Below are 144,179 nucleotides of genomic sequence, written 5' to 3' on the forward strand. Positions count from 1 at the left end.
CTTCAGTCTGTACTTTCTAATTGATGAAGTTCTTCTTTACAGCTTATATTTCAAGCCAGGCAAATGACCCAGCGGGCAAAACATCCCCCAATGGGCCTCCAAACTACCCCGAGACAGTGATGAACCTGAGCTTCAACTGCTAGGTTTATGTAAGAAATGTTTGCAATGCTGGAGATTGTCTTAGGGACACCAGTACACTATCGTCCTGGTGTTGGCCTCCCTGAAATAAATTCCTTTCTTTTTCACCACTCTCCCTCTCTGTGGATTTTGTCCTTAATGAGTGGCTTGTCTGTGTGGGACTCCTGGAGCCCAGTTACATTAGGATCCTTCTGTGTTCTTAAAGTTTACTGAGGACCCCAGAGAGTTCCTGCCTCTGTGCACCCCCTCCCCGCCCCCGTGTGCTGCGCTGGGGCCATCTCTTGCCAAAGGGACTCATTGCTGGGCTGCCTGGCTGTTGAACATTTCCCAGCACATTGCAGTTTGGCCTGTCTATGTTCTGTCTCACAGTTTAAAATTGAGAACTTTGTAAAACAGAAATATACAATATACATTTCATCAGTTATGAGTGTGAGGATGTGTTGTATGTCAGTGACCTCTGGAAAACTGGATATATTCATGAGAGGATGAGAGTAAAAAAGGCAGTTAATGTCTTGGCTTTATTTTGAAAATAATTTGGGGCGCCTGGGTGGCTCAGTTGGTTAGGCACCTGCCTTTGGCTCAGGTCGTGGTCTCAGGGTCCTGGGATAGAGCCCTGTGTCCACTTCTCCCTCTGTCCATCTCCCCCCCGCACCCCTGCTCATACTCGAGCTTGTTCTCTCTCTCATCTCTCTCAAATAAATAAAATCTTAAAAGAAAAGACAACGAAACACCTTTAAAAAAAAAAGTAATTTTGACCTCTGAATTCCCCTGGGAAGGCCCTGTGTCCAGGAGATCCCAGGTCACATCACAAATTTACAATACCATGGACAGCTGTCTCTCTTGTGGGGTGAATGTTTGTGTTCCACCACCTGGAGTGGCCAGGGTCCGGGTCCCTGTGAGGTGGCATACCCACAGCTGCCTGTGACCCCAGACCTCTCTGTGGAAGAGCCTCGCCCGGTGGGAGGCTTATGAAGCAGTGGGGGCCATCGAAGGCAGGGGGGATGCCCTGGGATGGCCTCCCTGAGAAACACCCACCCTCCTGGCAGGGACCCTGTGTGGGTGCTTCCTTGGAGGAAGAGGCAGCCCCTGCCCAGGGAGGGCCCTCCACTCAGCCTTGTCGGGCATCCTGGTAAGGGGAGCGCAGAGTGGATGGAGTTGTATCCAGACCAGGTGCCTGGGTGCTTCTCTTTAGGCTGGAGATTTCAGCGTGTGCACATATCCGCGGAGAGTCGTCACACAGGACCGAGGGAAGTGACAGAACGAAAATAAAAGCCATTTTTATTTGTACCACTGACATCAGACTCAGAGGCAACCTTAGACACCAGGTTTCCCTGTCGCCTCCCTGGGCAATGGTGGAGGGTGCAGGGGGGGTCTCAGGGCTGATGGAGGGGCCAGAGATTGGCTGCTGTCCTGTCGGCTGTCCTGTCTGCTGTCCCCTATGTTCTGTGTCCTGCCTGCTGTCCCCTGTCTCCTGTCCATCCTGTCCTGCTTGCCATCCCCTGAATACTTTGGGGGGTACACACCTGCCTGCCACAGGTAGTTCAGCCTTGTCTCAGGTACATAATTTATCTTATAGATGGGTTCCTCCTTACCCCCAATGCCAGACCAGTTTCTGGCACGTTTATCAGAGAGACATGTTTTTAGTGGGTGAGGGTTTTTTCCCACCAGCCTCTGACTTCTATCTCAGGGCCGATGTCAGGGAGGGCCTCTGGATGAGCTGAATTCAGAGCAGCCCTTAAGGAAAAAGCAGGAATTTGCTAGGTGTCAGATGTTGGGGCCTGACTAGGATTCCCTCCCCATCCCCTTGCACCTGCTTCTTGGGTCAGGAGGCTGACCTGGGTGGGGGTCTTTCCTGAAGACCATGCCCTGAGGTGGGGTCCCTGATACCTGCATGATCAGGAGTGACAGGGGTCACCCTTCCTCCTTGGAACAGGCAGGTGTGGAGTGTGCAGAGGAAAACTCTCAGCTAGACTGGGGCTGGGGTAGGAGTTCTATCCCATCTCTGGGAGGGGTGGGGGCTGGGCCAGCTTGCCCAGCCCTACTCTGAGCCCTGGAGGCCTGGGGAAGCAGGCAGAGGCTGAGACAGGGGTGCATTTTTTGAATTCCAGGCATGTCTGCTTCCTTTCCAGGCTGGGCTTTGCCTAGAAGCCAGGAGCTGTGCAGACTTTGGCTCTGGGCTCCTGGTTAGTCCCAACCCCAAGGATGGTGTGGGTGGGTCTTTCCCAAATGCTGCCAGATGAAACCCTTTCCACCCTGTCAGGCCTCCCAATCCCCTACATTCTTCTGCTGGGGGGTGGGGTGGGGGTGGGGCAGCGGCCCCCTCCTCAAGCCTCTTCCAGACCCTGGTGCTGGACTTAGCCCCAAGGCACATGGTTACCAGAAAAAAGCCACAGAGAATGACATCACTTACTTTAGGGATCAAAATATCATAGGGAGTTCTTTTAAAAGAGGTTTATGGGGGCCTTGTGTAACCATTGAAATGTTAAATGTAAACATTTTTTTTTAAAGCTCATTTTACCTTATTCTTCACTTCTGGTTATGATAACTCCTGTGCAAAGATGATATGTATGCATGTGTGATGTGACTGACCAAGCTGGACATCTGGCTCTTGTGACATAATCACAGGAAGGGTCTCTTTTGAAAAGACAAATATGCCAGCTTGTCCATTTGCCTGTGCATCCTGCAAGTCTTGGCACCTGGTTGGTGGCCTGGTGCTCCTCCTTCCTGCTGTTGGGGGCGCAGGGACCTCCTCTCTGCTGGTCACCTGCCCATGCTGGTGACCCCTCTTTCAAGGGTTTGGGCTGTTAAGGGCAGCCGCTTTCCACTTTCTTGCATTTTTCTTGCAAGGTTTGCAATTTCCCTCTGCAAAATGTCTGTCAGGTATGTGCATTGCCTGGAGAGGCGGCAGGAGAGGCTGGTGTTAAGACACCACGGACATCCAGTCATCCGCAAGCAGTCCTAAGAAGTCATTTATGAGAGGGCTTTCCTGTACTGTGACCTTGGCTTTTCCATCCCCACCTACGTGGAAATAGGTGCTGGAGACTTGGATGAAGAGGGTCTGGGACCTGCGGCTCCTCCAGATTCCATGATCTCCACCCTCCTTGCCTGGCCAGACTGGTGCCCAGGCTGGAATGCTGCTCCCGAGCACTCCCCCCCGCCTTCAGGCCAGCAAGAGAGGCCCAGTCCCCACTTGAATGTGACTGCTCTCCACTGCAGCTGTCCCCAGGCAGCCCCCTCCCTGTGGGAACCTGATGTCCCCACCTGTCCGCAGGCCTGATGATGGCTGTCTGCAGCTGAAATTGAGCTTGCATTTCAAGTCAGGTCCTGCCCACTCTAGCCAGGGTGCAGGTCTTCAGGGAGGCTGCTATGAGTTCCCTGCAGAGTGGTGGGCCTATCTGCTGTGGCCTTCCACTGGGCTTCAGACTGCTGCCTGTGTGACCCTGCCCTGGCACAACCCTGCACATCCAGGGTTCCTAGACACTGGGTGACATCCCATTCCCTCCTCCAGCAGCCCTTTTGGCCTTGGCTGGACCTACAGCTTGGTAACTGTGGGATACTGCTTGGCCACCCCTCCCTGGCCAGCTCCATGAGTTCTTCCTGCCAGCCTTGCCTGGGGGTCCCTCAGGTTCATCCCTCCACTGGAAGGGGGCATTTGGTAGCTCTACCAGCTATCTATTACTATGTAATAAGCCACCCAAAGATTAAGTAGTTTAGAAATAACAATAATTTGTCTTTCTTGTGAATCTTCAACTTGGGCTGCTCATAGCATCAGGAAGGTTTCCAAGATGGGCACTCCCATGGCCTCCTGGTCCTGGCTATCAGCTGGGAGCTTGGCTTTAAGCCTCCAAATGAACATGGGTCATACTGACAACAGCTAAAAATGGTTTGAATGAAGAGTGTAGGAAGGAAGAAAAAAAGTATTTTGGTGAAAAGTTTTTGATTATCAGGAAGGAGGTATTTTTTACCAAGCTCCCTGCTCTCCACCAACTGCCTGGTTCATTCACATGATCCCCCCGACATCTGCTGGGCACCATCCCTGGCCATACAGTGTTGGGGATACACTCACATTCCTTCAGTGCTGGTAGTGAGGCAGATGGATGAATATCCCTCACAGGACAGGAGGGAGGGTGCTGTAGGTCCTACCTAGGGTAAGGTCACAGAGGAGAGGTTCCGGGTGGGTCTGCAAGAAGGCACAGGTACATGTAGTACTTGCAGTGGTCAGGCTGTTCGGAACTTGAGGGGAGGGTGGTTCAGGCTTGGAGAAGGTAAAGCTGCTCGGCTAGGGCAGGTGGCTGAGGCTTTCCCTCGGGGTTGCCTGTCCTTAGCAGGGGAGAAGCTGGAGAGAACTGAAGGTGCTCTTGCTGGCCTACAGTGTAGGTGATGATTTAGGAGAATTGTAAGGCAGCCGGGTCTGGGCTATGAGTCAGAGGCTGTCATGGGTCAGTAATGATGCAGTAGGATGCCACAGCTCCTCTCCAGGGCATGGAAGATGCTCTCCACAAGGGGAAGCTATGAGGGGAGACCAGCTTGAGAATCTTTCTCCTGTGAGGGGAAGCCCACAGTCTGGGCTCAGGCTCGGCTCAGAGGCCTTGCTGCTGCTCCGGGGCCAGCCCCACCTTGGCTTCCACCCACCAGCTTCGTCACCCTGACACCCATGCAGTGCTTGGACTGGCCAAGCTGTTCCAGATGCTCTTTGCAGATAATGCTCCCACTCCATGGAATGCTCTTTCCCAATTTGTCCCTATGACCTGTTCAGGTGTCTCCTTCCTTCTGAGATGGAGGGGATCCTACGCTATCCTCCTGGCCTGGCAGTGCCTCCACCTACTGCCCCCTCTGCCACACATCCTGGTGTCCCAGCTCCATTGCTCAGACCCCTGGTCTTAGGAGCCACCACTGACTCATTTGGAAGCGCTTCTTTGCATGAACACAGAGTGTTCTGGAAACCAGAGCCAGCCAGAACTGAGATGGGCCTCCAGGTTTCCTGACTCCCACCCCACCCTGCCTGCAGTGTGCACTCCCCTCTGCCCTTGACACCTTTACTTTGCTTTTTTCCCATTTGTAGTTTGGACCTTGACCATGGGGACCAGGCCTCAAGGTTCTGTATCTGAGTCACACCTATTGAGTCATACCTATTCTGCTGACAGAGACTCCAAATTTTGCCGATTGCTGGAGTCCACATGCCTGGGACCTCCTGAAGGGACATTAATTAACATTTGGAAGGATTGCAAGGGCCCTTTATGGAAAGGTGCTATGTGTAGGAGATATTCTTTTAAAAACTGATTATAGATCCCCTCCTGAGACCTCGTAATTAGGCAACTGTTGCTGTACTTGAGTAGCTGCAACTTTAAGATCCAACTAGATTGTAATTAAGTCGAGCCTCCTGGAATCAGATGGGCCTTACTTTGCAATTGGGGAGAGAATTCCACTCGTAGCAACTCATTACAGGAATGTGCTTGGATTCCAGGAACTCTGCCAATTATTTTTTTCTATAATTCAAATGTGGTTTTAATCTTCCTCCTTGCAATTTCCTCTCAGGTGAATGGAAATGTCTTCTCGTCTCTTTACACTTCTCTGGTATTTAATTGATCAAACATCTTGTAGCCAAAGCCACATGTGGGTGTTTCTGTTTGAAGTCTTGATTCAGCCCCTGTCCCAGAAGCAGACTCAGAGGGGACATGTGTGGGGAAACCCAGTGGCAGGGTGGGTGGTGGGGTGAGGGGAGCCAGACCAGGCAACTAACCCAGGGCTGGCAGGAACTGGCCCAATTCCTCTTTCTGGGCCCAGTTGGACTTCATTTCTGAGCCTCTTTTGTAGGAAAGATGGGTCATGTGACTGTGTTGGGCCAATGAAACAAGGGGTGAGCCAACCTTCAGATTCGGTAGAATCATATCCTATAGGCTTCTCCACACTGTCACTGACCAGCACAATGTAGGGGTTCAGGTGAAGACCCTAAAGACCCTTGAAGACAGCGCCCCTACTAAATGGCAGGAACTGGCAGCAGAGCCACAGGCCAGAGCATCTGCACTGGTTTTTGCATCAATAAAAATAAGCTTTTTTGTGTCAAGCCAGATTTTTCAGTTGTGAGAGCATCCAGCATTAACAACCCTTACTTAGCCCGTGGAGACTCGATTTTCTCACCTACAAAATGGAAAGAATGCCACTTTCCCCAGACCACATCACAGAGCTGCTGAAAACGCAGACAATGGATGAACAAATACTTTGCAATAGGGAAGTGTCCTCAAAGATGGGACTGTGTGAAGCCCTTAGAGTTCACGGGTCACATTTTCATGCTGTGCTTTGTTTCAAAATGACGCTGTCTGTGGGGGTGGTAGACTGGCTACACAGAGACGGGGCCTGAGGTTGGGGTGGGCAGAAGGCATAAGCCCGGGCAGCTGAAGCCCCAGGGTATGTGGAGATGGACATAACTGGTGTCCCACGGTGGCAGGGGTCTGGCCCCTGTTCTCCCAGGTGCCGCCCTGCCTTTCCAAGTGCCAGCCATCCCAAGAACTGTGGCCTTACTGTTTGGGAAGCTTGGTGATGGGAATTTCTGCAGTGGGCCCTGCCCTTAGAACCCCCTGGTGAGGGGACAGTGCAGCCCTGAAGCTTCCAGCCTCGGCCCACCTTACCAGCTGTAGGACACCTTGTTGAGGACAGTTTGAGAAGAGTCTGGCCCCCGGGCTCATCTGGCTTCTCTCCCTGTGCACTCGCCTGGTCTCCAGCCCAGTAGCCCCCTCCTTAGCCAGGCGCCCAGCTTCCCTGTAAGGTACTCCGCCTTGCCTGTTGAGGTGGCTACAGTTCCCCAGTTCTCACTGCACCCCTTCTTGGTGCCTCTTGGGCCTCTGGCTGGTTTCCTTCCCTGGGCCCTGAGTTTCATGGAGCATGATCGAGGTGCAGGGAAGGCAGAGCCCACAGCTGATGTCCCTTCCTGCTCCCTGCAGCATCCCAGGGCACTGCCCACCAGGCTCTGGGAGTGCTGGTTTGTTCTCCATTCTCAGATTGCCCACATGGCCTTGCGTCTCAGAGTCCCATTTTCCTCATTTCCTGTGTTACTGATAGAGCTTTGCAGCGGTCACACAAGCATCTAATGAGACTGTGTATGAAAGCGCCTGGCACAGGAGTGCCCGCCAGTACTGGCCCTGCTGTGTGCACACTCTGCTCCTCCCACCTCCTTGGGAGCTGGACCTACCGCCTGCAGCCTCATTCTGCAGTCAAGGAGGAAGCCTCTAAGAGGTGCAGGGTGAGAGCCACGGGCACACGGGGTCAGTTACCCCACCAGCATTCAGCTCTCAGTGCCTGCTTTTGGGTGAAGGAGTGAGTGTGGGTCACGGTCAACACTCTACGTCCAGTGGCCGATGCACTGTTGACACATCGACAGGACTGAGGCCCCCGCTTGGTGCCACTGATCTGTCCACCCATCTGGGAGGCTGGGGGCTCCAAAGAGATGGGTGCCTTTGGGATTCTGGGCTGTTCCCAAAGGCTGCATGTAGCCAGTGGGAGATGGCCTGGGTTCAGAAGCCCACTAGGAGGCTGTGAGAGCACAGAGGCAGGATGGGGGCCATTCAGAAGCTTCTCCCATCCCCCTGGATTCTCAGTGGCTGTTGAAGGTGAGTGTCCTGTCCAGGAAAGTTGTGAGCAGGAAGAAGAACAGGGCAGGGAGGGACTTCCTCAGCCTCCTGAAGAGGTTGCAACTCCCTTGTTGGGGGAGGTCAGGATCTTCAGTAGGGGCAATGAGCCGTGGACACAGGGAGGCCCTTCCAGATTTCTGACTGTCCAGAACCAGTGTAAGAACAATGTGTTTGTCTCCTTGGGCTGCCAGAACTCAATATCAGAGACTGGGTGTCTTAAACAGCAGACTTTTTTTTTTTCTCACAGTTTTCAAGGCTGGAAGTTTGAGGTGAGGGTGCTGGCAGGGAGGGCTTCAGGTGAGGAGCCTTCCTGGCTTACCGATAGCTGCCCTCTTACTGTGTCTTCTCATAGTAGGGGTGAGAATGAGAAAGGGAGAGAGGGAGGGTGAGGGGGAGAGGAAGGTGGAGGGAGAGGGAGAGAGGGGGCAGAGAGGAGGGAGGGATGAGGGAGGGAAGGAGATAGGATTCTCTGGTGTCTCTTCTCATAAGGGCACTAATCCTATCAGACCACGTTCCTACCTTTATGACTTCATTTAACCTTAATTTCGTGGCCCTGTGCTTAAGTACAGTCACTCTAGGGGTTAGGAATTTGGGGGGCACACATTTCAGTCAGGAGCCAATGGTGACAATTTCATGAACTTAGGAAAATGAAAGCTTTACGAGTCACTTCTGGGCTTCGATGGTTCCCTGCCTGTGATGGCCACATTGGGGTCCAGAGATCTGGTTCCAGATTCTGGCTCCACCCCAAACAACCATCTGTACGTGGCCCCAGTTTAGCCCCGTCGGTGCCTGTGGCAGGCATTGCTCATCCCCCGCAGAGCACTTCATTCTGAACTGACTGGCAGGCTGGGCCTCCTTTTCAACATACCATTCCAGGCAGCTCTGGTCCACGGGTGCAGGCGGCTGGGGACTTAGAAACGACAGTTTTGTCTTGTGTTAAATCAAGCATGAGTTTGCTCAGGGCAGTGCAGGGGCTTCTTATCTCTGTGCCCTGCGGGCCCAGCCCTTTGCCTGGAAAGGGGTAGGCCTGGCAGAAGCTCTGGTGAGTGACCAGGTGGGGGCTGCTCAAGCTTCTTGTCTTGCACACGGTGGGGGTAATGCCCATCTTGCTGCCCCGAGTTGTAGGGAGGGTCCCAGGCAGAGATGAAGGAACAGGTGTTCACTGTAGCAGCTGCTTCAAGCGCAGAGACTCAGATGGGGCCCCGTGTCTGTTTGCTTAAAGGCAGACTGTTCCCATGTACAGTGGTGACCATGGCTTCGTGGGGTGCTCACCATGAGCCAGATCCTGCTTGGGCCCTTTCCTCATTTCTCCTGCTGTACAAGGTACATGTTACTGTTACTCCTATGTACAGATTGGGAGCCTGGGGTGCAGGCAGGTCAGACTACGTGCCAGGTTCATGAAAGGAGGTAAGAGCGAAGGCAAAGAGGTGAGGGGCACCCAGACTCTCTGAGCGAACTGGCGGGGATGCTGGTATGTCCACCTAGTCCAGAGCCTGGGGCCAGGCTGTCTGGAGCTCGGGGGTGCTAGGGGAAAGGGGAAGAGGGCGCACAACTGCTGCTGGAGGTGGGGGTTGGCAACCGGAGGGGGATTGGATGTTGGCAACCAGCCAGGGCTGAGTTTCTGGGCTGTGACTCGAATACTGCTGTGGTTTTTCTAGGGGAGGTTTGTGCCTGCTCTTAGCACAACATCATTGTTCCTGCAACAAGAAGGGCTTTTTATGTGGGTTCCCTGGGAAATTAGACATGTCCAGGCTCTCCGCGGCGTGTCGACATTCCCCACAGGCTGGTGGGAGATGCCTGAGCGGTTCTTAGCACTTGAGAGCACATTGCCTGAAAACAAAACAAAACAAAACAAAACAAAACAAAACGAAGCGAAATGAAGCGAAATGAAACAAAGCAAAGCAAAGCAAAAAACGAAACTTGTTGTTTTCTTTTATTTCTTCAATTAAAAAGTTGAGACTTTGCAGAGACTTTGGACACATACAGATGAGAGTAAGGAGCCAGCGAAGTGGCCCAGCAACCCGAGGGGCGCGCAGGGGAGCGTCCTCTGCTCCACTCTCCACGAGCCGAGCCGGCCTTTCGGCCTTTCGGGAGCACCTGGCAGGGACGCCTCGAGCTGGGCTGACTGTGGGACAGGGCTGTGGGCAGGACCCAGGCAGCGGCATTGTCTCGTGTCCCTCCCACCCTGTAAATCCTCAGTCTGAGCCTGGAGTGTCCTGTGAGAAGATTGATGGGGCCTCTGCCCCTGTCAGCCAGTCCTGCCCTGGATACCTGTGATTTGAGTCCCTCAACAGCCTGGGGGAGCCTCCGAAACTTTCCCTTGCAAAATAGATGCCATTCCTGACCTGGAGAAGGAGGAATGTGGAGGATTTGGGGTCACCCAAATGTGAGGTCAGAGATGGCAAAGGCCAGAACCTGCCCTGGATCTGCTTGGAGGGAGGCATTTCTGCATAGTGAAACATTTATCTTCTTATAGCCACCTGGTCACCCAGTAGAGAGGGTCAAGGGGCACGAGGGGACTCCCTGTAAACATTTGGGGGGATGAGCACCACCTTCTCAGAGAAGTCACACCTCTCCTTGGCCCCCTGGTCCCCTGGCCTCCTGTCTGTGCTGTGCGGTTTTGGAAGAATTTCCTGGACTTTCAAAGAATGAAAATGTGAACGTTGGGAATAGCTCTGCTTATCTCCACGAGGAGAGGTGAATCAATAGGCTTATGCTAAACAGGTGGCTGGGGTACAAAAAAGGAGTCGTGTCACTGGAGTCTGAAGACTGCTTTCTGAAGAAAGCAGAAATGGGAGACTGTCGCTTCCTGTAGCCTCCCTGAGCCTCTGTCCTATCTGTAAGATGGGAATGACAACCGCGCTACCTTTGTATGGGAGCCCATCTGAGGCTTTCAGTGACCAGGAGCTGATACTATCTGTGCCTCGTGGGCAGATGTAGGATCTCTAATTATCTTAGGAGCCCTTCTGAAGGGAAGGAATTCTCAGTCCTGCCAGAAGGATGAGGAAAACTGGAGAGGTTGAGCAGCCTTGAGGTCCCATAGTCAGGCTTGGACACAAGTCCAGCTCCCTAAAGCCCTTCTGGCCTCCTCACAATCTATTATTACTTCTCTGCATCACATCCAGGATCGTGCTGTCCTGTGCGTGGGGCAGCAGCTGCCCCTGGTGAGCTGGCCTCCCAGATGGCCCTCCAGTGACCCTGCCTCCAGGCTGACCCTGCATGAGGACAAGCACCTCTGTCCCCACTCAGCTCCTTCAAGCAGCCAGGTCTCACCTGCTCACGCCTCTTCCACGATGGGGCCACAGGGTCCTGTCACCAAGTGGCTGTCCTCCATCAAGCTCACTGTCCTCTTCTCTCCTTCCTCTTCACCCCTTCCCTGACCTGACTGTCCTGAGAGCAGCTGTCCTCACTGGTGGGTGGGTGAGCTGCTCTTCAGGGCATGTTTTTCTTCCCTCCCCTAGACACCTTTCGTCCTGCAGTGAGATGGTCCAGGGCTTGTGTTTCAGGAAGTAGTAGCCTGTTGCAGATCACAGCTCCTTGGGGCTGGGGACCTTGTCTGGTGGTGGCAGAGGCCCAGACACAGTGGCAGCCACTTCCCCTGGCCTTCTCCACAATGGTTGTGGCCACCCTGGGGACAGCTGCAGGATGCTCCCCTCCCCCTCAGAACCTGGCATGCTGCGGGCCACAGACAAGCTCTCAGTCTGGTGGGGCAGGAGATCCAGAAAGTTCCCTACTCTGCCTTGTTGAGATTCCTCCTCGGCCTGTGGCTGCATGTGGCTGCCCATCCACGTGTGGGGAGAGGAGTGCTTTGCTTTCTGTTGGCTCTGGGAACTTTAAAAAAATTATCTCTTAAAGTAAAATATTTGGTGCATGCAAGGGAATATCTGAGGCATGACCATGACACTAACAGGAAAATCTATACCCAGCCATGCTCTGTTGCCTGATTGTCACCAGCATAGGAGAAGCAGCTGGTGGAAAACGTGGGTGTTGGCCCATCAGACATGGCTTTGAACCATCTTTACCATCTTTACCATTTATCACCTGCTAAACCTTGGGAAGTTCATGGATGCCCAGACCTCAGTGTGTCCAGCTGAAAAATGGGCAGACAAAAGGTTCAGGGTGTCTTGGAGGACTGTGTCCTGAGACTCGCAAAGCTTTTTCTTTATTTCTTCTCCTCCTGCACTAGGACTGATTGTTGGTTCTCTGTCAGGGCCTGTCGTGCACAGAAAATAGGCCCTTGACTTGCAGACACTCTGAGTGAGCATCGAGGTGCATCAGGTGTGGGGGTTGGGAATGACATTAGATCTGTCCTCCAAGTGTCCATGCTGCCCTGCACCAGGGTCATCACCCTGGCTTGAGTCATGTCCCTGTCTCGGGGCACCTCAGATACCTACTGCTGCAGGGAGGGCTACGTAGAATCTGCAGGGGCTCCTGGTGTGCTGGGTGGCCAGAACCTACTCAGCTGGTGCCTGGTGACAGGTGGCCCGGTGTTCTCTCTGTGTGATGGTCCAGGACATCCTGGGGCAGGGCCTGTGGGATGCGCCACCTTTGCCCACCTTTGCAGACACTGCTCACAGGCCGTGTCCTTCTGGGCGTCCCCTGGCTGAGTAATGCCACCCTTTAGAGCCCCTTGGCTGTGCCTTCTCCCTGGATTCTGTCCCCTTGCAGCCATCTCCTTGCTCCTCAGGGGCTTGACGCCACTTGCCTAGCTATAAATCACACACATCTAGTGATTTTGTGAAAATTTATGAACTCCTCCTTTGGCTGTGAACACACAACTTCTTTTTCCCTCCTTTTGAGCTGTGAGACTGGCAGCTTTGTTAATTCCTGGGATGATGTCGGCAGAACCTGTTGAGATAATTGAAAACCCAAACATGTGGATAAGAAATGGGAGAAGTGTCACCAAGGCATGTCTGTGGCAGTTCTTTGGGATGCAGCGTGTGGGGGGATGGGAGTAGAGCGGGTCTGGGGAAGTGTGTGCTGCTCAGCTTCCCTGTGCCTGGTTGGGGTCTTCCCAGCTGTCCCTGTGCCTGGTTGGGGTCTTCCCAGCTCTCTCTGAGCCTGGCCAGGGTCTTCCCAGCTGTCCCTGTGCCTGGTTGGGGTCTTCCCAGCTATCCCTGTGCCTGGCTGGGGTCTTCCCAGCAGTCCCTGTGCCTGGTTGGGGTCTTCCCAGATGTTCCTGGGCCTGGCCGGGGTCTTCCCAGCTGTCCCTGTGCCTGGTTGGGGTCTTCCCAGCTATCCCTGTGCCTGGCTGGGGTCTTCCCAGCAGTCCCTGTGCCTGGTTGGGGTCTTCCCAGATGTTCCTGGGCCTGGCCGGGGTCTTCCCAGATGTCCCTGGGCCTGGTTGGGGTCTTCCCAGATGTTCCTGGGCCTGGCCAGGGTCTTCCCAGCTGTCCCTGTGCCTGGTTGGGGTCTTCCCAGCTCTCTCTGAGCCTGGCCAGGGTCTTCCCAGCTGTCCCTGGGCCTGGTTGGGGTCTTCCCAGCTGTCCCTGGGCCTGGTTGGGGTCTTCCCAGATGTTCCTGGGCCTGGCCAGGGTCTTACCAGCTGTCCCTGGGCCTGGTTGGGGTCTTCCCAGCTGTCCTTGTGCCTGGTTGGGGTCTTCCCAGCTGTCCCTATGCCTGGTTGGGATCTTCCCAGCTGTCACTGGGCCTGGTGGGGGTCTTCCCAGCTGTCTCTGAGCTTGGTGGGTGTCTTCCCAGCTGCCCCTGGGCCTGAGAGCCAGGGTGAGGGGAAGGTCCTGGCTTGACCACCCACCATTCTGCTGTAGACCATGTGTTCTTACTCCGAGCACTTCACCTCTTTGCACGTCCTTCCCTTGCCTGTGTGGTATCCATCTATACCTAACTGTGCCATGAGCTTATGTGAGAGAAATGATGGCCACAGGCAGGACAACCCATATGGTCTGGGTTGCTGTTTGAATATATTTTTCTTTGTCCTCTGGGGGCAAGGTTGGGAAGGCCTGGGAAGGAAGAACCCCTTGTGCATGGGGCCTCCTGCCAGATCCGGTAATGACGCCAGGACCGGGGACCACGAGCACTCTGCCCTTCTCACTCCTCCTGGATCGCTCACCCCCACCATGTCCTTTTGGTTTCATGGGCTTCTTTGGCTGCACCCCCTGATTGTCACTTGAGCTGTATCATTTTTCCATTTGCATCTTGTGTCCCCGTGCCAGGAGAGGCCTGGGGTGGATGGGGCAGGACAGGGTTTTTCTGCTCACCCTGTCTCCTTGCATGTTCAGCAGCCTCCCTGCATGCGGCTATTGCTCAGTAAACATTTATTGCCTTGGTATCAGAGGATGAGCCCATTCCCTTCAACATCATCCACTGAGGGCTCCCCGGGTGTGCAGGGGCCCCTCCCGAGGCCGAGGGTCACTCCCTCCCCACATGGTCTCTGCCAGTCTGCTGATGCTGCCTACCTGCCTCCATGAGACCCTGTCCGTGGGACCACACAGACCCAGGGACAGGGCAGGCCACTGTGTGGGGAAAACCGTTCAGGCTCTTCTTCAGACTTGTGTTTCCCACCGTCTCCAGCATTTCCTCCTAGGCTGGCTTCTTCCAGTTCTCCATGGCAGCCCCATGGGTGTCTCAGTTTCAAACTGGGGCACGTCCTTCCCCCAGGCTAACATCGTGGCTCCCATGGCTCTTGAGCTGAAGTCTGTGCTTTCTTCGAAGCCTTGACAGGCATGCATTCACCCCATTCTAGTGCCTTCTGCTCCAGTCCAGTGAGTTGAGCCAGGTGCCCCTCCTTCCTCTGATCCTTCCCTCACACCCGCCTCTTCCTGAACGCTCTCTAACCTGCAGACCCCTCTCCAACGCCACTGTCTCTGGGTAGCCTCTCCTGTTCCCTGAGCAGGCCGCCCGCCCCCTCTCTGGGGCTGGCTATGTGGGCACAGACTCCACCATAGCACAGTACACGCAGGCACAGCTCCTCATTGTCTGGTCTCTCTCCACGGGCCTCTGGGTGACTTGAGGCATCCAGCATCCCTGGAGCACGGTGTGGATTGATGGGCCTGCTTGCTGGACCAACGAATGGCCTGGCCTTTTGTTCCCTTCCAGGCTGCAGCAGGAGCTCAGGGCTCCTATCCAACTGTTAGATCTTCTACTGAAGATGCAACCGTGTAGCTATGCCGAGTGTGGGTGGGAGCAGCAAGTGCACAACCAGAGGCAATTAGGGAGGGGAAGACCAAGTGGTCTGGGGTTGCATGGCTCTGACATGTGCAGAGGATACTTGAGGCTGCCTTGGCTTGGTGTGATGGTAGGAGAGGTATGTGTGCTAAGTAAACAGCAGGTCCACTCAAACCTACTAGCAGGTGGGTGGGTGCCACCCTGTCTGTCTCCCTGCCATCCCCGGGGGAAGACTAACCTGTATCTCTGGCTCAGGCCACAGCCTTCCTTCCCAGAGATGCTGGGCATCTGTGAGAGAGGGAGTGCTGCCATGGCCCTCTGGACCCTGCTTTGGACAGGCAGACAGACCCTGAGTCCCATGGGGAAGCCTATTCTAGGAAAGGGGACAGGATTTGGACCTGGTTTTGCCCTTTGTCACTTCTGAAGACTTTCCTTTAGACCATGCTGCACCTGGCTCATGGGGAGCTGCCTCTGAGCCGGGGTGCCAGTGTCACTCCCATGCTGAAGCAGACCCTCGAGGGAGGGCAGGGAGGCACAGCTGCCAGCATCCAGCCCCTGCCTCTGTGAGAGCCCTGTGTGGGTTGTGCAGCCTGGTGGCCCTGTTGCATCCAGGCTAGTGGGACAGGAAGAGAGCCCTCTCATCCCAGGGGCAGGGCCAGGAGGAGTGGGGAAAGAGATGGGGCAGGGGGTCAGCACGCTAGCCAAGGACGTTAGAGAGCCTCTGGTATGGGGTGGGAGGCCGGGCATGGCCAGCTTTTACAGTTCACCCAAGCTGACTCTGTTTCTCCACGCCATGCAGATTTTCTCATTTTCACCCTAGACTCTTTCTTCTTTTCCCTCTCACCGTGTTGATCAGGTCTAGATTGTGGCATCTGGTAGCCCTGGTCCAGGGCCGAGGGAGGGCTGGGCACAGGCACCACAGGCCCAGGAAGGCCCATAAATAAATCATGGCGACACACTTTCCATCTTGAGGAATTTGGAAGAAAAACAGATGGTTGTCACCGGGCGACATTTACTTTGCTGTCTGTCAATATTTGAGAGGTCTTATTATTTTGCAGTGCTAGGTTTTAGAATAAATTAAATGGCTAATGGAAATATTAAAATAGAATTAATTTAACTAAACAAATAAAACTTGGAGGGTTGGTATGATTTGTTTAGAAGTTACTAAATTTATTTTCAAAATGAAGCCTCAGGGAAGTGAGTAATCCCTTATTCACTGGGTAGGAGCCTCACCAGCCAGACTTTACCCGGCACATTCTGGGTGCCAGGACCTGGGCTGGCAGTGGTGCCAAAGCCAGGCAGGCCCGGGCAAGTCAGCCCCTGGAGGGCTTGCAGCATGGCATGCTGACGCGTGGGAGACAGATGTGTGAGTCCTTTACTTGAGCGGAGCAGGGAGGGAGTTTGGCGGAGGAGGACTCCATCGGCCACCCCTGTCCCTTCATCCAATCCCTGGGCACTTGCGCAGTGTCTGGCTGGAGGGTAAGGATTCAGAGGAGAATGTGTCACACACTTCTCAGCAAGCTCACAATATAGGGAGGAGTGTGGGAAGGACAATGGGCAACAAGTAAGGAACTTTTAAATAACATGATGCTAGAGATATCCCCAGGGTGTCTGGGGAAAGGAAGGCGAAGTCTTTAATTTTAATTTTTTTAAAGATTATTTATTTATCCATTCATGAGAGACACACAGAGAGAGACAGAGACACAGGCAGAAGGAGAAGCAGGCTCCCTGTGGGGAGCCCGATGTGGGACTCCATCTCAGGACCTGGGGGTCATGCCCTGAGCCAAAGGCAGACACTCAACCACCGAGCCACCCAGGCATCCTTGTTTTATTTTAGTTTTTAACAAACACTGACTGGGTGCCTATTGAAAGAACTATGGAAACAATTCTTGCCAAATTGCACTTGACTGTCTCATGGCACTGCCCCCCCCCCTTTTTTTTTTGCCAGAAATCACACCATTAGAAAGTCTTTCCTTGGACTAGAGCCTTTTTATGTCTTTGACAATACAGGGGGTGAGACTCACGGTGCCCACACCCTAATGGCTTCACTCAGAAACAGAACATCAAAGGTTGTGGTTCCTGACAGCTCTCCTTTATCAAGGAAAAACCACAGAATTTCTTTTTTTTTTCTCCCAAAAGGTTTATTTGTCACATTTGAAGTACAAAATCAAATACACAAATATTGAACCATGTGTACATATCTATACATATTACTTAGACCTACACACCCCATCTGTACCTTCTAATCTAGTCACCAATACTATCTTCTGAGTAAAAAGCATCACCTCTAAAAAAAAAAAAACTTTATTATTAGTAACACTGCTAAGTGTAAATTATTTGCACTTTATCATTTGGAAGGACAGAACAGATACTGCACAGGAAGTGGGGAATTTCTAAGTATAAATCCAGTATGTCTACATGGGCTTCTTAAAACCTATTCTATAGGAATAATCAAGAGATGAATTTTGCCAAAGTCTTTGGGCATATTAAGTATAAAAGAGACGTAAGTTATGAGAAAAAAAACTTTGTTAATTAGTTACATTCCAGGGTTTTTATTTTGGTTTTTAATGCAAAGAAAGGACTTTATTTTGTCTAACAGTATAGCATTTCTAAGTCCTATTTTCTATAGAGTTGTAATGAATTTGGGGGGAGATACCTATATTTGCTCACTAAAGGAGGTATATGATTTTTAACACTGTGGATTATTTCAACCCAAATCCAAGAGCACAGTTCTTTAGGAAAAGGCAGAAATTTTAGGCTTGCCAGATAACAGAATATATGCTGTCACTGAACACACAGATGTCCTGCTGATCATGGGAACTAAGTTATAAAAGCTTCTTTGTTCTAGGATGTCATCTACCTCACAAACAGGCCACAGGATACTAAGCCTCAGATGCCTAAAAACATCTCCATTCTAGGCACAGGATTTTATCAGTGCTTACTCCCATACCTGGGAACACACACACACACACACACACACACACACACACACACACACATACAGAGATATGGGTCATTATCAAAGTCAGATTTACATTAATGGCTTCACAGTAGCAACGCAAAACGTACTCAGTGTCACATTTCCATAGGAAAGTTTATATTTACACTATACACTTCAGTTTTGAAGTGTGGACCCAAGAAACATTGAATTCTCTAGCCAATGAATTTGCTGAAGGTCCCATGCCCTCAAATCACCTTAATTCAGCAGAGCAAAAGCCCTTCCTTGGCTGCCAGGCGCTGGCGGTGGACTTTGTCTTGCTGCAGTTCTTCATCGTTCTGATGCCAGAGTTTCATGATGATCCTTTCAATGTTGAGAGCGTATGTACAGTGTGTGTGGGAATGACTTCCCTGTGTACCTGCAAAGCTTCAAAAAGGTCGTACATGTTGGCCGGAGGCAAAGACGCAGGGCGGGTGTCCCCAGAGCGCGCCAGGAGGAGTGCAGCCTGCTGCTGGGCGTCACCAGGGGGCGGCGGGGAAGCTGGGTTCTGACCCACAAGGAGCAGAGAAGGCGGAGGGCTTTCTAGTCACTTGTTGCAAGCCACTACACTATTCTTCAGGGATGGCTGTGGGGTTACACTAGTACCAAAGGCATACTTAAAGTGACCGTCACGCAACCGATAAGCTTTCCTTCTTGACACAACTGATGTCAATATATCTTTAAGGTGATTCTCCACCGCATGGACAACAGCTGAGACTGCCTCCTCGGTGACGTTGTCCAACCCCTGCTCACAAGCAGTCACTAGCATTCTCCCTTCCAGCTGACCCCGAGTGGGAAGCATCATTGTGTGGGAACAAAGTTTCAAGTCATCATCATCTTGGGGATCCTTTGCCACAGACTGCTGGGCTCCCGAGAGGGGATTTTGAGGCTGGAATCTATGATCAGATTTCCGACGAACAGAAGAAAGTGTTTCCTTTCCCTTTGGTTTTCCAGGTTTAGCTGCAGAACCCCCGGTCCAGTGCAAAGATCCAGCACCCTCCGGTGTAGACACCAAAATCTGACAAGGCGTAAGGATAGCCAGGAGGAAGTCGTGAGAACGGACCTTATCCTGCGTGAGAAGTCTATGGGCTTCAAGGTCAAACTCTTCTTTGCTGATCTTCTGCTTGAACCACAGCTTTAAATTAGCCCAGTGTTGTTTCACGTTGTCCCCCAGGGCCTCACTCAAGTTCTTCTTGGCCGCTTCCAGCTCGCTCACAAAGGTCGCCGTTGCTCCCCACGTCTCAACCACAGAGTTTCTACTGAGTGCTCACAACTCCCTGGGCTGGGGAGCCGGGCAGGGCCTGGGTCGGAAGGACGTTGACAAGCTACAGCTTGCCTTTGGATCTCATTCCACAAGGCTGGGGACCCCGGGAAGGATGGGGTCTGACCTGTGTTTTATCTTATTTCTTTGACCTGTGCTTTCAGATGACTGGTTGGGCTGCAATGGGTGGGTGTGCAGAGGGGCATGCATGGCAGCAGGGAACCTCTGTGGCAGACCTGGTCAGGGAGCTGGGACCTCGGACCAGCGAGGAGCTGGTAAGCAGAGTGGGAGGCAGCTTGGTGGTGCACAGCCCCACAGCCCGGGTGGGAGAAGGATGAGTGTGGATGTGCTGCCTTTGAGATGCTTGTGAGAGATGGTGAGATGCTGGGGGAGGCGAGGAAGGAGTGTGGAGGGAAGTCTGGGAACCCACTCATGCAGGATGGCCTGGACAGGACTAGGGAGGGTTTGGAGAGGAAAGGCAGGGCTGTGGAGTATGCCCTGGTGCTCAGAGGAGGCCCCCAGCAGGCCCGTCGAGATCAGGCCACGGCTTGCTCTGACAAGGGGGTGTGATGGCCCAGTCCCAAACGCAGCCCCAGCAGTGCTCCAGGGCCTGGGTACTGCCACTTCCAGCATACACTTACCTGAATACGTGGCTATAGGAGCCCCTTGGGAAGGCCAAGGAAGTTTACTGAAGATCCTGCCGCGGTGTCTCAGGCCTTGCCCTTGGAGACTCACCTTCTCCTCTAGTACCTTCTGGATTGAAGTGAGACTGTGATGGGAAACCCCCTTTCCTCAGAGGGTGTGTGTTTGTCCCAAATAGTCATGAGGGTCCATGCACCCACCTGTGGGCCCAGGGCCAGTGCAGATCCTTGGGTGCTGACATGTGATGCTGACAAGTAGCCCTAGATGGGGTTCCTGCTGAGTCCAGGGAGGTGAGCCTGGGGTGGGAGGAAGGGCAGGGACACAGACTGCCAGTCTTGGGGGACAGGGAACATTAGCACCAGCCTGGGCAGCCCACTGAATCCAGGGATGGTCTCCTCCAGGTGTCCATACAGAGCACACGTGTAGGTGACCTGTTTCCTGTCCCCAGTGTCTGGGGGCCAGGCTGGAGAAGGGATGGGCAGTGCTACCACGGGGAGCCAGGATCCCAGCTCCATCAAAGCCAGTGAGCATAGGGGGTTGTGGAAGGGGAGGTGGACAAAGGGGTGGGGTGACTGGGTGACGGGCACTGAAGGAGGCCCTTGACGGGGTGAGCACTGGGTGTTATAGTATACGTTGGCAAATCAAAATCCAATAAAAAGTCTACAAAAAAATATAAAGTTGGCAAAAAAAAAAGCCAATGAGCAGTGTGAGACGTGAGCCAGGAGAAGGGGAGGAGCCCCCACCAGCACAGAGCTTCTTACTCTGCTTTGTTACCCTAACAGCTCAGGTCCTTATCTATAAAATCTGAAAGAGGCTTGCAGGGTTGTCAGGAGAATCACTTGGCAGGGGACAGGTATGGGAGTGCCTGTGTCCCTCTCCTCCCCCTGGTGACTTCTTTGGGTCAGCCTTGGCAGGCTCCCATTTCTCTTCTGTCTGCCTGGTACCTGGGTGGTACCCACGGTGGCTGAGCCATTTAATGGCTATGCCTGCGGGTCCCCCATGGCTCTGAGCACAAGGGTCTCTGGGTGGGGGCAAAGGCCTCTTAGATGCAGACCGCAGCTCCTGTGTGCAAACAGTAAGCACTGTGCTAAACAGCCCTGCATCCTTTATATACCCACTTTGTGCCAGCACCACACTGACTCATGTCCTGCATGACATTGTTAGATTTAGTTCTCACAACAATTTGACCAGGTACCTATTATCCTTCCCATTTTACAGTTTAGGGAACTAAAGCCCAGAGAGGTTGAGGAACTTGCCCAAGGCTGAACAGCTACTCACAAGTGGAGATGAGATTTAAGCAGTTTGTTGCTGTCGGTGAGGATGCTCCATGGTGAGCTCTGGTGAATATGTCCACCTCCTCTCTCATTTACCTATGCTTCTTTGAAGTTCATCTGTTACGACAGCGCTGACCAGTGGCTGGTCACCTTCAGAGTGTGGATTCCAGCCGTGAAGACGTAGATAAAACGTCTGCCACCCACCCACTGACCACTTGGCCTTTCACTCCTGTCTCAGGTGTCACCATTACTGGTTTCTCCTACTTCCTTCCGAAGTCTTCTATTCCTCTGCAAGTCTTGGTTTTTCACTCCTCAGTGCATCTTGGGGTGGTTGCCGGTCGGCAGGGATTGACCGTGTGATTTAATTCACCTGCCCCTTGGATGGCATCTGGCTTGGTGACTCACCGTGGTAAGGGTGCATCCCCATTCACAGTGATCTAATCCAGGGACAGGCATTTCTCAGGCACAGAGGGTCCCAAATGGCATCTGGGTCAGCGGTTGTTTCATCTTTAGGAGGGTGCTGAGGGCCTTCCGCTGGCGGCTCTGCCGTCATTTCCATGCAGCTCTGTGGGTGGCCACAGGAGGACTGAGTAAGGGGAATTGGTGTAGGAGCCTTGTAGGGCCACCCACGTGGCACCACCAGTGCTCTGGGGTCTCGCTGCCTGCTGGGAGGCACACCCGGGTTTGGCTGGGTGCCCGGTGGGGAACTGGGAATGTGTTGGTGACGGATTGTTTCTCCCATCACTTGCTTCCATCGTTTGCTTTAAAGCCAAGGCTGCAAAGTGAGATGGGAGCACTCCAACTTCAAACATGCAGAAGGATTCCTTTTTTAAATTTAAATTTTTACTATTTTTTTCTTCAAATTTTTATTTAAATTCTAGTTAGTGAATATACAGTGTAATATGGGTTTCAGGAGTAGAATTTAGTGATTCATCACTTACATTTAACACCCAGTGCTCATCATAACCAGTGCCTTCCTTAATCCTCATCACTCAGTTAGCCCATCCCCCACCCACCCCCTTCTAGCAACCCTCAGTTTGTTCTTTACAGTTAAGAGTCTCTTATGGTTTGCCTTCCCCTCTGTTTTATTTTTTCCCTTCTTCTATGTTCATCTATTTTATTTCTTTTACTTTTTTTTGAAGATTTTTATTTATTCATGAGAGATGCAGAGAGAGAGGCAGAGACACAGGCAGAGGGAGAACCAGGCTCCCTGCAGGGAGCTTGATGGGGGACTGTATCCCAGGACCCCAGGATCATGACCTGGGCCAAAGGCAGATGCTCAACCACTGAGCCACCCAGGCATCCCTCTGTTTCGTTTCTTAAATTCCACATATGAGTGAAATCATATGGTATTTGTCTTTCTCTGACTGACTTATTTCATTTAGCATAATACTTCTTGCTCCATTTACATTGTTGCAAATGGCAAGATTTCATTCCTTTTTATGGCTAATATTACATATATTTCATTCCTTTTTATGGCTAATATATTCATTCTTCAGTTGGTGGACATGTGGACTTTCTCCAAGGTTTGGCTATTGTGGATAGTGGGAACAGTGGTATTCCTAATTTCAATAGTGAGGCTGCCCCAAGATGCCAGCCATAAGGTGTGGGCCTGAGCGGGTACACCTGCCCCCCTCTGCTAGGTCTGCAGAGCAAAGCACTGCCGACTCTATGTGTGAATGTCCTTTGCTGCTCGGGCATGCTGATTTCATGGAAGAAGCAGGTTCTGCTTAGGTCCAGGGGTAAGTGCACTTACTACACTTCCTACAGCCCGGGAAGCCCCATGTTAACCAGTGCCTGAGACCCACAAGGAGCCAAGGGGTGTTTGCCACAGAGAGATGGGAAAGCACAGGTCTGTCTCTCTCGAATCTGCTGTGCTCTAATCCGACCTAATCTAAACCTATATTTTTATGTATATGTTTATGTATAATGCAAAGCCTAGGCATTCAGGCACTGAGAGTGAGTAAAATATGTAACTTCTCTTTACAAGTTCATACTTCATGGCCACTCTGGGTATGTTAGGGTTACCTGCATGCCCCACCCCCTTTACCATCCACCCCTCAGCCCTTCGACTCATGCACTTGGTTTGGGGTGGGCCAGGATTTTGGCATTTTCCATGAGCCCCAGGCAATTCTGATGTGTAGCCCAGACTAAGAACCATTGCCCTAGGGAAAGAGGCAGATACAGGCTGCTCCACTTCAAAGCAGGTAACAGGGATTATTATGAAGACAAGGTTTCTGAAAAGCCCAAAGGGATCTGCAAGATGGATATAGGATCATTGGTATCTGCAGGACATCCTCTTTATGCCAGGAAGTTTATACATTATCTCCTTAATGGATATCCCTCAGGGGGCTACCACAGTATACAGACGGCAAACTGAGGCTGCAAGAAACCCAAGGACACAACCCATGGCTCCTGTCCAAGGTGCTAATCCTTGGTTCTGCGGGTTTGGCCCCTTGCAAATGGCCTTAGTATGGTGGCATTTTGGCACAGCTTTGGGAAGTGGAGTGAGAGACTGCATGTCAGAATCACTGGGTAGGAGGGGAGGTTTGATATCCTTGGAAAATACAGATTTCTGGGTCCTCTTGGAGCTCTGAGGGTTGGGCAGGAAAATCTATTCTAAAGCAGCTGGTGTGCTGACCTACACAGAGATCCCTGAGATCTTTCTGTGTCTGGAAAACCGGGGTGCATTATTAACAAGCTGAATCTTGTCCTAGGACAAAATCTTCCTTCAGTCAAGACTGAAGGAGCACAGGGGTGGTAGCACACTGGAACCCCGAGGGGTGAGTGGGCAGAGAGTGAGTTGGGGGTGGGGAGGAGGCCATGCCTGGCTGCTGAGCACCTGCCAGGATCCCGGTGCCAAGACTGGCACCTCTCACACTTTACTGGATGGGACCATCACAGCAACTCCACAAGGAGGATCGTATTTCTCCCTGATTTCCTGATGAGGAATATTTTCTAGTTATATATTTGCTGCTTAACAACCATTTCAGTGGGGCACCTGGGTGGCTTAGTGGTTGAGTGTGCCTGCCTTCAGCCCAGGTTGTGATCCTGGAGTCCAGGGGTCAAGTCCCGCATCGGGCTCCCCACAGGGAGCTTGCTTCTCTCTCTGCCTGTGTCTCTGCCCCTCTCTCTCTCTCTCTCTCTCTGTGTGTCTCTCTAAAAAATATTTATTTTATTTATTAAATTTTATTTATTTATTCATGAGAATAAATAGATTTTATTTGGCTGCAATAGATTTATCACAGCTCCCACTCAGGAGTCTGCCATTTGGGCAGGGCTCAGCTGGGCCGGCTCACCTCTGCTCATTGTGACTTTCACTGGAGTGGCTCCATTCTGGGCTGCTTTCAGAGGGCTTTCCCATATGGCTGGCAAGGTAGGTGCTGACTCTTGGCTGGGGGCTCACCTGGCTTGAGGGGTGGCCTTGCTTCTTCTTCATGAGGCCTCTCCATGGGGTGTGCGTGCTTCCTCCTGGACCTGTGGCTGGGTCCCCAGCGTGAAGGAGCTGAGAACCGGCACTTACAATGCCTGGTGTTTTCATGGTACAGCCTTGGAAATCACGTCGAGTCAGGTCTGCTGTGCTCTGTTGCTGGAGGTGGTTCAAAGACCTTCCTGGGTTTATGGGAGGAGGTACAGATCTACCACCATCTGATGGGAGCAGTGTCAAGGTCACAAGGCAAGATGAGCATGTGGGACTGGAAATAGTGCTGCAAAACATTTTTGGAAAGTACAACCTGCCACAGATGTGAACATCTGGAGAAGTTACTGGCTGCCTAAAGCTACTGGTTAGGGAATGAAAGTACCAACAAGATGGGAAGCTTTTCCAGCAGAGCTCCTTGGCAAGGAAGGCCCTGGATTCAATCAGTCAGAGATCATGTTTTATTTCTAACCTACAACGTGCATGTCTACATTTCCAAAGTTAATATTTTCATTGGGAAGATGGGTTGATAATGCCTGGTCTCAAGTGTTCAACTTCCCTAGAAAAACAAAGGCCTGGGGGACAGGGCAGCATGATCTGTGGCTGGCTCTTCCCTAATTTGCAGCCTTTGGCCATGTTTGAATTCGGCTACCACTGATTTCAAGCTACTAACTGTTTGACAACAGGCTTGCACAACTCCGGAATATTTAACATTTGCTGCCAATAAACCACTGGCTCTTATCATTGTAGAGGAGGATAAGATGGTGACTTCACACTCCAATCCTGCCCCCCCAACAGTGGGAGATGTCCCTGAACATGCAATCCCTCTTTGGTCTTTGCCCTTTCTGTTCTCTCTGCCTGGAATGCCTCCTCTCCTGTCCTCCCATCCATATGGCCCAGCTCACATGCAGCCTCTGTGGGAGGCTGACTTGGGATATCCTCCCTACATCCATGTGCTCTTTGGTTGGAGAACTAAGCACACCCGTCCCCCCACCCCCAACCTTGGTGCATGCAGTACTTTGGGTGGAAAGTGTTCTTGTGCTTCCGTCCCCCCACCCCCAACCTTGGTGCATGCGGTACTTTGGGTGGAAAGTGTTCTTGTGCTTCCAGTACTACTTATTAAGGGCTTACTGCATGCTAGGGGGTGTGCTGGCTTCTGGGAGACAACTTACCCCTGGGGTATTTATTGTACTCCTGTTGTATCCAGCCATCATCTAGCCCCTGGGTCAGCAGTGGTAGGGCTGTGTGAAATGCCCGGTCCTACAATGTGGCAGAGGCACCTCACTGAGATGGGGGGAGGCACCTGAAATCCCTAGGGCAGCTGGCAGATCAGGGAGATTCCTTATAGGGGGCAAAACTGAAGCCCCGTGTCTAGAGCACCCAGAGCCCAAGGAGGGCATGGCTGGCGGCCAAGAAAAGCCACACAGAGGCTTAGAGTTAGCTTGGGTTGCAGCAGGCAGGCTCTGTAGCTTTGAGCTGGGGAGTCTTGGGGTCTGCTGCCTGGGGTGAGAGATCTCCTTGCTTCTGTCTGGGACCAGGGTGGATGGGGCAGGGCAGCAGACAGAGGGTATCTGGGGAGGCAGATGCAGCTGTCAGGGGATGGGCAGGTCAGGTCGAAGGGCCTGTGGCAGGAGCGGCTTGCCAGCGTCCTTGAGGCCCTGGCCTCTCCTCATGATTACTCACTCATCCTTTTCCTGAACTATTTAAAAAAAAAACAAATACACTACATTTGTTCAGATGTTGTGGCTGAGGGAACTGTGCTACTACTGATTAGAGTCCTTTTGTACCTGGGGGGCCACCCATCAGGAAGTTCTGCATCTCTGGGGCTGCTTACCCGGGCTGCCTCATTCCTGGCTCCTGTTAGTATCCTCTACCTTTGAGCTCTACTTTATCTGTTCCCATGTTGTCTTATTTGATCCCATGTTGCATTATTCTCTGCATTTTTGTGAATGGATTTCGATGCTTTCGGCTGGTGAAATCAAATCAGTTAAAAATGTCAGCTGCTTGGTTCACCCAAGTGTCCTGGGAAGGACTAGTGTGTGTGTGCGTGTGTGCACAGACATGATTTGGAGGTGTGCTCTTGGCTCTGGGGTGTTAAAAGGCAGAGGAGACAGGTTCTGTCCTCAGCTGCCCCTGTATTAGGTAGTAGTTTCTTTCTTTTTTTTTTTTTTTTTTAAGATTTTTATTTATTTATTCATGACAGAGAGAGAGAGGCAGAGACACAGGCAGAGGGAGAAGCAGGCTCCATGCAGGGAGCCCGACGTGGGACTCAATCCCTGGTCTCCAGGATCAGGCCCTGGGCTGAAGGCGGCGCTAAACCGCTGAGCCACCAGGGCTGCCCTGGGTAGTAGTTTCTAGTGAAGTTCATTTTTGTTACTAAGAATCTTGTAGACACCTGCCTCCTGTATGTGTCCATGGAGCAAGAGCAAGCTCTTTGGGGTCTCTTTTTTATAAGAACACTAAACCCATCATGAAGACCCTACCCTCATGACCTCATCCTGCCCTAATTACCTCATTAAGGCCCCATCTCCAAATATCATCAATCTGGTGTTAGGGCTTCAACATACGAATTTGTGGGGGAAGAATGCAAACATGCACAAAGGAGGGATACTTTCAGCTCAGTAACCACTGCAGTGTGAGGACACCCCACTGCATCAGCAAAATCACCACCCTTTGGTTGCCCTGTGGTGCTGGCACTGTTTGGGTGACTGGTTGACAGTGTATTTACACTCGCACATGCATAAGGCAGAGTTCTCTGATGTACCACACATGCACATTCTTCCTGCAGTGCGAGCTTGGCATGATGCTGTCTGCCACCTCTTAATCCCAGCTCTTGGGGAGCCCAGGTGTCCCCGCCTGCAGCACTGCCTAGCTGTGCATCCTCTGAGGTGCGCGGTGTTGCTCAAAGCTGCATCTCCCACAGGGGTCCTGTGGCTCTCCAGGGTGGGAGGTGTCCCAGCTGAAAATCTCCTATCTAGATTCCCCTGGATGGCTCTCTTTGGGGTCTGTTGGTTAGGGGAGAGGCCAAGCTTGCAGAAGCCTATCCAGTCCTCACCTCTCCCCCACCCTCAACCGGATTTTGCTTGGTGAGTATGTGTGAAGATCTTGCTGCTTACGATCTTGAGGACTTGAACCTGGGGGAGAACTTCCTTTCTCAGTTTGTATAAGCCCTGCAGGAGTTTCTGAGCCTGGGACTTAAAGCTGAACCCACTTAAAGCGAGGAGTTTATTCTTGGCAAAAATGCATTTTCCTCTTCCTTGAGCAAAGAGTGCTTAAAGGACTTACAAGAGGTTAAAAAAGAACTTTGTGGATGTTAAAAATTCTTGCAAAACATGTTTTTTATGATTTGTAAGTTAATAAGAAACAAATGCAAAGTATTTTCTTTCCTAGACTATGAAAATGAAAAAGAAAGTATAAGAAAGGTCTGTGGGGAAATCACATGGGGGGGTTGGGCCTTTTCTATGTGGCTGAGGACGCCTGAGGGTTGCCCTTTGGAGTCCCACCCACCCACTCTGAATCCTAGTCAGTGCAGATGTGGCTTGGCTCCCAGGCTGGCCCCAGGTGGTTTCCAGCCCCCAAGCAGAGACTGGGTAAAAGGGGGCTAAGGCCCTCCCTCCGCAGCCTTTGTTTGTGTCTGTCTGGGCCAGAGATGATCCTGGACACGAGGAGATGGGCTGGCCACGTTGGTGTCTTCAAGGAACTCACTGGGGGTCACTTTTCCAAACAGATACGCTGTCTTTAAAGGTCCCAAACTGTACGACTGCACGTAAATCATGAGTGAAGTTCTTACCAGGCACTTTGACTTCCGTGAATTGGGAGTTGGAGACATTCTATTGTCCCTCCTATACCTATCCATGCATGATGGTCACCCCACCTTCCCTCGGAGTGATGGCTCCTTCCTTCCCCCCATGTTGGGCCCCTGCTAGTTCTTTGGCCTGGTCTTCCCTGTGCCCACCCACCTGGAAGTCCCCGACACATGCTGAATGCAGTCTACCCTGGAAAAGGAGACCCACAGAGTCTCCCCACTCAGACCTCACACCACATCAGTAGTTTGCAAGAGGGATTTACCTTTGCCAAGCAGGGACATCTTCCATGGCTGGGCTTGCAGGGAGAGAACTTCTATCATGACCGCCATGCTGTCACTGTTGGCAGTGTGACCTTTGGCAGCTTATCTACCTGGTCTGAGTCATGATACAGCACCTGCAGGTGCAGGGTAAAATGAAATGAGGCAACGTATGACAGACCCACTGTAAGGGGTGGCTCTTGCAGTGTGCTTTACTGCTATGAGATAGAATATCTCTGTAGTTGGAATATTCTGGAACTGGCTTATTGATCTCAACAGCTGGCTGTTCATCATAAGCCTTTTCCAGGCAGACCTATTACATCTTCAGTACCTTACACTTAAGCCAGAACTCCCAGCAGGGAGGGGGATTCAGGAGGCTGTGTAGCCCTGTGGCTGAGCGTGCAGGGCCCCGATCACCCCTCCTGGTATTATGAGGCTGATTTGTACAATTGGGGTATGATTTAGACAGTTAATACTTGAACGTTATGTGAACTTCTTGACCAGTTTCTTCTTGTGCCATTACCTTCTTCCGGCTTTGGTTTTCTTTGTCAAGTTCTTTCTTTAGTGTTCTTTCAGTGAGTCTATGAGTAGTAGTACTCTCTCCCAAGGGATAAGTTGATTGACATTTTCTCTTGGGCTTTGAGAGCATTAATAGTCCTCTGGCCCTTGTCGTTACTACTGTGCAGTCGGCTGTCTGATTCTTGCTCCTTCCTGGGTAATCTGCTTGTTTTCCCTGGCTGCTTGTAAGAATGTGCCTTTGTCTTTTGGTTCAGCAATTCTTCCTTATGTGTGTGTGTGGCAAGTCTTTTTTAAATTTATTTTGCTTGGGGCTCTGATTCACTATTATGTGGCTTAATATCATTTTGGAATATTTTTGGTCTTTATTTCTCAAATACTGTGTTTCTGTCATTCTATGAGTTTTTAACTTCAGGATCTTTGCTTCTTGTTTGTAGAGATTCTATTTGCTTATCTTTTTCTAATCGATCTGTTCTTTTAAAAAATAGCCTCTTGGTTTTGGGGCACCTGAATGGCTCAGTTGGTTAAGCATCTGACTCTTGATTTTGGCTCAGGTCATGATGTTAGGGGTGGTGAGACTGAGCCTTACGTCAGGCTCTGCACTCAGCACAGGGTCTGTTTGTCCCACTCCCATTCACCCCTGCTATACTTTCTCTCTGAAAGGAAGAAAGAAAGAAAGAAAGAAAGAAAGAAAGAAAGAAAGAGAAGAGAGAAGAAAGAAAGAAGGAAAGAAAGAAGAAAAGAAAGAAAGAAGAAAAGAAAGAAAGAAAATCTTTAAAATAATAGTCTTTGGGCTTTGAATTCTTCTTTTGCTTCTTTAATAATTTTAAATGTATTTTGTAGTCCCTATAGGATTATTCTAAAGTCTGAGCCTTTTGGGTTAGTACTCTAGTTCGTAGTGTTTGCTCACTCTCACTCATGGTAGGTGATCTTTATTGTGTGTGTTAGTGTTTTTCGCTGCAAGCTTATCTCTGTGGTGGCTACATCTTTGAGGCTTTCACGGACTCCCAGATGAGGTCATGTCCCTCCAGATCCCATCTTCGTGTTTGCCAGGTGCTCCAGGGACATCCCTGGCCTGTAACTTCATTTTTATGTCAATTTCTTAGATTGGTGGTTTGTGGATCCTGAGGTTAAGGTAATTTAGGCTCATGTGTTTCAGATTTCCAGGGAAGGATTTTAAATTCATGCTCAGAGATCAGGAAGGATGGACAGACTTCCTGTCATTGCCTGTGCCCGTGGGCAGGCTCTCCCAGAGTCTACCCTTCTCTGGGTCTGCAGCCCATCTGGGCTTGACCTGGATCCTATTCACCCAGTGTGGGCCTTCTAGTCTCACTACACATTCACTCATAGCGGTACTTCCAGGTTTCCCCAAGGTGGAGCTTTGTTTCCATATTTATGACCAAATTCAGTTCCATTCTTTCAGTGTGTGTTAAGTACCTACTGTGTCCTGGGACCTGGAGTGACAGACCTGGTCCTGCTGGCTCCTGCAAACATGTGGGTGAGCCCCCAGCTTTGGGAGCATCATGTTCCCACATTTCTCCTCCCTTTGCCTCTGAGGTAATCCCTGAGTTCATTCACAGTCTTACATCCTAATGGGAGCAGTAAAGAGCAAAGATTTTGGTCAGACCATGCATCTCTCTATACTTCAGTGATGTGATATTTTCCCTTTTATCCTTGATCTCTTTTTTCCTTAGGTTTGGAAGGGACCTCAGAAAATTTGACCTAGCTCCTTTCCGGGTTTGTGAGGTAATAGGAGTCCACTGTGCTTATTATGACATAATTTTGCTGTCGGTATAAAGATGGCCCTAGAGCCACAGAAACCTGCTAGTTTACCAGAAGCCCACTTCTGTAGGAGGGTAGGCCATCAGTGTGCTCATGAAGCTAACTAGAAGGGAGGATTGAACCAAGTAAATGAGCCTTTTCCTTCACACTGGGTTGTGAGCCAGAGGAATTTGGAAGCCTGAAATGCAAAGTCTAGTTTAGTATAGCTTTGACTTTTGTTCTCTCTGTGGCAGTCAGGGTTCCATTACCTGTTATAATGGCGCTGAAGTGTTGGCCAGCCAGTTGTCAGTTCTGAAAGAAGTCAGCAGGTACGGATAATAGGATGTTAAGGAACTGTGTGGAGGCAGATCTTGTGACAGTGGGACCTGCACCAGGTAGAGGCAGGAGACATGGTCTTAAGGCCATCACTTTGCTGTGTGATCTTGGATCCTTTAACTTCTCCAAGCCTTGGTGTGCTGTCTGGGTGGTTTACTCCTGCCTTGCAGGGTTGTTGTGCAGTCAAATAAGAAAGAATTTTTTTGGGTGACCAGCTTATAGTATTAAAAAATGTGAAAGGGTCTAAAGGAACCTGATTTAACTTGAAAAGGTTTTTGCATGAAAGCACTTTTAACATAGGACTAAGATGACAAATAGTCTCTGGTCTCTGTCATGCTTTTCTCTGGAGCCTGGTGCTCCTTACCTTGAGAGTTTCTGTCCTTTTCTGTGGAGAGGACTTCTAAGCTGCTTCATTTTAATTGTAGATGTATCCAAGGTGCACTGGACATGTCTCAATCAAGTTGAGAGAGTAAACAATCATCTCTTCCCTTTGCTGGGAGCTGAGCATGGCTGACACTGCTCAGCCTTTGGCTGCCTATGAGGTGAGGGTTTCTCTGGGGGTAACAAGCACTGGTGCTGCTTGTTAGTCTGATCCCCACTGGATGTCCCCATGCTAGGGCCTCCGCTGAAGGGCAGATGGGCAGAAATCCTTGTGGGGACCACAGCCTTGGTTCATGCAAGCTTTGGAGAGATAGGCACAGAACTAAGATTGTAGGTGTTGGCTCAAAATTTAAGTGCATCAGAGGATGATCTTTTATGCTGCCAATGATTATTTCATTAAACTGCCAATGATTATTTCATTAAGAGTTTTAGTTAGAAAGTATCTATCTTCCTCTTTGGAATATTCTAAAATTGGGCCCCTCCAACGTTGGAGGTGTTAAGAGTTCCCATAGAGCTGAGGGTGCTGGGGGTATCTTTGGGAATGTGAGGAGGGTGGGTCCTGAGCAGCCATACTTTCTTTCTTTTTTTCCCATGGCCATGGCCATAGCCACGGGACAGGCCTTGAGTGGCTGAAGGCCTTTCCCCAGTCTGTGTTCTCCGGCCTCAGTAGTCTCATCTCTAAAGCCATGGGATTAAAATACCAGACAGGGTGCGTACCTCAGTGCCTGAATGCCCCTGAATGAAAGGACGCAGAGGTACAGTTCCAGGAAGTTATTACTGCCTGTAAATGATTGCCACCAGCTTGTTTCTGGGGTGAGGCGGAACACCATGCATTGTGCAACCAGTGTTCTCATCATTGCTGTTTTACAGGAAGGAGGGATTGCCAGGCCACGTAGCAATGGGGTGTCTCTGTCAGGATCGGGTCAGATGTTCCCTGCACAGATGATCCTGCTTCTCCCACAAGGCTCCGCCTGGGGGCATCTCTGGGCCTCATTGTCTGAGCCCCTTCCCAAGAGCTCAGCCTTTCCTCTGTTTCCTATGGGACAGCTGCTAACTCTCCAGTGGCTTGCACATCTGGTCAAGTTCTGGCCCATTTCTCTCTCAACAAATGATAGGAAGTGCAGTATCTTTTGTCAAGCATTCTTATGACTGCATGTTAGGTGCTCGAAACTTACTGGTGTTTTTCTGGGGCCAGATTATTAATTTGCTCAACAGTCATTGAAAAAGGATAGGGAGTGCTGTGGGGGCTTGCTAGTACTCTCATCTATGGCCTGCCTAGTGAAACCATGGAAGGGCATAGATAGTCCAGAGGCTGGGCTTTGAATGGCTCCCTATTCCTTCCCGGCTCTTCCTTCTGTGATGGTGGTCACAGCAGGCTCTTCCTTCTCTTCATTTCTAACTTCCAGTTGGTGAACAGAACCTCATGGCTGGAGCTACTGAGCAGGTAGTGACTAGTAGTCCTGGTCTATATTGTGCTTCTCCAATGGTTGGTGGCATTAAACATCTTTTCATGTACTTGTTGACATCTGAATATCCTTTTCTGTGAAATGTCTATTTGTGTTTTTTCCCCCATTTTCTAATCGGATTGTCTGTTATTTTTAATAAATTATATGTGGTGTTCTTTTACCCTGATTTATTCCTTCATATCCGTCACCACTCTTTGAGATTTCTATTTATTTACTTGATTTTTGTCCAAATCCCTCCCAGTCCCTCACCTTACCCCACTACTGAAGTAAAGAAAAACAGTGTTCATCATACATTTTCGAAGCAAGTTGTTTGTCACATATGCAGTTTGCAAATATTTTCTCCCATGCCCTCTCTTTCTCAAATAAATAAAGAACTCATTAAAAAAAATAAATCCATCTTGAGTTAGGTTCTATATAAGGTACGAGGTTTAGGTTGAGATTTTTTTTTTTTTTTGCCTATGGATTTAGAATTGCTCCAGCACCATTTGTTGAAAAGACTTGACTCTTTCATCCATTATTTTTGCAACTCTGTCGAAAATCAGTTAGCCATATTTGTGTACATCTATTTCTGACTTCTCTATTCTGTTCCACTGATTTATGTCTGTCCCTCTGCCATACCACATGGTCCTAAGACTGGTAGCTAGAAAAGTCTTAATGTTGAGCAGAGTGATTTCCCCCACATTATTCTTCTTAAATTTCTTTTAGCTACTAGTTATTAAGACCTACTTCTTTAGATTCTCCATATAAATTTTAGAATAATCTTGTCTATGTCTCCAAATATTCTTGCTGGGATTTTGATAGAAGTTGCATTAAGTTTATAGATCAATTTGGGGAAAATTGACATCTTTGCTAAATTGAATCTTTTGATCTGTGAACACTATATGTCTCTTCATTTTAGATTTTGCTTTCTTTCATTGCCATTTTGTAGGTTTCAGCTCCAATTAAAGTTTTATTAGATTTACATATATTTCTTTTTTTTTTGCACTGTTGTAAACAGTATTGTACTTTTAGTTTTGGTTTCCATGTGTGCATTTACCAATATGTAGAAATACAATTGATTTATGTATGTTGAGCTTATATTCTGCAACCTTGCTGAAATCACTTAATTTTTCTAGGAGTGGTTTTGTACATTCCTTGGGTTTTTCTACAAAGGCCACTATGTCACCTGCAAATAACTTTATTTCTTCTTTTCTGATCTGCATCCTCCCCTCCCCTCCCCTCCCCTCCCTCCCCCTCCCCCTCCCCTCCCCCCTTCCCTTCCCTTCCCCTTCCCTTCCCTTCCCTTCCCTTCCCTTCCCTTCCCTTCCCTTCCCTTCCCCTTCCCTTCCCTTCCCTTCCCTTCCCTTCCCTTCCCTTCCCTTTGTTGCCTTGTGGCACTGGATAGAATTTCCAGTGTCTTGTTAAATAACAATGGTGAATGACCATCTTTACTTTGTTCCAGTCTCAGGGGGAAATCATTTACTCTTTTACAATGAAGTCTAATGTTAACTATAGGGTTTTTGTAGATGATCTTTATCAAGTTGAAAAGGTTCCTTTCTATTCCTGGTTGTTTGAGAGTTTTTATCATTAATGGGCATTATATTAGATTTTGACAAATAATTTCTTCTGTATCAACTGATATATGATCATATGATTTTTCTTCATTAGTCTGTTAATATGCAGTTACATTGATTTTCAAATATTGAACCAGCCTTGCATACCTGGAATAAATTTGTTTATTTTGTTTATTGATTCTTTGAGTTAATACAGTATTAAGGATTTTTGCATCTATGTTCATGAGGGATATTGAACTATAGTTTTCTTTTTTTGTGTTCTTTTTGTCTTATTTTGTTTTCAAGGTAATACTAACATCATAAAATTATTTTGGAAGCATTTTATTTTCCAGAAAAGATTGTGTACAATTGGTGTTAATTATTTTTTAGGTGTGTGGTAGAATTTCCAATGAAACCATCTAGGCTGGAGATTTCATTTTGGGGAGTTTTTAGCTTACAAATTTAATTTCTTTAAGAGTTACATGGTTATTCAGTGATCTATTTTGTATTAAGTGAATTGTGGTAGTTTGTGCTTTTTGAGGACATGGTCTATCTCATCTAAGTCATATATTTATGTGTGGAAAGCTGTTCACAGTATTCTCTTAGCCTTATGCTGGCTGCAGGTCCTAGCCCTGGGTTGATACAATAGCACCTGCCACATTTCTGATACTGGTAATTTCTTTCTTTTGTCAGCCAGTAGAGGTTTGTCAATTTTATTGATCTTTTCAAAGAACTAGCTTTTTGCTTCATTGATTTGCTCTATTGTTTTCTGTTTTTAGTTTCATTGATTTCTGCTCTCACCTGTAATATTTCCTTCCTTCTGGTTACTTTGGGTTAATTTTGCTCTCTTGAATTTTATCTAGTTTCTGAAGGTGGGAGTTAGTTTACTGATTTGAGTCTTTCTCCCTCTTCTAATGTAAGCATTTAGTGTTGTAAATTTCTGTCTTTGGTATCAACATCCTATTAGTTTAAATGAAATATGGAACAGTTTCCTCCTGTTATGTTCCTCTACCCTTGTCCATTTATAATAGAACTTTTACATATTTTTTCTATATACATACATTGAGAACCACATCAGTCCATGATGTAAGTCTTGCTTTAGCCATCAAACATAATTTAGGAAACTCCAGAGAAGGAAAGTTTATTGCATTTATCTACATTTTTACTTTTTCTGTTGCTTTTTCTTTCCTGATTGTCCAATATTCTTTCATCATTTATTTTTCTAGTTCCATAATTTTCTTTAAGCTCTTCCTTAGGCTGAGTCTGCTGGCTCAAATTCTCTTGCCATTCCTTCACTTAAGAATGTCTTGCTTTCCTCAAAGTCTTTTGCTGGGTATAGAAATCTGCTTGACAATTCTTTTCTTTCATCTCTTGAAATTGGTCATGTTACCTCTTTCTGGCTTCCTTGCATTTGAGGAGAAATCTGCTCTTATTCATAACAGTTATTCCTTAGAGTAAGCTGTCATTTCAATCTTGATGCTTTCAAGATTTTGTATTACTCATTAGTTTTCAGAAGTTTGACTATGATATGCTTGATATGGTTCCTTTGGGTTTTTCCTGTATGTTTAGCTTCTTGAATCTGGAGGTTCATGTATTTTGCCAAATTTGTGGAAATTTGAGCCATTATTTCTTTTAATCCTGTTTTAGTCCCATCTTCTTTCTCTTTTGGGGCTCAGATGACACAAATGTTAGATACTGTGTTGTAGTCCCATAGGTTCCTGAGTGACCATTTTTTTAAAAAAATTTTTTTTAATTTCTATTTATTTATGATAGTCACAGAGAGAGAGAGAGAGAGAGAGAGAGAGAGAGAGAGGCAGAGACACAGGCAGAGGGAGAAGCAGGCTCCATGCACCGGGAGCCTGACGTGGGATTTGATCCCGGGTCTCCAGGATCGCGCCCTGGGCCAAAGGCAGGTGCCAAACCGCTGCGCCACCCAGGGATCCCTGAGTGACCATTTTTTTTTCACTCTGCTCTCTCTCTATTGTTAAGTTTGGATAGTTTTTATTATATCTTCAAGTTCACCAATACTTCCTCTACCTTCTCTATTCTACGTTTGGACCCATCCATTGAGATTTTTTTTTTTCAGTGATTGTATTTTTCAGTTCTAAAATTTCCATTTGGTTCTTTTTTTGGATATTCTATTTCTTTGCTTAGATTTTCTGTTTTTGATTTATTTCAAACATGTTCAAAACTGCATTTCTGTATTGTAGCATTTTTATCATGGCTACTTTAAAATCCTTGTTGGGTAATTCTAAGACCTGTGTCATAACAGGGTCAGTATTTTTTGATTATCTTGTCTCATTCAAGTTGAGATTTTCTTTGTTCTTGATATAATGAGTGATTTTCACGTGGACCTTGGGTATCTCAGGTATTATAAGACTCTTAATCTTGTTTAAAACTTCCATCTCAGCAGGACTTGTTTGGCTCTGTGCTGGAGGGGAAGGAGGGTGTTGCCATTGGGTGAGACTTGAACCCGGGTTCTTCATATGGCCTCCATGGACACTTTGGGTGGGAAAGGGTGCCTCATCATTGCTGACAGTGGAGGGACACCTTCTTATGTGGTCTATCCGGGCATTGCAGAGCAGGGATTGGGGATGAGATACTCACTGCTGGCTTCTGACACACTCTAGGCCCCCTCTGACACACTCCAACATAGAGGGGAGAGATACATCAATCTACTGACTGGGGGTAGAAACCTAAGATCACCACGTGGACTCCAGGGACACTATCAGGAGTAGGGGTAGGTGGACTCATTACTGAAGGTGGGCATGGAAGTCCTGAGTCTCTACTGGGCCTTTGCTGTTAGGAGTGGGGCCACAGTTTTTTCTCTCTGGTTGGAATAAGGCAATGTTCTGTTTTGCTAGGTTGCCTTTTCCTGGTCCTTTGGCTAGAGAGAGCAGGCTTTCACTAGAGCCTTGTTTGTGCCCATTGGTACTGCCAGGTGGCCCCTTCTTCAAGCATGCAGTCTGGGATATATGTGGCAAAAAAGAAAATTGTGGGAACTCTTGAGGAACACTGCCATGTTATTCTTCAAGTTCCCTAGCTGAGCAGACTTCTCTCTCCTTTCCAGAGTGTTCTTATGTTTGGCTTATAAGTAATATCCAGGGTGTTTAAACTATGCTTTGTGGGCAAAATAGGGAGAAATGTGTTTACTCCATCTTGTCTGGAACTGGAATGCAAATGGGTTTTAAAACCATCACATGAGGGAACCTCCCTGTTGTTTTTATTGCCTTTTAGGGTTGGGTGTGAGAACTCACTTAGGGTGTTACTCTTCTGGCTGAAATTAGGACACCCCCCTTCATTGCCTGGCAGAGGACATCCTGAAGCAGGCATGGCTTGTATACTCCCCCAGAATACTCACTGCAGTGGGAAGAGGGCTGCTCTATTGTGGGTCTCTCTTTCACACCTTGGTCAGAACCCTTGACTCCACAGGGTTTTCTGTTTTTGACAGCCCAAGGATAAGATACTCTCTCCCCTATGCTGCCTGCCCCTTATACAAGTATCATGTGTCTCCCTAACTGCTTACCCAACCAGGTGCCCATGACTGGGGAGATTTATTTCTTCTTATGATCCAAGCCTAGCCCAGGTCTGTTACTCAGGAGCCATGAACTGAGCTGGCTAGAGCCGGACAGGCTGGGAGTGGAGGCACTGACTAGTTGTGTGTGTGTATAGGGGAAGGGTTGCTGGGAACAGAGACTTGGAGGCTCACAGTTGGGAGGGGCATGTGTGAGGTCATTTGGCTTCCTACGAGTGACCTGTGGAATTCCCTCAAACCTCAAATGACGGAGATTTGGATAGACTTTTATCATGGCTAAGACAGTTAAAGCTTCTATGTGGTATATGTATACAATGGAATATTACTCAGCCATTAGAAACGACAAATACCCACTATTTGCTTCAACGTGGAGGGACCTGGAGGGTATTGTGCTGAGTGAAACAAGTCAATCGGAAAAGGACAAACATTATATGGTCTCATTCATTTGGGGAATATAAAAATTAGTGAAAGGGAATAAAGGGAAAGTAGAGAAAATGAGTGAAAATATCAGTGAGAGCGACAAAACATGAGAGACACCTAACTCTGGGAAATGAACAAGGGGTGGTGGAAAGGGAAGTGGGCGGGGGGTTGGGGTGACTGGGTGATGGGCACTGAGGGGGGCACTTGGAGGGATGAGCACTGGGTGTTATGCTATATGTTGGCAAATTGAACTCCAATTAAAAAAGAAAAGACAGTTAAAGCTTCTATCTTTCACTAAGTCTCAAATTCAGGGAATGTTAAATAAAAAAGAACAGTATTTAGGATTAAAGTAAATAAATGAAAGATTAGCTTCTGTTTGAACTACCTAGGTGAATATTCATATTCAGCTTTTCTCAGTGGAATGTCAGAGGATTTTCAGGAAATACAATGAAGATTATCCAAAGTTGCTGAAGACCTTAAAATAAGTTTGTTAAACAATTATATTCATCTGTCAAGGGTTAGAGTGGCATAAGTGAGGGGAGGAGATACTTCTTTGGGATGCTTCTTTTCACCAGACAGTGGTTTCACCAGACAGAGCTAGGGGACAGGAGGTCTGGGTCTAAAGTCTTCCTTTTCCTCTGAGTCCTTCTGTTGTGTGATGTTGGGTGATTTCTCGCTCTCTCTGAGCTTTGGCCTCATCATTGGCCAGCTGAGGCAGTTGGACATGTAGTCCTTATACTTAGTGTTTTGAGATCCTTAAAGTTGACTCTCTTAAAATTCTTCAGTGGAAGAATTCCCCATGAACATTTGAATCAAGTCCAGACTGTAAGGGGCCTCCTGGTAGCTCAGAAATACACCCATGCACATATAGTCAACTAGTCTTTGACAAGGGTATGAAGAACACACAGTGGAGAGAGGACAGTCTCTTTAATAAATGGTGCTGGGAAAACTAGATATTCAAATGCAAAAGAATAAAACTGGACCATAGCTTAACACTACTCCCCAAAGTGAACTTGAAATGGATTAAAGATTTAAGTGTAACACTTGAAACCATAAAGCTCCTACAAGAAAACATACAGAAAAATCTCATTGACATTGGTTTTAGCAATGATTTTTTTTTTTAAAACGAGACATCAGAAGCAAAAATAAACAAAAGGGACTGCATCAAACTAAAAGGTTTCTTCATAATGAAAGAATCCCCCACAAATGAAAAGGCAGCCTATGGAATGGGAGAAAATATTTGCAAACCATATATCAGATAATATGTAAAGTACATAAGGAACTCAAACAACTCAATAGCAAAACAAAAACAAAGACAAAAATAAAGTCTGATTAAAAAATAAGCGAAGGACTGAAATAGACGTTTTTCCAAAGAAGACATACAAATGACATAGCAGCACTATTCGCAGTAGCTAAAGGGTAGAAACAACCCAAGGTCTTTCAAAAACAAATGAGTGAATAAACCAAATGTGATATATTATACAATGGAATATTATTCAGCTATGACAAGAAATAAAGTATTTATACATGCTATACCATGCATGTACCTTGAAAAAACTATGCTGAGTGAAAAAAGCCAGACACAAAGTCCTTTTACGTGAAATACCCAGGACAGATAAATCCATGAACACAGGAAGTAGATTAGTGGTAGCCAAAGGGTAGGGCGTGGGGAATGGAGAGACTGGTAATGGGCACGTTTCCTTTAGGGTACGCTAATTGTTCTGGACCTACAGACGGTGGTGATACAACATTGTACAAGTAACCGAATACTGCTGAATTATAAATGGTTTATATGATGACTTTTGAGTTATGTTAACTTTACCGTGATAAAAAAAAAATCCTCACTTCTGGGCCCCACTGGAAACTTCTGAATTCTAAATCTCTGGAAGCAGGGTCTAAGCACCATGATTCAAAGCTCTCCAGGTGATTTCCATGTGCAACCAGAGTTGAGATTTCTGGGTGTCTAGATCTAGTTATTGGAGGTAGATTCATCAGGGTTGTTAAGATTTTGTACAGTTCAGGGCCCCGTAATACTTAGAGCAACTGAAAGATCAGTATTTATAACATATAGAACCCATGTAAATACAAACAATCCAAAATGTGTCCAAATATGAAAATCATATCTGAATTGGGAAATCACAGGAGAGAAGATCTTTAAAAAGCAAAATAAACAAATGCAAAGAGGTTCAACCGCATTAGTAGCCAGGGAAATAAAAATGAAAGTAACATGGCTAGCTATATTTCATTCATCAGATTGATAATAATGAAAACAAAACAAAGCAAAACACACAGTACTTGCAAAGATGCTTTGGAATGGGCACTTCTGCAGCTTGTTAGCGAGAATGTGACTTCTTATTGTATTTTTGGAAAGTTAATAAGATGGTTGAAATCCCATATCTGGGACTTTATCATAATAGAACAATGGTTACTGAAGAATTGATTGTAGATAACAAAATATAAACCAGAAATAACTTGCAGACCTTCAAAAATGGAATTGTTGAATAATCAGAATATACTCACATCATAGGATATTATGCAACTATTAAAAATAGGGAGTTAGACATCTATCTATTCACTTGAAATTCCAACATTGTAAACACTGCCAAGTTAAAAAAAAAAAGCCAGTTTTATAGAAAACAGGGCCTCCTGTGTATGGCCTCTTTTTCTGTCTTTGTTTCCTCCATCTCCCCCATTCTGCTGTGGCCTTCACTTCCTGCAATGGGCCAGGCTCAGCCACACCTCTGGGCCTTGCCCATGCTGTTCTAGTTGCCTAGAATGCACTTCTCAGCCGCAACCTTGTAAAACCTACTTACGGCTCACGTTAAGGAGGTATCTCCTCTTCCAGGAAGTCCTCTCTGACCTCTCCTCCCTCCAATGTGTGTTCCAGTCCCCCAGGCTTCTCTCTGACCTGTCCTTACTATGGTTTCTGCTACTCATCCTTTGTCTCTGGCCTGGGGCCTCCTTGTGGGGGAGGGACTGTGTCTTGGTCACTCTTGAACTCTGCATGCCCAGCACCAGGTCTGGGGAGGGCGGAAGTGGAGGAGCAGTGGTGTTGAAATGGAATTGAAGGGGATGTGTGGCCACTGCCTGTAGGGATGGGCTGACCATTGCGAATCAGACTATGAGAGCAGAAGTGGTCAGAAACTTTCTTGGCTGCTTCTTCAGACCTGATCTTGGGAAACATTGACCCATTTAAAAGGAATGGACTTAACAGTATGTTCTCTGTTATTGAAATAGTTGAATGAACCATTATGCATTTTCTAGCTCTTTAAAGGTGATTGGACATAGGGTGATCAGCTGGTCCTGGTTTGCCTGGGGTTTTCCTGGCCTTGGTGCTAGAAGTCTCATGTCCTAGGTAAAACCTGACAGTTGGTTGTCCGACCGTGTGGGTTACCTGCTGAGGTCTCTTACTGTCCTTTCCCAGGGTCCAGCTTGCTGTGTGAAGAGTGGGGTCAGCAGGAGTTGCTTTCTAGGGGAGAATGGTACTTGGTACATTGTGGCCAGGTCTGGCCAGTATCCTGCCACTTGCAGCATATGCAGTTGACCCTTGAACCACATGGGTGCACACTGCATGGTCCACTTATTTCAGATTTTTTCAAAAGATACAGTATAGTTATGTAAGTGTATTTTTCTTATGATTTTCTTAATAATATTTTCTTTTCTCTAACTTACTTTATTATAAGAATACAGGATATAATACATGTAACATACAGAATATATGGTAATTGTTTATGTTACCAGTAAGGCTTCTAGTCAAAAGTAGGCCGCTTAGTAGTTAAGTTTTTGGCAAGTCAAAGTTATATGTGGGTTTGTGACTGTGAATTCCTGGTGTTGTTCAAGGGTCAGCTGTAATCTCCATTTAACTCCAGGAACCTAGGTTTTCTAATACTCAAAATGAACATAAAAATCCTAAATCCAGTTGGTGGGAATTTTCAGCATGATATAAATAAAGTCACTGGAGTGAGGTGATCATAGCATAGCCACTATACACTATCTACCTCTAGTGTATAGTGGGCGCTATGCACTGTGGTTTTAACTCTCAACATCTTAGAGATGGGGGCTCATCTAACTCCCATCTGACAGACTAGGAGATTGGGGCTCAGGAAGGCTGAGCAATCTGCACAAGGTTACACACATGCAGGTGGCAGGGCTAAGCAATTGTTCAAATGCCCTGGGGCTCATGTCTGTTTCTGACTGCAGGCTTCAGGTGCTGGCCAGGTAGACATGAATGGTAGCTTTCTCTTGGACCAGGCCTCCCCACCAATGTTGGGCAATCCTGCTGGGGAGCCTCTGGCCTAAGGCTGTGGGAACAGCTAATGAAACAAGCAGTCCCCCTGGGTGCCCACGGTACATCACCCAGGGCTTCATCAGAGATGGGGAAAGGGATCCAGTAAGGCAATCAGGGCAGTGATTCTTTCATTCTGGCAATCATTCCTGCATGCGTTAATTCACACAGGTATGCACTCACTGCCTCTGCCACCTGAAGGGAGGGAGACTCCCCCCACCCCAACAGCAAATACACTGGTGCTTCTAAAGAGAGGTGCACCCAGGATTGTCTGCCTGGGGTAGTCAGTGAAGGCTTCCTGTAGGAGGATGCATTTGAATTATGCCTGGAAAGAGTGACTGCCACTGGATGCGCAAGCTGCTAACAGCATTCCAATAGAAAGGCCAAAGCCATTGTGCAAGTGCGGGAGGTTGGGGCAGTTTGACATTACTGGGATTGAGGAAGTGTGGTGGGGGTGTGGTGGGGAGGAGGTCATATCAGCTCTGAGGGCCAGGGAAGGGATTGCAGTCATCTGAGGCCAGGAGCAGTCACTGGAGAGTTCTGAGGACTGGCAGCCAGCTTTGTGGGCCAGGAAAGCACAGCTGGGATTACTGGGGGACTGAAGCATCCCGAAGAGGGAGGTGAAGGCCAGAGCAGAGCAAGGCAGGGGCCCAGTCTCTCCTACCCCTGCTCCCTGCACCAGGTTCTTGCTGACCCCAGAGGGAGGGGAGGGAGGTGTCTGGCCTGAGACCCAGGGCCCAGAGTTGGGGATGGGTGGAGGGGGGGATGAGAAGAGAGGTGGAAGCAGCTTTCCTGGTAAGGGGAGTGATGAACACTTGGTTTGAATTTGGAAAGACATTTCCCCCCCACCTTCTGCAGAAGAAGCAAGTGCCTTTCAGACGCCCTGACGGCTCCTCATCCCACTGATTTTCACAATATACAATTTCTTTGCATAACAGACAGAATAATCTCATTTTCTCACTGGCTACACAGCTTAGCTTTCAATCAATTATTCCAAATACATTAAAAAAAAGTCTCCATGTCACTTCTCTGCCTGCTCAGTGCTCAGTTTTCCCTGTCACGGAATTTGCAAATCAATTGCTTTAACAATACTTTCCACAAATTACCTTCGAAGGCCTGTGATGTCACCCACAGTTAATGTGCTCCTGATAAATAATGCATCAGGAAGTGGTGAGGCTTTTTCTTTCTCCGGCCTCCCTGAGATACAATAAAGGGACTGTCGTGTTTTGTGTTGAGCAGCCTGGCTTCAGCCTTGGGGCCCCAGCGTGTCGTTGGGTGCTGGGTGGCAGTAGTGGGTGGAGAGGGGACCAGCTCTGGGGGCATAGGGTGGCCCTGTACCCACTTTTGTGGCCTGGCCAGTGCAAGACCCTGCACCTCTTTGCACCTCAGCTCTGTGCTTGGACTTGGGAACAGGCGGTCCCACATCCTTACAGCCTTGTCTGGAGTCCAGATCACTCCATCCAACCGCTTGCCTGTGGGAGGTGTGGGAATGGCAGCTGTTCTCACTGTGGGGCTTGGGTCTGGTGCAGAGGCTGTGATTTTGGCTCCTGGTTCCTGAGAACTGTGGAGAGTGGCTGGAAAGCAGAGGGCATTCTCTTGAGCTGGCTAAGATCCCAGCCCAAGGAACCCCGGTGGTCTGCATTCTTAAATTCACCATCCCATGTACGGGGCTGCTCCGGAGAGGCCTCTGTGCTCTGAGTGGGGCTGCAGACCCTGAATGCAGGCCTTAGGAGTGCTTAGAGGAGCTATGGCCTTGGGGGAGAGCTGTGTGTTCTGGGGGCTTAGGCAGCACCGGAGCTGGTCTTGGCTGGGGATTGGGATGACGGGAGGGTCTGGGCCTTTGGCTGGGGTCTGTGCAGTTCCTTCATTATATGCTGTGTGCAGTGTATGCTTGTGTGCACATGTGTGTGCAGTCACTCTATGAGTGACATGAGGTGGGTGCTCTGTACTGAGGCTTTTGCAAGGGGCAACAGGACATCCCCTGGGGGCTGCAGAATTTGCTTATAGGAACAAAGTTCATTTTTTTCCTCTGTATGAGTCTTACTACTGCTGGTGTCTTCATGACTCTTAAATGTGTTTTGATATTGCAAACTAAAAATCATAGTTTCAGCACAGTTAAATAACGAACCACAAGCCAAAAATTTGGAAGTGGGCTGAGCTCCCATGTACATAGAACAAGGACCTGGTTCCAGTACTACTTGTCAGCCCCATGTGTGAAACTTGGGCTCCTGTTGCCTCTGCATTTAACCAGAGCCCTGTGTGGAACGCACACTGTGTCTCTTAATTAACCGATTGCACTGTGTCTAATTCACATCACAGGGTACACACTACAGGAAGAAAGACTGTCTGTTTGCTGGGCTGCCACGATGAGAGGGAAGAAGGGCCTGACCCTGCCTAGGGAAGTTAGAGAGGATTCCAGATGGAGAGGACTCAGGGTGGAGTGTGAAGGGCACGTGGGGTGCGGGGAGTTCCTGAGGTATCTGGCATTTGGAGAAGTGTTATCTGGAGCGTCCTGGATGTAGCCATGGGAGATGGAGAAGGTTCTCTGGTAACAGGTTGAGGAGTCTGTGTTCGCTCCTGCAGAGTGGCTTTCCGACTGTGTGTCTTGAGATGTTAACTCCAAATGGCGTGCTTGGGTGGGCAGTCAACAGGGCCTTGGTGGTTTGGTGGCCTGTGAAGTGCTGCCCACTGCACTGCACACCCTGGAGGTGGTGGTGTTAATGCAAAACGAACAAACCTTTGCAAATTTTAAGAAGAAAAGAAGAGAGTTTTATTTGAGCCCAAGTTAGGACAGCTTCATAGGATACACAATCCTCACAAAGAAGAGATGCTCAGAAGAAGCAACATTTGGAGCAGGGTTGTGTACATTTTTTACATAAAGAGTTACAAATCATCAAGACAAGGGACATTCCAGAAAGCTACAGAGGTTATCTTCTGTTTTAGTATGTGCAAGGCTATATAGGACTTTAATCTTATGGGAACCCGGTCTCCCATCCAAGTACTAACACTTGCCATGAGGGAATTTCAAATCAAAACCACAATGAGATCCCACCTCACCCCAGTGAGAATGGGGAACATTAACAAGGCAGGAAACCACAAATGTTGGAGAGGATGCGGAGAAAGGGGAACCCTCTTGCACTGTTGGTGGGAATGTGAACTGGTGCAGCCACTCTGGAAAACTCTGTGGAGGTTCCTCGAAGAGTTAAAAATAGACCTGCCCTACGACCCAGCAATTGCACTGTTGGGGATTTACCCCAAAGATTCAGATGCAATGAAACATCGGGACACCTGCACCCTGATGTTTCTAGCAGCAATGTCCACAATAGCCAAACTGTGGAAAGAGCCTCGGTGTCCATCGAAAGAGGAATGGATAAAGAAGATGTGGTCTATGTATACAATGGAATATTACTCAGCCATTAGAAACGACAAATACCCACCATTTGCTTCAACGTGGATGGAACTGGAGGGTATTATGCTGAGTGAAGTAAGTCAATCGGAGGAGGACAAACAGTGTACGGTCTCATTCATTTGGGGAATATAAATAATAGTGAAAGGGAATAAAGGGAAAGGAGAGAAAATGAGGGAAAATATCAGTGAGGGTGACAGAACATGAGAGACACTTAAATCTGGGAAATGAACAAGGGGTGGTGGCAAGGGACATGGGCAGGGGGATGGGGTGACTGGGTGATGGGCACTGAGGGGGTCACTTGGCGGGATGAGCACTGGGTGTTATGCTATATGTTGGCAAATTGAACTCCAATAAAAAAAATATACCAAAAAAAAAAAAAAAAAAGAGAGAGAGAGAGAGAGAATCTTATGGGAACCTGGGAAGTGTCTTTCTTTACCTTATCTTGTGTTCAGAATGCTTCTATGTGATTGGTTGGTTGGTTATTTGTTTAATGAAACAGACATACAATGTGTGCTCGGAGCAGAAAATAGAGGACATGCTCTGAGTTGGGCCCAGTCATTTTGACCTTGGTAAATGTTAAAGTATAGCTTCCCTGGAGCCCAGGGACAGGGCCCCAAAACATTAAAAGTTGAAAATTTCCTTTACCAGTGGCACATGGGGACAGTCAAGAGGCTCTGGGAGGTCCTGAAAAATGTCCCTCAGACACAGGGCTGCCAAGCCACTTTTATTTTGTAATTTGTATTAATGTATTAATGAAATGGGTTTTGGGGAACATACTCTGAGAAATATCATGCAGGCAGAGAGGAGCCATTGAACTGTTCCTTGTTTCTTGGTTGCTCCTCTGGCTGGTTTCTGGCCCCATGAAGGATCAGATGCCTGATGTCGGTGAGCTGGGCTGACTCAGCCCATGGCCCTGGGCTCCTACAGTGAGATCCTCTGAGGACCAGCAGTGCTTGGGGCCAGGTGCACGTGAGGTCATTGTGGCCACAATGTCTTGCTTGAGGCCTTCTCATGGAGGCTCCTGATCTATAATTTCTGAACCAGAAAACAAAGTGGGAAATAGGGGAAAAATAAAATTTGAAATGTATCAAGTCAAGATTTTTTTAGGCCCCATGAAACCTGAACCTACCCTGGAGGATTTGGGGCCACTTGGGGCCCCTGGGGAGGAGTTAAGTCCAGTGGGCTGTCTGTCCTGTGTGCCCTCCTCTTTCAAAGCTCCCTAAGTTCTCTTTGAGGGTGACCAGTCAAGGGTGGCCAGACTTTCTGGGGCAATATGAGCTCAAAGCAAAACCCAAGGAAGCAATGATGAATCTCAGATGGCTAACAAGCAGGAGAAAAGCTGCTCACCTGGCCAGGACTAAGATAGACAGGAAGGTCCTGCTTCCTGCCCGATCATACTGGAGGATAGGTCAGATAATGGTAAGTGTTTGCTAAGATGTGGGGAAGTGGGTCTCCTGTGTTCTGCTGGTGCAAGAGCAATCTTAGACTGTGTATGGCGTGGGGCCAATGGTCCCACACCCAGATCATTTCTGAGAGACCTGCTTACAGTGGGGGGAGTAGGTGAGTGAACTGCAGCAGTGCCGTGGGCACCATCCAGCAGTGGGTGCCATGGCTGGGCATAGGTAAGCCCCTCAAGTGGTCTGAGAATGGGAGCTAAGCACAAAACTCAAGGGCAGGAATGAAATTTGCAGTATAATTGCATTTGTGTAAATTACAATGCAAACACTCAAAAGATGGATTCAAGGAAGCCTCCATGTTCCAGAAAGTCTATTCACATAAGGCAGTAGATGCCTTTAGCAGGAAGGAGGATGGAGGGTGGTGTTGAGGACAAAGGAAAATACAGGTAAACACCAAAGTGTTATCTTAGCCTGGGTTCCCTAGGAAGCAGAGCCTTGCAGCAAGGATTAAATACTAATGCTTTATCAGGGAGAATGAATGGGAAAGCCAAAGGTGAGCCTGGGCAGAGGTCCCCCCATGTGGGGTGACATTGCTGGCCTTTGGCAGGACCTCATCTGTGGGTCTGGATGTGACGGGAGGAGCCAGGAACTCGGAGCATGACCTATTGGCTGCAAGCATTGGAACTGCAGTGTGGTTGGGTGCGCTGGTGGCTAAGGGGACAGGCGGTTGAAGGATAGGAGAACAAGAGGATAAGAGACTGAGAAGATGCTCAGGAGGAGGCAGTCACCTGATGACAGAGCAGTGCCATAGGCTTGTGGGCTGAGTAGGAGCAGCCTGAGTCTCCTTGTCAGAATATGTACATGTGCTTGTCTTAGATTTAAGTAGGCCTGGGTCTGAACGCTTGGGCAAATTATGGGCCTGGCTAACCTGGGTTTCCATGTTGACAGAGTGGATATAGTGAAACCGTTACTTCATGAGAGTTTTGTGAATATAAAGTGCCCAGCATACTTGGCATTCAGCAAACATACTCTGTGTTACTACCTGGGATAAGCAGGTCTGCTGTGTGGCACTCAGCTGCTCAGTCACCTGTCTGAAGCAGGACTGTCACATTTCCCATCTGACAGGATCTCTTTCACATTGTAACAGTCTGGGATCTGCAGCAAGGGTGCCCTTCCTCCAGGGAGAAAACCCACCAGAGCAGTCTCCCCGTCATAATCAAGCACATGATTTATTTCTCTCCTAGGTTTCTGTGTTTTGACACCTGGTTACATCCAGCTTTGACACCTGGTTATATCCAGCTTCACACTCAGAGTTCTCTGTGTACTGAGCACTAATTATTTCATGCATCCTGAAATAGAGACAACTAAATGCCACTTACTGCATTAATTGGGATTCGTTTTACTCCTGGGACTCTTGTTCTGTACAAAGATTTTAGGCTGTGTTTATTCATTAATTCAGCCATCTAGTCATCTAGTCATTAGAGTCATTAGGCATTTTTTGAGAGTTTATTACACACCAGGCATGTTGTGGGCACTTTGTTCTAGAAGTAAGACCCTGGCTCCTGGTCTTTGGCAGTACCTCATCTGTGGGTGCCACCAGGGCCTGCTGGCATGGAGGGCAGATAGGGGGCACCCACTGGGATGACCCCTTGGGAGGGCCTGAGGGAGCAGATGAAGTGCTAAGGGCCCTGGGAGGCTACTGCTCCTGGAGAGCCAGCTGGCCTGAGTTATAAAGCATGGGTGGGATTTCTCAAGGTGGCAAGGTGGGGGCTTGCTTGGTGGTGTGGGCTGATGAGGTGCCTGGATTTGAAGTGAAGCGTCTCTAGGGTGAAAGAGATAGCAGGAGGTGAAATTGGGGCCAGATGAGGTAGGCTCTGAATGCCAGGCCCTGGTATCGTTCTGTTGGATATCAAGCAGCAGTGGGCAGGCTGGGAGGTGGAATGGGGTATAGGGTGGCAAACCTGGGGGTGGGGAGACTGATGGGAGGCAGTGATCACAGATTGTACCAGGTCTAAGGAGCGCCTGGTGATGTACATGTATTAGATGTCCCTGAATGATCACTGCAGGGATACCCCGGCACTTGGCACCTTGAAGGGCCATTCTCACTGAGGGTTCATTGTGGGAATCTGGCTTTGCTGCTGTTGTAGTGTTCAGAAGGATGACATTTGCTTATGTAAATCTAGCTTTTTGGCTTGCAAAATCTGATCTCCTTTTATTTTAAAGAATATGCTTATTTCATAAAACAGGACAGATTTTATGTGTTAATGCAGTATATTCAAAATATAGCATAAGTTTTTTTTTTAAGATTTTATTTATTTATTTATGAGAAACACAGAAAGAGAGAGAGAGAGAGGCAGAGACACAGGCAGAGGGAGAAGCAGGCTCCATGCAGGGAGCCTGACGTGGGACTTGATTCCGGGTCTCCAGGATTAGGCCCTGGGTTAAAGGTGGCGCTAAACCGCTGAGCCCAGACTGCCCTAGCATAAAGTTTCTAAACAGAAACTACATGAATTGCTACTGTGGGCTGGGGGTTTTGATGGAAGTGTTGTGATCCTCTGCAAAGATGTGTCCATTTTGGCTTGTCCTCCAAACAAGTGATCCCTCCTGCCCAAGAGATGAAGCCAGGCAGGAGCTTTGGTGCAGAAGCTGAGAGAGACAGAGTGAGAGACCCTATATGGAGAACGAAGACTACATGTCCAGTGTGGATGAACAAGTGTTGTGCTGGAACTGGCTTGCAGGTGGCCTATGCAGGGGTCTCCCTGGACAGCCCTGCACATCTGCTCTGGTTTTCCAATCTAGAGAGAAGGTTTGCTGCCAATAGCCCACCCTTCGTTTTTATAGAACATTTGTAACTGCATATTGGATATGTAAGATTCATGCAATTCTGGTACTTTTTTGTTACTTATGGATGTTAGATACTGGGGGGCCTTGGAAGGATCTAAGCAATAGTAGTGCCGAGGTGACTGAGGCAGCAGATTCACTGGGGATTTCCTAGTGCTCCCAACTACATATTGTGTATCATAAAGTAAGGCAGTGGGTGAGATGAGCACATGGGTCCTCAGGACAAGAAATTTTGGGTCATCCCTCTCAACAAGGGCCCTACTGCTGTAGTGGTTGTGTTGGTGACAGGAGGGGATGGGCAGTGAGCACAGGGTCTGAACTCCTCAGTGCTGAGCACAGGCACCATGTCTCCTCCCACAATGCTGATAGGCAGCAGGAAATCAAGAGTATGTTCTGAGATTCTGCATGTCAGACTCTTGTCTAGCCCTGGCCCAGTATTGGCTCCTGGACTTCAGAGAAGCCATGGCTCCTGATGGGGTAGGGGTGGTCAGAGGCTGCAGCATGCCAGGGATTTCCAGAGCATGGTAAAGGAAGCAAACCCTTAGATAAACCAAATGATAAGAATTGGTGTCTTGAAGTAAACATTGGGCATTGAGCATTGAGTGAGCTTGAGAATTATTTGCAAATTGTTACAAGGGCTTGCTGAGATCACACACCTCAGCACAGGCCAAGAACTGCAAGGGACTGGAGAGAATCCAGAGAATTCAGTATGAAAGGAATGCAGACTGGCCACATGGTTCTAGATGCTGGTTTTAGAATCTTTGCCTACCCTTTGTTGCTGCCATTGATGTAGGTCAACTGTTCACAGATGTCCTCAGGTAGTACATCTCCAAGCAATGCTGATTAATGATTAATGTAGTTCCCTTGGTAAACTGCATTAGTCCTAAATTAAAAAGCCCTCTAGATGGATAGCTGTTTACCCATAGTCAAGATTATGGCTTGGGGCGCTACTTGCATGGAGCATTACTCTGTCATGCATGGAAACCACATACTCTCTCAAAGCATGGAGAGCTGGTTGTGAGAAAGTCTTGTAGTTAGAAAGGGCACTGTGTGGCCAGCCAAGCATTTCTTTTGTGCTCATTCAGGAGCTAAGGCCTCTTGGGGAGGTCAGTGCCCCTCTCTGTGTGGCTATTCACTCACCCATGAAATGGAAGCTTAAAAGTGGACCCCAGTGGACTCAATGAGCTGTATGGTCCTTGCAATGTGCCTACTGTGTGGTGGGGATCATGTCCTGGTTTGGGTCTAGCTCAGGTGTTTGGGACGCATTTTTTTTTAAAGATTTTATTTACTTATTTTAGATAGAGAAAGAGAGAGAGAGAGAGAGAGAGAGAGAGAGAGAGAGAGAGAGAATGCATGGGGGGAGGGCAAAGGGAGAAGGAGAGAGAATCTCAAGCACCAATATAGGGCTTGATCTCACAATCCCAAGACCATGACCCGGCCCAAAATCAAAGAGTTAGATGCTTACTGACTGAGTTACCCAGGTGCCCCAGGGGCTTAGGAAACTCTTAGCATATCCAAATCACCTGCTGGCTCTCTCTGGTTGGGGCTTGTGTGGGAGAGAGCATCTACGTCTATTTTCTTGGAGGGGCTCAGGTCTTTGGCTGACAATAGAGGACTGTGGGCAGTTCTGTGTACTCTGGGATGTATGTCTTGTGGCCTTGTCGTCTATTAGATGTAGAGCAACTGGCTTGGTTCAGGCATTTAGACTCCAAACCTAGTGCTCTTTTTGTAGAATTCCAGGGCCTACCCCCAGGGAGAAGTGAGGTCCCTGTGTAAATCAGTGAAGAAGACAAGCCTTAGAGTAGCGTCTAAGTGAGGCAAGCCTTGCCGGGTCAGTGCTGAGAGCTCTTGGGTTCTGGTTCATCATTTAATTCACAACTGACATTTGGGAAATGGCTGGTGGACCTGTGTTTGCTATAATTCCAGTATGAGTGAGTGTCATTTTCTATGCCTCCTGGCACAAGGTCTGGTGCACAGGTGGTGCGGATAGAACTCCCCTGCAAGGGTGCTGTAATGGCCAGTGTAGATGGTGGTAGATTATGCATCTTAAAATGTGATTGCAAAATCAATAAGCCAATTACAGTGGTTAAATCTTCACCTTTTCAGAGCTGCTTGTGGAGCTGAGCTGATTGCTGTTGCATTACTTGGCTGTGCAGCCCAGACTGCAGGGCTGGAAGGGTGGGGAAGGCTGCATGGGAGCCTTCTTGCTCTCCTTGGAGCCCTGCCCTCACTTTCTGGACTCCTCAGTAGAAAAAGCAGTTGCTTAAAAACTGTTTTGCATTTAGGCATTGGAGATGGGGGTGGAAGGTAAGGAATATTTTTTGAGCTCCTATGGTAACTTCATATATCACCATTGCATCTTAACAACCCTTTGAATCAAACGTTGACATCATTTCACGTAGAAGGCCTATCTGTTTTCCTTGCTACAGAGCAAACCTGTTCCGTTAAAAGAAAGTCCCACTATCCTTTTAGCCCGCAGTTCTACTGGGTAGTTAGTTCCCTTGGGCTGGGCTGGGCCAGACTGATGCTGGTGGGTTGACTGGGGGCCTGTTGGTCCTGAGTGGCCTCATTTCCAAGTCTGGAGGTCAGCTGGTGATTGGCTGAGGTGTGGGGGTGATAGTACCTCTCACCATGGCAGGGGAGCCTGAGTGTGTTCCCATGTCAGTAGAGGGTTCTGACAGCAGCAATGATGGAAGCTGAAAGGTCTTTTTAGATCTAGACTCAGGGTGGACACAATGTCACTTCTGTCACTGGCTGTTGGTCAAAGCAAACGAATGGGCAGCTCAGAATGACAGGAGGGGCTGCCAAGGATGGTGGCCATTTTTGTGACCCACCACAGGGAGAAACTGAGGCTTGGAGACTTGAAACCTCCTTCCCAAGCCATGCAGTGGAATGGGAACCCAGGCTATGCTTTCCTGATACTGCGTGTGGTGTGCAGCCTGGGCAGGAAAGTGTCACTCTTGAAAATAGAGCAATGCTCAACTCAGATAAATGAGTCTGTACTGTGGAATTTGAGGCAGCAGTAGCTGATGGTGGGGGGGAAGTTTGCTGATAGAGGGTGAGTATTTAAATTGCTGAGTATGGAGAGCATCCAGTGTTGTATGGGCTGTTGAGTCCTCCTTGGTGGTGACCCTTGTGGATCCCTGAGTAGAGGGCTTCTGTATGTTCTCTGTACACCATCACCCCTCTCTATCCCCCGCCGCCAAGCCTCATTTGTGGTGTGAGAGTCATGTGTGTGAGTATGTACCTTCTGTCAGAAGGAATGCTTCATCTTTTTGGGAGTAATGAAGTTTAAAAAGACAAATTCATATCACATAGATTTTTGTTTGCAATGTTCACAGCTGGTATTTACTTTCATATTTTGAAATAATATGCTGATCCTGCTATTTCTTGATTAATCGATTTTAAACATTGTCTATTAATTGCAACGGAAGATGGTGATTTAGCTTTGCACACACTTCTTGTGTTGGCCCTTCCTCCATCTTTTGATGTACTTTTTATCACAACTTTTGGTTAAATCAATAGTCAGTGTTTCTGTTCCTATGATAATACATTTTGCTTACTGCCAAATGAAGTAGAGTATGATGATGGTTCCTGGATGTATTACATGCATGTTTCCTCTTTATTTGGTTTTCTTTGTACATATATTTATTTCTCCTAAATATTTTTTTTACCAGATCATTTCTATATGAACCAATATTATATCAAAAGAGTCAAACTGACATCATATCAATTTCTTTTTTCCCCAGACCCTCCCATGTGGGGTTTCTGGTTCTTGGTTGTTCTCAAGATTCCTGAGCAGCCTGTCATCCCAGGGCTTCCCTTTGCAGCACACTCTTGATGGACTGCTAGGACTGCTAGGGCTCATGGCTCCCTTTCCTGCTTCATACCATCATTTTGCTGAAGCATGTTCCCTAGTGGCTCCCTAAGTTATGAGAAGTAAATTTTTAGGGTCTCTGTATGTCTGAAAATATTTGACCCAAGCAGGATTTGTGTGAAGATGATTCATTAAGAAGATACTTCCAGGTGAAAGTGAGAAGGGGTGGGGAAAGCAGGGCAGAGAGGAGGAAGCCAGGCCAATTGCGATTTCATGGGGAGTGCCCGACTCAGCTCTACCAGGGAACCCTGGGATGGATACTATCCTGCAGAGTTTGTCCTGCGGAAGGCAGGGGCCTGGTGTAGGGGAACTTTAGCTCCTGGCACTCTATTTGGGCCCAAGGGTCATCACCTGGAGCCCACTGGAGCCTACCCAGCACACAGCAGCTGGTGGCATAGGCTGGGAGAGGCCCCCTGGGGGAACAGGAATGTCACCAGGGCAGCTTGACAGCTGTGTTGTCAGAATTCAACATTCAGTGCAGGAAATGGAAATCATTATAGGTGTTCACGCCATTTTTAGAAAGGCTAAAGAAATGATTTCTAGGTGGCCCCTCATGGGAGGGTTTTCAGAACAAAACTGCCCACCAGCGAGCTATACCCACCAACCCCACCCCCCTGTCCTGTTCCGCCCCGAGGTAGTCTTTGGTCCCCTGCAAGCCGGAGCATAGACCCTCAGTTCTTCCATGCAGGCCGAGTCCTACAGAAAGAAGCCATCTCTACCACTGCCATAGCTTGGTGTCATACGAAGAAAACAGCAAGAAGGAATCTGGGGACCTGTTAAAGGAAAGTGACCCCTCCTTAACCAGGATTGACTGCTAGAAGTTTCATGAAAACTGCCTCCCCCTAACACAGAACCCAATTTATATCCAGGAGAGTGGCTGTGAGCAAGCCGGGAAATAGTTTTATCTATCTAATCTTTACAAATAGGAGGAGGGTAAACTGGAGGTTTAGAAAGCAGTACAAATATCATACAACTGGATATACAATTCTAGATTAAACAATTTTTCTGAGAATTTCGAAGGCATTGCTCCATCATGTTCTAATTTATGGTTTCACTGTTGAAAAGTCTAATGCCCTTCTCATTCCTTTCTAAGCGACTTTCTTTCTTTCTCCTTCCCTCTGGAAGCTTTGAGGATCTCTTCTTTCTGCCTGGCATTCTAAGATATTATAATGATGTAGTTGGTATGAGTTGTTTTTCTTGCATTTTGCTGGATGCTCAGTGGACCCCTTCAATCTGAGTCTTATGACCTGTGCTATGGACTAAAATTTGTGTCCCCCTCTCTCCAAATTTACATGTTGAAACCTACTCCCCAATGGGACGGTGGGGCCTTTGGGAGGTGCTTTGATCACAAAAGGGAGTAGGGTCCTTATAGAAGAGGCCCCAGAGAGCTCCGTCACCCCTCCACCATGTGGGGACACAGTGAGACAGAAGATGGATATCAGTGAATCAGACCCAGAATCTGCCTGTGCCGGGATCTTGGACTCAGCCTCCAGCACTGTAAGGATAAGTGTTTGCTGTTCATGATATTTTTCTTACAGCCTCCTGAACAGACTAACATGACCTATAAAATATTTAGTATCATTTCTTGATAATTTCCCTCAGTAACTTTTTCATTCTTTCTGCATCATATATTAGGTTGAAGATTTTCTGAATTGACCTTTTCAGTTTCTTGTCTTTTCTGCTTTCTCTTTCTGCTCTAGTTTTTCTCTTCTTTTCCTACTTATTTCAGCCATTATTATTTGAATTCCAAGAGTTTTTCGTGCATCTGTTACTTTTCCCACAGAACTCTATTCTTGTTCTGTGCCTGCAAGATCTTTCTGATTTAATTTTTTCCTCCCTTTTTTTTCTATTTTGGTTTCATTTTTCCTATGTTAGAAGATTGCCTCAAATGTTTGGTGATTGCTGGATGCCAATTCATATTTAACAATGAAGCACTCAAAGAGAGTGAGGAGCCCTTGGGGCATGGGGGTACCAGTCAATCAGAGGCTTTGCTGTATGAGAGCAGGTGGCAATGCGACCTTATCATTGGGGATCCTCGACATTAGGACTTGGTGTCTGCACAATAATCCTTCTATGTCCTCTCTCTGGGTGCAAGCCAGGAGTGGGCTGTGTGGTGGTGGTTCTGCTGCTGAAGTTCAGACTTTCTCTCATCCTCTGTTTCCCTTCTGCATCTCACACCCACCCTCTGTTGTGTCTAGGTCCCCCAGGCTGGAGCCTTCTGGGTTAATTTCTCCCAAAACAAATCTTTGGTGTCCCGAGTCACAGACTTTAAGAAGTGATGGAAAGCCCCGAGTTTCTGGGACCATTGGACATTCATCACCTTTCACCAGTCCTGGGATTTTCCCCCTGGCCCAATTGTGTCTATTGCCTGGCAGAATTATTGATGGTGGCCCTCCCAAGTTGTCCCATTTGGGATAATAAATGTTGTGGCCCCCACCCCATGCTTCCTTCGAGCCTTCAGGTGTGCCCTGGGTGTTCCTATCCTGGGCCCTGCGGGGGGTGTTTGGTGTCAGCCAACTACCTTCCCTGTGCACTGCCTCTGCGCTTCACCGACGGCAGCTTCCTGGGTCCTCTTGGGCCAGTTACCCTCTCCAGCTTTTTTCTAGATTCTAAAATGTTCTGCAGTTTTGCATGTGCTGCTCTCCCCTCCCTCATTTTTTCAGTCCTTATGGATTTATATATTAAAAAAATCCATCGAGGTCATTTTAACAGAGCATTGTGAGGGACAGCAGATGACAGGTATGATCAGACTTCCACGTTCACCTGCAGTCTGGAGGGGACACGGGAAATGCAGAGCCATTAGGAAGAAACATGGTGGCTGCCACACATTCTGGGTAAGCTCTTCCCTGCCTCTCTGTGGCAGCTCACAGATTTGATGTTTAATTATTTTACACATGGGGATTGCTGAATCTCTGTACATTTGCAGTGTACCAGATGTTTGTTGGTGTCTTGCAGGGCCTGGCATTGGGCTGAGGATGGGGTAAGACATAGATAACCTGCCCACCTAGGCTTACACTGTTGAGAGGACAGATCTTGGGTATAATGGGTGCCAGGGCAGGTTATGCACTGGGTCAAGGGGAGGGCTATCTAAGAGCCTGCTAGGTATCTTTGGTCACTGGGGCCAGACAGGAATAGAGGTGTGAGGTGTAGTGGGTGCCTTCAGCAGCATGGTGTTTGAAGCTTTGTAAAGGATAAAGTGTAAAGAAAGTGCAAAGAAGCTTTGCAAAGCAGGCAAGCCCTCCCTTCCTTTTTCTCCCCCGCCTCCTGCAGTCTGCAGAGACACCATGAGGGCCTCTTTCTGCCTCCTTAGAAAAACCTGCAGCAGCATTGGGTGAACTCATCACGGCCAATTCTAGTTCACATGGTCCTAGAGCATAATGAGGATTTTTTTTCATTGGGTCAGATTTGCATAAGTGGTAACAAGAACATGTCAGTGGATACTGTCTCTCCCCAGTGTCTAATAAAGCAGAATTCAATTCAAGGTAGATCCTTCTCTGCCCCACCAGACCAAGTGCGATTCAATTTAATTCACCTGAGATTAATTCCTTGCGCATTCATTGCACATCCTCCCTCTATTAGTTTTCTATGCTATGTAACAATTACCACTGCCTTTGAAGCTATATTAGTTCCCAGCTCTGTAAGTCAGAAGTTCAGCATGCTGTGCCTGTGTTCTCTGCTCAGGGAATCTCAAGGCTGAAACAGAAGGTTTGGCCAGGCTGAGTTTTCTTCTGAAGGCTCTGGGGGAGAAATTGCTTTCTTGCTCATTCTTTTTTTTATGACATAGAAAAATTATATATATTTAAGGTGTACAAAATGATGGTTTGATATATGTGTACATTGTGAAATGATCACCACAATCAAGTTAACACATCTATCAGTTCATATAGTCACCATTTGTGTGTGTGTGTGCATGTGGTTAGGTTTGAGATCTATGCTCTTAGCACATTTCAAGTACACAACACAGTATTGTTGACTATGGGCACAATGCTCTACTTTATTTTTTAATTTTTAAAAAGATTTTATTGATTTATTCATGAGACACACAGAGAGAGAGAGAGAGAGAGAGAGAGAGAGAGAGAGAGAGGCAGAGACACAGGCAGAGGGAGAAGCAGGCTCCATGCAGGGAGCCCGATGTGGGGCTCAATCCTGGGACCCCGAGGTCATGACCTGAGCCAAAGGCAGATGCTCAACCCCTGAGCCACCTGGGTGTCCCACCATGCTGTATTTTAGATCTCCAGAATGTATTCATTCTGTGTAACTTCAGTTTTGTACCCTTGAGCAGCATATCTCTATTCCCCTCGGTCCCCAGCCCCTGACAACCTCCATTCTACTCTGTGTCTATAAGTTTGACTATTTTAGATTCCACATATAAGTGAGACAATGCAGTATTTGTCTTTCTGTGTCTGGCTTATTTTGCTTAGTGTAATGTCTTCCAGCTGCATCTGTGTTGTAGCAAAGGGGAGGATTTCCTTCTTTTTAAAGGCTGAGTAATATTCCGTTGTATATGTGTACCTCATTTTCCTTATCCATTTATCTAAGGAACATTAGGTTGTTTCCATGTCTTAGTTATTGTGAATAGTGCTGCAGTGAACGTAGGAGTGGAGGTATCTTTTTGAAATTCTGATTTCAACTTCTTTGGGCACATACCCACAAGTGGGGCTGCTGGGCCATATGATAGTTCATACCATTTTCCATAATGGCTGTATGGATTTATATTTCCCATCACCAGTGCACAAACTTTCCCTTTTCCCCATCTCCTCACCAACACTCAAATCTGGTCCTTTTGAAAACGGCCACTGTAGCAGGTGTGAGCTGAAGGCTCCCTGTGGTGTGATGGGGCACTTCCCTAATGATGAGTGATGTTGAGCACCCTCTCACATACTTGCAGGCCATCTGCATGTCTCCTTTACAGAAGTGTCTAGTTAGGGTGTCTTTGCTCGCTCATTTATTTTGTTCACGGAACTCAGCTCCTTGAGGTAGTAGGACTAAAGTGTCCTGCTGCTGTCCCCTGGGGACTGCTCCTAGCTTCTAAAGGCTGTCTGTACTCTTTGCCATGTGCCCCACTCTCTTTTCAAGCCAGCAAAGGTGCATGAAATCCTTCCTATGCTTGGAACCTTCAACTTCCTCTGCTTTTACCAGCTAGAGAAAGCTCTCTGCTTCTACAGGGCTCATGTGATTAGGTTAGACCCTAATAATTTCCCAATCTTGAAGTCAGTTGTGCTGAGTAACATACCCTAATCCCAGAAGTAACCCCCATAGGGTATGTATGCACCAGGCTCCCTATGGGGAAGGGTCTCTTCACAGCTGCACTCTGTCCAGGGACACGAGGCTGATACACACAGATGAACTCAGTCTGGGTGTGGAGAATGTCAGGAGAGACATGCTCTGCTCCTGTCACTGTCACTGTCACTGTCACTAACTAGCTGCCTCTCCCTGGGGCTCAGTTTGTAAGTGGCGATATTGGGATTGACTGATGGGCTTTTATCTCGGATGCCAACTCTGGCTGGTTGGCAGTGCTGCTTGGGATGTTTCTTAAGGCCTGTGAAGTTAACCTTAGTGGGGAAGAGGATGGTGATTGGTGTCTCAAGGATACTTGACGGGCCCTCCTGCCATCTCCTGACCTCTACACCCTTCCAGCTCTTTGTTCAGCATATATTTACGGACGCTCACTTTCCACAGCATTTCAGCCTGCTGTTGAGTTCACATTGAGTCATTAGGGAGTTTTTGTGTGTGTGTGTGGGGGGGGAATAACAGGAACTCAAGACTGGGGCACTAGAGGGTAAATGGAAGGCATGAGCCTGTGTGAAACCTCTGAGCAAGAGGGACTCTTCTGGAGATTAAAACTTCATCCTGTTTTTTTGTTTTGTTTCATTTTTTTTTTCTGAAACAGAAACTGCATTGAACTATTGAACTGGGCAAAAGCATATGACTGAACACAGAGCTGCTGCACCCACATTCTTGATAAAAATTGGGCACTCCGCAAAAAATATTTTCCTAGTAATAGTCATAATGTACTCAGATTTTGTACATTGTAAGATATAATTATATCTTCCGATCAGAATTTTTGGAAGACAACTTGTGCAAGTTTCTGGAGACTTCTGTAATTTGCTAATAAAGATACCAGGCTTTTACTCCTCAACAGGGACACAGTTTGGGTTGCTACCTGAATCTACATTTCCCGAATTGCAATTCTAAGCCCCCAGGTAAATGCTTTTGTTTTATTTTGGTACATCCTCTTTTCTCCACCAACAAAGGGAAGAAAATTGACATTCTGCCGATTATGCCTTGATGCCTGCTGCGTGGGTGGTCTGTGCCACCCACAGCGTGTCATGGTCTTCCTCTGCTGGGTGGGTGCTATGTCCCCCCCTTAATAAGTAAGAAACCTGAGGCCCAAAGAATTCATGTCACTTACCTGGGACATACAGGAGGCCAGACACATAGTACAAACCATTGCCCTTCTGATGGAATTAAGCAGTGGGCTGCTGGATTGAGAGCCCAGGAGAGCAAGAGGAAGCCCCCCACGCCCGGGCCTCCCCCAGCCTCCTGCCCTGACAGTCATTTTCCTACTAACTTGGTCATCCCACCTCAGGGAGCATGTGGCCTGGATGCAGTGATAAAACATCCTCATCGCACCAAGGAAATTGAGAGCAGAGGGTCAGGGGCTGGTTGCTTCTGGGTTTGATTCCTAATCACTTTTTAAATCCCTGGTGCCATGAAATAAACATGATTAAGTTTGGGGGCTGGTTTCTGAAGCCTTGTGAAGAGGAGAGGCCTGAGCAGCCTTCGGACAGCTAATTTGATCAGAGGTTGCGATTTCTTCTTTTTGCCTCCATGTCCAGGGCAGATAAAATGGAAGGAGGGCGGAGATGCTTAATTAACCCTGTAATTCTTGCATGGGCTAATTAGCATATAGATGAGGGTGGCACTCCAAGTCTGTCTCTGAGCTGTCTCCTGTCTGTGTGAGGAGCGCTCAGCCAGCCCATTACCCAGCCCCCTGTCCTTCCCACATTCTGCCTGAAAGAGGCCCAGGACAGTGGGGTGGTAGAGGGGGATTGGAGGCCTCTTATGGACCTAGGAATTTTTTTTTTGGACCTAGGAATTTTTAATACAATCTTTCCATCAGTGCTTGAGGACAATATTACCGGGGCTGCTTGGGCTTCTGATTATTTTGGCCTGGTTCTGGCATTCTGGACAGTCTGGAATCCACTCCCACCCTCCCTGGGGTCTCTGCCCCCTGACTCTGTCTTCTTGGGCTGAGCATGGAGCCTGGCTGTGGCAGTTGCCCAGGAGGAGTGGTTGGACTCAATCATCTGTCATGTCTTTCCTGGAGGTGGCTCAGTTACCTCTCCCTTCCTTTGTTCAGTTGCTGGGTTCAAGGCTTGGGGCATCTCAGAAGCCCTCCTGGAATTTCCTCTGGGGACTTCCTGTTCCATCCACCCCACCAACAAGGAGGCTCTGGGCATGGACAAGCATGGCTGTTCATGTGGTGGGGGGTTGAGGGTTCCAGCCAGGAGTCTGGCAAAGGTGCTGTGTGGCCCAACATGTTGGGGAGGGGGTGGCAGAGCAGAGGAGGAACCATGGGTGAGCCCCTTTGGCACCCTACCCTTCCTGTGTCACAACCTTGAGCATCTGCCCCTGAAGCTCTCCAGCTCTCCCCTGCCTTCCTCCCCACCCTGCGGCTCCTGGAAGTCTGCCTGCTGTAGCATGTGGGGCTGGGGTTTTGAAGAATGAAAACATTTGTTTAACAAAATCCAGATTTGAATTTGATCTGGGTTGAGCATGTGTCCTGATGCACCCAAGTTCCATGTGGGTTTCTGATGACCCAGATACACGGGAGGAAGGGGTGCACAAGACAAAATGGTCAGGGCAGGGATGCTGACCCCGCCCTGTCCTAGTGGTGAAATGGGGATGATGATATGCACTTCACAGATGCTCTGGTCTCACAAGAACCCTGAGGGTGGAACCATATCCCCATTTTACAGACAAGACTGTTGGGGCTCAGAGTGGGCATGTCTAGCTCAAGAGGCCAGAGCTGGGAACTGAACCCAGGGTCTTACACAGACCTGTAGGACTCTGACCTCCCATTCTTCCCAGCAGAAGAGGGTGGAAGGCCCCTGTGTAGGGCCTGTTGGAGTGTGCATGTGTGTGTGCCTGTGTGAGCACGCATGTGGTTCATTGCTCAGCAGTCCTGTAGGGCTGCTCTGTTGAAGGTGTGAGTCTGTCTCAGGCCTGAGGAAAAGGCCTGTTCATTCTATCACTTATCTTGGTAGGACAGGTGGAGGCAGAGCTTGCAAATAGCCAGAAATACTTTAAGAGAAATTTGTTATTGAAATAATTGTAAATTCACATGAAGTTGTAAGAAATATTAATGTTCCCTTGTATCCTCTACCAGATTTCCTTCAATGGTAACGTTTGATAAAACTATAGCATAATATCACAAAGTACATGCTGATATTGACACGACCCTCTGCTCTTATTTAGATTTCCCCAGTTTTCCTTGCATTTACTATGTGGGTGCATATAGGCACACTCACACACACATGTGTGTGTATGTGTGTGTGTGTGTGTGTGTTAGTGGTTTGACGTGTGAGGCTGATCAAGGGGAGGATGTGACCTGGACAGGCAGTAACATACAACAGGCTTAAGTGGACAGTTCGCAAACAGGGCTGCATGCGGGGAACCCCCTCCCAGCAGAGATCTCTCTAGATGGTATGAGGTCCAGAGCAAGGGTGGGGGTGGGTCACTTCTCAGAAGGAGAGGAGGGTTAAGCACCTTCTGGGAGAGAAGGGGGTGGGAGAGGGGCTCATGTGTCCAGGTGATGTCACTCAGCAGCACGCCAGGTGTCTCTGGGTCACAGAGCTGGAAAGGGCAGCACAGCTTTGGGCTTTTCATCTTATCAATAGGGAACAGCTATTGGGAGAGTTTCCATGGGGTATGCAAAGCAGGCAGTCTCTAAATGGCTAAAACCTTGCTTGTTTGGGCTATTTTTAAAAATAATCGGATATGTGAAAATTGGAATTTGGCGCCTGTGGGCTTTTGACCTAATGGGTCCCAGCCAGTAGTAAAGAAATAAACAACTGAGAGACGATACACACAGGCCATCTTTGGTTCATTTATATGAATGTGTATGTGCATGTGTGTGCGGGCATGCACACCTGTGTGTTCATCTAATTTTATCACCTGTGTAGGTTTATGTATCCACCACCGCAGTCAAGGTACTGAGCAGTGTTAATGCCCTAAAGTTCCTTCCTGTCGACATTTTATAACCCACTGCTAGCCTTCACCTCTCCCCACCACGGCCACCCACTGGCAATGACTAGTTTGTCCTCCATTTCTTAAGTGTTGTTATTTCAAAAATGTTTTGTGAAAGAAATCATATAATCTCCTTGAGGTTTTTTTTTGTTTGTTTGTTTGTTTGTTTTTTTTTTTTTTTTTGGTCAGCATAATTCCCTGGAGATTCCTCCAGGCTCTGTGTATTGAGTTCATTCCTTATTACTGGTTAGCATCCCATGGGCTAGAGGTATCACTCTTTAACTATTCACATAATGGAGGGCCTTTAGCTGATTCCAATTTTGGCTATTACAATAAAGTTGCTGTGAACGTTTGTGTACATTTGTGTATATGTTTCATGTGAACATAAGGTTTCGTTTCTCTAGGATAATGTCCAGAGGCCAATGGCAATCACATGTTTACTTTTTAAAAGAAACTGGTCTCTGGGTGACAGGCACTGAGGGGGTACTTGATGGGATGAGCACTGGGTATTACACTATATGTTGGCAAATGAACTCCAAAAAAAAAATACAAAAAAAAAAAAAAAAGAAATACTGGGACAATATTCTTTAGTCAAGAGAAACATTTTTTAATGAAAGGATTCTTGGAGTAAGAAAAAAAAATAAAAGAAACTGCCAAACTGCTTTCCTGAGAAGCTGTAGCATTTGATGTGTTCAAAAGTATGAGACATCTGGTTTCTCTGCACGCTCCCCTAGTATTTGGTGGCGTCACTGTTTTTTGCCATAACCCCATTCTCATAGGTATATAATGATATCTCCTGTGGTTTCAACTTGCATTTCTCCAGGGGCTGATGATCATTGACTGTCTTTTTGTGGGTTTATTTCCCATCTGTATACCTAATTGAGTGAAATGTGTTCTCATGTCTTTTGTTCATCTTCAGACTGGATTTATTTTTTATTTATTTTTTAAAGATTTTATTTATTTATTCATGACACACACACACACACACACACACACACACACACACACACACACACACAGGCAGAGACATAGGCAGAGGGAGAATCAGGCTCCATGCAGGGAACCTGATGCAGGACTCGATCTCGGGTCTCCAGAATCACGCCCTGGGCTGAAGGCAGGTGCTAAATTGCTGAGCCACCCAAGGAGCTCCCCTGGATTTATTTTTTTAATGTTGCGTTTTGATCATTCTTTATATATTCTAGATACTAGTCCTTTTTTTAAAGATATGTAGTTGGCAAATATATTCTTCCAGGCTGTAGTTTGTCATTTCACCTACTTTATGTAGGTACTCACAGAGCCAAAGTTTTAAATTTTAATAAGGTCCAATTTATTAAATTTTCCTTTTATAGATGATGCTTTTAGTGTCAAGTCTAAGAACTCTTTGCCTAGCTCTGATCCTGAAGATTTTCCCTTATGTTTTTATTTTTCCTGAAAGTTTTATAGTCTTATGTTTTGCACTTAAGTCTATGATTCATTTTGGATCATTTTTTGTTGTTGCATAAGATGTGAGGTTTAGGTCAAAGTTCATTTTTTTTTTAAAGATTTTATTTATTTATTCATGAGAGACAGAGAGAGAGAGAGGCACACACACACACACACACACACACAGAAGCAGAGACACAGGCAGAGGGAGAAGCAGGCTCCATGCAGGGAGCCTGATGTGGGACTCGATCCCAGGTCTCCAGGATCACGCCCTGGGCCGAAGGCAGTCACTAAACTGCTGAGCCATCCAGGGATCCCCCATTTTTTGTTTTTTGAAAAGGTTATTCTTCTAATTGGTTTTGCACTTTTGTCAAAAATTACTTGGGCAGGTAAAGGATACGGGTTCTATCCTGTGTTCTCTATTCTCTTCCATCAATCTATGTATTCATTCCTCTACCAATGCCACATTAATTACTGTAACCTTAATATTGGATAATGAGATTACCACTAATTTTTCTTATCTCAAGATTGTTTACTATTATAGTTTCTGTGCCTTTCCTTATAAACTTTAGAATAAGTTTCTGTGTCTGCAAAACCCTTGCTGGCATTATGTTAAATCTATCAATCAACCGAGAGAGAATTGATGTCTCACTACTTTGAGTCTTCCAATTCATGGAATATCCAAGAAGTGGAATATTTAATCTTCCTTAATTGCTTTCATCAGCATTCTGCAGCTTTCAGCATAGAGATCTGATACATGTTTTTTGAAATGTATATCTATTTCACTTTCTTCAGAGAAATTGTAAATCATATTGTGTTTTAAAATTTGCTTTCTGTATTTCATTTGAGAAATGTAATTGATTTTTGTTAGTTATAGGAGGTTTTTTTTTTTGTAAATTCCTTGAGATTTTCTATGTAGTTAATCATGTCATCTTCAGATACAGACTTTTTTTTTCCTTCTTGATGCCTTTCATTTTCCTTTTCTTGCCTTACTGTACTGACTAGAACTTCTTGGGGGAAATATTCAGTTTTTTGCCATTGAGTATAAATATTAATAGTTACAGCTTTTTTTGGGGGGGGAGGAGATGTTCTTTAACAAGCTGAGGTAATTTGTCTCTATTCCTGATTTTCTGAGAGTTTTTTCTTTTTAAATTGTGAATGGGTGTTGGATTTTACTAAATGCCTTTTCTGCATCAACTGATACGCGGTTTTTCTTTAGCTTGTTGATAGGGTGAATTATACAGATCAATTTTCAAATTTGAGTTAGTCTTGCATTTTTGGAATAAATCCCACTTGATCACAGTGTGTGAGTTTTTTGTACATTGTTGGATTTCTTTTAAATTTCACTGTGGGTTTTGTATTTAAGTCCATGAGAAATATTGCAGCGTAGTTTTGTCTTTGATCGTGGTTGAGAGTATTCCCTCCTCTTCTGTTTTATGGATGAGATTGTTTAAAATTGATGGTAATTGTTAATTTTTCTTTCAAATGTTTGATTGAAATTTCCAGTGAAATGATATGGTTCTAGTCATTTCTTTCTTAGAAGCTTTTTAATTATGAATTCAACTTAATTGATGGTTATAGGGCTAGTTATATGTCTATTCCATCTTGATTGTGTTTTGGTACTTTATAGTTTTCTATGAATTGGTTTATTTCTTCTAAGTTGTCAAATTTATGATTATAAAGCTGTTCACAGTATTCTCTTATTACCTTTTTCAATGACTGTGGAATCTGGAGTGATACTGGTGATTTGTGTTTTGTCTCTTTTTATTAGGCTTGCTAAAGACTTATCAATTTCACTGATTTTTCTAAAGAACCAATTTATTGTTTCATTGATTTTTCTATGTTGTTTTTCTATCTTCAATTTCATTGACTTCTCTTTTTATTGTTTTATTCCTTGTGCTTGCTTTTTACATATTTTGCTCTATTTTTGCTAGTTTCTTGATGTAGGAACTTAGGTTGATATGAGGTTTTATTTGAGATTATTGATTAGGTTATTAATTTCTAATGTAATCTAAATAACAAATACAAATATAAATTGTGCTATAAATTTCCCTCTCGGCCCTGTTTTAGCTGCATCACACTAATGTTGTGTTTTCATTTTCAGTGTGTTCCATGTATTTTTAGATTGCCTCTGAGGTTTCCTTTTTGACTCATGGATTATTTAAAAGTGTGCTGTTTAATTTCCATGAAATCTAAAGATTTCCTTGTGTTTTTATTGATTTCTAGTTTCATTCCATTATGGTCTAATATGGTCTAAGAGCTCAGTCTGTGTGATTTTAATTCTTTTAAACTGGTTGAGACTTAAAACCATTTTTAAAAATATAGTTGATGCACAATTTTATATTAGTTTCAGTTGTCAAGAGTTTTTTTAAGTTTTTATTTAAATACTAGTAAGTTAACATAATACTAGTATCAGGTGTACATTTTAGTGATTCTACACTTCCATTCAACACTAGGTACTCATCACAACAAATGCACTCCTTAATCCTCATCACTTATTTAACCTGTTCCCCCATCCACCTCCCCTCTGGTAACCATCTGTTTGTTCAAGAATGGTTTTATAGACGTCTGTCTTAGTGAATGTTCTATGGCCACTTATAGAATGTGTATTCTGCTATTTTGGGGTGGAATGTTCTACATATGTTAGAGCTTGTTGGTTGGTTGTGTTGTTTGCAATCCTTTTATATCATTGCTAATTTTTTGTTTAGTGGTCCTGTAAATTGCTTAAAGGAGAGTTTTGAAGTCCCAACTGTAATTTTAGCTTTTTTTTTTCCCGTTCTATCAGTTTTGCTTCATGTGTTTTGAGGCCATGTTGTTTGGTGCATACACGTTTAGAATTGTTATGTCTTCTTGGTAGTTTGGTCCTTTTATCATTATGTACTATCCCTCTTTGTCTTTAGAAATTCCTCTTCTATGAAGTCTGTTTTATCTGATATTAATATAGCCACACATACTTTAAGATTTTTGTATGACCTTGGACAATGAATTCTCTTCTCAGCTTTGGGTCTCAGTTTCTCCATCTGTAAAATGTAGGGAGAAGTTTGAGGTCAAACAAGGATGCCTCAAAGACCTAGTAGTGATGTCTTATGACTCTCACCTCCCACATGTTCTCTGTGTAGGTATTGCTGTGTGGTCCTTCTGTGTGACAGATTCTTTCTTTAGTGAGGGCAAGCCTAGGGGGTAGGCATGAGGGCCAGGACAATGGAGCAGGGCAGGAGGGGGCCTGTGGGAGGATTCTCACTGATCCGGACTTGATTGAGAGTCCAGGGCCTCTAAGAAGCTGTACCCTGGGTCTCAGGGCTATCCCTTGAGGTGTGGGAAGAGAGGCGCAAAGAAGGAACCTGCCCATGGCTTTCTGTATGCCACTGGATAAAGGTTAATACCTTGAGGTATTAACCCCTGGCTCCTCCATGCACATGTGTGTAATTGTGGTGGCCTCTCTGGGGATGTAAGTAGGGAGGCCCAGGTGGCAGGGGTGACAGGGGCAGGGGTTGGGGTAAGCACTTCATTTCATCTGGGTGAAGTTGGTCTGGGTGAAGCTGGTCAGAGACCAGATAGAATAGGAACAGAGACAGGAGGCTGAGAGGACCTGAAGTGGCACCCTCAGCCATCTCTCATCTCACCATCAGTGGGGTGCTCATTCCTTCCTTCCATCAATGATTCAGCTGAACATTGTGCCATATATGATGGCTTGATTACTCTTGGACCACTTCTTCAACACTCAGGTACATAGGATTCCCCCCTCCCTTTTTCCCCCCTGAATGTAACCATTCCAAGCAACTGGCTCCCAGCTCTGGCATGGTGAAGGCAGGGCCTTCTGCCTTCTGTGATGCAGGGTGAGGCTCGGCAGCATGCCATGTTATCCTCTACCCATTGCTGGTCCAGGAGTTCTGTGATCTCGCAACTGCTGGGGCTCTAGCACTTCTGTCATGTTGGAGTGTTCCACCAGGGGAACCCTAAAAAGGACCATCCCCCATCCATTCTGAGCTGCCTGGGGTGGGGACCTTGCCTGGCTCAGCTCTGATATGCCCATAACCATCTGCATGACAGTTGCTTAGTGCAGATTTGTTCAGTAAATTGCCTTGCGTACTATGGTGCATCGTCTGAAAGATCACCATTAATGCAAAGGTCTTGCTAGGTTTCAAAGATGTTCCCATGGGTCCCTAGCCTGTAGGATGATAGCAGATATGAAAACCAGTGAGGGCAGATGATGGAGCTGTTGGGAAAATCCCAGAGTTAGAGGGAAGACATTTGCCTGATAACTGCTCCAGTCTGTAGGAAGTCAAGAAAAACCTTTCTGCTTCTTCTTTTTTTTTTTGGCTTGCCTTTCTCTTTTTTCTTCTGGCAAGTGGCAGTTGATTCAGGCTATGTTTCCAATTAGGACATATGGTAGAATTAACGAATCTCTTCCACCGTACGTTGCAGGCCATATTTAGTATGGAGAGGATGTGAAGTTTTCCTTGGTGATAATAATGCCAGCAGCTGTCATCCTTCAAGCATCTACTCGGTGTCAGATTGTGGCATGCATTGTCTCATTTTATCTTCATTGAGGATAGGTGAGGGTGGGTGTCACTATCCAGTGTTACCTGTTCTGAGTGGGGGTTTTGGAAATTCCTTTATTCATGTTGGGGTAGAAAGGAACTGGGTCCTCTCAGTTGCTCTGAACTCAGGCTGTGGATGAGGCCTCTGTGAGCAGTGGGTGCTATCAAGGAAGATCATGGAGGGATGAGGATAGGAGGGCCAGTGCTCCAGGGAATAGAAACCCCAGCCAGGTGGTGGAAGGGGAGGTGGGCGGGGGGGTGGGGGTGACTGGGTGACGGGCACTGAGGGGGCACTTGATGGGATGAGCACTGGATGTCATTCTATATGTTGGCAAATTGAACACCAATAAAAAATAAATTTATTAAAAAAATAAAATAAAATCAGTTCTCAGTTAAATGACTACTGGTTAAAAAAAAATGGAAAAATTAAAAAAGAAACCCAAGCCAGTGGGGTGGGTCACAGAAGGGTCAGGATGCTGGCACTGGCCTGACCCCTGGGCAGACCTGTGATTGGGACCTCTAGTGGGACTTGGGGACAGTCATCCTTCTGGAGGCAGCACTTCTGTCTTAGGCTGTCCAGCTTTTGGAACCACGGAGCTCCTTTGGAAGTAGGGTTTGAAGAACTGGGCCTGCGTTTTCTCTCATGATCACATTCCTGGGCCTGCATAGAGCATCCATTGGGGCTTGACTCTGTGCAAGGTCCTGGGGAGAGAAAAGTAGAAAAGTAGAAGACAAGGAGTGGGTTTGTGTAACCGTGGTCCTGCTGCAGGTGGTCTGAGGTGAGTGGCCCTGGGCTGCTCCACCTGTGGCTTCAGATGGGGCCTCCTGTCCAGACCCCAATTCTTTAGCAGGGAAAGACAGGTTTGAGATAGATGATTTCTAAGAGCTGCCCCTTTATGATATGGAGGTCACCAATTCAGGTGCTGGGGACTGGACAGGCACCCTGAGGTGGGGGGTGGCTGTTGGGGTCCTGCAGATGCAGCACTCAAGCTGGTATCACGTGAGTTCCCTGGTCTTCCAATTTTTCAAGAGAAACCAGAATTTAGATTTTGTGTGGTAACTCCTGGGTTTTCAAAACTGGTAACCAATTAAAAAAACAACAACACTCAAGGCTAAACAAGGCCTTTTTGCTAGTGGGATGTCCCATGGGAACCTCTGGCATGTCTGGGCTGAGGTTTGAGTTCGTGGATTATGAAACCAGATCTCTACAAGGAGAGAGGGGGTATCAGCATCTGAATTGACACTGCCCCCCCCCCCCCCCCCCCCGTGCACTCTGTCTCCTTCTCTCAATCCTGCTTCCCAGCTCCTGGCACAGACTTGGTGCCTGGTGGACTATCAGTAATTTCTGAGGAGGTGATTTCTTTCATACGTCTTCTGTGACTTTCCACCAGGGGTCCATAGCTCTGTGCTTCAGTGTCATGTGTAAAAGCATGTGTGAGTCCGTGAGAGTGGTTGCATGTGTGTGTGAGATGTGTTAGTATGTATGAGTGGGTACGACTGGTGTGTATGTATGAGTGTGATTATGTGTCAATGTGAAAATGTGTGAGTGTGAATGTGCATGAGTTATGTGTAATTATGAGTGTGTATATGAGGGAACTTGTGGGTAGGAGCAGGTGTGAGTGTGGGTGAGTGTGCACGAGAGACTAGTAGTAGGAGCAGGTTTGAGTGTGGGTAAGTGCAGTCTGTTTCCTTCAGAGTCTGGGGTTGCTTTGCAAGCTGAGCACTTTTGCTCAGACTCCTGCTGGTTGCTGACAAGAACATAATTGTTCCATGCTGCCCATTCCCTCGGCTCCTGTCCAAGATGTTTTCCCCACAACGAAAGGGACTAAGCACTTTCACCACCTCTGGTATCAAGTATGGACCTGGATCCCAGTACCTCTGCCTAGACTGTTGCCCTTGGAGCTCTGCTGGAGAGGCCATGTGGGAGGCCCTGAGACCATGATAGGAGGGACACAGGCCTGGGCATGTGAGTGGGGACCTCCTGGACCAGCCATACTGCCAGCTGAGCACCATGGAGCAGCCCTAGTCAACATCACTCAGAGTAGAAGAATCACCCAGCCAAGTCCTACCTCAATTCCCAACCCACAAAATAGTGAGATATTCTGAAATGGTATTGTGCAAAGCCACTAAATTTTGGGATAGTTTGTAAAACAGCAGGAATAATCAATTCCTTTAATATTTCCCACATGGTAATGTGTCATATTTGGTAAACGATTTCTTTCATGCTGCTTCAGTTTAGGAAAAACTATGCCAGCAAACTGTGACAATTAAGAAGAAGAAGAAGAAGAAGAAGAAGAAGAAGAAGAAGAAGAAGAAGAAGAAGCAGCCACCACCCAAATTTGAGTGAGACCCAGGCTGGCTCATTCATTTGGATTCAGTTCTAATGATGATTACTTATTTCCCCTGTTAGCAGCATCACTGTAACTAAAGTTAGCCTTGGCTCAAAACTCAATGTGTTATTTAAGGGTCCAAAGTAGGCAGCGGGGTGTCTGATGATTGACAACAGGATCTGCTGGAGCTCTGGCTGGCTCTGGGCCTGGCTCCCTTCTCTCTGGCTGCCTCCTGGGTGGCAGCATGGGAGCAGCAGCCCATGGCCCTGGTGGCGTGCAGCCCATGCAGACGCAAAAAAGCTTTCAGGCAGTTTCCATCCTCAGGCCAGGCCTTCCTTGATGCAGTGAGGCAATGCAAGCCCATCTATGCTTGCTGTTCTGAGCTAAATTGAGTTTCCCCCTTTCACATATTGAAGTCTGAACTCCTAGCACCTTGGCATGTGACCTTATTTGTGCATCCAGTGTGCCTGGAATCCTTGTGAGAAGAGGAGGTTAGGACATAGATACACACAGGAAAGACAATGTGGAGACACAGGAAGAGGATGGGCATCCATAAGCCAAGGAGACAGGCCTGGGACCCATCTCTCCCTCATGGCCCTCAGATAGAACCTGCCCTGCTCACACCTTGGCTTTGGACTTCATTGTGACAGGCACAGACTTGTACTGACCTGCATTCCTGGGCATCATGTTTGGTTACCCATTCATTCCCTACCCATCTGTGGCCCTGCCCATGTTCTCAAGTCCCTTCCAAACTTGACCCTACTCCTTCCCAGGATGGCACTCACAGGACTACACTTCTCATTCCAGTGACTCTTTGTGTTACTCATGGGTTTTTGCCCTTTGTGGTTTCATTAATGTGAGGTGGTGGTGGTGGGGTCCCATAATTGGGACAAGCTAGAGTGACACTCTAGCTGGGTCCTTGGTTCTTCCACTTCTGTGTCTTATGGCCAAGAAATCCCCAGGGTGGGACAACCCAGCAATTCTAAAGCAAAGCTCTGCTACTAACCATTACTGGCCCACCCCCACATTGCCTCTGACCTGGTCCGAGCTGCCCAACCTGATCGAGCCTATTTGGACCCACTGGACCCATTTGTCTTTTGTTCCAGCCAGGATCCTCATGGCACAGTTGTCCTGCACATGAAGGCCAAAGCCAAGGCTGAGGCAGGATGGGGCCAGGCTGCTCTCTGCACCTGTGACCCACCCTGCAGTGGCTAACAGCACCCCAGCAGCCTAGCACGCGGGGTTTCCTGTCTCTGCCTCTACTCCTGCAGGCCCCTTTTATGCTGTACCCTCCACCTCACACCCCACAAGGGCTCCCTTTGCCTTCCTCCTTCCTTTGGGTCCTGGCTGTCTCCTTAGATGTCACAGCAGGGGCCTCTAGTACCTGCCCAGCTGTGTGGGAACAGCTCTCTGCTGATGCCCTGTGCCTGGGGCCATCACAGGTGCTGTGGGCTCTGCTGGGCCCTGCTCAGCTCATCCAGGAGCACAGTCCCTTCTGCTGGGCACCACCATAGGTAGGGTGTGCTTCATGCTCGGGTCACTGCTCAGCTGTGTGTGTTCCCAGCCCTTGATGCCACAGACCTTTGAGGCCAGTGTCCTTTGCCTGTCACACCTGTGGTGACCCCTTCTTGAGGGCATCCACGGCACTAGGTCACTGAGGTCAGGGCTGCTCTTCTCCCTCAACCTGAGCCAAGTGACCAGAGGAGGACACTTGAACAAGGAACCTATTGGCATCCGACCAGCCACCTGGGCCCCAGAAAGCCACCAAGGGCTTGAGCTGGGCCAGTCAGGTTCCAGAAGTGGACACGGAACTGAGAAAACTAACAACCCGTGGTGAGAAAGGGATCGGGGAGGGGCTTCTGTGGTGCTGGCAGCCCACTTGGTGGGAGCGGAGGGGAAGCCAGCAGAGCACAGAGAGGGAGAGCAACCCTGTGGCCAGGGACCGCCTGCCTCAGAGAGGACCCCGCAGCCCATCTGTCAACCCTTCCCAACCCCCCTCCACAGGGCCTGCATGTGCTTGTAGGAAGGGCAACCTGGACCTTTCCCCAAGGTAGCCTTGGTTTTCTCCAAACCAGTAACCAGCTCATCCTCAGGTGTGGCACCTGCACAACTGGTGCGTGGTGGACCAGGGCCAGCCCTCCACAGAAGGGGTGAGGAGAGGAGGGATAAGGAGCACTGGGGGAGAGCTCAGCCTGGGGAAGTGCCGCTTGCAAGCACCTGTCCCTCTTCAGGCCCAGGAGCAGCTGGGGGAGCCCACACAGGGGCGTTTTCTGGGCCTCCTCTCAAGATGGAGCCAGCTGTGTGCCAGGTTACAAGACTAAACAAAGGCAGGACTCTGAGCAAGGAGGCCAGGTGAGAATGTATGTGCCCTGGCATGCTTGGACACGCAGACCACGATTCGTGCCCAAAAAGAGACCCTGAGGCTTTACATGGCCTGAAATTGGCAACTGCCTAATGTCCATATTAGAGGAATGGCCATGGAAATTGTGCAGCAATTCAAATGAATGCCATGCAGCCATTACAGGGTTTACTAAACATATGGATTAACACCATAAAGTGCTTGCAATATGATCCGGAATATAAAAACCAGGCTGTAGAATCATACCGAATCTTTGTAATTTTGCTTTGTTAACAAACAGAAGCTAAGCATAGAGAAGAGCCTGGAAGGAAATATATGAATGTATTTCCAGTGACAGTGATGGTAGTCAACAGTGAGTTTGAGTTTTAAATGTTTTGGTATTTTATGTATTTTCTATTGAGACAAAAGTTATTTAAAAAAATTAAGAGAATGTGAAAAGTAATAGCTTTTCTCTCATACTCTGTTGGTATGAGGTGGGTGTGAATGAATTCATGCTTCCCATCCTATAAACATCCTGATCACGTCAAGGCAGAGCCTGTGCTGGGCTCAGAGGCCAAAAAGGGTGATACAGGGCCTTTGCCCTTGGGAACCCGCTATGTACTGGGGGCAGCTGACCCAAGACCAGGCCTTCCAGCTGTGGGGAAGGGGGGCAGGGGTGGTCAGGGGGTACAGAGAAAGCTTCTCAGAGGAAGAGGCACCAGAAGGGCCTCACCTGAAGGCAAGCCAAAGGTTTCATCATCTTCTTGGGATGGAGGCTCCCATGCGTGTGGTTCTCCTGGTTCCCTGAAGGAAAATGCAGCGAACTGCGGGCTGCTGTGTATTCTCTTTTCTCCTGAGACAGGTCAGCTGGGCCTAGTCCTCACTGGGCAATTCACCAGCTGGGGCCAAGAAGAAAGTCTTACTGGCCTCTCTTGTCTCACCTGTGTAACTGGAGTGCTCGCCCACCTGCTGCAGAAGGCTTCAGCCTGGCTTCCAAGGAGGATGCCACGTCATACCAGGCCAGGGGGCAGCGTCTCATCCCAGGGCCTGGTGCTGGGGAATCATGGAAACACAGGAGGATGCTCTGGTCAGGGCTGCAGGGTCAGGGAACACCTGGGGTTAAGAGCTTAGTCCCTGCGCCAACTACAAGTGTCCAAGGGAAGTGGCTGGCTACTGCTCACGCCTGACACCTATTTCACTGAATGAGTGAAGGGCGAATGAATAAACAATGTCTGGTCTTTGGCAGATGTTGGTTTTTGCCTGAGGCTGGCACGCTGAAGGACGCAGTAAATATGGCCTTGGGATGGTGACTCTAACTGCCTAGGCCATCCCTGCAGTTCTGCCGGGAAGGATCTCCCCGGGCAGCACTGGGGTGTCTGGTCTCAAACTCTTGAGCAGGAAGCAACGTGAGCAGCACTGGTTCCCAAGGATTAATTCTGGCCTCATGGGTTCCTCTGACCTTCCCCACCCTCACACCTCTGCATTTCTGGGGTCCCCAGGGCTCCAAGGTGCTTGCCAGTGGGGTCTTCCCTTTCCTGCTCCCCTGAGAAGCTGCTCTATACATAGGGCCCTCGTGAGGGTGCTCAGATCCCAGAGTATGCCCCATACTTCCCACAGGCCCACAGAATTCCCAGGGGAGCCTGTATAGGTGAGAGTCTCCTTCCTCCCTGTTCAGGGCTCAGAGCTGGACAGGTGGCACCTGTCTGCTCACCTCGTCCCTCGTGGCCAGGCAGCCCCACCTCAGCCCCAGCCTGGGAGACACAGGTGTAGGTGGTGGTCAGTGGGCTGTTCCCCAAATGCCTGGTTTTCCACCTTCTGGCACAGGGCAGGGGAGACTTCCTGGCTCCCCTGTGGTCTGTGGGGAGTGGTGAGGGGCGGGAGGGGGCCCAGTGCCTGATTCTGGCTTAATTGTGTGCAGAAGTGATGAGTGTAACACCCAGGCTGGGCATTTCATTTCTGATTCTTTTCCTCTTTCAGTGACCGGCAGAATTCCAGCCGGTAGCCCTAAAACTCCACTTGGGGCTCAAAACCGCGTTCTGTGGGTTTCACAGTGTGAGCAGTGCTACGGCTCTCGGGTTTGTAAGTTTCTACATGTAACCTGTCCGCTGTCCCCGAGCAGGCACGGTCCTGACTGCCAGAGGCCCTGTAGAAGTCACATCTTGCCTGGAAAGGAGGAGCTACTTCTGCTGAAGGGGCCCTGGTGACTTCTCTCGTTCAAGCTTTTCCTTTTACAGAAGGGGAGACTGAGGCAGGAGATGGGAGGACAGCGTTTTAGGCCACAGACTGTTGGCGGTACAACTGGAACCGGGTCCAGGCATGTAGTGCTGGCACGCCCTCACCCCTTATTTTTTGCTGAATCATGTTGCCTCCAGAGTGGGTTTGTGGAAATGCTTCCAAAGCAGAACGGAAAAATGAATGGCCTGACTTTGGGGTGAGGGAGAGTTAATAAAGTAAAAAGAATTCTCACTGAACACTCATTATTAAAGTTAGCCTGAGGCCAAGAGGGTGTGTGCAGCTGTTGTCACACAGGCTGCAGGCTTCCTGGCAGGAGGGACAGCCGGGTGAGGCCAGGACAGTTTTGCACCATGTGGAGAGCACAGACAGGCCAGTGAGGAGGGGAGACAGCAGACCCCAGGGGCCTGGCAGCCTGGAGGGATGGGTGAGGGGCTGCCTCGCTCACAGTGTGCCTTGGCTCGGCCCTCCCTGGACAGCCCCAGGCACTGCATCCAGGAGGCTGTACCAGTCGTGTTTGAGAGGAGGCTTGCAGATGTTAGGTGACTTGTCCAGGCTGCACAGCTTGTGGGTGGCAGAGCTGGAGTTTGACACTGGGTGCTGTGGCCCTAGGATCTGTGCATTCTCGGGGTCAGCCCATGGTGCTGCTGCGGAAAGCCTGGTTTAGCATCCAGGTTTTGCCACATTTGGGCACTGCTTCGCTTCTCTGAGCCTCTTTCCTTGCCTGCCTGTCAGGTGGAGGTGCTCCCACCAGTCTTGCAAATGATGTGTGGGAATGCCAGGCACTGCCCAGAGTATGGTAGGCCCACCCTTGATGTAATTTCAGAGGCTCTAGGCTGGGGCAGTGCAGTTACTGGGTTCCTTGGAGGTTTCTCAAAAGCACAGACTGTCCTTAGAGATCAAGTACTTCTACCCAAGGGACCTGTGCGGGTGCCTGCACCCAGCACTTTCCCCAGAAAAGAAGCCTGTTTTCCCCGAGGCTCTGTGGGCAGTTTGGAGAAAGGAACAGCCCCTTCTGGGAAGGAAGGAAGAGAGGGTGGTGGGAAGAGCAGCTGGGGCCTGAGCACAGAGGTCAGGTGAGGGGAGCAGATGATGCCGGGAAGAGCATATTGACTTCCTCCTTTTAAAAATGGACTCAAGTGCAATCATTTATAATGTGCTCTCCCCACTGCTGATAATACCCATTTCCATCACTGTCGGGGAAATGGATTTGCAGCACTCTCAGAAAAAGAAAACACATTGCTTGAGATGTGCGAAGAGAGCTTGGTTCCATTCCCAATTCTTTCTGGATAGCCTGCTGGTGGCTGTCTGGGGACAGAGGGCAGTGGGCTGTGCTGGCAGGGGCTGCTTCCAGGAGGAGGGCTGCATTGAGAACTGTGGCCATAACATATGGTCGGCCCATGGTGGGCAGGGCCTCCGAGGGGGTATGGATGGAGCTTGGGGGTCAGGAAGCCACCTGGGAGAGGCAGCATCTGAGCTAAGTCTCAGAAGCAGGAGTGGCCACGCAGAGCATTTTCTGTGGAGAGATACCATCCCCAATGCCTAGGACAGGAGGTTCCTTGCAGGGAACCAGGGGAAGCCTCATGTGCCGGGGACCCAAAGGGTGAAGGTGGGAAATGGGGTGGCTGGCCAGGTGGGCAGGGATGGTCCTTTCCTTGCTGCCACTCTTCAGGGGCTGCAGCAGTCGGGTGTGGATCAGAACACCTTGGGAGACAAGAGTGGGTGTCTATGTGTAGCCCTTGCTGATCAACCCAACCTGCTAATCCTGGGCCTGGAGCTGGTCAGAGGGAGACTGACCCGGGGGGGTCACTCTTCTGTTTTCCCTAGGTTTGGCCTGAGGTGGTGGGGGTAGTAGTCGGACACCAGGGTTAGGCACCCATGGCCCCAGAGCCCATCCCCTGCCTCGCCACTGTTTCTCCTGCCAGCAGGGGTCAGGAGATGCCACATCAAAGGAGTGTCTTGGTGTCCATTAGTTCATTCACTCATTTATTCATTCATCCTCCAGAAGGCCTGCCAGGTAAGCCCGTGGTGAGCTGGACTCCCAGCATTAAGGATGGCACGCGGACAGAGACAGGCTTTGGAACCAGCCAGACCTACAGTCAAGTCATACACACTAACGAGTGACTTTAGAAAGCCACCTGAGATCTCTGAGCCTCAGTTTTCTCAACAGCAAGATGGTATTAACCTTGTTTAATGGTTATGGGCGACTCTAAAAGTCGCTGGCAAGTGCCAGGCCATCATCTGGCCACAAGGAGCTCAACAGGGTGTCCTCCATTTCCCTAGACACAGTGGGAAGGCTGAGCCTCAGGGCCTTGGCACATGCTATGTCCTTGCCTGGAGCAATCTTATTTCCTGATGCCCTGGGGTCAGCTCCTAGATTCCCTTCAGATGCTTGCTTAGCTGTCACCTGCTCTCCTCGCTCTCTTCCTGGTCCTGTGCACATTGTCATCTGGTGTACTTATGAACCTCATGAGGGCTGGGGTTTGTTTGTTCCCTGGGTCTCCTCTAGACCTGGAACAGTGCCTGGAACATCGCAAGGGGTGAAGGGACATTGTGCAAGGGCACAAGCACTCTGCTTGCTACCCCCAGAGCCACAGAAACAAGGGCCCAGTGTCTTACTGGCAGGGGCTCTGCTAATCTTTCTGAGCCTCAGTGATGTGAGCACAGAAAGCACTGGGCTTTGAATCAGACAGAGGTGGTTTGTCTGTGTGTGTGTGTGTATGTGTGTGTGTTGGGGGAGGGGTGCAGTGTACTCTAGGTCTCAAATGAATGAGACTCTATCCCTTGGTCTGAGGGAATATAAGGCCTAAGTGAGGCAAACCCTCCAGGATGACACCAAGCCCAGGCCCAGGCAGTGACTTCCCAGGAAGGGATGCCCTGGGAACCTCAGAGGGGAGCTTGGTGGCAGCTCCGCTGGGGAGGGCACCTCCTTCACCCCAGTTTATGTCCATGAGACCTGGGCTCCTTACCGATGTTGTCCTGGGGATCCTGAGAGCTGTTCTCCCCTGGACATTATAGGGGACACACAGGTGAAAGAGGGCACCTCCCTTCTAATGGAGGTGAGGTACAAAGGGACAGAATCAGGACCCCGCCCTCACCCCCTCTGAGCACACTTAGCCCTCCCCTCGATGATGAGCAATATGGTTAAGAATACAAATATCCTAGGAGAGGGGACCAAGCTGGTCTGAATCTCGCCCCTGCTGACATGCTCTGTGACTGCGAACTAATGACCAGGCTCACTGAGCTTCAGTTTCTTCATCTGTGCAATGAGCCTGGTAACAGCACCTGCCTCAAGGGGCTCTTGGGTCAGGAGAGCACTGTTTGCATGCACTGTGCTCATTAAATGTTACTTATTCCTGTTATTACCATAGGGATTCAAATTCATGGTACAGTTTAAATGAGAGGTACTAGAGCTGTTCCTGAGGCCCTTTTGGGAGGGAGAGACTGTGAGAGGAGACCAAGGCCAAGAAAGGAGGCCTGTGGCCCAGGCTACATCCGTTCACCTTCTCAGGCACCCACTCTGTTTCCATTCTTTGGGAGAGGAAGTCCCCAGAGTTAGCCTGATGGTCGACAGAGGTGGGGGAGTGCAGGGCATTTTTCTTGGGGTTGCTGGGGCAATGCCACATTTGCCAGGTGTCCATGGTGTGTGTCTGGCTCAAAGCTGGGGCTTCCATCCCCTCCTCTCAGGTACCCAGGCCTCTGGTTTCAGGCTTCCCCCAGACTCCTGGGCAGGGCATCCAGCAACTCCAAGCTGGGCAGTGACCTGTTTCTGTTTCTTGGCTCAGGGAGCTGTAGTGAAGATTCACTCCCAAGCTGGGCAGGAGGAGAGCATGAAGGAGAGACTGCTGGTGCCTGTCCATAGGACGGAGCCGCCACAGGGCCTGTGCTGAGCAGCACCACGAGTGTGCACACATCTCCTGGAAGGAGCTGGGCCGGCCTTGGAGGGTGAGAAAGGTGGGCTGCATGAGGGATGTTGGGGAGATGCAGTTGGGAAATGTGGCTTCAATGCTTGGGCCTTGTGGCCCAGCTCATGGCTGCATCTTCTTCCATTGGACGGTGAATTGGAGAGCCGACAACACGTAGAGAACTTTCCTGACTCAGTTCTGAGGCCCGGAGCCCCTCAGTACACAGGGGTGGTTGTTCCCATTCCCCCAGGGGTCACTGGTGAGGGAAGCCAGTCTTGTTCCTGTATCCTTGAATCATTCTAACAACCCCGTGTCACCCCTCATGCCCACCTCTCCCATCTTACATGAGAAAGTGGGGGAGGTTGCTTGTGAGTGGTAGATGAGGGCCTCAGTCCCGGGCATCCTGCACTTGGAGACACCGCCAGTGCAGCTCCAGGCTCCAGCAGTGGCTGTAGCTTTTGGAAGGACTGTATTTGGATCTCTGTCCCACCTCTGCTCCCAGCGTAGGCCCCTACCCAAATCCCCGGGCCTCTGCCTTGTGTAAAGAAAGGAGTGCCACAGAGAGCCAGACGTGGGCTCTGGGGAGCCATTTCTAATGGGAAAACATGCCCATTTGCCTAAATGAATCAAATCCATTTCTCTCCCATACATATTTCATGGGCTTCCTCTCTGTGTAATTTAATTATCACTGTTGTTAGTGTTAATGTCCTGGTTGGTGCAGCTCTGCTCCTCAGATCCTTGGAGCCTGATAGTACAGCTGGGCTCCGAGGAGGAGCCAAGAGGATGGAACCATCTCTATGGCAACAGGATGCAATAATATTTCCCAGTGATCTATTGCTTTAATCTTGAGGGCTCTGAGTATATTGCCAGCATCAATAAATAAGTCTAAATAACACCCCGGTGAGATTGATATTATTCTATCCATTTTACTGATGAATAAACAGTGACTCATGGGGGTTAAGTGCCTTGCCTGGGGGAAGAAGTGAGAAAGATGCTGATGTGGAAATGTAGGCTGAATACCACCCTGGCTCCTGGGAGCCCCAACATCCCTGCTGGAGGGGCTCCACCCCATGCATGGAAGCCTTCAGGGAGTCGGTGGGACCGTGTTGGCCAAGTGCAAGCACCCTGGATGTGCTCTATGACTCTCTGGCTGGGTGGGAGCCGGGCTTGCTCTTACAGGCAGCAGGAAGGACCCTGTGGCCCTCAGCATTGCTCCCTTGCCTTCCTACTGCGGGTAGGCCACCCTAAGAGCTCCCATCCTTTGGTCTCTGTATGTTCAACAATACATTTCCCGGAGGAAATAGCCTTTAATCCAACACCAATCTTGATACTCACTGTGAGTTACCAGGATGATTCTTGAGATTGTTTCCCCAGTGAAGAAGCAGGAGTGAGCAAGAAGATGGGGTGCCTCCTCTGTGATGAGGGTAAGGCGAATTGTGACATGCCCACCTCTCCAGCAAAGACATGCCAACATGTGTTCCCACTTTGTCCACCTGTGGGCTCGACCCACTGCATACATTACTGGGAGGAGACCTCCCTGCTCGTGGTGGCCCTCAGGCTTACTCAACCTGAGGAGGTGGTTCTGTGTCCAACTGTACCATGTGCTTCCTGGCCCTGCCACTACGTGTCACAGGTCCTGTACCACTGTTCTGTAAGGCTGGTGGCTGGTACCAGTGCTGCTGCTCTGTGCTTCTGTGCTTCTCTTTCCTCTCTCTGAAGAGCATCACCCTCTGTCCCTGCTGCATCTGCGTGGAGGTCAAAGTAGCTGCATCTGGCATCCAGCCTCATGCCCTTGGCCAGCATAGCCCTCCTCATGGGCTCTTGCCCACCCATTACCCAGGCTCCTCCTTCTGCAATATGAGGATCTTTTTGGGGGTGGGGTGGGGTCAATGGTGCCCTTTTTCCTCTGTGAGCCACAGACAGAGCCACTTAGTCCATCAGATGGGGTCCTAATAATGTAGGATCAAAAGATAAGGGGTCTGTCACCCCATCCCTTTCATTAAGGTGCCTCTTTTGCTCCTGTCCCCTTTCTCTGAAACCAGTTATGTCCACCTAGGGGATTTAGGTGCTTATAGGGCAGGTGGCCCGGGGCAGCTAATTTTGGCTCATATGTCTGTGGAAGAGGAGGATGTTGGGAGGGAGGAAAGGAGAAAAAGAGAATGGAAGGGAGAGAAGGGAGGAAGAGAAGGAGACTGAGGCAGGAAGAAGCAGGAAGAGAGACCAGGAGGACTCTGTGAGTGGGAGGAGGGAACCCTGATGCCTAATGACTTTCTTGTTCTGCTCTGCTTCCCTGGAGGCTCTACTGGCAGTCCTGCCCTGAGCTCTGTCAAGTACTTTAGGCTTATTCTGCTTTGTGGCTGGGTAAGAAAGGGTTAAGCCAGCAGGCCTGGGTTGTTCAAACCCTGCACATTCCAAACAGAAGCTTGTCTTTAGAGATCTTAGAATATCCTGTCTGGTAAGAGTGTTTTGCCTGCCTGAGACCTGGGGCCATGCTCTACCGGTTTGGCGAGATAAGTTTATCCTGCCAATGTGATTTATAGACAATGCCAGGATCTGAAGCCAGTCACATAAATGCCACAGGCTTGCATGACTGATCCTTAGTAAAAACTCTGGACATAGGGCTCAGGTGAGCTTCCCCAGTTGGGAACTTTGCAGGTATTTCTGTGTTGTTGCTGGGAGGATTGAGTGTGTTCCCTTGTGATATTGTTGGGAGAGGAGCTTGTGTCTAGTTTCTCCTGGTGCTTTTCCTTCTGCTGATTTTTGTCTGCATCCTTTTGCTGTGATGGACCCTACTTGTGAGTATAACAGCAAGTCATCGAGTGTGAGGATGGCCTTGGGGACCTCTGACATGGCACTTACAGTGGCTTATGTGTATTTCTCTCCCTTGTCAATGAAAGAGCCTTGTCTGAGGCAGCCTGGAATGAAAAGGATGTACAGGAAAGGGTCCCAGCAGGGAATGGCTGGCTCATCCTGGGGACTGGGGAGCATAAAGACAGAGCAACCATGGGAGCTGCCAGCAGCCTGAGGTGAAGGCCAACCAGAGGCTGGAGAAGCTCTGGTTGTAGGAAAGGGCTTCTCACAGAGGCCATGGTTGCAGGTAGAGGACATGTCCCTGCCCAATGTGGCCTGGTGGAGAGAGAGCTAGAGGACACTGGCTTGGTTCTGATCTGCTTCTGTCTGTCTCAAGGCTCTGGCAAAGTCCTCTCATTGCCCAGATCCAACATGAAGCTCCAGGACAAGTGGGTCTGTAGGGGCACATGGAGGCCATGCCTGCCCTGACTTACACTGCTGGGGAGGGACCAATGTCGGGGCTGTCCTCTGTGGTCCCTGATGGAGGCTGGGGTTAGGCTGCCAAGGGGTCTGCCCTGTGCCTGCTGAGCTCAGCCCAACTACACGGTGGCTGTGGGCACAGACACCATGATGAGTGCGGGGTGGGGCTAGGGCATCGTGTGGCTTAGGAGGAAGGGAGGGAAGTGGGGCTGTTTGCTAGTAGGGCGCAGCGTGGGTGGGGGACGCTCCGGTAGCCAGGATGCCTGAGAGGGTGGTACCCTCTCAGGGAGAGGCCATGTAAGGCAGATGGGCTTCCAGGATCTCTGAGTGTGGCCAGCCTGCCTGCCAGCACACAGCCTTCTCACCAAATCTGCCCCTGCCCCACCTGCAGGGCGCTCAAGGTGGGTGCTGTGGGAATTGGCAGGCCCAGGCATAAAGAATGAATGGAAAAAGACTTGCTAATTAACTTGTTAATTAATGAATGCCATTCCTCTTCCCGCAAAGGATTCAAGGCAATTTACTAGAACTTATGTAATACAGTAATTATAAAATAGAGACAGACTTACTGGGCCCGGGACAAAGTAAATAAAAGTGCAGAGTGGGTGCTGGCAGGCTGCCCCATGGCCCTAGCTCACATTTTCTGCCCTGGGCCCCTTGCCTGGGCCCACGCTCCCTCCTCAGGTTCTGAGGCATGTTCGGCTTCCAGGGAGTCCTCCTCACTTCTGTACATGACATAGGGAGCTGATTTTACCTCAGGAACACTCTTTGGCCTCCCTGCCTGAACTGGCTGACTAGTGTTGCCATCCCTCAATTTTCTGTGTCCCATGTTGTGCCAGGCTCCTATGACTGCAGGCCTGGCCAGGCTTGGTCCCCACCACACCTTTTCACCGGCCCTGGCTTTCATACTGTTTTCTTCTTGGCTAAGTCTGTGAAAAGACAGGTCTGGGCCCACACTCCCTAGGTTGTCCTAGTCCTGGTTACTTCATTACATTTTACCACACTTGACACTGTTGACATCATTGACACTTGCTGTGACTATGTGAGACTAAGCATATAATGGTACTACCAGCCACTCCAAAGCACTTGTAGGGAAGCCTTGGGGCCAGGAGTGGGCCGCATGGCCAGGAATGGTCCTGGCCCAGACCTTCCCTGCTGCTGGCTGTGATGCACAAGGGCAAGGAAGGGCAGGGAGAGGTGAAGTCCATTTGGGGAGACTTCCTGTGGCTTGCCAACCTCTCCATGCAGGTGCCTCAGCTACCCACTGAGCTAGCCACTAGCCCTCCACATGAGATCTGAGAGGGAGGCTGTATAGACATCCATGTACAAAGTGAGGGGGTCCAAGAAGATGCCCTCACTGGTTTTGGGTGCAATATCAGATTCCCACTGTTCAAGGAGGAATATGCAAACAAAAAGGGAAGTCATGATATGAATGTGCAACCAGTAAGCAGTCAGGCCTGACTTTATTAAACCATTAAACCATGCACTGAGTTATGTTAATTATCATAAATGAGAGTACAAAACAGAAGGAAAATATCTCCAAAAATAATGGAAGGTTGAATGTAAAATGGAAAATAATGATTTAAAATGAATAACTCCGGGATCCCTGGGTGGCGCAGTGGTTTGGTGCCTGCCTTTGGCCCAGGGCGCGATCCTGGAGACCCGGGATCGAATCCCACGTCGGGCTCCCGGTACATGGAGCCTGCTTCTCCCTCTGCCTGTGTCTCTGCCTCTCTCTCTCTCTCTGTGTGACTTTCATAAATAAATAAAGAAAAAAAAATTAAAATAAATAAATAAATAAATAAATAAATAAATAAATAAATAAATAACTCCAGCAATTTATTATATGCTAAAGTGACACACCAAAGCAGCTGGGTAAAGTGGATTCATTTGCCAGCACATATAGTGAGTGCTCTACCAAGCCCAGATTTTTCACTCCACATGGTTAACTTGGGCCTGGACCTGCCTGGCCTTGGCCATTTGCCTCACTTGCTGGCTGGAATGGTCATCATGATGGCTTTCAGACTTTCTGTGGTACAAATGCCACTACCATGGGCATAAAGCCACTGTGGTGACACATCTCATCGTGCCGTGTGGGCCTCCCTGGGGCTACACCCCTGAATCCTACCTTCACAGCTCTCTGTTCAGAGGGGCTGCTTGGGGACGAAGCAGAAGAAGGCAAATCAGTGTTCCAGAGGGTAGATGTTGGCCAGTGAGAGGAGCAAGCAGGTGACAGAGCTGTGCCTCCTCTTTCTATGGCTGCTCTGTGTTCTTTAGCTGTGTTCTATTTGGCTGTGGCCCACAGGCTTGCTTTCCCTCCTTCTCTGGCTCACCTCTTTCCCTTACCCTTGCTCCCTGTAAGCATTAACACATACATTTGACCTCAGGCTCTGATTTCTAGGGACCCCTTGCTAAAATAAGTACATACTATGTGCCAGGCAGTGTTCCAGGCATCTTGCACATAGCAATGCACAAAACAGAAAAACATCCCTGTCCTCATGGAATTAATATTCTAGAAATGGTAGTGGGCCATGAATGACAATAAACAAATAAGTAAGTTACAGAAAATGTCAGAAACTAGTGAATGTCCCAGGCGTGGGAATGCCAAGGGGAGGAGAAATGGAGCAGTTTTATATAACATGTTCCCCAAAGAACTCAACCTTCTAAAGAGGTTGAAATATGAATACAGACCTAGAAAGCAATGGGGATAAACATATGGGGAAGACTGTACCAGGTGAAGGGAACAGAGGTGCAATGTTCCTGTGGCAAGAATCTGCTTGACCTGCTGAAGGCTTAGGAAGGAAGACAGAGGGCTGGAGCAGGATGAGTGAGGAGCAGAATAGAGATCACAAGAGGGCCAGACTGTGTTGGGCCACTGAATCTTGTCAGTGTTAGGGAAAAAAAGGAGATCCATAAGCACTGTTGCATTAGCACAGTGAGAGATGGTGGTGGATTGGACCAGCATTCAACACAGAATCTGATGGCCAGATTATGAATAGAATTTGAGGTGGAGCCAGTAGGCATAAGATTTAGACATGAAAGGAAGAGAGGAAGCAAGCATGACTCTAAGGTACTTGGCCTGAGCCCTGGTAGGGTAGAATTGCCATTAACCATGGTGATGGAAAGAATAAGCTTTGAGGTGAAAGGTCAGGAATTCAGACTATGTACATTGAATGTGAGAGGCAAGTGAAAAGTGTGGATAGATAGTTGGACATTGGAGACTGGAGTTTGAAGGTGGAGATTTGGATTGGAGATTATGTACAGTGCTGCCTGTGTTCTTTTATGTCTTGGTGCTTCTACTTGACATTATGTTTCGGAAAGTCATATGGACTGTAGTTAATTCATTTTGCTATAAGGTATTCCATTGAATGAATATATCTGAGTTCTCTTATCCATTTCACTTTTGATGGTCATATGAATTATGCCCAACACTTGATTAATTGGATATTCTACTTGATTTTTCTTATATGTGTTCACAAGTGCTCACATTCCTCTGGGATATATATCTAGAAGTGGGATTTCTAGGTTATAAGTATATTTTTAATTTTAGTTTTGTATTTTAGTTATAATTGTATTTTAATTTTACTAGATAAAACAACTGTTTTTAAAATGGTTATATGGGGCGCCAGGGTGGCTCAGGGGGTTAAGTGTCCACCTTTGCCTCAGGTCATGATCCCTGGGTCCTGGGATCGAGCCCCACATCCAGCTCCCTGCTCTGCAGGGAGTCTACTTCTCCCTCTGCCCCTCCCCTGCTTTTCCTCTCTCTGTCTCTCAAATAAATAAATCTTTAAAAAATAAAATAAAATAAAATGAAATGGTTATATCACTTTGTGCCCCCATTAGTGGTGCCTGAAGTGTCTGAGAGTTCTCATGGTTCCATGATGCTCATTTGCCAGCATTTTGGGAAGATCCATTATGCTCTTACTTTGTGTTTTCCTGTTTTATTTGTGATGCAAGTATTACTGTTCCAAAACAAGTTACTAAAAGATACTAGTGATAAGAAAAACAGAGAAATTGATTCAAGAATTACAAAACTAGAAGAAAGGAGGAAGGAGGAGTGGAGGAAGTAGAGATGTGACTATTTTCTGTCTTACACTGGATTAGTCAGTGGACATTGCCTGGAGCCAGAGTAAATTACTGGGCCTGTATGACATGGATGCAAGAAAAACCAGAAGGCCCTTGAAAGTCACACTGGAATTTCCTTTTAAACCTCTTTAATTCTGCTTCTAAGGGGACACAGAGGCTAGAACTATAAAGGGGCAGAATGTGGGGGGCAGATGGGTTTGATTTTAAGCAGCGGTTAGTTGTATAATTCAATTACCTTAACTTGGTGTCATACTTCTGGATAACTTTCCAAACAGCTTCTGTAGACTGGTTGTCTGAAGCAATAGAAACTGGAACATCTGCTAACATGCTGATCATGATCCAGAATTGGATCATAAAGCGCCTAAGATGTCCTGTGTACAACAGGTGACAGGCCAAGGTGTCACCTTCCTTTGGATGGGCAGACCAGGCTTCAAAGGGCACACAGGGGCTCCTCCCACTGTCTATGGATGTGCTGTCTCTTCTTTGCTTAGTGACCCATTGGAATTGTATTCTTTGTAACAATAGCATTTCAGAGTACCATTAGGCCCCTTGGTTGGCAACAGCTCCTTCAACTGCATCCATGGACACACAGAAAATGTTGCAGAAACACAATAATAGTGAAAATATGTAACACAGTTCACTCAGGGCTTTATGCATCAATAGGAGACTCTAGTGGTATAATCAGTGGGATGTCATGAAGTTTACATACCAAACTCTGTGCCCTTCATACTAAGAAGTCATGTTTTTTCCCCAGTGCCCATGGGACACTTACAAAAACATTTCATTCATTAGGCAACAAGCAAGGAAAATTTTCCAGTAAATTCCTCTTAATAGAAATTGTACAGGTCAGTACTTTGACCCAGCATTGAAAATGGAGAGTAATAACAAAATAGAAACAAAAAAACCCTCCATCAACATGAAAACTAAACAAACACAAAAACAGTGCAATCATTTCCTGAATAACTTTTGAATCAAGGAGAAATTTGAAACTACAATTGTTGAATACTAAGAAAACAGCAATTTGAAAACTCTATGTATCCAGGCCTAGGAAATCTGTCAAGGTTATAATGAAGAAATTCATGACCCTAAATGCCTTCAATGTTAGAAAAGATAAACAAATTAAGTAAGCTTTCAATTCATCTTAAAAAGAAAACAAAAAAATAAACTTTAAAAAAGTTTAAAAACTTTTAAAGTAAACTTAAAAAAAAAAGCTGGAAAAAGGAATTAATAGATAGGAACAGAAATTAATGAATTAAAACCCCTGAGCCATAAATATGTGCCAGAACTGGTTGTTTGGGAAACCCTCAACAAAGGATATAAATTGCTGGCTGGTCCTGATTGTCTCTGTGTGTTTCACCAGGATATACATGATGGATGGCATTGCAGGCAGGATGGCTCCCTGTGGGCACAGCCTGGATTAATGTGAAGTCCACAGTCCCTCACACAGAAGCTCCTTTACTCAAACACTCAGGAAATTCTCCTGGGATGCAAGTGAATGGAGTATGATCAGCTCAGGGATAAATATGGATTTAGACTAGTTAATAAAAAGGAATCTGCGAAATTTTGGAAATTGAACTATAATTAGAAAGGAAAACCTTTCATTGTATGTTTAATCTGATCATGCCAAAGAAAGTATTGCATCTTCATGGTGGAGAAGAAGGAGGAACCTAAAGCAGAAGAGATTAGGAAGGGGGAAGTATTTCAGATGTGGAGGAGATTGAAATGGAGTTAAGAAATTGCTTAATACAACTCAATAGATTTCCCAAGTGAATATAAATGATCAAAACTTACACCAAAAGAGAGAGAAATAACCCAATATGGTAATATCCATGGAAAAATAGAGAAGTGATTCACAAAATGGTAGATAAACAATCAGTTACATGTCATAGAGGATGTCAGAATGGAAAGTTCCAGGAATTGATCCTTCCAACAAAACAACCATTGGGCAAGGTGTCTGGGTTGTGTAGTCAGTTAAGTGTCCAATTCTTGGTTTTGGTTTAGGTTGTGATCTCATGGTCATGGGATTGAGCTCCATGTTAGACTCTGCACTCAGAGTGGAGTCTGTTTAGGATTCTCTCTTCCTCCCTCTCCCCATGTATTTTCTCTCTTTCAAATAAATAACTAAATCTAAAAAACAAACAAACAAAAACAAACAAAAAAAACAAAACCCAAACACCAACCATTGAGCTGGCATGAATTGTCAGAATCAACTATTTTGGAACTCTGGAATCTAGACAAAACCTTATTGAATCCGGGGGAGTGCATGATGAAGAAAGGGGCTGGTAAATTTTGGTATTTGTGTAGCAGCTACCATTCCTCATTCCCTAGCATCAAGGCATGCAGCCATGGAGAAAATGGCCTACCTTCCTATTGTGCTTGCTAAGGAGGGCAATAAACCTTGCCCTCCAAAAATGAGGTTGTGTGTTTTGTTCTGTCTTGATGAGTAACTGAGGTGCCAACATAAATACTGGCCATTGTTTCAACCCCTATGGCTCACACGACATCCTGGGTAGCATCTACTGAAAGAATTAAAAAAGATAGAACATCTTTTTTGTTCGTTTTTTTGTTTGTTTGTTTTCTTACTGGATTCAGGCATTCATGGAAATCTCTATCATGTCACTATCTGACCATTAGAACAGAACAAAGGCTTCAATGATCACAGAGAACAGAGAATATAGATTTTATAAAAATAGTTTAGAAATGTCACTAAACAAATAGATGACTGTAGCCTTCAGCAAACCAAAATAGCAATCCCTGTGGATGTAGAAGAATACTATTTCCAGATTTATTATACTACAATATTCAAAATGTCTATGTCTCAGCAGAAAAATGATAGAAACTATCCCTATGAGAGCCCAGACATTGAGTTTACTAGACAAAGACTTTATATTTACTCTCTTATATATACTGAAAGAGTTGAAGAAAACCATGGTCAAAGAACTAAGAGGATGAGAAGAATAATGTATGAACAATTATGGACTATAAATAAAGAGATAGAAATTATAAACAGGAACCAAATAGAAACTCTGGAGCTGAAAAGTACAATTGCTAGAATAAATATTTCAATAGAGAGTTTCCACAGAAGATTTGAACTGTGGAAGAAAGTATCAGTGATCCTGAAGATAGAGCAATTGAAATTACCCAGTCTGAGATAAAAGAAGAAAAATGAATAGAGCCTAAGGAACCAATAAGACATCACAAAATAGGTCAATATGCACATTATGGAAATCCCAGAAGAAGAAGAAAGCAAATGTGAGAGTGAAAGCAAGCATGGAAGTGAGAGAAAGGAGCAGAAAAGATATTTGAAGAAATAATGGCTGAAAATTACTCATATTTGAGGACGTACATAAATCTGCACATCCAAAAAATTTAAGAAAATTCAAGCAGAAGAAACTTAAAGAGAACCACATTGAGACACATTATAATCAATCTGTCAAAAGTTAAAGGCAAAGAAAAAAGTAGCAAGGCAGAAGCAACTTGTCAGGTACAAAGGATAGTTAATAAGATTAATGGCTAGCTTCTTATCAGAAACCATGGTGGCTAGAAAGCAGTGGGATGATATATTTAAAGAACTGAGAGGGAAAAAACCCTGTATCTAAGAATTCTATGTCTGGTAAAATGATCCTTCAAAAATGAAAAAATTAAGACATTCTTAGATAAACAAGAGAAAGAGTATGTTGTTAGTAGGTCTGCCCTCAAGAAATGCTGAAGAGAGTACTTTAAGTTGAAATGAAAGGACACTAAAAGGTAACTCAAAGCTATATGAAGAGATATAAATCTTTAGTAAATGTAACTATATATGTAAATACAAAAGTTAATATTGTTGCATTTTTATTATAACTCCTTTTTTTGCTTCCTATATGGTTTAAAAGACAAATGCATAAAATGATAGCTAGAAATCTATCTTAATGAGCACACAATGTATAAAGATGTAACTTATGACAATATTAACACAAAAGGGTGATGGAGTGGGATAGGATTGGAATTAAGGTATGTCGTTGAAACTAAGTTGGTATCAATTAAAACTAGTGTTTTAAATTTAGAATATTAACTTAATCTCCATACTAACCACTAATAAAATAAATTAAAAATATGCAAAAAAAAACCCAAATGGAGAGTCAAGTAATTACACCAGAAAAAAATCAAACACCAAAGAAGGCAAAATTGAGAAAAAATTGTGTAAGACATAATAATGGCAAAATGGCAGAATAAGTTCTTCACTATCAGTAATAACTTTAAATGTAAATGGATTAAACTAATCAATTAAAAGACAGAGATTGGCAGAATAGATTAACACACAGCCTGTCCCCCCTCCCCCATCCACAGAATCCAGTTGTATCCTGCTTATAATAGACACTTGAAACCCAAAGAAAAATAGGTTGAAAGTGAAAGGAAAGGAAAGGAAAGGAAAGGAAAGGAAAGGAAAGGAAAAGAAAGCAGGAGTGGCTATACTAGTATCAGACATAATAGATTTTAAGCAGAAAAATTATTACAAAGAGACAAAGAACATTAGACAGAAAAATTATAAACTTGTACATACCAAAAACAGAGCCCCAGATATATGAAGTAAATATTGACAAAAATTGAAGAGAAAAACAGATAGTTCTATAATAATGGGAGACTTCAATATCCAACTTTCAATGATAGAACATCTAGACAGATCAATAAGGAAATAAAGAACTTGAACAATATCATACACAAACCAGATCTAACATACATATAAAGATGCTCTACCCAAGAACAGAATACACATTCTTCTCTAGTGCCTTTGAAACTCTCTCCAGGACTCCTAACTCTGGGAAATGAACAAGGGGTAGTGGAAGGGGAGGTGGGTGGGGGGATGGGGTGACGGGGTGGTGGGCACTGAGGCGGGCACTTGATAGGATGAGCACTGGGTGCTATACTATATGTTGGCAAATTGAACTCCAATAAACAAATATGCAAAAAAATAAAAAAACCAAAGAAACTATCTCCAGGATAAACCATATTTGGGCCATAAAACAATTAATTATCAATGAATTTTAAAAGATTGACATCATAGGAGTATCATCTATGGAGTGAAGCTAAAAGTTGATAACAGAAGGAAAACTGGAAAATAAGTACGTTCATGGAAATTAAACAACACCTCCTTAAATAACCAATGTGTCAAAGAAAGTATCACTAGAGAAATTACATATATATATTTTAAAGATTTTATTTATTTATTTATGACACACACACACACACACACACACACACAGAGACAGACATAGGTAGAAGGAGAAGCAGGCTCCCTGTGTGGAGCCTGATGTGGTACTTGATCCCAGGATCCTGGGATCATGCCCTGAGCCAAAGGCAGATGCTCAACCACGGAGCCACCCAGGCATTCCTCACTAAAGAAATTATAAAACACTTTGAGATGAGTGAAAACAGAAGCATAACACACCAACGCTTATAGGATACAGTCAAAGCAGTGCTCAGAGGGAAATTTAGAGCTGTAAATACATATTAAAGAACAAGAAAGTTCTCAACTCACCAACTTAGCTTTGTGCCACAAGTAACTACCAAAATAAAAGCAAACTAACCCAAAGTAAAGGAATGACAAAAGTTAGAGTGCAAATAATTGAAGAAGAGGGTAGAAAAACAATAGAGAAAATCAAAGCAAAGGCTGGCTTATTGAAAAGGTCAAGAAATTTGGTAGACCTTTAAAGAGACTGGCTAAGAAAAAAGAGAGAAGACAAATAACTAAATCAGAAATGTAAGTGTGGACATTATACCAACCATATGGAAACTAAAAGGACTATAAGAGAATATTATGAATAATTGTACCGCAACAAATTAGGTAATCTAAATGAAATAGACTCATTTTTAGAAACATACAAGTTGTCAAAACTGACTATAGATGAAATAGAAAATCTCAGCAGACATAATGAGTAAAGAGATTGAATCAGTAAACAAAAACCTCTCAACAAAGAGAAGTCCATGATCAAATGGCTTCAAGGTGAATTCTACTAAGTGTGTGTGTGTGTGTGTGTGTGTGTTAATTAACACCACTTCTACTCAAACTCTTAAGAAATAGAAGAGTAGAAAATACTTCTATATTAATCAGCTCCAGCTGCCATAACAGGGTGCTACAGATAGGGTGGCTTAAATAATTATTTTGTCACAGTTCTAGAAGCTAGAAGTCTAAGATCAAGACACCAGCAGGCGTGGTTTCTGGTGAGACTTCCCTTCCTGGCTTGCAAACAGGTGCCTTCTTGTGTCCTCACATGGACTTTCCTCTGTCTGGTGTCTTCTCCTCTTCTTATAAGGAGACCAGTCCCATTGATCAGGACCCCATCCTTATGGCCTCATTTAACCTTAGTTACATTTTTAAAGGCCCTACTTCCAAATGCAGTTACACTGGGGGTTAAGGCTTCAATATGTGAATTTCAGTGGGACACACTTCAATACTTCGTAACTTCCTGACACATTCTATAAGGCCTTGATACCAACGTTATGCAAAAATACCACAAGAAAACTATAGACTTATAGGCCTTATGAATTTTTCCTGTCAAAATACTCGCAGACCAAATGTAACAGTACATTAAAAGGATTATCTATCAGACCAAATGGGATTTATCCAAGGAATGCAATGGTGACTCAACATAGGAAAATCAGTCAATGTAATATACCACATTAATAGAATGAAAGGGAGAAAACCCCCACATGTATCTCAACAGATGCAAAAAAAGCACTTGAAAAAAAGCCAGCATCCTTTCATGATAAAAATACTCAGCAAAGTAGGAATAGAAGGGAAATTCCTTCATATGATAAAAGGCATTTATGAAAAACTCACAGTCAACATCATACTCAATGATGAAAGACTGAAAGCTTTTCCTCTGAGATTAGGAACAGGACAAGAATGTTTGCTTTTGCCAATTCTATTCAACATTGTACTGAAAGTCCTAGCCAGAGTATCCAGATAGGACAAAGAAATAAAAGGCATCCAAACTGGAAAAGAAGAGAATGTATCTCTATTTGCAGATGACATAATTCTATTTATAGAAAATACCAAAGAATCTACAAAATAACTATGAGACCTACTAAATTTGCAAAGTTACAGGGTACAAGATAACACACATAAATCAGTTGTGATTTTACATACCAGCAGTGAATAATTCAAAAAGAAATTAAGATAACAGTTCCATTTATGATAGCGTCCAAAAGAATAAAATACCTAGGAATAAATTCAAAGAAGGTGGTAGAAAGACTTGTACAATTGTACATGAAACTCTAAAACATTGTTTAAAGAAATTTGAAAGGGTCTAATTAAATGGAAAGCTATCCCGTATCCATGGATTGGAAGACAATATTGCTAAGACAGCAATGCTTCCCAAAGTCATCTACAGATTAAGTGCAATCCCTATAAAATTTCTAATAACTTTTTTTTGCACAAATGGAAAAATCAATCCTCAAATTCATATGTAATTGCCAGTAGCTAAAAAAACAAAAACAAAAAACAAACAAAAAACATTGAAAACCACCAAAAACATTGAAAAAGAAAAACAAAGTGGGAGGTCTTATACTTCCTGATTTCCAAGCTTACTACAAAACTATAGTAGTCAAAGCAATCCAAACTTGCACTGTGTCTAGACACTAGGTGAAAGAGACCTTGTGTCTCCTCCCTCTTTCGCTGCTGCTACAGAGATCCCCACCCCATGCCTTCTGCTGACCCATTGCATGGAGACTCCCCTGCTGGGAAGACTCATCTGCTGGTGCCTCCCTGCCAAGGGGTAGTTCTTTGAGCTCACTCTCTCATGTTCAGCCACTGCTTCCCGAAGTTCCACTATGGGACTAGGTGGCTTCTGGGATGATGTGCAGGTTGAACCTCTGAGTCCTCACTGCTGGTACAGAGTCCAGGTCACTAGAAGAGATGGGCCTTTCCTCAGGGTAATGTAGTTCAGAGGCCAAAAATGTCACCCTCATTTCACATCTCAGGAAGCAGAGGTAGGTGTCTCTTCCACCTTCTCACCGAAGCCTGGGTCTGGGTGCCAATCAATCCATCATCAGCCTGCAAACCAGAGATTCCAAAGGGTCCCCAAAATGTCAGCTAGGCCTTCATGTCCTGCTGTTCTGTACTGCAAAAAAGTGATGCTACTTTGATGAGCAGAAAAACCAGCTTCTATAGATTAAAGCAAACACAGAAGCAAACACCATAAGTATGTATTTCTGCCCATCTGTACACATAGGAAAACACTGAACTATCAACTGTGAAGTAGGATTATGAACATTTTCCCCAGTGTGATTTTTGTGGTGTGTGTGTGTGTGTGTGTGTGTGTGTGTGTGCGTGCGCATGTGCGTTTCCCGAATTATCTGATTTTTTGGAATTGAGACTTATCTTTTTGGTGAAGGAAAGATATGTTATAAAAATGTTGGGAGAGTCTTCCAATGACACTGTTCAGCATGGGACTGGGTGTATGCCAAGGGCCCGCTGATGCATTTTAGATTAAATCTATGAAACATTGAAGGATGACTCCCAGGCTTGGGCCACAGACAAGGAGAGATCTCACCAAAGGAGAGTGAAACCCCAGAGGAATGCTGCCCCTTCCAGTCCTCCTCTGTGGGCTACCACCTCTCCCAGATGTCTAAGCAGTCATGAGGAGTGGGTATGTTGAGTCTCATGGAAGGAGGAGCCGCCCAACACCTCAGAGAGTAACTCCTGAAAGGCCTGGAGGTAGCCAAGCTCTGCTCTCCCCAGTGGAGTCAGGTGGTCCTCAGGGGTTGAGCTGTAGCAGGTGGGCCCAAGTGGGCTCCCTTACTCTGACATCTCTTCTCTCACCAACTTCCCTCCAACCTTCCCTGGTTTTAGGATTCTTCCAGAGCACATCAAGGCTTTATCCTTGATGGTTCCACCTCTGGAAGCACCTGCTCTCCACAAAGTCACTTGGCTCATGCTTTCATGCCCTCAAACCCCTGCTCACTCCAATCTTTTCTGAGAAACCACTTAAGGCCACTCCATCTGAAATAGTACTTTGCCAGGCTATGTTTCACATTGGTTGGCTGATTTTGCTCCCTGTGATCCCATAAAGGTAGACCTCTTCTACCCTGGTGCTTGCTAAATCTTGCTGGGTGCTTATGGTGCTGGATAAGGAAAGGCATGAAGGTGGATCCCATGACCACCCATGGGGATGGTCACTAGTCCCACCTTTCATGTGGTTTTAACAATACAGATGTCACTCTTTACTTTTAGGACCTACCACACACCCCTTAAGGGCCTCCCAGTCCTTCTGTGGATGGACCTCCATCTCTACTACTCCAGTGATATTGCTCTGACCACACCCGGCATCCCCAGGATCTCCTCAGGACTCCCTGTCCTCACACCAGGAGTGTGTACTTCCTTTGCTCACTTCACAAACCCTTACTCAGGCTTCAAGGCCAGGTCTAAATGTCTGCTGCCTAGAAAGCCTTAGCCTGCTCAGCCAGCTTTCCTTCTTGCTGGAATTCCTCTGAGCACCTGGTGCTCACCTGCATGGAGACTCCATAAACTGAACTGTTGGCTTCCAAATGACCAGGGGAATCCCTGGGAGCACAGGTTCCTTACCTCCAGAAGGGTCTGGCTCAGAGAAGGCAGGCCACCAGTGCTCAAGGAGTGGGTGCCTTTGAACAGTGAATCTGTTCCTGGGAGTACATGCTCATTCCTTGCCCTTCCCTTCCTCTCTCTCTGGTTTCCATTTTGCCCATTGCCTCTCCTATTTGCCCAGAGTCAATGTAGCTTATGAAAAACAAGCCGTCGTCTTAGTGTTTTTTATACCTCATTCTCCCAACAGCTGCTGGGTTTCCAGATGTTCATTACTGCTGTATTAGCAGAAGTTGTTAATGACACTCAGGCTGAAAGAATACAAATTGATTTTCAAAAGTTATGTTGATTGCTTAGGCATATTTCTTGCACCAGCTAAGCAAAAAAGGGGAGACTGGAAAAAGAACCATGTCGTGTGGCACATACGGTCTTTGATCCAAGGGGCTCAGGCCACATGTGAACCAAATGTGACTGGAGAAGTTGTGTATAAGGCTGAGTTTCCAGGGAAGTTTTAACCAGGCTAAACCCAAAGGGAGATAGTACCTGGAAGCAATGCACCCTGAGATGCTTTGTGGTTTCTGGCTTCTGGTGCGGGTAGAGAGGGACTTTGGGAAGTGCAGGAGTATGAACCTGCTAGTCACAAAAGCCTGGTTTAGATCCCAGCATTGCCATTTATTTGGGGTATGTGATTTGGGTGAAATTGTTTACTCCTAAACATCTTTAAATGCAAAATTCATACAGTGTGGGAATGTTAATGATCATCAAACAAGACAGATGCATGTAAAAGTGGAATGACCCTCCCTTACCAGCTTGGTTGACTTAGGGATATATGGTTTCCTGTTAAGGAACTACTAGAGTGTTCACCAGCCTTCACTGGTAGGAAGGGCAGAAACTCCCTGAACTATTTATGAACCTGGAGCTGTGCCTGCTTCCAGGCACCAGGGGAGAGAAATAGCTGAAGAATCCAACCAGAACACTATTGTTTCTGTAGCTACCACATGATGTCGCTGTTGCACACAAACCCTGCATAGCTGGGTGGATGCTGGGCCTCTGGTATGGTGGGGGCCTTGTTCCAGGTCCCTGAGAAGGCTGCACTGTGCCCCACTCTGGGGCTGCAGCATTGCGATACTCTTTGTTTCCCTCCAAGAAGTTCCCTGGGATCCTTTGCTGGAGATTGTGCAACACAGAAAATTGAAGTGCCTCTAACAGACTTTCCCGGGGCATTGATATCATAATTGGCAAGGGACCATTCTTGTGATTTCCCCAGAAACACTTCAGGGAAGTCCTTTTAAATTCCAGTTTGCTAGCACCACCTCACATGTGTAGGTCACCAATTCAAGTGACTGGTTCACACTGATCTATGAACTAATCTGAGTGAACTCAGGTTCACTTGGGTGAGCCAGGAGGTCACAGATTGTCAGACACCCTGGCAGGGTATCTTGGTAACTGAGATATTTATCTATTGATCATTCTGCAGCCCTGACTCCTGGGAAGTGTGGGGGTAGTGGACGGAGCAGACCGGCTCTGAACAAGATGGCTATTTCCCTTGTGCTCAGAGCCTGTCCTAGTAGGTTCAGATGTAACAGGCCCAGGAATTAAGGCTACAGGTCTGCTGGTTGGATGCAGTGCTTTGGAGCACTTGTTTTTTTGAGTTCCCAAACAGAGGTCTCCCTGTGACTTGGCATGAAGAAACTGAAGCTGATGCAGGCAGAGCTCTGACATACTTCCTGAAAAGTTGCTGGGAAGGTGAGATTGTGGTTCCAGACCCGAGACCACAGCCAGAACCCTAACCCTGCCACAGGTGAGCCAGAGGGCCTAGGGCAAGTCACTGTCCCTGCTTAGGGTCATGTTTTCCTGAAGTCTGGAATTCTTGATTGTCTTGATTGTCTGGGAGTGCTGGAATATTAGAGGGGAAGGCCCTCAGAGATCATTCTAGTTAAATCTCTTCCTGCCCTGATCACTCTCCACTACCACCCCAGAGGGGACACCAGGGGCTTGAAGTCATTTGCTTTCTTATGAGGCTGTGATGAAAGGAAGGAATGGAAATAAAGAACTTCACGAAGCTTTAAGGGATTAGCAAACAGGAGGAGGCAGTCTCAATGAGGCAATTTTTGGACCACTGAACGGAAAAGCATCTTGAGGGAACAGGTCTAAAATGGCTCTTTCTCATGTGGAGAAGGGTCTGGACCCTTCCCAGGCCTCAAGAGCACATCCACTGGGCCAGATGGAGACTGGAGAGTAGGAATCTCAGAGTTGCCCTCAAGTTGTATCCTGCCACACCTTATGGGTGCATTATTCAATTCATTCATTCATTGATGCACTACTGCAAGTCTGTGGTGGTCCAGCCCTGTGACTGGTATAGGGTGGGGTCAGAAGCTCTACAGCAGCAGAACCCACAACTCACACAGTGATGTGTTTGGAGGAGGCCGGGCTCCTAGAAGCAGGGCAGAATCTGAAATGCTGGGTGAGAGGAACACACAGGTGACTGTGTGAAGCTTGGGCACGGGGCACTTGTAATGGCTGTACTGGGCCAGAAATGTGGTCAGCTGGTTTGGAGCAAGCCATTAGAGAAGGGGGAAGAGAAGACAAGAGAGAGGGAGAGGATAGGGAGACACCCTCTTCCTGGAAACTCTCTGCCCACCTTTCCAGTCTCAAGTTAAATGTCATCTCCTTAGGAAAGTTTTCCCCGTCTCTGTGTCCTGGACTGAGTCAGGTCCCTGATTATGAGTGTTGGCCTCACATGCAGTTAACACAATTCATACTAAATAATGGTTTGTGTGATTATTTGTCTTCTGTGATCTGTCAGGGCACCTCGCATAGGGTCTTGCACACAAATGATGAAATGATGCTTACTGAATATTGCACCCGCTCCTGGGTGGAGAATCAGAGTTCTGTCTATCTGAGAAAATACTGGAAAGGGATATGGATTTCCCTCCCAGGGCTGTCACTTTGTGAACCAGTAAAGTCATTCTCTTTTTGGTCTCAGTTTCGAGAAAACAGAACAAATTATTGAAGCCAACTATCTCTGAGTTTCCTTCCAGCTCCGAATTGCTGTGTATTACAGAAAAGTGATGTTTATAAGAGTCAACAAAGCCTCCTCAGTCTTGGCTGGGTTGCCTCTTTCTTTGTCTCTTCCTCTGTTTGCTTCCCTCCTTCAATCCCTACAGGATGAGGCTCTGTGGAGGAGGCCCCTCAGCTGGAAAGCACACATAGTTTCATGGAACGATCTGTCAGCCTCTGCATAGTTGTGATGAGTTTTCAGTTGAACTGACCTTGAGATGTCAGATGCCTTCCTGACTTGTACATCTCATTTCCTCCTCATGTGGCTGCCCCAGACCTCCCAGTTCCTCATTCTGGGTGTGATGACTATCTGGGGACGGATGTGGTTAAGAAGGCCAGTGGCTGGATGATCACACTGTCCACAGACATGCTCCCTAGTCTCCAGCAGCTATGGGAGATTAATGATGTGGTGCTAGAAGTCAGAAAGAGATGTCTCTTGCCATCACACACCATGCACATGACAGATTGCTGGGCTTCCTTGAAAACAGAGTGGGTGATCTCCATTGACATTTACATCAGAGTGAACCCCAATCCGATTCTGCAGATATTTCTATTTGTCTATGTGGGATGCTCTGCCTCATTGCTGCTGGCAGGGCTATTCTCTTCCTGTAGCTACTGTCTTGGCGAAGGGCTATTTGGCAGAGATGACCCCAGGGAGAAAGGAGCATTCCCTCACCGTCATACTGCCCACACCTACTCAGGAGAAAACAGTTCCCTTGTGTGTTTGCACCTAGGTAGACGGGCCTTGGGGAGTCCAGCCTGTGGTCTTACCTTTGTGTCTGCAGGGTCCTAAAATCGTCTGAGGAGAAGTTGGTTCGGCCCTTGTGCAGAGGCTAGCTATGCATTTAGAGGTGTCTGGTGCTGGCTTCGGTAGAGAGTGGTCCTTTGGGCCAGTTAATTCCAATGCTGCCTGGACACCTGTGGGGGAGGGACACATCTGATCTCACAAAGCTCCCTAGGTCACACCAGCTGGAGGGGACGCCAAGAAGGGGCAAGGGCCCAGCAGAAAGGGTGACATACATGGTACGAGTCTTGCTTTCTCCCTAGCCCAGGGCCCGTTCTCCTGCCTGTTCTGGGGTGGGTCCTGGCTCCCCAGAGGGGCTCTGAATGAGCTCTCATGGCACATTCTTATCTCCAAGATGTCCACGCTGCCAGGGAGGAAAGGTACTGTTCACATGAGGGAAGGGCACAAACATTCATAGGAATCTGTTTGGGGTTGGGCAGCAGATATATATTATCAAAGTGTGGTGGGTCCCTATATTTAAAAAAAGGCAGGGGTAGGGTCTGTGTGCTCAGGCCTGGGGACTGGACTAGACTACTAGATAGGGACCTCACAGTGCTTCCACTTTTCCCCCTTAAAACCCAGGCAACTCTATCCCACATCCCATCTGCCTGCCTCTCAGCCTTCCATGGCCAAGTCCATCTCAACATTCCAGAGTTCCATCCAGGTAGAAGGGGTTTTAGTATAGCTTCCCTCCATCCACCAGAGTCTGTGCCAGGGAGCACTGCCAACCAGCAGAACTTAGGTCTGTGGCCACCCCCCTCTGCCCCTGCCCTGCCTTCTCCCACCTGGAGCCCTGCAACCACACCTACAGGTTTACAGCCTCAGTGGACACTCAGATACACTCACACACACACATGCCCACCTCCCCGATTGCCCTGAATCCTGTCACTTAGAACAGGGAGATTGCACATCAGTTCTGAGACAGTGGCCCTGGTGTTCAAGCCCCTCCCATAACTGAAACCTCCTCCAGTTTATTCTTATAACTGTTTGAAATGGGCAAATTTTCAGAAAGAGGAACCAAGCTGCAATTTTATGTGCTGTGTCCACACACACCATTACGGAAGGACTTCCTGGTGTGATTCTAAATGAGAGCTCCCTGAGGTGGTGCTGGGATCCTGGCATCTCTGACGATTGGGTTCTGTTCTTCCTTGGCAAGGTCTGGGTCCTGTGGATGGGCTGCCCTGGGCTCAGTGCCTCAGAGGTTCCAGACTTTTGGGCAGTCGGCTGCTAAGCATACAAAAAGTCTGAGCCATGGTCAGGAAAATCCACCCAGCTCTGGGGCAGACAGACCAGAGTTCTTGGAGTGCCACCCCCAGCCAGCTCATGACCTTGGTGAATTCCAGCAGCTCATCTGGATAAGATGACAGGGCATCCCCTGGGCCTGGAGTGTAGATATGCTTGTGGCACTGTGACACTCCTTCTTTTGTGGGTCTGGAGCACTGGGCAGAATTTTTTGAGAAAAGTTACAGAAACTGTGTGGCGAACTCAAGGAAAAGTTTTCAAGGACTTTGCAGCAGCCACCAGAGATGATGATGGTTTGAATTGACTAGGACAGGAGCAGGAGTCCCAGGACAGTCTCCTTCTGGGGTACCTGGCAGGATGATTGACCACCAGTCTACACTGGGCTCTGCACTGATTCATGTCCCAGAGCCAGTATTTGAAGCTCCTTTCCCATCTGGGGGAGGGTGGACTCTTTAGTTGCTGTCCCATCAAGGCTGATATAGTGAGGAATGGGTTCCCCAAAAAACACTAGGGTCCTGCCACCTGGAGGAGAGGAGTGGACATGGGAAGGCCCAAACCGCTCCACTCCTATGTGGTCTCCATTTCCAGCATTCTCTTCTTATCAGTCGTGCACACAGCTGCTTAACCAATCTTCCTTCATTGCCACTTCCATCTTGTGATTCTCCTTAAACATGCCTTTGGAGGGATGAGGAGGGGCTAGATGTCCTTGGGGAGGACTTGAGCACCACTCACTACTCTCCCAGCTGCTCACACTTGTCCACTTCTCTCCTACCCCTCCTTGCCAGTTTCCACTCTGAACCCCTTTGGCATAGCTGGTGGCTGCTGCTTTGCCTTCCCTCTTCTCTTTCCCCATAGCCCAGCTCAGAGCAGATGGTTCTTTGGGACTGTTTGGGATTTTACTCTTCCCAGACCTGAGTCCTATGTCTGAGAGCCCTCATAATGGCATTGGCAGTGGACTGGGACATTTTATCTTTCCTTCTGGGTTTGCTTTTTCTTCTTGATTTTGAGTTGTAACCTTGCTTGCTCCATCTCTCCCAAAATGCTAAGTCCACTCCTTTGGGGCTGTCAACTTTTTCTGGGGCATGTATCACATCTTGTCCCATTCCCTGCCTCTCCCTTTCCTCCTTGTCACTGTCCTATCACACCAGGGAGATGGCCCCATAATTGTGTTAAAGTGCATTTCTGTACAATGAGGTTGCTGCAGTGCTCAAAAACACGAGGTGTCATTGCATGATGAAAAATCAGGCAGCTATTACATTCCTGAGTATAAGGAATTGTTAACGACATGGATAAAGGTCATGGAATGTTACATGAAAAAGGAGGACCTTACACAAAATACATACACAGAAGACTTGAAAAAAAAAACCCACAATATTAATACTAGTTGTTTTTGAATGGAAGAATTTTGTGTGATTTATATTTTCTTTATACTTTTCTGCATTTTCAAATTTCCTCTGAGAATTATATATTACTTCCATTCTAACGCTTGTATTATTATTTTTTTTGTATTATTTTTATAATGAGAACAAAAGTCTTTAAAAACTATTGAAAAGCAACAGTGAGGGTGACAGAACATGAGAGACTCCTAACTCTGGGAAACAAACAAGGGGTGGTGGAAAGGGAGGTGGGTGGGGGGTTGGGGTGACTGGGTGACGGGCACTGAGGGGGGCACTTGACAGGATGAGCACTGAGTGTTATGCCGTATGTTGGCAAATTGAGCTCCAATTTAAAAAAAAAAAGAATAAAAAAAGAAAAGTAACAGAATCATTTGTATTCTGAGGTGATGCTGCCCAGCTTGATGGAACATGGATATGATTCAATTTTTCCCCCTTTAGACAAGTGTTTTATTATTTCATGGGAAGGTAAAGGTAGTTGTTTTATTATTTTATGGGAAGGTAAAGGTAGTTGTAATTTAAAATAGCAACATCAACATACATTTCCCCTCCTGATTATTGTATTCTATCAGAGAAACAGAGGCAGATTTATCGGGGTAACTGCTGGAATTGACCTTTGCCTTCATTCAAAGAATGTTCCTTAATTCCGATAAAATATGCACTCCTTCCCTGGTCCTGGGACTAATCTGACCCTGGCACTGTCATTTAACCTTTCTCATCTGCAAAATGGGAATGATGTGATATCTTCTTGGCCAGGCTATCCTTTTTTTTTTTTTTTACCTGGGGGAGCTGCCCTGCCCACTGCCAGGTGCACAGCTCAGTGGGAGCTGTTTATCCTGTGAGGCCCCTGTCCCACTCCATCCCAGGCACAGGGTGACACCAGGAGGAACACTACACTGGCGGTGGCCAGCTCTCCAGCCCTGGAGTCAGCTCCCGCAGTAACTACCACAGCTCCCAGTCTGCACAGGCCTTGTGCTGATCTGCACAGCAGGGGGGGGGGGGCGCCCGGCGGCAGGAGCGTCCTCCCTGTCCTGTGCCCTCCCGCCTCCGCCTGTCCGGGGGGAAGGCCGGATCCTCGGCTGTGTCCCCAGAAGGGCGCCCTGGGCTCCGGGGCCTGCGCTGCTGGAATCGCACTCCCTCCACCTGGAGCCGCTGCCTGAGCTGCTCCCGAGGCCCTGCCTGGCGGGCGCTCCAGCCCTTTATCAAGCTCGCCTGCGGGTGTGGGGTGCTCTCCCCCGGGCGCACCTCCTCTATTAGTGACCCCGGGAACCTGGAGGCTCCTCCTGGGATCCTGCCCAAGTTCCCTGTTAAGTGCCTTTCCATCCGGGAAGAATCTGGTGCGGATTTTTAAAATTCCTGCCTCTCCGGGACTGGGCTTTCCTGTCCCGGAGGCTTTCGCTGCCAGGACTTAGCTGGCTCCTCGCAGAGGCCCCTCCCAACTTGATCCTTTTTTCTTTTTCTTTTTTTTATTGGAGTTCAATTTGCCAACATCTAGCATAACATCCAGTGCTCATCCCGCCAAGTGCCCCCTCAGTGCCCATGGCCAGGCTATCCTGATCATAATCATCTTAAATGTGGCATGCTTCATCATGTCCTAGAATACATGTGGGCTCAACTATGATGCACTTTTTCTGTGATTACCTTCAGGCAGGCCCCAAAGACATAGAGCTCACCAGGGCCTTTGCTGTTCCTCTTGCTCTTTTTTTTTTTTTTTTTTAAGATTTCATTTATTTATTCATGAGAGACAGAGAGAGAGAGAGAGAGAGAGAGAGAGAGAGAGAGACAGTGACACAGTCAGAGGGAGAAGCAGGCTCCATGCAGGGGGCCCAATGTGGAACTTGATCCCAGGACTCCAGAATGGTGCCCTGGGCTGAAGGCAGGAGCTAGATGGCTGAGCCACCCAGGTGTCCTCTTGCTTTTGAAGGGCTCCCCCAACAGGGCAGTTGCCACACTTGGGGGTTAAAGCACTCAAATACTCTTAGTCTTGAATGTCACAAGGTCTGAAGACGTTTGATAAGGGACCAAAGGAGAAAAGTCAGAGCAAGAGGAAAGGAAAGAGATAAGAGACAGATAAGCATGAGAAAGAAAAAAAATGGCAATTGCATAACTCTAAAAGACAGTATAAATGCATGTTTTTCTCTTTTCCTTTCTTAACTGATTTAAAAAGCAATTGTATAAAATAATATGTTTATAATGTAGAGTGTGTAACGTATAGAAAAATATAGATTGCCAAGAACAGCACAAAGGAAGTGGGTGGAAGGAAAGCCACACTGGGCTAAGGAAATGACTGCAGATAGTAAACTAATAATTATAACAATGTATTGTTGGGACTATAACATTAATTGATGTAATATATATGACAATAATGCCAGAGAAAGAGGGAAAGAGAATAGAGCTACATAGGTGTATCAGTTCTATGTATGAATCAAACTTAAAATTTTGATAACTTAAAATACACATAGTAAACCCTACTAAACCCTACTAAAAGAGAAAAAGTGAAAAAAAAAAGAAAACCAAAGAAGTTAAATGTTACATCAGAAGATGCTCTTTAATACAAAAGAAAGCAGTAAAAGAAGAACAGAGGAACAAAAAATACATGAGACATATAGAAAACAAAAAGTAAAATAGTAGATGTCAATCCAGGTATATCAATAATAACATTAAATGTCAGTGTATCAAACAACCCAATCAAAATGCAGAGATTTTTAGATGGATAAAAACCATGATCAATCATATGCTATCTACAGGAGACACATTTTAGATTTAAGGATGCAAATAGACTGAAAGTAAAAGGATAGAAAGAGATATATTATGCAAACACTGACCATAAGAAAACTGGAATGGCTATACTGATATCAGACAAAATAGACTGTACAACAACAAAAAATTTACTAGAGACAGAAAGGGACATTTTATGGTGATAAAAGGGATAATTCATTAGGATGGTATAAAATTATAAACACATGAATCTAACAAAAGAGAAACAAAATGTAGGTGGCAAAAAGTGACAGAAATGAAAAGAGAAATTCAATAATAACAGTTGGACACTTTTAATAGTGGGTTGAACAAGACACAAGATTTACAAGGGTGCAGAAGACTTGAACAGCACTGCAAACCAAGTAGACCTAACAGACCTCTATCAAACACTCCACCCAACAATAGAATATATATTCTTCTCAAGTACACATGAAACCTCTCTAGTCTCTAGGATAGGCAATAGGCCATAAAGAAACTTCAATATATTTAAAAGGAGAGAAAAAAATATAAAGTATGGTCTCTAATTATAATAGGATGAAATTAGCAATCAATATCAGGAAAAAAAGAAACTTGAGAAAGAAACAACACAGTTCTAAAAAACCAGTGGATCAAAGAGGCAATCAAAAGGGTAACTAGAAAATACCTAGAGATGAATGAAAATGAAGATACAACATATCAAAATTTATGAGCTGCAGCAAGAGTGGTGCTTAGAGGAAAATTTATAGCTGTAAATGCCTATGTTAAAAAAGAAGAAAGACTTTAAATCAATAACCTAATCTTCCACATTAAGACCCTGAAAAAAGAAGAGTAATCTAACACAAAGTAAACAGAAGGAAATAAATAACAAAGATTAAAATGGAGATTAAGAAATAGAGAATAGAAAAACAACAGAGAAATTTGAATAAACTGAAAGCTGGTTCTTTGAACAAACAAAAGTGACAATTCTTTAGCTGGCTTAACCAAGGAGAAAAGAGAGAAGACAATTACTAGAATCAGAAATGAAAGAGTGCAAGTTCACAACATTACCAACAGAGAAAAGCTAAAGTCCAGGTGACCTCACTGGGGAATTCTACCAGACACTGAAAAAATCAATACCAAACCTTCACAAACTTTTCCAGAAAGTAGAAAAGAAGGAAACAAGTGTGAACTCATTTGGAAGGCACTATTACCCTGATACCAAAACCAGACAGCGACGTCATAAGAAAACTAAAGATCAATATCTCTTACAAACATGGATGCCAATATCCTCAACAGAATGCTAGCAAACTGAATCCAACAACATGTAGAAGAATATACACCTTGGTCAAGGGGGATTTATCCCAGGAAGGAAGGGTTGGTTCAGCATGTGAAAATCAATTACTGCAATAGGCCATACCAATAGAATAAAAAATAAAAACAGCATGATCACTTCAATAGATATAGAGAAAGCATCTGACAAAATCTAACACTCTTTCATCATAAAAAGACTCAGTAAACTAGGAATAAAATGGAATTTCTTCAACCTGAAATGGAGTATTTTTAAAAACACCATACCTAATATCATATTTAATGGTTAAGGATTGGATGCTTTCTCCCTAAGATCACAGATAAGATAAAGAAGTCTCTGCTTTTGCCACTTCTATTCAATGCTATGCTGGAGGTTCTATCCAGGGTAACTGGACACGGAAAAAAAAAAAGCATCCAGGTTTGAAAAGAGTTCTAAAAAATTAGGATGTCCAACATATAAACTTTTACAAGAAATAATAAATGAGTTTAACAAGGTTTAGAACACAAGGTCAAAATAAAAGATCAATTGTATTTCTATACAATTGCAACAAACGTTCCAAAAATGAAATTATGACATCAACTTCATTTACCATAGCATCAAAAAGAATAAAATATTTTGAATTAAATTTAATAAAATAAGCGCAAAACTTATACTCTTAAAACTAAAACACTGAGAGAAAGAAGATCTAAATAAACAGAAAAACTTCTCATGTTTATGGATCAGAAGACAGTACCGTTAAGATGCCAATACTTTTCCATTGTTCAACGCAATTCCTGTCAGAATACTGGCTGTTTTCTTTGTTGAAATGGACAAGCTGATTCTAAAATTCACATGTAATTACAAGGAGTACCAAATAGCTAAAACAATTTTTGAGAAAGAACAACAGAATACAAGGACTTACACTTCCCACCTTCAAAACTTAACTACAGAGCAATGGTAATGAAGACAGTGTGGTACTGGCAGAAGGATAGACACACAGATCAATCAAACAGAATTGAGAGTCCAGAAATAAACCTATCCATCTATGGCCAACTGATTTTTGACAGGGTGCCAAGGCCATTCAATGGGGGGAAACTTGTGTGTTCAACAAATGGTGCTAAAACAAATAGCACATGCAAAAAACCAAGTGGACCCTTACCACGGACTTTGCGTAAAAACTCAAAAATCCATTTTTATAACTCAAAATGGATCATAGATATAAATGTAAGAGCTAAAGCCATAAAACTGTTAGAATAAAATATACAGATAAATCTTCATGACTCTTTCACTTCAGGACTTGACAAAGGGTTCTTAGCTATGCTAGTAAAAGCATGATCAACAGAAGAAAAAAAACCCACATAAGTTAGATTTCACAAAATCTAAATACTTTTGTGCTTTAAAGTCACCATCAAGAAAGTGAAAAGACTTTCAGAATGGGAGAATATATTTGCAAGTCATACATCTGATAAGAGATTTGTATCTAGAGTACATGAAGAACTCTTACAACTCAATAATACAATGACAAATAATCCAAGTAAAAACTGGGCAAAGGATCTGAACAGACAGCTCTCCAAGGAAGATATACAAATGACCAATGAGCACACAAAAAGATGCTTAACAGCATTAGCCATCAGGGAAATGCAAATCAAAGCCACAATGAGATGCCACTTCACATGCACTGGGATGGCCAGAATAAAAGGCCAGATAATAAATACTGACAAGGATGTGGAGAAATAGGAACCTGCGTACACTGTTGGTATAAAATGGTGCGGTCACTTCGGAACAAAATCTGGCAGTTCTTCAGATGATTAAACATAGTTGCCATATGACCCAGCAATTCCACTCCTAGCTATGTATCTAAGAGAAATGATAACATGTTATCATACAAAACCATGCACATGAATGTTTATAGTTACATTATTCATAATGGCCAAAAGATAGAAACAACTCATTTGTCCATCAACTGATAAAGAAAATGTAGCCTATTACACAAAGGAATATTTTTCTGTCATAATAAGAGGTTAAGTATTGATACATGAGTGAACCTGAAAATATGCTTAGCAAAAAAGCCAGTCACAACTGACCACATATTACATGATTCCATATGATAAAGAAGTCCAGAATATTTCATTTATGTTAGAAAAATAAAGTTGTAGAAAAAACAGTCTACAAGGACCTACACCAAGCAGTAGTTAATTTTAGAAGGAGGGATTGAGAACGAGTTTATGCTTTTTCTAAATCAGTTGATTTTTTTTTTTGCAAGCATGTTTGCATTTTTTTTCTTTGTCTCTTGTTTTTGTAATCAGGGAAAAACCCCAATAAAGGTATTTTCACAAAAACAAACTAATAAGACAGACCTGATTAGTATTTGTGACTTCCAGATATTTGATGAGACATGATGTGTAAACAAGAAGGATTGTACCGTAGACCCAGCCAACTTGGAATGGCCACCTCTGCCATTGTCTCCTCCAGGACAAGGCTACAGGTCCTTCTACTCGGCACATGTGACCTTAAGAGGCCACCCAGCCTTCCTGAAGTCTCATTTTCCATGACTTCCCCAGTGTTTCTTCTTTCATACATCCCCGACAGGCACCATCCCAGTGAAGTTGTCGTTCTTCTCACCACTTTTTCGAAACCAAACCAGTCATGGCCACCAATGACCTCCAAGTTGGCCACTGAACTTCTCTGTGCCTCTCTCTACTTCTCTATGTTTGGCAGTTTGGCTCCTCCCCTGTTCTTGGAATGCTTTCTTCTCTTGGCTTCTGGGCACCTGCTGGTTCTCCTTCCCTCTCTTTGGCTGCCCCTTCTCAGCTGTCCTCCTGCTCTGCACACTCTGGGGTGTTAGTGTGCTGGGCTCTGACCTGGCCTCATCTTTCTCTCCCTTATCTCAGCTACTCCTTGGGGACCTCATCTGGGTCCTGCTACCCTCTGTCTTGGAAGGATCCTAAAGTGGTTTTCCTTCCCTTGTTTCATGTGGAAAGGGAAGAAAGAGGTAGAAGTGGAGATTCAGAGAGAAGATTCTCCAAAGATAAGCAAGCTTGCAGAACTGGATTTTCATCTCCTCCCAACTAGATAAAACTGGGCAAGGGGAAAGGAGGGGGGGAGGTGAGTCAGGCGTGGGTGGGGGACAGAGGTGCAGAGGAACAGGTGCAAGGTCTCTGGTGTCTTCTTATCAGGGCACTAATCTCATCATGAGGGCCCTACCAGTGTGTCTCCTTTGAACCCTAATTACTTCTGTCAAAATCCTATTCCAAAATAGTCACATTGGGGTTTCAACATCTGAGTTTTGGGAGGACCCAAACATTTAATCTGGAAAGGATGGACTCAGCACTGAGTGTTCCTCACTAGAAAGCTTGTTTGTTCTCTCTCTCTCTCTCTCTCTCTCTCTCTCCCTTCACACTCATCCCAGCCCCCTAAAATGTGAAGACAAGGAGAGGGGGACAACAGATTGGGAAAAGTCTACACATCAGGAAGAGAGCTCTTGCTGAAAGCCCACAACTTGGGCATCGGCCTCCAGAACTGTATAATGGATGCTTAAGCCGCCCAGTCTGTGGTATTGGGCTGTGGTACCCAAGCTAAGAGTGTCTCTGCTCCTCTCTGCTGCTCTGCTTGCTCCTTTTTCTCTCCTTCCGTTTCCTATTCACACATGGCTGTCCTCAGAACGGTCCAGAAGATGGTTCAGGATGGCTAATCAGTGCTCCAGCTCCTCCCCTGCCAAAAGGCACATTCTCTGGGTCTCTGGTTAAATCCCGCAAGGGGAGTCTGCTCAGTTGGGTTCAGCTGGTCCTGGTCTGTGGCCTTGCCGGCTGGGGGTGTAAGCCTCTGGACAGCCCACCCTGTTCCAGCCCAATCAGGCAGGCCCTCTGGTGCTATTCCTGGGCCGAAGTCTAGCACCCACTGAGCATGGCAGGGACGGCACTGTGAGCACCAAAACCTGTAGGAAGCAGGATGGATGGGTGCTCCCAGAGGGAGCTCACTGATTGTGCGGGGGGGGGGGGGACGATGGGAGCAATGAACACCTGGGATTGTTTGTTCTGCAGCCATTATTCACGTACATGCATTTACCTAACCTCCACTTCAGTCAGGAGGCAGGCAGCAGTGCCAATTTACAGGAAGGAACGGGGTTCTCTCCCAGGCACTAGACCAGAGCTGAGTGGGGCTAGGAGGTGGCCCTGTGGGAGCTCTGCCTCTAAGGGGGACCTGCCCATTCAGGCCCCGCCCACATTCCCAGATGTGTGCAAGGCCTGGACTCACTCTGAAGTGAGCCCAGGTGAGTGCCCAGGTAACCCAGCCAACCCCTGGACTGGCAGCCTGGGCTGAGAGGCAACCCTCCTCCAGGCCCTTACTTGCAGTGTGAAGGGGACGGCGCCACGGAGGGGGGTTGATGGGCACTGACCCTCTGTCTGCCAGTCAGTCTTGTCCATCAAGCTCTTTGAAGTAAACATGCCCCTCCAGGCTTCGATTTGGATGCGAACACCTGGTGTGGGTTACATGCGTAGCCGTTATCAGCAGCGACAACTTGGTGTGACTTCTTTATCAGATCTTCTTTTCCCTAGACTGAGAATTGTACTAGAGAATAGACCTTCCAGAGGATTTTTTTTTTTTATGATAGTCACACAGATAGAGAGAATGAGGCAGAGACACAGGCAGAGGGAGAAACAGGCTCCATGGGAGAAACAGGCTCCATGCACCGGGAGCCCGACGTGGGATTCGATCCCGGGTCTCCAGGATCGCGCCCTGGGCCAAAGGGAGGCGCCAAACTGCAGCGCCACCCAGGGATCCCCCTTCCAGAGGATTTGAAGGAGAGCAAGACCTCTTACAAAGGGACTGTCACCTCTGACAGTCTCAGCATCGGGGAAATAATCTGAGATAACCATCTCCGTGTTTAGGTCATATTGTGCTCACTCCGGAGCGAGCTGTGGGGTTCCAGTGGTGGCTTCACCTCCTCCTGGTGTGTGAACAAGGCCTTGGCCTTCCTGCCCCTCAATTCCTTAGTAAGAAGCCTGAGGAGCAGCAGTGCCCTGTGTGTGTGAAGTGCTCAATTATAAGAAAGGCAACATGACAACCAGTATCTATACATTGATTTGCAGATTGCAAAGCCATTTTGCATGATTTCCTTTGAGTCACCAACAGCTCTGGCAGTTTGCACTTCCATTTTACAGATGAAAGAACTAAGACTCAGAGGGATTAAGAGCTTGGTTTTACTGAGGAGTCAAGCCCAGCCTTTTTGATTCCACATCTGCAGTCCTGAAAGACCTTAGGTTTTGGGTGTAGCTGGACTTTGTGTCAAGTACTGGTTCTTGACGAAATGATGTGGCCTCTTGGAGCTTCAGGTTCCGCCCTGCTGAACGGGGATGCAGAGTTGCAGGCAGATGTCTGCAGTGGCCGTCATTATTGTCATTACCCAGCCGCCTGGGGCCGACTGGCCCAATGGGCTTCTCTGCTATTGCTGTAGATGTCTGAGCTTAGCCTGTCTGTCTACAGAACAATAGCAGAGACTTTGAAGGCTCAGAGTGGGTCAACAAAAGATAAAACGCAGCTCCAGCCTATTGTGTCAGCTTCAGATACCAACATTGGCAAAGTTTTCTATGCTTGTGGGGGGAAAGCATTGGAACTCCTGCCAAGAGCAAAAACTGATTTGCCCACATGCAGTCCAGCCCTCTGATCTGTCCCTGGAGACAAAATAAGGAAACTACCTCTTTGATCCAAAACTATTTTTATCTGCTTCTGAGCAGTGCTTATGGTGCATTATGTGTTTTGCAGAGAAGGGTGCTATCAGCAGTAGAGCTAACCATTACCCTGGCCCTTCCTGCAAACAGACTTCTTTTGTCTTCTTTGGCAGTGCTGGTGTGGCCAGGCTTGGGTCACATGCTGATGCAGCTGAGAAATGGTGTCTCCATGCCTCAGCTAGTTGGTGTTGACCAGATGGTGAAGGAGGCAAAGTTGTCTTCAATGCATCTTATCCCAAGGGGTGTGTGCTGTGGAGTGAGGAAGGCCTGAGTGGATGCCAGGCCTACTCTTGGGCTCTTCTCTCCTGCCCTCCCACCCCCAGCCTGGCATACAGCTTTTCGTCTCTGTGTTGCACCCCTTTCCTCTTCCATCAGGATGCAATTGGATGCTGGCTCACGGGCTTCAGTTAACCCACAGTTTTGGGTAAAGACAATGCTGCATCAGCCCGCCTGCCCCCTTTTCTGGGGAGGGGGATTCAGACAGAAGGGACACACATTTTGCTGGACCTTCAGCATCACTAGGAGTAGAGGGAGCCACAGGGAGGAAGGAGGGGATTTATGTCTGGGGGAAGCCTGCTAGTAAAAGCCCACAGGTGGAAATCAGCACAGCACTGTAATGCTAGAGATGTGCACAAACTCTTTGTCTTTCTCCCAGAAGTGGCTGCTTTCCTTGTACCCTGCCTCCAGTGCACAGAAGCAGATACACCCTGGAACCAAGAGTGATGGTGGATTTTGTATCAGCCATGGGTGCCCAGACATTTGGGTACCAGTGTCTGTGAGGGAGTTGATGCTACCATTTCAATCCACAGACTAAAGCAGCTTGCCCTCCTCAAGATGGGTGGGCCTCGTCCAGTCAATTGAAGACCTGAATATACAAAAAGGTAAACGCTTTCTGCCTGACACAAAAAGCTGGGACATCAGATCTTTTCTGCCTCTGGTCTCAAACTGAAATATTGGCTCTTTCTGGGTCTTGAGCCTGTTGGCATTGGGACCAGAGCTGTGCCATCAACTCTTCTGGCTCTCTAGCTGACTTCAGATCTTGGGACTTACCAGTCTCCATAATCACCAATGGACCAGTTCCTTATAATAAATCTCTTTATCCACTCCCCCCACCCCCACCCATGCTATTGACTCTTTTTCTGGAGAACACTGACTAATATACCAAGTGTCAAAATTTGGCTTTTCCAAAATATGCCCCAGAACACATAGTAGAGACATAGTCTTGAAAGCCTAGGTTTTTAATGGCAAGAGCCTGGCTTTTTGAAAGGGAAGAACTCAGCACATACACTTTAGTAGCATATAGACAGTGTTGGGAACCTTGCATGGGGATTGCCCATCCTGAGCGGTTGTGTTTTGGTGGGAGGAAGATGACCAGAGGCTGTAGATGGAGCCTAGTGAGTGGGGGTCCCTGAGAAGGGACATTGCTTTGTCCCCTCCAATGTCTGAACTAGAAGGCAGAGTTTTGTTGATAGATTGCATTGGATTATTGTGTGAGGGGGTCAAGGGCTGAGTGAACATCTGCTTGACCCTTCCTGAGGACAAGAGGACAAGAACCTGAATTGAATGAATATTTACCCAATGTTCAAATCAAATTTGCACACTCCACAATTTTTTTCTAGGGTCAAGAGAGTTGTGCCTGCAAATGTTGACTTTTTCAGTTCTTATGTAAAAATCAATTAGCTTATAAAATTCCTGTCAGTTCCTCTTGATGCCTCCATCCTTTATCCGGAGTTATGCCAGTGGAGCTGGACCATACAAGCCTGCCATCCTTTAAAAATGTGTAAGAGTATATTTGTTAGGGTGCTTATGATCACAAGCAACAGAAAAAGTGTTTTCAAACCAGTTGAAACAATAGAGAGATGCTGACTAACTCGAATAAGAATTCCAGATAGGAGCAGGCTTCAGGTGAGGCTTGCTCCAGTGGCTTAGCAGTGTGATGAGCTCCATTTCTTCACATTGTCTTCTACAATGTTAGATTAACTATTGAGTGCTTCATGTCAGATACCCAGATGGCAGGCTGTAGCTTCTTGAGCAACTTGACTCTTCTCTCATGTCCTGCCTGAAGGGGTCTTTGTTCATAGCCATTGTAGTACTGCCAGGACCAACAGAGGCAGTGCCCCATCTCCAGACCAATGATTGGATGTAGGAATGTTCTTGACCTAGAATGCCAGCTCTGTTCGTGAAGTGTAAGATCCCTGCATGGTGTGGTGGGATCAGGAGTGTTGCAAAGGGCAAGGGCATATGAGGAGGCAAAAATATGGGTCCTTTACAAAGGGGATCTTGCATTTTCATGTTTTGTTACATTTCATCTTTGCTACCATCTTCTCACAGTTTTCCTACCAATTGGTAAGGAATCTTTCATCTGAGCAGAAATTGCTAGATTCTAACCAGCCAAGTAGGGATTGGTAGGTCTGTCTCTACCTTGGTTGGGGCAGGCTGTGAATCGTGCATCCTGGCCACACCCACCCTGGTCCTCCTCTGCTCACCTGTGAAATGAATCAGTGGTCTTTGCTTTGTGAAGTCCTTGTGAGGATAAAGCAGTGTGTCTCCCATTGTGTATCCTGCCTCATGCTGAGGTGGTGAATGGACATGCTCTTAGGATGCACTATCAGTTCATGTAAATACCCATTGAAGCTGCTCCCTCCAAAGTGCTTTGGAGGTATTGGGTACATAGACAGATGGCCGATCCAAAGAGTAAAGGGGAGGAGGAGGCACCAGTGGTATGAGGCTATCAACCAGGACTCTGTGAATTTTAGGAGGAGTGAGGACCCCAGAGTCATTTGGTAACCCCCTCTGCCATTCCTGATGTGAACTTGTTGACACATCAACAACTCACCATCCCACCGAGTAGGAGTTATTGAAAGTGGCCATGCTCCTATGTGGTCACTCCGGGCCTGGTGTGGCCATGGGGCCTGAGGCTGATGATGTCCCGCTTGCTGAAGGAGGGGAGCTCTGCAGTGCCTAGTCCAGGGCTGGCTTTGGAGTCACTTCTGGGTGAGCCCTCAGTGCAAACGCATACTGGAAGCTGCAGGGCCCTTGGATGCTCATAGCTATGTGGTGTGGCAACCTCAGCCCCCCGCCACCCCAAAGATGGGTCTGGGGTTGGGAGTGGAGAGTTCTGGCTCTGCTATGAGGTCTTGACCAAATTTAAGGTTACCTGACCTCTGTTTCCCCAGCCATTAATCTCAGGGTGAAAAGCGATGCTTTGGGGCCTTTGGGCAGAGCCCCACAGGTGGGAAGTGATCCTGTAATGAGACATTAATATGGGACTGTCCCAGCAGTTCTTGGTTCAGACTCCAAAATACTAGGGACATGTGGATGGTAGATATCCCATCTACTGTGAAAGTGGGGGCCACCTACATGGCAGAGGGGGCTCACGGACTCAGTGGGACACCCTTCCTGACCTTGGCCCTCCTGCTCAGCCTCCCTACTGGAGGCCCAGCTCAGTCTTGGGCCTATTTCCTCTGCCCATAGGTACCCTGCAGTCCAGGTATATGTGCAGCTGGGCTTTTCTCCTCAGCCGGAAGAACGTCATCTCCCCCGCCCCCCCCCCACCCCTCCCCCCATCACCGCCCCTTCCTGGATGAATGGCTCCCGAAGTTGGCCAAAATGGCTCTTCTGACTTCTGTCTCTAACTGGCAAGGCTGCTGTCTGCCCTGGCTCAGGTTACCATAGCTTCATTCTGCCACCTGCTCAGGACAAAAGCCTCAGGGTTGTCCTGGCCTCCTCCCTTTCCCTTTCATATCACTTACATTGAAGTAGAAAAAAATATTGAAAATCCATTTAGCTTGATCTTGGAATATGTCCTGACTGTGATCCCTTGCACTATTTTCATTTCCTCTTCTGGGTCCCAAAGTTCACCTGGATTATTGTGCTGACCCCCACTTGCCCTCCACATCCACACCCTCTCCTCCCCCAAACTGTCTGCTCTTAACACCAGCCGCAGTGATCCTTTCAAAACAGAAGACTTAAGATGCCGTTCCTCTGCTCTGGCTTCTCCCCTCTCTCCCTGAGGCCCAGTGTAGTGTGGCCTCCCGTTAACCTGGTTGAAGTCATCACTTACCACTTTCCTCTGCCCAGTTTGTCCTGTCTACATTGGCCTTCTTGTTCTTTGAATAAATGCCAGGGCTTTATATTGCCCCATTCCCCTGCCCAGGATGCTTTCCCTCCTTGCTCCACTCTCTCCTTTCCCTCAAGGCCTTGCTTGAGCCTCATCTTCTGCCTGAATGCCCTCCCCTCCCAAGCCCTACACTTAAAGTTGCAGCACCCTTACCCCTGTACCCTCACTCCCTACCCTGCTCTCTGTCTTTTCCTCCGCCTACACAAGTAGTGTTCTATCACCATGCCATCTGCTACACTATTGTATTTCTTTTGTCTCTTCTCCTTAAAGGACAGCCCCACGAAGGCAGAGATTCTTCTCTGTTCTGTTCCCTCTGGCCTCAGAACAGTGCCTGACACATAGCAAATGCTCAATAAATATTTGGTGAAGGAATGAGCACCCCCTTGATTTTATTAAGGGACTGAGCTTGAAGGTGCCAGGAGAGAGGATTTCTTTGGGGAGAACTGCTAGAGTGCTAGAAGGGAAGGGGTGGGTGCTCCCTATCTCCTCAGCAGTCAGGAGGGGCTTTAGGAAGACCTCTGGGTAGCTGATATGAATTTCTGGGGGCAGGAGGGACAGGGGCACCAAGTGGGAAGGAGGCTGACTTGGGGTGGATGGCAGGCAGGTCACATGGCACATTGTGTTTCCTGAGGACCAGAGGTGCCTGTGCCTGCGACAGCAGGCCAGCAGAGGTGGGACAAGATCCTGGGGGTAGGAGGGCTGGGCTAATGGGGAGCTAGGTGGTCAGCCAGAGCAGGTCTTTCTGGTTAGGGAACTGGGATCAGCTATGCCTGGAGGCAGGTCCGCAAGGACCTCAGAGGCTCCCATGGGAACATCACTCTAGCAAGGTGGGACCCTGACATTCACAGTTTCTGCACAGAGAGGACATCTGCAGGGGGATCCTGCCCCCACCCACTGAGCTCCCAGAGGGAGAAGAGGTACTCCTCATCCAAGCATGGGTTCTCTAACTGTGATGTGAGATGGGGCACTTAATGGTGGAAGCAACCCTGTTTTGGACTAAAAGTGACAGGAAGACATTTTATTTATGAGCGAGATCAGGAGTCTTGTAGGAGCTGTGTGGGATTTCATTTGGGGAGCAGAGCTTGGGGCAGGAGAATCAGATCTGAGGTTGGATTTAAAGGTGTTGCTTCTGTGACCCATGGAGTCCATCTTCTTTTTGGTTCTGTTTATAGCTGAGGTCAAATTTCTGCATCTCCCTAAAGTAATACCTTAGAACACCTATTGAGAACACCCCAAGGGACAGTGAGCTGGCTATATAGGAAATTGAAGACTTCAATGGCACAAGGGTCATTGTGTGCTAAGCAGATGCTCCAAAGAGGAGCAGAGGAAGGTGCCTCATTCTCCCCCAAGCAAGTGAGAGATAGGGTTGAAAGGACACAAACTGGAGTCTAACTTCGGTTGGTGTATCAATCAGGACCAACCAGGTCATGCTGCAGTAACAAACATCCCCAAAGCTCATAGGCTTAGCATCATGGTGCTTGTTCTCCATCCGTGTTATTGCACACAAGGGCTGGTGGAGCTTTCTGCTCACACAGTCACTGAGTGACCTTCCGTCAGCTTCTGTGTGCTTCTGCTATTGCCTTAGCTGAGGAAGGAGGATTCAGAGAATTGTGGTCCCAAAAGCCTTCTCCTGGGAATGACATAGCCCACAGTTGTCCCCATATCATTGTCCAAAGCAAACTGTGTGACCACACCTTTGAAGAGGGGCATGGAGGTAGACATAGAGATGGAATTTTACCATGTCCTTGAGAGGCAGGGACCCAGAAATACTGCGACCAGCACTAGTGACCACCACTGCTGGGAGGGACCCTGCCCAGAGAGGGGTGGGGCCAGATGGAAATGTGCTCCCTTCCACCAACAGTGGGATGCAGGGTGTGTATCCAACTCCAAGGAGGGTTGTCTTGAAAGAGATTCTGGGGGGAATCCCAGCAGTGGGGTGGGCCTTAAAGACAAGGTGAGAGCAGGAACTGAGAGCAGCAAATCCAGGAGGACATTGCCCATGTCATTGATCCTGGTGAGGGAATTTACCTGGATGAGAGCTCAGGGTTCTGATATCAAACTGGATTCAATTGGAATTATGGGGTTATTAGCTGAGGTTGGACCTTCTGTTATCCTGGAGAGGCTGAGAAACTATGGGACCTGGCTGAGGGTCCCTGCTGTGGGCAGGGGCAGGGTACAAACTTGTGGTATGGCTCGAAGGTGGAGCAGGAGCAGGAGCATGAATGGTTCCATCTAAAATGGGGGAAGCACCGCCCACGTGTGACCCACCTCTCAGGGTGTCCTGGCCCAAGTGACACTGTGTGAGAGTGAGGAGGGGCTTCAACACTGTACGCTAGATATGTGGTCAGAGCTGCAGGTGGCTTTTATGAGGCACACTCTCGGGTTGGGGGGAACAAGCCTGTCTCCCACTCCAGCTTCATGTCCCTGAGATGCTTGGGCTTCCTTCCCTCCCTTTCCTCTTCCTCTGTGCTCAGGCCCTGCCCTGGGGCTCACTTGCCTACTAAAAGTCAGACATTCCCATGCCTACAGGGGGGGACATGGAGACAGGGTGGGGGGCAGTTGAGATGTGAGGGTAGCCCAGGAGGGAGCGAGATAGGGAAGGGACAGGGGCTAGAGCTGCTCATGCTAGTGTGGTGTCTGCTGCAGGGGCTTGTGTGAACATCAGGGAACCAGCTGGGAGGGGCCCCTGGACCTCCTGCGGCATTTCTCCTGGGCCAGCTGCTTTTCTGTGTACAGATCCCTCCCCTCAAGGGTTAGGTTCCAGTGAGGAGGGCAGATGGTAAACAAGTGCCAGAGGGTGATTTGGGCAAAGCAGGAGCAGGGAAAGACTGGGAGGACCATATAGATCAGAGATAGGAGGAGGATTTGAGCCTTAACCCCAAGGTGTGAGAGGGTAGAGAGGACAGCAGGGCGCTGCCTGTCAGGTGGAGGGGCAGGGTTGTAGCCAGGGTGTTCTGGGAACTCCAGGAGCTGTTGCAGCTTGGGGGGATGGGACCTGCTCCTGGGGTCCTGATATTGGGTGCCATCTTGTGTGAAGTAGGTTTTGAGCAGAGGGTGATAGGACTTGATGTAGATTTTCATAGGTTCATTCCAATTTTGAGTCTAGAATACTCCTGAGGTGGGCAAGGGTGAGGGAGTGCAAGTGGGGAGGCTCTGCCATCCTGCAGCAGAGGTCATGGTGGCCTGGACCGGCTGGGTAGCAGGGACGGTGAGAAATGGCTGCATTCTGGATATAATTTGAGGGTTGAGCCAAGAGGATTTGCTCAGTGGGGAGGATGAGAAAAAAGCTGAGAATAAACCCAAGGTTTCTGGCCTGAGTGGATGAAAGGATGGAAGTGGCACGTAGCGGGAAGGCTGGGACGGGAAAGGGTTTCAGGGACAGGTGGCCGAGAGTGGTTCTGGCTTACTCACAGTAAGCTTGAGATGATCGCTCGGCCTCTGAGTCACCACCCGTAGTAAGTGGTTGTGTATCTGAGCCCTTGCTTTTGGGGGAGAGATCTGTTGCATGGTCTGAGGCTGGAAGTTCTCACTGTGTCAGCAGTATTTAAAAACCTGGCAAGGGAAGAATCCCCGAGAGAGTGAGTGCAGATGGGAGGAGACACATTCCAGACCCAGAGCTCTGGGCCTCTGCCACTGAGGGGCTGGAAGAGGAACTGAGAGCAGCAAGGGAGCCTAAGAAGCAACCTAGAGCCGGTGGCAGACAGGTGGGGGGCTGGCTCAGGCCCAGGAGAAGGAGTGTCATTCCTCGTGAGGGGGATTTGTGCCCCTGCTGCCCTGAAGGGCTGGATAAACCCCTGGTCAGGGTAAGACCCTGGGTTGAAGCAGGACTTCCTAGGCTTGCAGTGATGGGGGCAGAGTGAGTAGACCCTACAGGCCTGGCTTGTTCTGCTGTGTGGCCAGGCCACTGAGGTTGAGCTGTCCTTTGAGGTGGCTCTGGGCTGGGAAAAGAGTACCAGGGGCTGGAGGGCTATAGTCGAGGGCTCTGGGAGGAGACGCCTGCCTCTGGTCTAGGCATAAGTCCACTGCTTTTCCATCAGGGAGAGACTGTTGTCACTGGTTTACAGATGAAGAAACTGAGGCTGGGAGGCTGTGTTTCTTGATGTAGGTCACACTGCCAAGTGCTGGCTTGGGCTCTAAGGCCAGGGACCTTCTCCTTGCTGGCCACCTGCCTCCTTAGAAAGGCTTTATGAAAACAAGCTTGCAAAGTGAGTTGCAGAAGGTTGCATGTGGTCTGAGGCCATTTAGGTAAAGTTTAAAATATGCAAAACAGTGCTCAATGTCACTTAAGGACATGATGCATATACTGGCAGTGGGATGATCAACTCCAGTGCAGGAGAGTGGTTAGAGAGAGGGGTTCACTCGAGTGCACCTTGTGACCTTTTGTATTCCAAGCTGGGTGGTGCAGATGGGCACTGCCGTGCTATTCTTCATGCTTTTCCTATGTCTGATCTGGGTCTGAGTCAATGAAGGGAGGCTGACTGCTGGCCCTCCTGTGACCTGCCTCCTCAGTAGCCTGGCCAGAGACCAGGACCCCAGGAGAAGGACCTGAGGGCCTGATGGGAGGGTTGGGCACCCTCAGAATTGCCTTTATCATGGTTCAGGAGCATATGTCACCTTATTCATGCCTTCTCTGTCCATAGGGCCACTGTCCCTTCTCCACAGAGGCCTCGCCTTCCCTTCTTGGCACTAGAGAGAGATCCAGCAAAACCTCCCTACGGTGGGTCCCCTCCCCTTTGAGATTCCTGGTGCTCTTTTATCCCCCCAAGGGGGCTGGGTACCTGTGTGTGCCAGCACTGCCCCCCTTGTGGGACCTGCTGTGTGCTTGTCAGGCTGTGTTATAGGGACCTTGTGCTGCACTGAAGCTGGCTCAGCATGACTCATGGGAGTCTTTAGAAGTTTTGTGAGCTGGGCATCAAAGTGTTGGTAGCTTCAAATAGACCATGTGGGGATACTTAAATCAGTTGGTGCTCCACAATAGGGCCTTTCCTCCTTCACTCTAGAGAGCTGGCAGCTGACATTTACCAGCACAGCTCTGCTGAGCACCCACAGTGAAACTTGAACTTGCCTGGGTGTGTCACCGGGCTTGGGCCTCAGAGCACATCCACCTGCTCCCACTCTCTCAGCTGTCCTGCAGGGCTCCAGGCCTGCTGACGGTAGTGCATGCTGTGTGGGGCTGCTCTTCTGCCCCACTATGCTGCCACACTCGGCGTATGCGTAGGGGCTGCTGGTAGAAGGAGCTGGGCCCCCTGCGTCTCACACACCAGGTTTGACTCAGGCAGTGCCCGTGCCAGTCTGGAGAAGTGACAGCCTTTGGAGCTTCAGTCAGCTTCTCCCTGGTCATACGATGTGGATGCCACCTAGACATGGCATCCACTGCTGGAAGGCATGTGCAGTTCCGGGAGCAAGATGGTGTGCCGTCAGTGACAAACTCCGGTAGGGGGAAAGGTGTGGTTTGGGGCTTCTAGAAGAGCTACTTTGAGATATTTCCCTCCCTTCTCCATTGAATGTAACTGGCCTGCACATAGGTATGTCAAGTACATACCTTGTCAAGTACAGGGGCGCCACCTTCCCAACCTTGTCGTTGGTGGAAAGAACCACCTCCAAAATCAACTTAAGGGTATGTGGGGGTGGGGGGCAGATGTGCTCTCAGGGGTCCTAGCAGTGTCAGCCTAAAGAGCAAGGGCGTGGGTTGGGGGTAGTAAGGGCTGTGTGGGTGTTGCTCATGTGTGTGTCTGGGTGTGTAAGGGTCTCCTAGCCATGTGCGCATATGGATTTCCATGCAACTGAATTTGTTGGGTCCTGGCCCCACTTGCCAGTGGAGGAGGCTGTGCCCATGATTGGGTTCAGTAGATCCTGAACCCAAAGCTGCCACTCTTTCTTGTCCAGTTCTCGCAGTAGTGTGGTGCTGGATACCCAGTGGGGGAACTCCACATTGGCTACTTTGTTGAGTGACTGTCTTTGGACTTCCATTATCGTGGACTAAATTGTGGCCCCCACTTGATATGTTGAAGCCCTAAACCTCAATGTGACTGTATCTGGAGATAGGGCATATGGGGCCTTGATCCTATAGGACTAGTGTCCTTATAACAAGAGGTAAAGACCCAAGCCCTCCTCCCTCCCTCCCTCCTCCCTCCCTCCCTCCTCCCTCTCTCTCTATCTCTCTCTCTCGTGTGTGTGTGCACATGCACGCACACAGGAAAGGTCATGTGAGGACACTGCAAGAAGCAGCCATCTGCAAGCCAGGAAGAGGGTCTTACCAGACAACCACCCTGATGGCACCTTGATCTCAGACTTCCAGCTTCCAAAACTGTGAGGAAATAACCTCTCTAAGCCACCTAGTCTGTAGTATTTGCTGTGGCAGCCAAGTGGACAATGACACCATTGGTTACTCTCTTTAACTGAGCACTATAGGCTTTATAGACATTATCCACACAAATTATTTATCTTTGCATGATTTATTACATGCATTATTTCATTTAGATTTTCCTTGTTTTACAAATGAGATGCCTGAAGCACAGTGAGGTGGGTGACTTCCCCAGAGTCAGAGCTAGCAGAGCCAGAATTTAAGCAAAAGAGGGGAGTCACCTTGAAACCTGTGGTCCTGACACCATACCACATTTGGGTTCCCCACATGAAGCTCATTGGGTCTGACCCTCTTGGCCCCCACCATCTTTACCACTGTGACCTGGCCCATGAATGGAGCCAGAGATTCTCTTTCCCTGGCACACTGGCATTAGGCTCAGGACTAAACCTCAAGAAAGTGGGGCCAGTGCCAGACCCCTGGCCTTTTGATGGATGAAAAACATTTCAGGTTTTCCTGTAAAAATGTCTGTTGTGGAAAGATAAGGTAATTCTAGCATATGCAGCAGCAAATTCTTAACTAGTTCACACAAGAACGGTTATGCTTATTTTTAGCCTTAGGGCTGGGGACATCATGGCTCTAATCAGCAGCTGGGGTGATGCCAGCAGAGCAGTACCGCTCTATCCCAAAAGACAGTGTGGACAGGGGTCCTCTGCCAAGAGGTGCAACCCTAGGACTCACCCTTCTCTTCTCACCTGGTGCCGTGTACCCTGGCCATGGGAGCAATTGAAGAGCCCTGCAGAGAACCCAGGCCTCAGAACCCAAGGACCCTGAGCACTCCCAGACATGGAAGGGGTGCACACCCTCCTCTGAGTTTGGGTGCTGAGCATGACAGTGAATTCTGGGGCCTGACAGGGCCTTGCCTGCCCTGTGACCTTAGGCAGCTCCATTCATATATGCAATGGGAGGGGTGACATGAGCTTGGCATTTGGGTGCCTTGGAGCCCTGTCTTACTGACAGCTGGGGGGCTGTCCCCTGAATGGTCATAGATGGGGTGTGTGCTTCGGCAGCATTTTCACTTGTCCTCTGTACTGGTACTCTCTATGTGGAGTCCTCAGAGCTCTGCCTGCATGCCCTAACAAAGCTGGGGTAGTGGTGAAGATATCCCCTTTTTGGCTAGGGAAGTACCCCAACTTCCCATATCAGGTGCCTCAGGGGCCACCTAGCTGGAAGGGGGAGGTCAGATGGGGAGCTTACACTCAGTCCCTGGTCTGGCCCCCTTTGCAAGTGCTACCAGGTGTGGCCTTTCCCTTTCCCTCTGCCCTGACAGACTATACCTGTTCCCATCTCCTTTGCTATAATCGTTAGCCATGGTACCTTGCTCTCCACTCCAGATGGGGAACCCTGAGGGCTGATGCTCACAGGCTCCCTCATCAACTTGACTCAGAGAAGAAAACAGCCTCCAATGACCTCCCTCCCCCTTCTAGCCCTGACATTCTGGGTTTTCTACCTCCAAAGGGCTGTGAGGGCCTGGCCCCAGCTCTGGGCTCATGTTTCTTTATCAGCTGGCTTTTCTGGCAGACCAACCAATCACTCTTTTCTACTTCCAGGTCTGTCCAGTTAGAGGGAGTCTTGCCCCTGTTCGCAAAGCATCCTTCCTCCATTTTAAGGGTCGGGAAACTCAGAATCTTTTTTTCTCCCACATCAGCCACATTTATTGGCATTCTGGCCAGCTGTCCAGGATGCTGTTTACTTGTGTGTTCTCTGCCTGAGACCTTCCTCCCCAGTCACCCTTTAGCACTCAGAGTGCTCAAGAAGGAGGCATTAGCAATTTGGGTGGTTGCCCCTCTCTGACAGTGGGCTGTGTAGTCAGAGGGAGCTGGGGTTGCATCTCAGCTCAGCTACTGATCAGCTGGGTGACAAAGCCTGTCACTTCACCTCTCTGGGCACCCATGCCCTTCTATGACAGATGGGTGACAGGGTCACTGTGAAATCTGGAAAGATACTTCGAAGTACCCTCTGGACATAGTGCTTGCTCACCGCAGGGCTCCCTGAACAGAGGCTGCCTTCATTCAGGCCAAAACTGCAAAGCCGTTGTCAGGCTCAGATATGCTGGGGAAGTGGGCCATGTTTTGCTGCGGACAGCCGTCTCTTTGCTGTAGATAGCGGTTTCTCTGATTGGTGGTGGGGGGATTTGCCTCCATGTCTCTGGATGACCCAGCTCAGTTTGGAACATTCCAGTGATGAAATCTTCAGGCCCCAGCCCAGACAGGGCCTTAGTCAGCACATCCCCTAAAGCCAGCACAACCCCACATTATGATAGTTGGAAATCCATCTCTGAGAAAGTGCAAAATTCATTCACCCTTGGGGAGCTCTTGACAGTACTGAGTTACATTTTAGCCCATCCATACAAGGGCCTCAGCCCACCCTGAATGTAGTCATGACAAACAGGAGAGGAAAGTGGATTGGAGATACCAGGAGCAGTGGCTCTGGCTCCTGGTGGGGAAGACGATAAATTAATTCTGCGCTGATGTGGGAGAGACGATGCTCCAATTCCATGCAGTGCCTAGCCCTACTGCAGTCATATGTGTAACATGTAATTGCATTGTATTGGCAAGAGAGTTGTGGCAGGGATTCATTACACTGCAGAGTGACTGTAAACATCCCTCACACCCTTTCTTGTCTGGTCTCTAGTGTTAGAGAAGATGCTGCGTCATTAGGCTCTGAGCTCAGCAGAGGAAGCTCCAATAGCCAAGTCATGGCTCCACAGCCCTTTGTCCAGCAAGGGAACTTCCTACCTCTGAGCAGAAATCCACAGAGTGAGCATTAGGAGCTGAATGTATGTGTCCGCCATAGGTCAAATGTTGAAGCTTTAACCCCCTATGTGCTGGTATTTGGAGGTGGAGCCTTTGGGAAGTAATTATATTTAGATGAGGTCGGGGGTAGGGCTCCTGATGGATTATAAGAACAGAAACAGAGACCAGACCTTCTATCTGTCCACCATGTGAGGACACAGCAAAAAAGGTGGCCATCTGCAAGCCAGGAAGAGGGCCCTCACCAGAGACTGAATCAGCTGGTACCTGGCTATTAGACTTTCCAGTTTCTAGAATGGTGAGAAATAAATGTTTAAGTTGCCCAGTCTGTGGTATTTTGTTATAGCAGCCTGAACAAGTAAGAGTTCAACAAAATGCAGTCAGTGCCTGTAGGTGAAGTGGGCACTGTCCATGGGGACCAGAGGCCTGTTATCCTACAGCTGCCTGAGGTCCCACATATGTCACCTACCAGTCCCTACTGGACCATTAAGTACTTTAAGGACTATTCACCTTTCATTAAAGAGCTGTTTAAAACGAGGGACCGGGATTCTTCCTACCTGTTTCTTGCATGGTGTTAGATATTTTTAGTGTTTTCCTCTGATCCTAAAGCAATAAGCACTCTTGAGGCAGGATTAAGATTTCTTTTTTTTTTAATTTATTTATTCAAGAGAGAATACAGGGAGGCAGAGACATAGGCAGAGGGAGAAGCAGGCTCCCTGCAGGGAACCTGATGTGGGACTCGATCCCAGGACCCTAGGATCACAACCTGAGCCAAGGCAGATGCTCAGCCACTGAGCAACCCAGGTTCCCAGGATTTCATGCTTTAAGGAAAGGGGAAGCTGAATGTACAGTGGGTACCTACTATGTGGCAGTGACTGTCCCAAGCAGTGGCCAAAGTAAGCAAAAATCATCACCCTTGCAGATCTGCCTTCTGGCAGACTTACAATAAACCATGGACATGATATAGTATGTTAGCAGGAGGTAATACTTGAACATATTAGAGCTGAGTTAGTTGAATTAGGAAGCCTGGAGTAGGTGAGGGCAGGAAGTGGGATGCAATTTGTATAAAGTGATCAGAGCAAGCCTCAATGACAAGGTGATGTTGAGCAAAGATTTGCAGGAGGTGAGGGAGTTAGCCATGTGGATATCTGGGTGAAATATGTTCCAGAAAGAGGGAACAGCCATGCCAAAGCCCTCTAATAGGACATGCTGGAGTGCTTGGAGAACAGTGTGGGGAATAGGTGGCTGGTGTGGATGGAGCAAAGTGAATATGGGGGAAACAGGAGCTGAAAGTTAGAAGGACCATATCAGGAAGCGTCTCATAGGTCACTGAAGACTTGGGTTTTTACTCTGAAATGGGGGCCATGGGAGGGATCGAGCAGAAAAATGACATGACTAGACCTTTATTTTAAGAAGTTCATTGTGACTTTGTGGATGGAGGCAGAGGGTGCTGGTGGAATCCTTGGGAGGCTACTGAAGTAATCCCGATGACGGGATAGTGGCTAACACCAGAGCAATAGCAATAGAGGGAAATGGTCAGATTCTAGATGCATTTTGAAGAGTGATCCACCAAGACTTCCTGATCAGTTAGTGGGCTGTGATGGAGCAGGTGAGGCACTGATGACCCTCAAGTATTTTACTTGATTGATTAGAAGGTTGGATGAGGGTTAGGAAGGTGCAGGTCATGAAGTTGAGGGCAGAATTATGACTGAGTTTGAGATAACCAAGTGGGACTGTGGGAGAAACTTAGATTTTCCAAGTCTGTCTGTTATTCCATGATGATTATTTCTCTTCCATTAGTTTTGGGAACTGGGCAATAGAAAGGGGCTTGTACAGCAAATGTCACATTTGCTTTGGTACGGGAAAGCCAGAGCTTCCCCAATCTCAGAGGCTCTCTGTGAACACCCTGGGTGGGGCCAGCAGCTCCCACCATGGTGCCGTACGGCCCTCTGTGCAAAGATTCTGTTGACCTACTCTGTACAAATGCAATTGTTCATAGCACTCTCTCTCCCCTCAGACCATGTGGCTCCTGAAAACAGTATTGGATTCCTCATCTCTGGCTTCTCCTAAGCAGCTCTTGAGGTGACTGACCTATGGCAAATGACTCAGTAAATGACTCTTTGATGTCACCTAGAGAAGCACAGCCATCTGACCCCCAGTACAGGAAGCAAGGGTTTGAAGCGGCCCTCTTTAAAGGAGAATAAATGATTGTAAAGTCTTTGGATTGTATTTCTGACGGTAGGTGTAGAATTAAATGTGAGCTATGGAGCCAGACAGCCTCTCAGGGACACCTGCCTTTCCTCTCTTTTACATTTGTTATTTTTTTTTGTTTTTCTCTTTTTGCAAATTGCTCATTCATATTCTTTATTTTTTCTTCTGTTGGATTGTCTTCCTTTTGCTTTTTGATCTGTAGGAATTCTTTATATAAAATGGCTACTGATCTTTTGTTAAATTGCAAATATCTACTCCCATGAAATACCCTATTGGATTTTAATAACAATTACATTGAATTGCTAGCATAATTTGGGGAGAATCAGTATCTTTATGGTATTGATCTTCAGACCCATGAACATGGTCAGAATCTCCATTTGTTTCTGTTTACTTTAACTTTTTTCAATGCTGTCTTAGACTTCCTTTATAAAGGCAGGGCTACAATTGTGTAGATTGAGTATCTCAGTCTATGTAATGATGCTGGACGTGTGCAATGTATAAACTTCCTGGCTACTTAGGACAAACGTGTATAAGTGCAGCACAACTATTTTTTGACTTATTTCTAAGGATCTTATGGCTTCTGTTGCTATTGGAAGTATATCTTTCAGTAGTTATATTTTTAAATTTAACATTGGTGGTATATATATGTGTGTGTGTGTACATCTTGTATTCAGTAGACTTGCTGAACTGTTTTATTAGTTCTAATAGTTTGCAGATTTTCTTAGATTTTTCTTTGTGGACAACCATAATATCTGCAGATAATAAAATAAATATCTGTTTCATCTTTTCTAACCTCTAAAGTTTTTTAAGTGCAATGAATGAATAAACTTCAATGCTGTATTTAAAAACACAGAAAACTCTATATTAGGACAATTATGGAAATATGAATATGAAGTAGATATTACTTGATAATATGGAATTATTATTAATTTTTTAAGGTATGACAAAGTATTGTGGCTATGTAGAAACATGATTTTATTCTTTAAAAAATTTTTTTTGGGGGGCATCTCTGTGATTCAGTGAGTTAAGAATCTGACTTTGGCTCAGATTATGATCTCAAGATCCTGGGATTTAGCCCCAGGTTGGGCTGTGCACTCAGTGGGGGGTCTGCTTCCCTCTCTCCCTCTGCCCCTCTCCTGGCTCATGCTCTCTCTCTCTCTCAAAGAAAATCTTAAAAAGATTTTTTTGTTATTTGAATATAATTGGCGCACAATGTTACATTAGTTTCAGGTATACAACATAGTGATTCAACTTCTCTATATGTTGTGCTGTGCTCACCACAAGTAAGATATAATCTGTCACCATACAGCCCTATTATACTACCATTGACTATATTCTCTATGCTGTGACTTTTATTCTCATAACTTATTCATTCCATAACTGAGAGTCCTTATATAAGCTTTTTAAAAAGTTTTACTGTACTTTTAACAGATTTTAAAAATCTACTTGTAATAAAATTATCACTCTTCCTTTTGATTTTGTAAAGTGGTGAATTACACTGATATGTTTTCTGCTATTAAATTGTGCTTTCCTGGTGGCATATTGGTCATGATATATTGTTGTTTTTATTCATTACTGGGTTTAGTTCTCTAATATTTTATTCATGACATTCATATTTACGTTCATGAGTATAACTGACCTATAATTTTCCCTATTGTGTTATCCTTATCTGTTTTTTTAAAATATTTTATTTATTTATTCATGAAAGACACACAAAGAGAGAGGCAGAGATATAGGCAGAGGGGGAAGCAGGCTTCCCACAGGGAACCCAATGCGGACTCGATCCCAGGACTCCAGGATCACAACCTGAGCTGAAGGCAGATGCTCAACCACTGAGCCCCCCAGGCATCCTCCTTGTCTGGTTTTCATATCGAGATTATACTAGACTCCTCAAAGGAGCTATAGGACATTCTACCCATCCATTGAATAGTTTATATATTATAGGGATTATCTTTTCTCTGAAAGCTATTTAGGACTCATCCTAAAATCATCTGGCATCTGGGCCTGATTTCCCTCTCTTTGTCTTTCTCTATGTCTCTATTTCTCTCTCTTTCTGTAGATTTTATTTTATTGAAAGATTTTATTTATTGAGAGAGAGAGAGAGAGAATGGGTAAGACACCCCAAGCAGGGGCAGTGGCAGGAGGAGAATCAGGCTCCCCACTTAGCAGGGAGTCCCATGTAAAGCTCAATCCCAGTACCTCAGGATCATAACCCGAGCTGAAGGCAGACACCCAACTGACTGAGCCACCCAGACAGCCCTCTTTCTGTAAGTTTTAAATCACTGATAACCTTGATGGAGAGGAGTCTATTCAGCATTTCCATTTCTTTTTTCTTTAATTTTTTTTCTATTGGAGTTCAATTTACCAATATATAGCATAACACTCAGTGCTCATCCTGCCAAGTGCCCCCCTCAGTGCCCATTACCCAGTCACCCCATCCCCCTGCCTACCTCCCCTTCTACTACCCATTGTTCATTTCCTAGAGTTAGGTGTCTCTCATGTTTTGTCACCCTCACTGATATTTTCACTCATTTTCTCTCCTTTCCCTTTATTCGCTTTCACTAATTTTTATATTCCCCAAATGAATGAGACCATATAATGTTTGTCCTTTTCCGATTGACTTATTTCACTCAGCATAATACCATCCAGGCCCCTCTACACTGAAGCAAATGGTGGGTATTTGTCATTTCTAATGGCTGAGGAATATTCCAGTGTATACATAAACCACATCATCTTTATCCATTCATCTTTCGATGGACACCGAGGCTTCTTCCACAGTTTAGCTATTGTGGACATTGCTGCTAGAAACATCAGGGTGCAGGTGTCCCTGCGTTTCACTGCATCTGTATCTTTGGGGTAAATTCCCAGCAGTGCAATTGCTGGGTCGTAGGGCAGGTCTATTTTTAACTCTTGAGGAACCTCCACACAGTTTTCCAGAGTGGCTGTACCAGTTCACATTCCCACCAACAGTGTAAGAGGGTTCCCTTTACTCCGCATCCTCTCCAACATTTGTTGTTTCCTGTCTTGGTAATGTTCACCATTCTCATTGGTGTGAGGTGATATCTCATTGTGGTTTTGATTTGTATTTCCCTGATGGCCAGTGATGTGGAGCATTTTCTCATGTGCGTGTTGGCCATGTCTATGTCTTCCTCTGTGAGATTTCTGTTCATGTGTTTTCCCCATTTCATGATTGGATTGTTTGTTTCTTTGGTGTTGAGTTTAAGAAGTTCTTTATAGATCCTGGATACTAGCCCTTTATCTGATATGTTATTTGCAAATATCTTCTCCCATTCTGTAGGTTGTCTTTTAGTTTTGTTGACTGTTTCTTTGCTCTGCAGAAGCTTTTTATCTTGATTAAGTCTCAATAATTCATTTTTGCTTTAGTTTCTCTTGCCTTCATGGATGTATCTTGGAAGAAGTTGCTGTGGCCAAGTTCAAAAATGGTGTTGCCTGTGTTCTCCTCTAGGATTTTGATGGAATCTTGTCTCACATTTAGATCTTTCATCCATTTTGAGTTTATCTTTGTGTATGGTGCAAGAGAGTGGTCTAGTTTCATTCTTCTGCATGTGGATGTCCAATTTTCCCAGCATCATTTATTGAAGAGACTGTCTTTCTTCCAGTGGATAGTCTTTCCTCCTTTATCGAATATTAGTTGACCATTAAGTTCAGGGTCCACTTCTGATTCTCTATTCTGTTCCATTGATCTATGTGTCTGTTTTTGTGCCAGTACCACACTGTCTTGATGACCACAGCTTTGTAGTACAACCTGAAATCTGGCATTGTGATGCCCCCAGATATGGTTTTCTTTTTTAAAATTCCCCTGGCTATTCGGGGTCTTTTCTGATTCCACACAAATCTTAAGATCATTTGTTCCAACTCTCTGAAGAAAGTCCATGGTATTTTGATAGGGATTGCATTAAGTGTGTAAATTGCCCTGAGTATCATTGACATTTTCAAAATATTAATTCTTCCAATCCATGAGCATGGAATATTTTTCCATCTCTTTGTGTCTTCCTCAATTTCTTTCAGAAGTGTTCTATAGTTTTTAGGGTATAGATCTTTTATCTCTTTGGTTAGGTTTATTCCTAGGTATCTTATGCTTTTGGTGCAATTGTAAATGGGATTGACTCCTTAATTTCTCTTTCTTCAGTCTCATTGTTAGTGTATAGAAATGCCACTGACTTCTGGGCATTGATTTTGTATCCTGCCACACTGCCGAATTGCTGTATGAGTTCTAGCAATCTTGGGGTGGAGCTTTTGGGTTTTTCTGTAGAGTATCATGTCATCCGCGAAGAGGGAGAGTTTGACTTCTTCTTTGCCAATTTGAATGCCTTTGATTTCTTTTTGTTGTCTGATTGCTGAGGCTAGGACTTCTAGTCCTATGTTGAAAAGCAGTGGTGAGAGTGGACATCCGTGTTTCATTCCTGATCTTAGGGGAAAGGCTCCCAGTGTTTCCCCATTGAGAATGATATTTGCTGTGGGCTTTTCGTAGATGGCTTTTAAGATGCTGAGGAATGTTCCCTCTATCCCTACACTCTGAGGAGTTTTGATCAGGAATGGATGCAGTATTTTGTCAAATGCTTTCTCTGCATCTATTGAGAGGATTATATCCTTCTTGTTTTTTCTTTTGCTGATATGATCAATCACATTGATTGCTTTACAAGCATTGAACCAGCCTTGCATCCCAGGGACAAATCCCACTTGGTCATGGTGAATAATCTTCTTTTTTTTTTAATTTTTATTTATTTATGATAGTCATCACAGAGAGAGAGAAAGAGAGAGGCAGAGACGCAGGCAGAGGGAGAAGCAGGCTCCATGCACCGGGAGTCCGACATGGGATCGATCCCGGGTCTCCAGGATCGCGCCCTGGGCCAAAGGCGGGCGCCAAACCGCTGCGCCACCCAGGGATCCCCGAATAATCTTCTTAATATACTATTGGATCCTATTGGCTAGTATCTTGTTGAGAATTTTTGCAACTGTGTTCATTAGGGATATTGGTCTATAATTCTCCTTTTTGGTGGGGTCTTTGTCTGGTTTTGGAAATAAGGTGATGCTGGCCTCATAGAACGAGTTTGGAAGTACTCCATCTCTTTCTATCTTTCCAAACAGCTTTAGTAGAATAGGTATGGTTTCTTCTTCTTTTTTTTTTAATTTTTTAAATTTATTTTATGATAGTCACAGAGAGAGAGAGAGGCAGAGAAACAGGCAGAGGGAGAAGCAGGCTCCATGCACCGGGAGCCCGATGTGGGGTTTGATCCCGGGTCTCCAGGATCACGCCCTGGGCCAAAGGCAGGCGCCAAACCGCTGCGCCACCCAGGGACCCCTGGTTTCTTCTTTAAACGTTTGATAGAATTCCCCTGGGAAGCCATCTGGCCCTGGACTTTTGTGTCTTGGGAGGTTTTTGATGACTGCTTCAATTTCCTCCCTGGTTATCAGCCTGTTCAGGTTTTCTATTTTCTCCTGTTCCAGTTTTGGTAGTTTGTGGTTTTCCAGAAGTGTGTCCATTTCTTCTAGATTGCCTAATCTATTGGCATATAGCTGCTCATAATAAGTTTTTTTTTTTCATAATAAGTTTTTAAAATCGTTTGTATTTCCTTAGTATTGGTGGTGATCTCTCTGTTTTCATTCATGATTTTATTAATTTGAGTCTTTTCTCTCTTCTTTTTAATAAGGCTGGCTAATGCTTTATCTATCTTATGAATTCTTTCAAAGAACCAACTACTGGTTTTGTTGATCTGTTCCCCAGTTCTTCTGGTTTCTATTTCATTGAGTTCTGCTCGAATCTTTATGAACTCTCTTCTTCTGCTGGGTGTAGGATCTATTTGCTGTTTTTTTCTCTAGCTCCTTTGGGTGTAAGGTTAGCTTTTGTATTTGAGTTCCTTCCAGTTTTTGGATGGATGTTTGTATTGCGATGTATTTCTCCTCAGGACTGCTTTTGCTGTATCCCAAAGATTTTGAATGGTTGTATCTTCATTCTCATTAGTTTCCATGAATCTTTTTAATTCTTCCTTAATTTCCTGGCCTTTCATCTTTTATCAGGATGGTCCTTAACCTCCACATGTTTGAAATCCTTCCAAACTTCTTCTTGTGATTTAGTTCTAGGTTTCAAAGCATTATGGTCTGAAAATATGCAGGGTACGATCCCAATCTTTTGGTATCAGTTAAGACCTGATTTGTGACCCAGTATGTGGTCTTTCATGGAGAACGTTGCATGTGCACTTGAGAAGAATGTGTATTCAGTTACGTTTGGATGTAAAGTTCTGTAAATATCAGAGAAATCCATCCAGTCCAGTGTATCATTTAAAGCTCTTGTTTCTTTGGAGATATTGTGCTTAGAATGTCTGTCAATTGTAGAAAGCGCTACATTCAAGTCACCAAGTATAAGTGTATTATTATCTAAGTATGTCTTCACTTGGGTTATTAATTGATTGATATACTTGGCAGCTCCCACATTTGGGGCTTAAATTTTCATGATTGTTAGGTCCTCTTGTTGGATAGATCCTTTAAGTATGATATAGTGTCCCTCTTCATCTCTTATTAGTCTTTGTAATCAACTATAATTTATCTGACATGAGGATTGCTACCCCTGCTTTCTTTTGAGGATCATTTGAATGGTAAATGGTTCTCCAACATTTCATTTTCAGGCTGTAGGTGTCCTTATGTCTAAAACGAGTCTCTTGTAGACAGCAAATAGATAGGTCTTGCTTTTTTATTCAGTCTGAAACCCTGTGCCTTTTGATGGGGTCATTAAGCCCATTTACATTCAGTGTTATATTGAAAGATATGAATTTAGTGTCATCGTGATACCTATTCAGTCCCTGTTTTTGTGGACTGTTTCTTTGGACTTCCTCTTTCTTTTGCAGAGTCCCCTTTAATATTTCTTGCAGAGCTGGTTTGGTGGTCACATATTCTTTCAGTTTCTGCCCATCTTGGAAGCTCTTTCTCTCTCCTTCTATTCTGAATGAGAGCCTTGCTGGATAATGTATTCTTGGCTGCATCTTCTTCTCATTTAGGACCCTGAATATATTCTGCCAGCCCTTTCTAGCTGCCAGGTCTCTGTGGAGAGGTCTGCTGTTATCCTAATACTTCTCCCTGTAAAGGTTAGGGATTTCTTGTCTCTTGCTGCTTGAAGGGTCTTCTCTTTATCTTTGGAATTTGCAAGTTTCACTATTAAATGTTGAGGTGTTGAGTGGTTTTTATTGATTTTAGGGGAGGGGGGGTCTCTCTATCTCCTGGCTCTGAATGCCTCTTTCCCTTCCCAGATTAGGGAAGTTCTCAGCTATGATTTGTTCAAATACACTTTCTGGACCTCTGTCCCTTTCAGCACCCTCTGGAACCTCAATTAAATGTAGAGTTTTTTCCTTCTGAGGCTGTCATTTATTTCCCTTAACCTATCCTCATGGTCTTTTAATTGTTTTTCTCTTTTTTCCTCAGCTTCCTTCCTTGCCATCAACTTGTCTTCTATGTTACTCACTCTTTCTTTTACCTCATTAACCCTTGTCGTTAGGACCTCTAGTTTGGATTGCATCTCATTTAATTGATTTTTAATTTTGGCCTGATTAGATCAAATTCTGCAGTCATGAAGTCTCTTGAATCCTTTGTGCTTTTTTTCCAGAGCCACCAGTAGCTTTATAATTGTGCTTCTGCATTGGCTTTCTGACATTGAATTGTAATCCAAATTTTGTAACTCTGTGGGGGTAGAGTACTGTTTCTGATCCTTTCTTTTGTGGTGAGTTTTTCCTTCTAGTCATTTTGCTCAATGCAGAGTGGCCAAAAACAAGTTGTACTTGATAGAAGTGCAAGCTCTTCTCACTGTAGCATTCCAGCTGTTCTCTCTTTAAATCTGAGACCGAATTAGGTTTTCAGGATGATTTGAAAGTTATCTAGGTAAGTTGGTGGGGACAGGTGACTTGGGGACCCTACCCTTCACCTTGCCCCCCTCCCTTCCATTTCTTCTTGAGTCAGTTTTGGTAAGTAGTATTTGTTAAGAAATTGTCTAAATTGTTGAGTGTACATGAAGTTTTAAATAATTCTCTGTTTTTTTTTTTTTCCTCTCAAGATTGCAACCTCATCTTCACCAATTTCTGTTCTTTGTCATTATTTTCCTTCCACTTTCCTTGGACTATACTTGTTTTTCTCAATATCAAGTTGATGTTTTGCTTTTAGTTTTCAACTCTCCCTTCTGATGTGATATAAGCACCAAAGTCTTTAGTTTCTGTTTAAGTACCACTATGAGTTTTGGTACTTAGTTCTATTATTATTGTCCATTTTTCAGGATCTTCTGATTAATATTTTTATATCCTTTGTAGCCTGTGAGTTATTCATAGATATACTTCTATATCCCTATATGTGTGGTTTTATTTGTTATTGATTTCTAACTTGATTGCATGATATGGAATCTTTGAAATTTTTTGAAACTGGCATTAAGCCTAGTATATGATCAATTTCTCATTAATATTCCTGTTTTGCTGAGAATTCTATACACTCTTTGAGTATTGTGCCTTATGTTTGTGCAATCAGCCAGGCTTGTGAATTGTATTGTTCAAATTTTCTATATCCTTACAATTTTTTGATATGCTTCATCTGCTAATTACTGAGACATGACTTAAAAATCTTTCAGTATAGTTGCAGATTTCTTTCCTTGTAATTAGGTCAATTTTTGCTTTGTAAATATGAAGCTATATTTTTAGTTGTGTATAATCTACAATATTTACATCATTCTGCTGAATTCTTTCCTTCTTCCATTATATGGTGTAGTCTCTATTTTTCTTAATAACATTATTCTTTTGGTTAATACTTCCCAAGTGTATGTTCTTTTACATTCTTTGCTTTCAGTTTTTCTGTATCCTTGGGTTGTTGGTGTGATTCTGTGAACAATCCATTTCTAGATTATTTTTTTGATTCAACACAATAATCTATGTTTTTATTTTTAAATTGAGAAGTTTAGTCAATGTGTATTTAACAAGATTATGATATATTTAGATTTTTTCTAGCACCTTATTGCACCTTATTTTGTGCTATTTGTTTTGCTTTTTCTATAACTTTTCCCTTCTTTCTTTTTAAAAGATTTTATTTATTTATTTGAAGAGAGAGAGAGAGAGAGAGAGAATGAGTAGGGGGAGGGACAGAGGAAGAAGCAGACTCCCTGATGAGCAGGCAGCCCAACAGGGGCTCCATCCCAGGACTCTGAGATCATGACCTAAGCTGAAGGCTTAACCTACTGAGCCACCCAGGCAGAGGTCACCTTTCTTTCTTTTATTGGCATGACTGAGTATTCTTATTCCTCTTTTTTATCTTCCTCTTGTTTAGAAGTTATGCATTCTTATGTATGTGATCAGGTAAACTTTTCTTTTTTTTAATAAATTAATTTTTATTGGTGTTCAATTTACCAACATACAGAATAACACTCAGTGCTCATCCCGTCAAGTGTCCCCTCAGTGCCAGTCACCCATTCACCCCCACCCCCCGCCCTCCTCCCCTTCCACCACCCCTAGTTCGTTTCCCAGAGTTAGGAGGCTTTATGTTCTGTCTCCCTTTCTGATATTTCCCACACATTTCTTCTCCCTTCCCTTATATTCCCTTTCACTATTATTCATATTCCCCAAATGAATGAGAACATACACTGTTTCTCCTTCTCTGATTGACTTACTTCACTCAGCATAATACCCTCCAGTTCCATCCACGTTGAAGCAAATGGTGGGTATCTGTCATTTCTAATGGCTGAGGAATATTCCATTATATACATAGACCACATCTTCTTTATCCATTCATCTTTCGATGGACACCGAGGCTCCTTCCACAGTTTGGCTACTGTGGACATTGCTGCTAGAAACATCGGGGTGCAGGTGTCCCGGTGTTTCATTGCATCTGAATCTTTGGGGTAAATCCCTAACAGTGCAATTGCTGGGTCGTAGGGCAGGTCTATTTTTAACTCTTTGAGGAACCTCCACACAGTTTTCCAGAGTGGCTGCACCAGTTCACATTCCCACCAACAGTGTAAGAGGGTTCCCTTTTCTCCGCATCCTCTCCAACATTTGTTGTTTCCTGCCTTGTTAATTTTCCCCATTCTCACTGGTGTGAGGTGGCATCTCATTGTGGTTTTGATTTGTATTTCCCTGATGGCAAGTGATGCAGAGCATTTTCTCATGTGCATGTTGGCCATGTCTATGTCTTCCTCTGTGAGATTTCTCTTCATGTCTTTTGCCCATTTCATGATTGGATTGTTTGTTTCTTTGGTGTTGAGTTTAATAAGTTCTTTATAGATTTTGAAAACTAGCCCTTTATCTGATACGTCATTTGCAAATATCTTCTCCCATTCTGTAGGTTGTCTTTTAGTCAAAAACCTCCCAAGACACAAGAGTCCAGGCCAGATGGCTTCCCAGGGGAATTCTATCAAACGTTTAAAGAAGAAATCATACCTATTCTACTAAAGCTGTTTGGAAAGATAGAAAGACATGGAGTACTTCCAAATTCATTCTATGAGGCCAGCATCACCTTAATTCCAAAACCAGACAGAGACCCCACCAAAAAGGAGAATTACAGACCAATATCCCTGATGAACATGGATGCAAAAATTCTCAACAAGATACTAGCCAATAGGATCCAACAACACATTAAGAAAATTATTCACCATGACCAAGTAGGATTTATCCCCGGGACACAAGGCTGGTTCAACACTCGTAAAACAATCAATGTGATTCATCATATCAGCAAGAGGAAAACCAAGAACCATATGATCCTCTCATTAGATGCAGAGAAAGCATTTGACAAAATACAGCATCCATTCCTGATCAAAACTCTTCAGAGTGTAGGGATAGAGGGAACTTTCCTCGGTAAACTTTTCAAATCCTTTTTAACACATAAACTGCCCTTCTTCAGTTTTATCGAGATAAAATGACACATAGTGCTGTATAAATTTAAGACATACAGCATAATGATTGACTTACAAATATTGTAAAATGATCACTTTAGGTTTAGCTAACATCCATCATCTTATACAGATACAAAAAAAAAAGAAAAAAAATTTTTTTCCTTGTGATGTCAATTCTTAGTATTTACTCTTTTAAACAACTTTCAAATATATCATACAGCAATGTTAGCTGTAGTCATTACATCGTATGTTGCATCCCTAGTACTTATAACAGGAAGTTTGTACTTTTTGACCACTTTAATCCAATTCTCACTCCCACCATCCCTGTCTCTGGAAAAACAAGTCTGATATCTTTTTTAATGAGTTGTTTGTTTGCTTGTTGTTTTTAGATTCCACAATGTAAGTGAGATTACGCAGTGTTTGTTCTTTCTTTGTCTGACTTTTTTAACTTAGCGTGCCCTTGAGATCTATCCATGTTGTTGCAAATGACAAGATTTCCTTCTTTTTGAAGCCAAATAATATTCCATTGCATTTATCTACACTACAACTTTACCCATTCACCTGTCAATGGACACTTAAGGCTGGTTCTGTATCTTGGTTATGGTAAATAATACTGCTACAAATGTGGGGGTGCTGATATCTCTTTGACATAGTGTTTTTGTTTCAGGTATGTTCCCAGAAGTGGAATTATGGGATTGTATGGTAGTTCTACTTTTAGTTTTTTGAGGATCCTCCATAATGTTTTCCACCATGGCTGCATCAATTTACATTCCCTGTAACAGCGCACAAGTTTCCCTTTTCTCCACTTCCTTGCCAACACTTCCTGTTGTTTCTTGCTTTTTTGAGAACAGACATTCTGACAGGTGTGAGGTGTCATCTCATTGTGGTTTTGATTTGCATTTTTCTGATGATGATGGATGATGAGCATCTTTTCATGTATTTGTTGGCTGTTTGTATAACTTCTTTGGAAAAATGTCTATCTGGGTCATTTTGCCCATTTTAAACTTTGGATTATTTGCTTTTCTTGCTATTGAGTTGTATGAGTTCTTTATAGATGTTGGATATTAACCCCTTATTGGATCTATGATTTACAAATATTTTTCCTATTCCCTAGGTTGTCTTTTCATTTTGTTGGTGGTTTCTTTTACAATGTAGAAGCTTTTCAGTTTGGTATAGTCCCACTTATGATTTGGATATAATATCACATCCAAAAGATCATTGCCAAGACCCATGTCAGGAAAGTTTTTGCTGTTTTCTTCTAGGAGTTTTGTGGTTTCTGGTCTTACATTTAAGAACACTCAATGAAGGAAAGGCAGTCTCTTCAGTAGATGGTGCTGGGAAAATTGGATGTTCACATGTAAAAGAATGAAACTAGACCCCTATCATATAGCACTCACAAATATCAACTTGAAATGGATTAAACACATAAACTTTAACATATCAACTTAACAAGTCTAAAAGTGATCCATCTTGCACCCTGTTCCCAAGATGCTATGAGGGATCAAGAAGTACGTTAGCTCTGATCCCTCCCCACCCCACCCCCCTGCCATCTGCTTACCTTGTTACTTTTGCTTGTTAACTCTCATTCTGGTAGGTTTTCTGGTAGTAGGCACCTTGTCTCTGACTCTGCTGTGTTCAGGTGTCTTGAGTAGTTCCTGGCACATAGTAGGAGCTCAGTCAATGCTGAATAATTTTAGGATTTTGTTGTTACTCATCCTTTAAGTGCATTTATTTTATATATTCTGCATGTTAGTCACCATTGTTATTGTTGTTTTTATATCTTTATTGAGTGGCTGACACTTTTTCTTTTCATTAAGCAGACATATTTCAATGAGAAAAAATGTATTCCCTCCCAAACTAGGCTAAGCCTTATGCTTGATGAATCATGTTGCTGGATCCCAAAGATACTGCATTTCCCAGTTGTGGTTTCTTCACCTCACAGAGCACCTGATGTTCAGAACCCTTCAAAAATTCTACAGGCAAAGAGTCTCTGTGATTGTGTGTGCTGCCCCTGGTTTATCTATCTGCCAGGGAGAACGGATCTTTAACATACACGTCAGGGATTTTAGGACAGGGCTCCCCAGTCCTCCCCTTCTTTCCATTCTCACTATTGGATCATTCGCATGAACATACAAATGTGCTGTCACTTCTCCCATCTGGGAAGCAACCCTTTCTGACACTGCTTCCTCCTCCAGATACTGCCAGAGATGAGGCATACTTTGAGCTGGAGCTGGCAGGGCTGCAGATGGATTGGCTGCATCAGAGAGTATGGTGTTGAGGCTGACACTGGGTGTTTGGTTTGGTCTCTTTGCAGAGATCTGCAGGCAGTTTGATATAAAGCTTGCATCCCTGAGATGGAGGCAGGAGTGGGAAGGATCATAGCTGGGGAAGGGCCCAGTCTTCTTGAGCCACTGGTCATTCTTGAAAGAATCTGGGGAGTCTGGAGCATATTCTCACCTGGGCTCAGACAAGATCTACTCCCCCTGCTGTTGCTAGACCTCTGGGGTTTATATGAGTGTGGGTTCATCTCCCAGGCACCGCAGTACTTCTTGGGCCCTGAATGAGTAGGGTGTGTAACCCAGAGAGACTTTATGGGATACTCCTTGGACTAGAAGAAGCCCTGCCATTGAGGGACATCAAATCCTAGGTGACCTAAGATGGGCAGACAGTAAGAGGAGTGGGACTGGCGCAGTGAGAGGGATGTTAGTCCCCAGAGGCAGGTATAAAAGGCCCTTCAAACAGGCTGTAGACAGCTGTTGTTGTTCTTTTGTTAATACTGCTTTAAGGTAGGCCCTATCTGGCTGGTACCAAGGCTCCCGGCATCTCTAGAGTACCAGAGTGTCACCCTGGTTCTCTTCAGCTGATCAGGCTCAAGAAGCCCTGGGCCTCCCTTCTCATTTGGGGGTGGCACACAGGACAGCTTCCCCAGATCTCACTTGAGCCCCACTCAAGGGCCCACTGAATTAGCCCCTGCCCTCACCACATGTGCACTGTAAGCAGTGTCAATCTCCTTGAGTCCTACCTTCCCTATCCCAAAGGGACATCTCCTCCGCCCAGTTAGGAGAACAAATAAGACCATGTGTGCTAAGTGTATCATGCAGAAACTGACATATACTAAGCAGTTTCCTGAGGATCCTTGTCTCTTGTCACCAGCTTTTCTTGTCATCTTAGCTGAGTTGGGCTCTAGGTCTCCATGTAATCATCTGCTAAACAGGGTAAACAATCTCCATTTTCCTAGCCTCTCAGGACTACTGGGAGAAGCAAATTGAGGTGTGAACTTGAAAAATGCTTAATCTAACCTTGATCTCTAAGCTCCCTCCCCCAGGCTAAGTGGGATTTCTTTTTTCCACTTTCAAGCCTTTGTATCTTCTGTGCTCTGAGGTTGCATTTGGCTGTAAGAGCCCCACATATGTCACCTCCCCTGAGGACCCCCAACCCATCTCCCCCAGCAAGACTAGGTACCCCCTCCTCCACAGAGCTCATCACGCTCTGCTTTGCCTCCTGGTCTGTCCTCCTGAGCAAGATTGAGGTTCAGTTCAGACCCAGGTCCTTGGGTATAGCATAGATCTGACAAGAGACCCATGATGGATTTTTAAACAAATGGGTGTATGAATGGGTAAGCAAGCTAGCAGATGAACTGTGAATGACGGCCAGCTCAGGGAAGGAAGCAGCAGCTGTGGCTTACAGCTGGTGGGGCCTCTCTGGGTATGATAATGCCCTGGTGTTTCCAATTTTCTAGCCAGCCTGGTGCTTAGCCCAGGGCGACCCCAAAACTGCTTTTGAGTGGCAGGCGGGCTCTTGGGCTTGTATTCAAGTTGCTGTCCAGCAGTGGACGCCTAACCCTCTCTGCTCTCACTTGTCCTATGTATCTTCTTTGCAAGTAGCAACTTTGCATAGACTAGAAGTTGAACGTTGAAGATAAAAAGGGGCCCATATCATTATCAGAGATGTTTCTGTCACCACCTCTAATTCCTCACCAGGCATTTATTCTGCATTCAGCTCATTCACCTTTCTCCCCTGCCATCTCCACCAGACCTGGCCTTAAGCCACATGTTGTCAGACCCATGCTTTCCATTCTCTGAGCACCAACACTTCAAGTGCCTGCCTTCCAGGAAGCTCTCCCTGTCTTTTGGCTCCTGTGATCCCATTTTGCCTGCCTTTCCTTTTCTGCTTCTCAGATGCACTCAATTTCCCAAACTCTACCCTGAGTTCACCCAGCACCATGGCCTGGGCACTACTGCACAAGTGTATATGTAAACTGAGTTCCCCATGGATCACAGCTCAGGGGCTGCCTGAGCCCTTCACTTATCAAACTGGACATGCCTAAACTCGACAGATAATTTTTCTCTTGCAGTCTTCTCTCTTCATCTTAGTTCTGTAGTTGGCACTTCAATCCACCTAGGTGGTCAATCCCGAGTCTTAGAAATCATCCTGAGGGTGCCTGGGGGGTTCAGTCAGTTAA

At 46.6% G+C, this 144,179-nt stretch overlaps 1 pseudogene; it reads right to left on the minus strand.

Annotated features, from left to right (window-relative positions):
• Window positions 1–17,912: 17,912 nt before the first annotated feature.
• LOC129504013 (transcriptional adapter 1-like) lies at window positions 17,913–116,273 on the minus strand (annotated as a pseudogene).
• Between the last annotated feature and the right edge of the window lie 27,906 nt (window positions 116,274–144,179).

This window comes from Nyctereutes procyonoides, unplaced genomic scaffold, assembly GCF_905146905.1.
Source record: "Nyctereutes procyonoides isolate TBG_1078 unplaced genomic scaffold, NYPRO_anot_genome, whole genome shotgun sequence".
Taxonomy (NCBI): Eukaryota; Metazoa; Chordata; class Mammalia; order Carnivora; family Canidae; genus Nyctereutes; species Nyctereutes procyonoides.